Source organism: Chroicocephalus ridibundus, chromosome 6 (assembly GCF_963924245.1).
Source record: "Chroicocephalus ridibundus chromosome 6, bChrRid1.1, whole genome shotgun sequence".
NCBI lineage: Eukaryota > Metazoa > Chordata > Aves > Charadriiformes > Laridae > Chroicocephalus > Chroicocephalus ridibundus.
In genome coordinates this window covers 10003912-10148090 of record NC_086289.1, presented here as the reverse complement: position 1 = coordinate 10148090, position 144179 = coordinate 10003912, and the positions used below count along the sequence as shown (strand labels likewise).

Here is a 144179-nt window from a genome sequence, read left to right as displayed (position 1 = left end):
CCTCTTAGTAGGAGGTGGGCTTTTTTTTTTTTCTAATTTTTTTTCCTTCGTGGCACTCAATGAGAGCAAATTCGGGGGGGATGTGGGAGGGGGAGAGAAAAAAAAAGAAGCAGGAAACATACAATGCTGTATTGAGGCAACACAGGTGGACGGGGAATGTGAACACAAGCTTCTTTCTCGAGGGAAATCAAATCCAAACCTCGGGAAGGCAGCAAAGGGTGCGGCTCGCGAGGCAGCAGGACGGCTCGGTGGCAAAAAATCACGCCGTGAATCAGCTGTCTTCTCATACAGAAACATCCAACCTAGAGCATCTCTCTGAAATAAATACCTTGGCGTTAACACGAAAGGCTCAACTCAGATGGATTTGTTTGAGTTACAAACATTACTATAACCAATTTATTTTTCCGAGGAGTTTTCTATACAATGGGACCAGTTTTTTTCCCAGTAACACAAATCCATCTGAAACCATGCTAATTTTCATGGCCTCGTGGGCAGACTCCACAAAAATCTCTGTTAAAAAAAAAAAACCAAACAGCTTTGGGCCTTGAGAAGGACAAATCTCCCATAAAGAAGAAGGGAAAAAAATTCTTATATGGTACCATATGATCTTAAGGTGATCTTAAAGGTCCCTTCCAACCTCAGTGATTCTATGATTCTATGATTCTACCATTTGTCCCCGTTGGAGGGGTGACTGAATACTGCCAGGAAGGTCCAGGGAGACAAGGGAACATTAGTGCCATCCAACTGATGGAGTCTATCAGTTGCCTAGTAGGATATTATTCTTCTTATTTGGACGATGGCAATGAGCGACTCCCTAAAAGGGTGCAAAGTAGGATCCCATACTGATTTATAACCCATGCATTGGTTCTGTAAGGACCTTGAAGATAGCTGTATCAATGTAGATGCCTGTCATGTTAAGGTGTTCCTCTTCAATTTTACAAGCGTACTTTCCCATTAGTAGGAATTACGGGTCACTGGGAGGATAAGGTCCAGGGCTCTCAGCACAAGGCTTCACCACTTCTTAGAACCCTCATGCCCCAGAGTAGCAGGATCATCAGTGGACAGAAAATTACATATTCTGTATTTGCTGGGAAGAGAGGATGACATTGGGTCCCTGCAAAACCTTCTATGAACACATGGGTGAAGGAGGGTCTAAGGAGGGATTAAGGTGCTTCGATGTAAAAGGACCTTAGAAAAATACCAATAGGCAGGATATTGAACTACCCACCAGAGGTCACTGTGGCTGGCATGCAGTGCAAGGAAACCTGGGATTAATGAATTTACAGCTGAAAGAAACTTCTCATCCCAGAGCAGTCCAAAAGGATTTTTCAAGGGGGAGAGAGAAAAAAACAAAAACAAACTAAAAAAAAAAACAACCACAACAACCAAAAAACCAAAAAAGCAAGATCTGCTTCAAAATCAGGGTTTCATTAATCCTAACGCATTAGCCCCAAGACCTGCCCAAGCACCATCTTCCTAGATAATATCACATCAACAGTCTCAGCTGCCTCCTTTCCCACCTGCATCATCATTTCTGCTCGTTGCATCATGCCTAATAGGAGCAAGTCAGGCGCTAGAATAGTGTCCCTCTGTCTGTCACCCCGCAGCATGGGGAGGCTGTGACAAGAGCGTGGCCTCTCGCTGAGTCTCTAAGATCCTCCCAAAAGAGCAATCCTGTAGCATATGGAAAAACAAAGTTGTCTGCTGCTTTGCCACATCTCCTCTTCTTGGTTCACCCTGATGCATTTATGCTCTGAAGATTTCCACGCCGACACCAAGCTCCAAATAAGCATCACCCACCTCAGCTTGAGCACTGGGTGCCGTAGGGCTACCCCAGGGCCAAGGGGAAACAGCGACTGTGCCTTGATCCCGCAGCCGGAGGCTGAAACTTGGATGCGGTCCCTACGCCGAGTTTCTATGCAGGATTGCCGCTCTGCTGTGAACCTTATGGCTCAATTTTATGGATGAGTTTTCTGCCATTGAAAGTCAGCCAGACAGCGCGGAGAGGCTGTTTGCTCAACCATAGTAGGAGTATCTGAAAACACTGACATCTTGTGACAGTTTGGAGTGAGATGACAACAGAAAAGAGCTGTGGAGAGCCCGCAGGGTGTCCATGCCTCTTTAGGGGCTGGAGATTTTAAAGAGGCTTTTACATATTATTGCCATTTCTCACACGCCTTCTGCACCGCAGCCCATTTGTGGACCCTGCTGCTGCCACTGTGAAGAGGTCCACGTTGTCGTTTACGTGCATTTAAGCCCCGAGTTTCTGCCCACCTTGCCCCCGATCCATACCATTGCTCTTCAAAGGAAGGTATGACAGTCTAAGGCTTGAGATAAGTGTCCGAGCAGAGAAATCCCTCCAGAAAAAGCTTGAGCTCCCGTCTACATGAGGTGTGCATGAATGACAGCAAATCTCAGACAAACAGAGGAAAGGTGAGGGTCAGATTTCTTCAAGGTTCGTGCTCAGCTGTAGTTACATGAATGTTCCTCTTCCGTCCCAGCACAAAGTCAGCCTGGATTACTCACCCCTGTTTGGGTATGAAATGGTTGGCCAGGGGTGCTTGTCAAGCCAAGGTGACAGGGGGATCAGGCAGGCTGAGGGGACCACACACGAGCAGCCCGATTCCCCTGCTGGTGGCTGCCCTCGGTCCCCTGGCACCCACACACACCTCCCTGCGTCAACAGCTGTGCACGCCAGCAAGCTGACAGCCCCCCAGCCCCATCCCAGCCCTTCCAACCTCTCCTGCCCACCACAGCTCCCTCCCCAGCTGGCGATGGCTCCCAGCGGCGCCGGAGCTTTCCAGGCACCCCCTGCACCTGGGCATGGGCACCTCCTGGAGCAGCGCGGATGGCAAACCCCCCGCCCAAAAGCCGCACAGAGCGTGGCAGCAGCCCCAAGCGAATAAAACATCTCTGTGTCGCAGAAAACTGGGTTTAGCCTATTTAACGCTGCCGGCGCAGGAAACATCTTGCTGCTGCTGAAGCGAATATTTACCACCGGCGGTGCGGGAAGAGTGTGTGTTACTGCATCCTCACCCAAATATTCATCGCGGCCACCATCCAAACCATTACAGAAAGGAAAGGGGCTGTTGGGAAGTCCCTGCATCAAAGCCAGGCCACCAGCATCTCCAAGTCTTCATCTTCTGTTCAAGTCTTTGCTCTTTGTTGGCACTTGAGTTTTGAGGGTTTATTTACCCAAAATAGGTGTTTTTAAGCCCCCATGACTGCCGTACAAACCGAGGTGGCCCTTTCTCCCACAGCCAGCTTTTCCTCCCATGGGGGAGAATTTCAGTCTCAACACACCTGGTGACTTACAACCCCAAACGTTTAAATTCCAGAATTGGGGGATTTTGCTTTCAAATTATAAGATGAAAAAGGAAACGGAGGTGTTTATTTACTTAGCTATTTGCTTAGGCCTTGTGAGAACCGAGTATCATGTTTTCAAACTTTACCAGCAACCACCATGAGTGATTATTGTTTTGAAAATAAGTGTCAATATTTTCGTATGGTCACATGATTCCTGGATCTGGCAATTTAAGGAAAATTATCCAAGACTCAAGATAAAGCTGTGAAAGCTGGTATTATTGGGACTCAATTTGAAAGCTGTTTCTTAACTACATAGTAGAAAAGCAATAAAAATAATATGGTTATAAGACATTAATTATTCCCCACTTAGCAGCCATATAAATGTCATTAAAAATAGGAATCTTACCTAATTAGTTCAATTCTCTTCATTTTCAGGAATATGTCATACGGAAATATATCAAATAAATAGATGCTGAAAATTATGCGAAACAACGTAAAAGACTTGCCATGGAAATTTAAAATAAAAAAAAGTTCTTATACTTTGAAAAGAAATAGCTGTATGCTGGTTGAGAAACCAGTCAGCATTTTTGAACTACTTTTATTAAAGAGAAACTAGACTGTTTTCAAATTTCTTCCTTTGAAGGAACCTGAGGTGTTACGAATACTCTGCTAAGCAGAGTCCAGGTAAGGCTGATGAACTGCTTTAACCAGCCTCTGTTTCCAAAATTAAAGTTCTGTGGGCAGAAGAGGTCGTGAGGGTGGCTTGCTTTTTCCTTATTGAAGTCGTGTTTGGGCTTCACAGATTTTAAAGCCAGAAGGGACTATTATGATTCCCTTGCCTGACCTCCTGCATAACACAGACTGCAGAACCTCACCCAATAATTTTCGCATCAAACCCATAACTTCTGTTTGATCTAGAGCATATCTTTTACATCAAGACTGGATATCTTCTTAAAGACTTCAAAAGTGATGGGGAATCTACCAAGTTCCTAGATAAGATAGTTTGAATTTGTCTAACTTCAGCTTTCAATCACTGGATCTCATTATGCCTTTTTCTGCTAGATTAAAGACCCTTCTTCCATCAGAAATCTCTTCCCCATGTAGGTACTTGAAGACCTTGAGAGGGTGATAAGAGAGGACGATATTTCTTGAATGGGTGAAGAGAATGTGTCATCTTAACAAAGATAAAAACTTATCCATGGGTATTCTTTATTTTCCCCCCAGTTTAAAGCTGGTAAAAGGTGAAACCAGTAGACTACTCTGGTGAGTAAAGATTACTCCCGAGAATAAGGGCTACAGCATCAGGCTCCGACTCAGTCATTGTAAGGTGTATGACCGTGGATTTGAGAATGTCTGTTAATTAAATTGCCCTTCATTTTGCCAGGTAGCAACGTTATACGGTAGGATGCACCATCTGCCCACATGATCAGAGATTGTGTTTTTAACAGGCATCTACAGTTTTAATCCACTCAGGAATGATTCATTTCATATTTTTTTATCCCTTGCTTTCTAAACACAAGTATAAGAATAGCTTCACCTCAGGCTACATCTGTTTTAGAAATGTTTACTACAGTCCCAGCAAAACCAGCCCATTTTTTGTGTGAATCTACATGAAGGGCTAATTTTTGCTGTAGGCTAATTGTGAAATTACATAGACATTTCTTTAAAAAAAAACCACAAAACCCAACACAAAAAAAAAAAACATGAAAAAACCCCAAACACCACAACAAAATGCAGCATCTCCATTCCCAAACAACTTATTTCCTGGCCTTCTAAAACAGTCTTACTGTTGAAAAACAGGAGGGGGAAATGAAGCAGAAGAATGAAGTATTTGCATGAAGGTCAGTGTCTCCTGCTTCTCTTCATGGAAGCCCTTTTTCCCCGCCTCTTTGGACTACTGACAAGAAGCCACAGTAATTATTTGGCCATGGAGTTTACAGGAACACTACACTACATTGCGTATTGTTTATCCAAGGTGGATATTGCCATAAAGTGTATTTAGCTGGAAAGCCCCACACCTTTTGTGTGGAGGAACAAAGGAGATTATTAATGATTAGTGGTAAGCCATGTGCTCCTGGGATTCTTCTTATAAACTGTGTCCTGCATCCCTTTTGACAGGACACACTCACTTCCACACACGCTAGCTGACTTGAAATGCCTGGAAACATCCCTTTGTTCAACACTGAAATCATTGACTTTTCTTGATTTGTCCTTCTCATCTTCGGCTGTATGCATTGCTGTCCTTTTTTTTCCTCCTTCTCATTTTTATTTCAAGGCCAGGCTGGAGCAACTTGGTCTAGTGGGAGGTGTCCCTGCCCATGGCAGGGGGGGTTGGAACTAGGTGGTCTTTAATGTCCCTTCCAACCTAAACCATTGTATGATTCAGCTGGAATTGTGTTTGCATTTCGTATTGAGGAGCGCACATGGACTCATCTCTGCCACGCACCTGGAAATCTATATTTGTGCACCTGAACAGGTGGATCCACTGCTGAAGGCGCAGCTGCTCTGGGTCACAGTGGTAGTCACTAATGCCAGACTGCAAAAGCTCTGACCACCCTGCGTGGCTGCCTGGGAAATGCTGCCTGTGATGGTGCAATGCCCTCCCCTTCCCTGGCAGGGCACAAAGGCAGAGAAACTAAGCACCATGGCCCACTGGGTCAGAGCTGCAGGCTCCCAAGCTCATATCTGGTGCCCTTCCACTGCCATATCTTTCCAAAGGGAATGTCAAACTGCTTGTTAGCAATGGCTTTAAGATTAAGGAAATATTGTTGCATGGGTTTTATTTCATTAGATAATTAAAACTTGACAGCCAAAGGTGGTGATGAGCACGAGACAGGGGCTCTGCAGGATCAAATCCTCAAAACAGGCAATGGATAGGACAACAAGAATAAGCCCTGCCCAGAGTAAAGCCTTCCTTACGGTTGAAACAATTTCTTTTTTTAACATCATGTTTCGCTTCTTCTCATTGTGTGCGTATTAGGGATGAGGATGGAAACAGCTAATGGTATTTTTGGCCCAGCTAAGTGATGTTTTGGATAAAGATCAAATTCTGGATATTTCAGCAGAATTGGCTTTATCAACACTGCGAGGTGCTCCAGCCTCTCCTGTGGGTTTAGCCACAGGCTCGTCGGGCAGTGGAGGTCTGGCATTCAGCCAGAGTCATCCAAGGAACTGAAAGGATCTGAAGAAGCTGGGAGGGTTACGTGCATACGAGCAGGTCTGTTTTATTAAAGCAGGCAGGGCATACAGTTTACCTTTTGGAGTCAGCATCTGCCAACACAAACTAAAATTTCCAGTGCTCAGCTGGGAATTAGCCCACGGGACCCAGTTTCAAAAGCACTGCTGGATCAGGAGCCGAACGAGCCCCAGCTCAGCCCTAGGCTGGAAGCATGGGGCAGAAGAAGGGGCTGTTTGCTTCTGCACACACTGCATGACCCTGCCTTCTCCATCCTGGCTGGCCACGTTGTACTGTACTCCCATCACAAGTATGTTTAAACAGCCTTTTAGCCCTATTAAACACTGCTGTCTTTGGTCATACCCAGGCTCTCTTAAGCAAGGAATATTAAACTGACATTGGGTAAATACATTTTTTTAAGCAAAGGCTCTTGCAAAGGCCAGTTATCATCTCAAGGTGTTGCATCACCTGCCTATGGACACTGCAGCCTGTCTCCTCACACACAGATGACAACTGATGTTGCTTAAAGAGATGAAAAAACTATTTGAAAACAAGTTTCTTTGCACCTGGAAGAAAGTGTTTTGTTGAATAGGTTTGTGTAAGTGTGAGTTTTCTTCTTCTCTCTTTTTTCAAAGAAAAGATTTGCCACTCACCCTCCCTCCAAACGACTGAACGCACCTGTGGGGGTGCAGGGTATGTATGCAACGTCTCCGTGCATTGCCTCCACTACCACAATTTCATAACAGGAGGGAAAACCTTGATTTCCATTGGCAAGTAAAACACTCAGTGTAGTTTCCTTCCCTTCGTGCTCCGCAGTTTCCCAGTCCCTATGTTATTAATCTTCACAGACCAAATCAAGAAGTTCTTACATCATATAACACACGCCCAAAATTCAACATGCATTGTGTGCAAATGGTTAGTGCACCCAGATCTTTTATAACAATGAGAGATCACCAGATGTTGCCTCTACTGGATGAAGCTTCAGTAGCTACCAGAAACCTGCATAATGACCTTCCATCATTAGAAATGCTGAACTGGAACCAGACTGAACGGTGGCATTAGGACAGACCAATACACTGCATTAAAGAGCAGCCAGTATTCGCATCATCCTCTAATTCATACTTTTATTCAAACTTACATTTACGGCCATCTCACAAGTTTCCAACTCCTCATCTGGTCTTTTCCATGTTATTTGCTATGTCCTTTCTCCACTGGGGCTGTCCTCCAGTATCATGGAAAGAGCATTCTCCAAGGTGACAGAGCCACACAGACTCTGAGAGTTTGAAAATTAAATGAAAAATCCAATGCACGAGAAAGGGACCTTTTTTCCTCTCCCTCTAGGCTAGTAGAACTTCTGTTTGGCAATGAAATGGACAATTGAAACATTTTAGCCAAAACTCAAAATAATTTGTAAAAAAAAGTGTCATTCGTCTGGGGAACCATATTTAAGGTTTCTAGTATTCAAAAAAAAAATGATATTGCTACACTGTCTTCTGAACTAGGTTATCTAGCAAGGGCCATGTTCTTTATTCAGCCCTTTCTCTTTCTTTAAAAACATGTAGATCTGAAGTGTCAGGAACATAAATATATATATTTTGCTTTACCTTCTGCAGCAGGACTTCTTAGTAGAAAAACACTGTCTTCTTAATCAGAACTTGAAAATGAGAGTAGATAGAAGAGCTGCTTTATGGTTTTTGAAAGCAGATGCAAGATTACTGCACCCAGGCTGCAAGGTGAGCAAAAGCCATGTTAGCTTGGTGGCCCAACAAAGTTACTATCACCACCCCTACACTCAGTTCTCATCTGCTTGCAAATTTCTTGGAGGCATATCTATATGGCAGAGTTAGGACAAGAATGAACGTAGAGAAGATTTTTCCCCAGCAGTATAACATACATGATAAGAAACAAATCAATATGATCAAAGACCACCCTGATGAGCAGAAGGGGAGTCTGTAGCTAGTTCCCCTGGATTGTCTCTTCATGCGCCACTAGCCAGTGGGCTGGCATAGACCCCACCTGAGATGGGTCCCAGCCTCAGACAGGTGCTGCTCATGTAGGATGAGGCACAGCTCTGGAGAAGCCACATAGGAGAGCCTGGCAGGAAGCTGAGCTGCTGCTGGAGAAAGGCTTCAGAGTGCATTGCTTCTGAAGGTAAGGAGGCTTGGGCTCAATGGTTGGGGGTTTAGGATTTTCTAGCGCAGACTTTGCTGAAATCATGTTAGATTAGATCCTGAGCTGGTGGTCTTGGATCCTGAGCTGGTGGTCTTGCCCCTAACTGCGCGAGGAAGAGGAGTTCCCCAGACTAGGTACTGGCATGTGGTCTAACAAACAGCAAGTTTTCTCTTTTTTGTGTTGGCCTTGGTTGTTCTGTTGTTCCTACTATGCAGAAAAGCCTTGCTGGGGCCTTACAGTAGAGTGGCCATGGTGCTCTCTGCCCTGAGCTGGTAGCCTTTCTACAACTGTAGTAGACTATTGCTGCCTACCAAAACCCTAAGAGGTACCAATGCAAGTGTAGAGCCACACGGTCACCTCTGATGCTTTAAGTAATCTGCCTGACAACCCCATTGCTGTTCTCTGGGGCTCTGAACATCCCTCCCTTTGTACAGAGCAGCCCTGTGTTGATGAAAGCAACTGGTCTGCGCGTGTCTGTGCCAACAGAAGTCAACAGGCTGACTGTGTCTGAGTTGAGCGCTGTCTATCCTGCACCCCATTAGCACACTGACGTCCTAGCTCAGCCCCGCATCCTTTCTAGTGGCTGGCTCTTGGCAGGGGTCCCCCTCTGTGGTCCCCATTTCAGCTCAACACAGACCTGCTCCATCACACCCCGATGGGGTTTACAGCTACAGGAATGGGTGGAGAACCAACAATAAGCAATACAGTGGCTTAATTAGTTCCTACTGGCACAGTAGCACCCTGAGCACAGCTAGGAAGGTGGCACCTGGGTGACTGTCACAGCCTCTCTGTTCTCCTAAAAGCCTCCTGTAAAGGGCTGGACTCCTCACCATGTCCCGGTGTCCCCTTTGGAGGCACTCTGCACGGCTGCCAGAAGCCTTCCCAAGCACCCAAAGCTGTTGCCCAGCTTGCTTTACCTGTACGTGAAATGCAATGAGCAGAAGCAGCGACACTCTTCATAGACAAGCTGTGAGATCTCCTTAATGAACATGCATGAAGGACCCAGGGTGGATAAATGCAAAATAACAAATAAATAAAAACCATGCTGTCTCAGAGCGCTGCTAAAGGAAGCTGAGCATGTGACGAAAACAAGTTTTAATAGATCCTGACCAAAGCTCCCTGTGTTGCAGGCCTGTGAGCAAAATCCAGTCTGCCTCATGCCATGTGTGAAGAGGCTTGGAGAGCCAATTAAAACTGTAAGCAAAGTCTTGAAAGTTCAGCTTTTCTTTTTTTTTGTTTTGTTTTTTTTGAGCAAGTTTAGGTAGTTTTGGGGTTTTTTTAGGATGTGCAATCCTAGGCACGTCTGAGTTGTACAGCACCTGTGCTGCACTGTGGTTTGGTGATCTAGTACTGATAGCCTGGGTGGTAACATAAAATATTCACAAAGACAAATGTGAGCTGAAGCCGCTACAGGCTCCCTCTACCAGCTGTGTGGGCAAAAGAAAATAAATAAATTAAACAAAATGCACCCAGCTAAAATAAATGTGGCAAGCGAGCAGAAGTGCCTCTGTCTGAGCCTGTGAGTTAGTCTGTGTGCTTTAAGAGCCCAAATTAGCAGGTTTTTGTGAACAATGTTCTCCTGACAAGTCAGGTGAATTTTATTCCTTGCTTTCAGCTGCTCCAGTGAACTTTATGCAGCTCTCCAGAGACACTCAAGCTCAGAGAGCTCTTTCCAAAAATGTCATCTTTGCTCTCTCTGTTACATCCCTCTCCTTGTCAAGCTTCTGCTGCTCTAGTCCCTGTCTCTTTTAAATGGGCTTTTGCTGTTCGTTTTTGTGCGTTAGTGACTGCACATAGCCAAAAGTTTTTCTTCCAGTCAGCCCCGAAACAGCCATGAAGTTAAACTGCTTCCCTTTGACAAAAGGAGAGGGGCACAGAGATCTAGAAATCTCCTGAAAGGAGAGAGAAAAACAACAGGACGGGGCCTGTGGGAGCCTGGTGCTGTGAGTGTCCATGGGATGAGGTGTCCCTCCAGGTCAGCATCCCCCACGGTGCTTCTGAGGGATGGGGCAGGATTTCCTAGGGGTTGGAAAACAGTGGAAGAACAAGTAGAAGTGAACAGAGGGTGTGGGTTTTCTTTTGGGTTGGTATTTTTTTTGTTGGTTTTGTTCCCATAGACCCCATCACATACAGGATTTGAGGCCCAAAGTAGAGGCTGAAGGAGCAGGGGTCTGTTTGGAGGGCCTGCACTTTCCAGGAGCTGTGGGATGTGTCTCCCTGACCATCGCAGGCAGTTGCTCAGGCTGGTCTCGGCTCTCAACACTCCCACCCCTGCAGGGCAGTTTGTTTCCCACTGGTCTCTCCTGACTTCACCCATGAACCATGGTGTGAATTAATTTCACGGAATTTTTCAGAGTTGGAAGGGACCTCTAGAGATCATCTAGTCCAACTCCCAGGCTAAAGCAGGATTGCCTAGAGCACATCCCTCAGGGCTGCATCCAGGCGGGTCTTGAAAGACTCCAGAGAAGGGGACTCCACAACCTCCCTGGGCAGCCTGTTCCAGTGCTCTGTCACCCTCACTGTAAAGAAGTCTTTTCTCATATTTGATCACTTTTTCTCATATTTAATGCCACATGTGATGCTGGGGACACCTGCTGGCCCAGCCTGTGGGGGCTCAATGGTCCTGCGGTGGCAGGGGGCTGGTGGGCACTCATGACCCAGGGAGGATTTGAATGACTGACCCAGAGGCAAAAGGCTCAGTATACTGTTACTAATCCCCTCATCCAGCCAGATCCCCATTTCTTCCCCCCCCCCCTTTTTTTTTTTCCTTAAGGGACATTTGCTGCACCAGCTGCCAGAATATCTCAATTGCATCATGTCAACAGATCCATCTCAGACTGATATTTTATACTAGGAAAGGCTGGGCTTAACTCTTCCATTAAACAATTAAAGCCATGCGCACCAAACTCAAAACAGGCTCTGTTATAAGAGAACAATAAATATTGATGACTTGAGGCAAGTCTGGCTTTTATGACGTTTGATGACAACTGGTATCACTTACAAAAATTACATCATAAAGAAAAAGCAATGAAATTGCATGTCATCAGACAACATTAAATGTCAGAAGAAATATGTTTATCCTTTGTTTTCAGATCCAAATTCAGTTCTAACATTTAAATGAAATCTGGGGCCGTTCTGATATGTATCAGGCACCATTACAAAAAGTCCTGGGGTATTTTTGTTTGCTAACTTGCTCATTGCCGCGGGTGATGTGTTGTTTACGTTCCCGTTCTTTCAAGCCAATTTGTGCCTAGTAGAGCATCTTCTGAATTGAAACATTCCCTTCCTCTTTACCCCACCCACCTTATTTTTGTCTGTTCTCATCCTCTGGAGGAATCACGAGCTGCCAGCTTGTTGAAAACCTGAGGGTAATCAATGGCAACACTGGGCCTGGGGATGAGATTCACAGAGGTCTGGTATTAGCAATAAACCATGGGTTCATTGAAGATGTTTGGAGATGAGAACACATTGTCTCCTGTTTTTTCCAAAGCTAAATAAAATTAGGACTGTCTGGACCACTCCACCACAGTTCTGTGGTTCAAACAAAACAAACCATCCCTCTGGATGTGAACCTCAAGGTTCTATATATAGCTAAGGATGTTAAAATAAATGCTGTTATTAAGCAATAGTAGTGTTTTCAGCTATTCTGAGCGCCTTAACATCTATTGCTATATACATTTAAAAAAAAAACAAACACACACAGAGAAGCCTTAAAAGACATGTCTTAGTCATGAGGTCTTTTTGCAGGCCAAATTCTAAAAACGCTTCCTTAGCTTAGCACAAAGTGATAGATCGTGAGAGAAATCTGGCCTAGAGTTCATTGCGATATTTGGCAGGTTTCACTTTTGGTAATTGAAACACGTGTAGAAAAGTTAATATTTGCAGAGGAATAGGTGGAAGAAGGTAGAAATGGCACTCAGCGAGCACCTGAGATGGTACAAAGGTAATTTCTCCTTGAAACAGCACCCAACAGCAATCAGCACGTCTTACAGCAACCTACATCTCTATGGCATCTGAAAACGAGCGAGCTGTTTCAGCAGAAGAGCCTCGCTATTGCTTTCGTTGTTACTGATGTCCCCTGATGCCTAATGTAGGAGGGGGAAATAAACCAAACCATGTGCTCAAGTTTTTTGACTCAACTATACTAGATGAACCTGTTCTTGATTCTCCTGTAGCCCATATGCAAAAGATGCAGTTGTCTACTGTGCATCTCCAAGGTAAACTGTACCCTGAACTTCAGTGTCTCCTCGGACATCAGCCAGAACTCTGGATTTAAGTAGCTGGAAGATTGGGTTAACCCCACTCTGTATCTTCATTGTCAGTTAAGCCCGCTGACGATTTCGGTGTTTTTCTGTCAGATGCCTGCTAGAAGGGGTCGGGGAGTTCTTTTTGACTCTGGGGGATCTAAACACCGACAATTAAACTATGCAAACAGTGCATTTCTGGAACAATTTTGCAGTAAAAGTTTCAGTCAAGGTTTTCCTTGTTGAGTTTTTGGCTCATCCCCGATGAGCCAAAAGAGGAGGGGGGGAAAGGAATTTTTTTTTTTTTATTTTTTTCTCCTGAATGGCGTACAGACTGTCAGTTCATGGGAGCTGAATAATCATTGCTGGGTGTTAGGTCTCAGATTTTCTGACTATTTTAAAGCAAGACAGCTGCAGTTGTTTTACACTGAGGAATTTCAAAGAATCATCATATGTTTTTTTTTTTTTCTTGTGGTTGAAATGCTTAAAATATTCCTGTTCCTAAAGTAAGATGAATTTACACACATCTATATGTATATATAAACAAACACACGCTAAGGCTCCAAGTCTGCTGGGGAAAAAAATTGTCGCAGTCGAAGTAGGAATACATCTAAGTTATTCCGGGGGACTATGAAAGCATCAAAAAGTAAATACTACCTATAAAAAAAAAAATAAATAACAAAAATCAGGCATTCATAAGGACTGGAAGATATTCCGTTGGCTTTGCTCATTTGCATGTCAATGCCACAATGCCGTGCCAGCGCAGAGCAGCTTCATAGCAGCGCTGGTGTCTAAGCCCAAGGGAACAATGTAAGGGGTCATATCAGCACATTTGTAGGTTCACTGGTTTCTTTTCAGTGTGCTCTGGAAAACAAAACAAAAGGGGAGAGACAGGAGCTGTATCCTACATGGTGATTTGTCGCTGACCTTTCAGGGCGTCAGCACAAGCACGGCGGCTGGTTGTTCAGCCCCACATGTTTTGCGTTGCACAACGTGGTGGAAGGAGGAACCCTTGAGTTCCACTGTGGGCTCTGCTGTTGTAATAATACACGGCTGTAGCTTCACGGGTAGCACAGTACCTATCTAGGTATGCTTTGGCTACCAGCTTTTCCATGCTTGAACTTAAAGGTCAGGATGTCTTTGGCTGAAATAGGAGCAGTCAGCTTTAATTATCACTCTGTCAACTCCTGTAAAGCCTTTTATCTGAATGTTCCAGGGCATTTTACGGATGTTAAGGGGCAAATTTGTCTCTGTTACATGTACACAGGCTTCCTTCAAGAAAGCTATGTTTGTGGCTCTGATTTGAATCAACTAACGAAGTTTTGTACTATCACATCAGCAGATACTCTTAGGAGGAGCAGCCATCAGCAGCTGTGTGACTTGGAAAGCAAACTATGTGGTTATGTAGGGTGAGAAATAGGAGAGATACTGAGTGTGTGGATAGAAGCAGCAAGCAAGCCTGATGAGAAGCTCCTGCTTCAGTAGTCACCTAGGTGAAGTGCTCTTCTGAAATACTTGTTGCCCCATATTGGTTTTACATAGGGCTCCTATGTCTTCCCTCAGCACTTGCCACTGGCTCACGATCACAGCCCTGATTCTTGTGATTCATGCTCTCAGGTGGGTGGTGTTCCCTGCAGGCTTAAATCTGGACTACCGCCTTCATTAGATAGTTAAGAATTTAGAAGATGTATTTCCAAGGCTCAATTTTCTTTGTGGAGCTAGCTCCAAGCTGTCTCACCATGACTTAAGATGACCGCTTAAGCAAGTCCAGCTGTTGTCACAGGGTAAACGTGAATAACTACTCTGAATTAACCCTCCCACTACAGATACAACTAATTATATTTATTCATTTTTTAAGTGCCTGGGAACTTATGCTAGGACCTCACCGTGCTGTAGTACCAAAGCAACAATAAGAGACTAGTGGAGAAACCCAAAATCTTAAAAACTAAAAATAAATTCAGCAGCTGGGGGATACCGGGAGGAAAAGTAAGAGCTGCCAATATATGCAGCATTTTTTGGCCTGTCACTATGTGCCAATTTTAGCTTGTCAACCACTGCTGGCAGTAGACAGAGAATGTGAGTGATTTTCATTAATTACCATTTGCCTGCCAACGTAGATAACCAGAACTTTCTTCTACCTTACTGATGTGCAGTGTGACTTTTCTTTCTTTTTTTTCTCAGTTACAAAACTTCGAATTATCTTTTTACCCAGGAACTTTCATCAGGCCTTAAGCCTATAGGTTTTTTTTCTGGATTGAAATTGTGTCTCATTGATTTCAGTTCTGTTCTACGCTTGCATGCACCTTCTTGGACATTGAATGCGGATCAGCCTTTGTGTACTTTCAGCTGTTCTTAGATGACGGTAAAACATTCTCTTCTCTGCACTGGATCTTTTCGTTTTGGTTTTTTTTTTTCATTTTTAGCTTCAGAGCCAGGAAGGGAATCCAGAACCCCAAACTTTCCTTCCTTTGCCTTGGCCGTGTGATATGTGTGCAGAAAGCTGTAATGAAAGGGGGCAAAACTACCCAGCTGGAGAAGATGACATTGTGTTATTAATGAGGCACAGTTTGTGGGAGTAATTAAAGCTTTTTAGTAAACCAACTAGAAAGCAGATGTTGCTGTTAGTCTATCCAATATTTGGTAATCATCCTTTCAGATGGTGACCTTTACCTTCCATGCTGTAGCCATCACTGTTTAAAGACGGAAGCAAGGTCTACGAGGAGAGGCAGAATCACTTGGCTTAATATAAGGTAACTCCCTTCCTTACTGCTACTGTCTTGCCTGTGCGCTTACACTAGCAGGACTACAATGATGCTAACCCTTTTTCATTAGCAAGACCTTAACTATTTTGTTCGTGAGCTAGGAGGTGACTTTGAAGCCTACAGGGTTTTTGCTTGGATTTTTCTCCATGATTCAGTGGTTGGTTTCTTTCTTCCTACTAAGAACGTTTATTCATGGTTGAACAAATAATGGATGATCAAGTTTGAGAAAAGTGAGAGCCAATTTAAAACATCGATTCAAGACTGTTGGTGTACTCAGAACATTTTGTTTAATGTTTTTGTTAACCTAAACAATTGTATTCTCAACACCAATGGCAAAAAATGCTTCATCACTTTCTGTGAAGCGAAGTTAATAGTTTTCCTCTCTTTAAAGGATAGCATCTGCTCTGCCCACTACCTTAAGGCTCCTTTCTGAATTAATCCCTGTAGTTCTGTGACTTTGACTCACAAGACTCATTTCACCATCTGTGTTGGCATGGAAGATCAGCCTGTGTTTCACACCTTTTTGCAATCTGTCATTGAAATCAGCAAAGACTTTAGAACGAAACCATGCTTTATCTTAATGGTGGGAAGACAGTGTGTAGAGAAAAGGTTTTTGATGGAAAAACAGTGTTATTGTCTAACATTCTATCAATTACTCTAAACATATCTAGTTTCTTTGTATGTCCCAAAGGGCGTCAGTGGTCTAGTTTGATTCCCTTTCTTCTCTTAATCACCTGGGCATTAGCATTTATGAAAAAAATAAAAAAAGTTAGCCTTGCAGATTGGATGGAGTGGAAAATCGATTTTTAAAAAGTAATAGCTTTGGCATGCTTCTGCCATGCCTCTTCCATATTATTCAGGGCAGTTCTTCAGCAGCTCTAAGCTTTCATTGGGTTTGCCTGCAGCTTTGTCCTTCTAGTCTGTTATTAAATAGAATATGATTCATACAAGAAGCATTTATATCCAAGCCATGACACCATGGAACATGCATGTAAGCTCCTGATGAACGTCCTACCTGACGAGGTGCCCAAATTGACAATTTCATGCCCGTCAAGGTCCAAAAGACTATTCCCATTCTTCACATTAGGCTTCTGTTTCTTAATCAGGGTCTGGGTGTTCCTTCGGTTCATTTTTCTAGGCAGATTGAATCTCTGCTCTTACGCTGTTATTCTACCGGAGTTGTATCTTCGCTAATTCTGCCTTGGACCCTGAAGCCTTTTGGTTTTTCTCACCTTCAGACTGTCCCACAAAGAAAACTAGCCAGGCTTGCTCTTCTGACTCACTGTCAACATATCTGAAAGTCTGTAAAGAACTCTGCTAATTGTGCTTATGTGTTTGCTTCCACATGATTATGTTCAGCTGTTTAGCTGAACTCTAGGAACTGTCAAGCCTCATTAACTAATCATACCTTCAGTGAAAATATTGGGTCTGACAGCTTCATGGACATAAATGCCCTCTAGTGACTGGTGATCACTGTAAGGAGCTGTACTTCGCATAGAGCCTGTGTATTATTTGGTAAACATCTCGTATGTCTGTCGCGAAGTGTTACTTAGCTGGACCTTTATCCACATTTGGTACTGGTCCGTTATCGGAAACTTTAATGAAGTTTGGTTTTTGAGAAAACATTCACTCTTTATTCTTTCCTTTTACTTCCATACTTAGATTAAAGCTACCGTGTGTGAGAAGCCCCTCTGACACTGCTCTGTGTGTTCAGCTTCTCCTTCCCCCTCTTTCCAGATAGCAGGAGCAGATAATAGCTGACGCTTTTCCCTGATAAACCTTGATGCCACGTTTGCTCCCAGTCTGGAGTAGCCCATCTGCAACCAGCGTTACCTGGTCTAATTGTATTTCTCCACAGCTGGAGTAACTTTGCTCTTCCTAACAAGCAGGAGAACGGGGAACAGGAGCATTGGGAATGCTTGGTTGTGTTCCCAGCTCTCGCTGTGAGATCACTTTTACAAGTAGACCTTTTATTTTAAAAAAAAAATAAAAAAATAAAAAAGAAGAATCGGCATCCATAATTCCTGGTTTCTGTTTTTGTTAGCCGTGGTTCAGGGATCTGAGGAGCACTGTCACAGAGGCAGTACAAGATGCCAGCTGCCTTGGGGACCCACTGCCCTTTAGCTGGATAGTGCCAAGCCCCTTCGAGAAGACCCTAGCACCCCTGCTCTTTGACCCCTGGATGGATTGGTCTCTGCTCCCAATCCGTGCTCTCATTACTGGAAGCAAAGCCCACTGAAGTTGCACTTTGCCAGTGCTTTCGATGTAGACCTCCAAGTTGCCATCAGATCAAGAGGTGTCTTTCTGCCACTTGAACGGGAGTCAGAGATCTTGATCCTTGGCAAAAGGCATTAAGGCCACAAGTGGTATGATTTGTTGGAGACTTGAACCAGACATCCTGAACACTGGCAGTGTGGCACTCCTCCTCTTCGCTCGTGATGACCCACGTTGGATCTGCTGTGGTTCCTACAAACCCTCTTCCTTGTTCTGAGGTGGGTCCACCTGACTCCTGGAAGTCCTCCTTCTCCCATCCTTATCTTTGTGTCTGTACAGGCTTTCTGGGGCTGCTGGCCCTTTGTTGCTGGCAGCCCCCGCTGCGGTCCCACGCGCGCAGCCGCTGCTGATTTGCATGCGTGTGCATCGCTGCCAACAAGCTGCCGCTCGGCCGCCTGCGCTGACCCTTCTTGCTTGGGTTTGGGTTTTGTTTCTTTTAACGCTACTAATCCCCAAATCTTATGTAGGACAAATACAGGACAGCTAAAGAATGATCCTTTTTTTTTGGTGAGGAAGCCTTGCGAATGTCTGTAATGGGCATGTGAATGCTATCTGGAGAGGGGAAAAAAGCAGCTGATATCGGCTGTGTCTCATGGTGACTGAAGGTTTCACGTTAATCTGGGCTGACTTGTTTGGGGCTCTTTTACACTAAGGTATTTGCAATATTTGCTGTACAAACATCTTCTGTGTGCTTTTATGCACATGTATGTCTCTTTTCCATGTTGCTCTTTAAAGGATTTCTCATTGCAATTCATGTGCCTGTCGCTTTTGGGTGTCATTGCCTCCTGCCATGCTAATTAAACCAAAAAGAGGGGAGGGGGCAAATAGCCATACAAATAAGAAATACAGGCTTGTCACATTTGACAAAGGCACTGATGTTGAAACGGAGGTTTTCAACACTATGACTGCGTCCTTGTTACACCTAGCTAAGGGAAAATGCAACTAATGTTGTGGTTTTTTTAGTGATTAAGTGGTTAATGATTTAATGAACTAAAAAAAAATCTCATTTGTTGCATCCCTTGGACTCAGAAAAAACCTCAAAGAGCTGATTTTCTGTGTACCTCAGTCCAATATTGCTACCTGCTGGGATATGAACACAATCTCTAAATAAATTGCAAGTGGCCTTGGGCAAATGGAAGAGTTTCGCTTTGATCTTGCTAGAGAGAATGAAGTCAAATGTTCAATCAATCAATCAAATTCATAACTTCTAGCTACAATCGGCCTGACAACAGCCTATTATTTATTTTTAAAATCATATATTTCATTATTGCAAAACACACAGTCTCTCGTGGGGGGAAAAGACTAAATTATTGATAAGCCTTATATGTGACTGAGTTTGTTGTTTTTGACATGCTTGTCACTAACTATTGTCAGGAAGAATTTACTAAGATGTTTAGTCTGAAAAGTTGGCTGGCAATGTGTGTTGTGCCACATTTAAACTGAGTAGAGGAAACTTTAATAGCCTCTTTCTTCTTGAATTCCTAGTTGGTAAAGACAGCTGAAGGCAGACTGGGCTTTCTAGTGTGAAAACAATGCGTTCGAACAAGCGTCCTTTGTTTTAATTGCTGCAAACCAGATGATTCAGGCTCTGAAATTATCCATGAGGTGGGGATATGAAACTTTTAATTGATTTGTGTATTTCTGGAAATAGCAATTCCCAATCTGCAGAATACTTATGTAAACAGAAAAGGGAGAACAATTAACCCCACACCTCAAGAGTCTGTTTTCACTAGTGTTTGTCAAAAGCACGTAAAGATCGGGTAAGAGAAGGGTATACAAGAGAAGTCTGTAGGGAGACTTACTTCTCATAGTCATCCTATTATACAAAAGCATTTATAGAGATGTTATAACAGGTAGGTTTTCCAACCCAGCTGGAGTTTGTGAGGAAGCTGTGCAGACACCTAGATGCAGCTCCCACGTGGCTCAGGGGACCCCATGATTGACCTATCGCCATGTGTCCGGTAATGGATAGAGTTTTTGTAGGAGAGCCATGACCTTTTCACTCCCCTATTGCTATTTATGTGACCCTTATGGGTCTTACATGTCTGTAAATAAAATAGTTACTAGTACTCAAGAGGCCCAGGTCCCTGGCTATGTCTGAGAGCGCTTGCGGCAATACCTGAGCACCACAGGAAAGAAAGAGGTGAAATCCTGGCCCTTTTGAAGTCAATGGATGCTTTTTATAATGGACTTTTTAAGGTCAGGATTTTGTCTGCCTGTGCCTTTAGTCGTTACTGGGCAGAGCAAGGAACCAGGGTGAGTGCTATGACCCCAATCCAGCAAAAAGATCCACCAGCTTGTACCCTTAATGCAACATAAGGAAAAGTAGTAACTGCTGTAGAGGAACTGAGGAATGGTGAATCTAACCATTATTAAAAACATCCACGTATGTATTTTATATATGGACATACATATTCTTGGTGTGCTCCTTGTCTGCATCCAAAACCAAGTCATAAGTAAGGACTTAAGCATTGGAGTGATTAGCATGTGAAGCATTCAGAGCCTTACGAAGATGCTGCATATCTGTCAATTCATAAGAGACACAGCTTCCGCTGTACCCTGTATAAACAGGTAACGAAACTATAGCTGTGAATTTTTTTCAAAACATATATTGTTATCAAATTTTGCCTTGCAGAATTGCCTGAGCAGAGAAAATTTAATTTGTTCCTTCTCATTGATACCACTCTCGAACAGACTGAGAGTGATATATCAGGCAGATAGGTAATACTGCCTTGTTTTTGCTGGAGGGAAAGGCAGGGATGGCTCCTCCAACTCTGCAGCCTGGGTTCAGACCCAGAACCTTTAGGTCTGATGCTCTGTTCTTTGCTGTGGTGTCTTTCCATCAACTTTAGTGGTGCAGGCTGAAATTACCTCTTTGATCTGCAACACAGATCTCAGCCATCCTTTGGATCTGCTGCTTATTCTGCAACCACTCCTCAAGGAAAAGTTTGGTGCATAAAAGTGGTGCAGAATAAGCAGAAAGTGTCCAAATGGCAAGTGAGACCTGTTGTTTTTTGTATAATTCCTGAATTCTTAAGCCATAGACAAGTAAGGGCTAGTTATTTAAATCTATTCCTAGTACTATCTTTTAGCTCTGTAAAATGAAGCCTGTATTTGTAACAAGAATTTTTTTGAGCTAGTCAGGTTTAGAAAAAAACAACCCACAACTTCTGAGGTTAAGGTGGGCTACTGAAATACTTACAGGTACTTCATTTCAAGTGGGACTTCAGGGTTAAATTCTGATCCATAGGTATAATGACAGTAAAAATCTGCAGAAGTATCTAAAACTTTAGCATCTCATACGATCATAGGACTTGATAGAGAATCCTGAAGATCATTTTAATGGGATAGTGATGCTGTTACCAAATCACAATGATTGGAGAAGGACTTGCTTTCCTTCTAAATGCTGGTCTTCTCTCTGGAGTCTAAACAAGACATTTTATTCCAGCTTAGTGCAACACTGATCTAATTTTGTTTTGGTTTTGGCATGTCTTAATTCAAAATAAAATATTTCAGGTCAGAGAAAGAAGAAAAATTAAATGTTGCCATAATCCTCCAAATGTTGTTTTTGTCAGATATTGAAATTAAACATTTTACTACTTCTGACTGCGTTTGTTCCCAAACAATTTTTTTCCATGAGCTTTTTGATTATATTTCAACATCTTATACTGATTTCACAACAGTGGAGTACCCCATGGGTTAGAAGTTCCAAGAGAAGGTGAGGGGAAAAGCTGAGCAAAAGGATTGATTTAACCAAACTTTAGTGATCTGAAAGTTGAGCACCTCACTCAGACCCTCTAGGGTCCCTCTGCAGGCACTGACAAAAAGAAGCGCTTCCAGAAGATGATTTGTCCATGCTGAAGCAGCTGAGCATGGGCTGTCCATGGCAACGGAGATGACTATCTCCATCTTTGTTGATGTAAGGGGAGGCAAGATTACTAGACTAGATTCAAAGGACAAAAAGCAATACCTAAAGGAAGGGAAGTTTTGGACTAGATGGAAGAAAAGCCATTTTCACAGAGAGCATCTCCAAGCACAGGAGAGGTGCTGGGAAATTCCCACCCTTGGAAACTTTCACTGGGCAAGGCCGTGAGCAACCTGACCCATTCAAACTGGCCCTGCTGTGAGGAGGAGGTTGAACTAGAGACTTCCAGAAGTCCTGTCCGACCTAACTTATTCTGTAAGAATTGAGCATGTCCTTGTAGTTCTACTCAGCAGACTTAAGCCTTACGTTTTGTTTCAGCAGCCAGTCTGCATTGCCAAAATGGGATCCTGCCCCTGAGATTGCCCCTTTAATGAGAAGTAAGGGATTTATCTTAGCGTTTAGACCTTCTGTAGGTATAAAACACTCCCTTAAAAAAAAAAAATAAAAAATTATTCTCTGAGCAAGGTAATTTGAAGCATAATTTTATGGCATTAAACTTTAAAACAAACATTCAGGTGACTTTTTTTCTTTTTTTTTTCTTTTTTTTTTTTCTTTTTTGGAGAATATCAGGTAACAGCATTGAAAACTTTTGGTGATTGTTCACTTTGCAAGAAAAAGGGGGAGACAATTCCCCTGGCAGGATGTGCTGCCTGGGAGAAGATGGCTGGATGACTGAAGCAGAAGCAGCCCCCTCTGAGCACACCACCTGGGGTGGCTCCTTGGCTGCTGGAGACATCTCAGTGCCACCACGGGCTGTCGGGCTAATTATGGGTAATTAGCTGCATTTTTGTGTCTGAGTACTACCAGATTGGTAGTCTTGAGGTTCTCTTACCTTGGAAGAGAGCCCTGCGTTTTAAAAACATAAATGGTCGCAATTGTGGACTTCAGGAAAAAGGACTCTCTTAAAAGTAAAATGTGTATTTTTGACAGCTTTAGCTGCTGCAGTTTCACAGTTTGTCAGAAGCAACAGTGGAAAAAGTCTCCCAGCCTTTCCAGGTCCCTCTGTTCAGACCTGTCGGAAATACCACCATAGATGCAACAGGTAGCCATTGCTGCAAGGCTGCGCCAAGAAATCTGGGTGGCTTTTGGGAACTTCCCTTCCTGGTGCTTGATTAGCACCTCTGAGCATGAACTCGTACCGTTTGTCTGGTTTATGTCACATATGATAGTCCTATTTGCACCTAGGCTTGGATCCAGCTTGTGAATGCCTTTTAAGCCTCACACCAATTCACACTTGTTGCAAAGCCTGGAAAATTAAGCCTTTCCTGAGCTTTACTCCTGTGGCATCATTACACTATGTAATTATAGACTGTAATGTTATTTTATTATGAAGGTTTAGCGAGATGAGCAGTTTGGGACACTTAATGCCTAACGTGCAGTTCAACTTGGCTTTGATTTCTGTTGTAAGATTTATTATCACAGGGAATACACGTTCCACTTGACACTGCCGTGTGCCCGTCTAAGCTGAGTACATAGACTTTTTTTTTTAAGGCTAGAAAGATTTATTTGTTCTTTTTAATGTCTGCGACTAAATTTTTTGCATGGAAGGAATGTGTTGCATAAATATACTCTGAACTTTCCAGGTACAAGAGTGGCACAGAATAATTTGCTTTATTTCTGTCTTTCTCAGCCATCTGAGGAATATTTCAAAGGTCCTTCCTGCCCAGGTTTCCATTGGGCTGTAAGTGACTATTGTCTGTTTTCAGAAGTTCACAGGTATATCAAAATGTACGAACGAACATCTCTTTCCTCTTAGCACGCACACAGGCTCAGATCATTGTGGGAGGGCAGTGCCAGTGTTGTGTACTTTGCCAGATGCTTAGCTGCTGTGATAATGAGGGCTATTAAGGAAGCAGGGATATTAGATGCTGCAATCTATGATAGTGGGGGATTGTGCTTGATGACTCAGAAAGGTCTCCTCGGCTGCTGTGTTCCTGTGTTTAAGGGAGGTGGTGTTTGTTACCTGCCAAGCAGCCTCTGATTTACAATCTCAAAGCACCGCGAAGTGTCAACACCAAATTAATTTCTTTGTGTGTCGGTTGTGATCTCAGACGGTCCCTTCTGATACTCAGTGGTTGCGAAAGGGTGGTAAATTCGGCTCTGAGGTTGTTTTGTTTTTTTGGCTCAGGTGAACATCAGAGGAAATCCTTCCCTTTTCACTCAATTGTGCTACAGAGAAGAGCAGGGAAATGGCTCGGTTGTGTAGCTAGAGCCAGTTAGAAGTGCTTTCAAAGGAAAAATGGCACTTGTAAACTGGATTGTCCTGCAATTCCTCTTAACCGGGGATATTTTGCTGTTAACTGTAATCACGTAATCTCTAGCAAGCCACATAGCGTCTGTTTGCCAACTTACCCATTTGGAAATGGACATGCAGTGTGTAATTCTGCTGCCGTGGGTGGATCAACCACGAGAACTCCAGAGCTGATAATTACCAATTGCTTCCATCTGAATTAAGATACCCTCTGCAGCAGTTCATGGCAGGAACCGATGTTGAAAGTTACCTACACGTCCCTGTGCGGAGGAGCGTTAATGCAGCTACATCGCACAGGGCAGGGTCCTGTTGCCATTACGCGTGTCAGAAACTTTCCATGGACTTCAGAAGCCCCAGAGTTTTAGCCATGGCTTTGAGAGCACCTTAGCGAGGTATTGTTTTTGAAGAGCTTCGGTAGCACAGCGTACCTGCTGCCATTGGGTTTTGGGAATGTTATCATTGGACATTTTCCCAATGAACTGATACATGCTGCTGCCTTACCCTGTGTTGGTTTGGGTTTCCTGTTCTAGTCATTTATTACGGCATTTTGTGGAGTTCAAGGACACCTTTTTGCCCAGGCAAATGATTGTGTGTCTTACACGTTTACCCTATTCTGGCACTTCTGAAGGAAGCTGAAGTGCCATCCGACTGTTTGCTTCTGGATTTTGCACATGAGAGGCTTCCCCTCTGTACACTGGCACTTTTTAACATACCAAAAAAGAGCATCTACAGCAAACAGAAGCCATACAAACAACATGATATTGTCTCCAAGTGGAAAATGGGAGCAAAGAAACCAGGCAGCGTAGGATGTGTCAGTTCCTTTTTCTGTCTTTATCTATGTCCTTGCTGTGAAGGCTTTTCTGATCTAATTTCCTCAGGTTCATGGGATGCTGCTCATCTGCATCTTGTGCTTTATCAATGCGTAATAATAGGCAATTATCTGTTTACTAAAAAACATAATTATTGTGCATTTAATGTCCACCCTTATAAAAGCCTGGCCACAATAAACTAGGGAAACAGAGCTTTATCCCTAAAAGAGAAGCTAATTCTTCCTAGGGGTGTAGTTGCAATGGGACTCTGACCAAACAAAGGGGAAAAAAATGGGGCAAGAAGAGAATAATCACTACACAAGGGATGGAAGAAAGGCCCCACACCAGGTTTGGATGGTAGCTGGTCCAGGCTAGCATAAAGCAGCGGGTGCGGTGGGGTCTGTGGGTTCCCAACACAGCTCCAGCCATCCCTGCCCGTGACAGCAGCTCCAGTGTCTACCTGCTCAGAGCATCACCAGATCCAGCACTGACCTTTATTCTGGTTTTTGATGGACACATGAATTCAGGTGTGATATCCCACTCTGGTCCGTGAAGCTCCCCAGGAAACCTGACCCTGCAGTACCATTGACTATGCTGTTGTGTTTCCCACTGGCAAGCAGAAGACCTTGGTTTTTGCTGTGCTGTGGCCTTGGTTGGGTTGGTCCCGCTCCCAGGAAGAGCAGCAACTGGGTACAGCACCGCTCATCGATGTCCATTCTGGCGCTCAGCTTAGTGTCTACCCACCAATTTTTAAATTAATTATATTGGTGGGGGACATGATTTCACAGGGGCAGTGGAAAAGATTTTAACCTCATGCTTGACTTTCCTAGAATGACACTGACAACAGCTGATGGCCAATTTCTGTTGGTCTTGTTGTGTTATTTTAGTCTAACTTCTTAAATCAAAGTGCTTGTGTTGCCATTTTTATCCTCATGGTAGCACAAACTGCATCTCATCTTCTGGAGATAAGACATGGTTATCTATAAATGCATGGGAGAGAGTGGATTATGCAAATATGCTTATTACTCTGTTATGGTGCTGGTAGTGGTTGGTTTATGTGTGTGTTTGTTTTGTTGGTTTTTTTTTTCTTTTTTAATTTGAGCTCATTAACACTTGAGGCAACATGTTTTCTCCCTGCCGTCTCTAGACAAAATCATAGGAATAAAAAAAAAAATTGCCACTTCTATTTTCTGTAGGCTGAGACATAAAAAAAATAAAATAAGAGGCTGCAAATTGTTGACCAAGCCCCCTTAAGTCCCTGCAGCTTCCCCCCCCCCCGCCATATCAGGCCTTGTTTTCTCACTCTTGAGCTGAAAGTGTCAACCAGGAGCAAATGTACAATGTTTTTGTAGTTGTTTCCATAGAAATTAGGCAGTTCTTCTGCTACACCTTAATTGCATATGTTGCAGATCATGTCATAAGTCACTCTGACAAAAAGGCCAGGGAACCTTAATATTTTTGTTTACAGTATGTCAAACAGATGTTTTTTTCAGTGTAGAGATAAGACTACATTAAATATGATTTTATAAATAGAGGCTCTCACAGCTTGGCTCCTCTCGGGACTGCTCTGATTTGCTTGTTGGATGATTGTAATGGGTTTTTAATTACACCTGTGAGCCAAGGTGTATATCAGAACTAAATTACAAAGCACCTTATAGTCGAGATTTTTCCAGTGTACAATGAGCTGAAAAAAGGCTTTTTGTCCAAAAGGACAAAGAAATTATTTTTCACGTTATTAAAATTACAGAAGCTTTCTGGGCAAATACAGTGATAACACAGAAGATTAAGACAGCCAAACTTTTTATTTGTTGGTGTTTTTTTTTCTTTAAATTATTTTTTTATTTATTTTGAAAGGTGCTTAGCAATTTCTTCCAAGCAGGCTTAACTCCTTGTGAGCAGCGGACTTAGCCTCTGGTTTTTTTTTTCATACAAAGCTTACAGCAGATTATTTTGTCTTGATTTTGTTCATAAGATTTTTTTTTTTTCATAAGAATGAAGGCCAATCATGCCATTAAAAAATTTAAAAAAAAAATCAAGCAAAAAACCCACCCAAAACTAAAAATCTTGGTTTTTTTAAAGAATGAGAACAAGTGATTTTCATCATTGAAGGAAAAACATTTAAAATAGTTCAGTCTTTTCTGAGTCATCTGCAACTGTTGTTTAGGTTAAGAGGTACTTCAGGAATTCGATAACTTCAATCATGAAAAAAAAAAACAAACCAGCTATTTTGGTCATAAATGGATGCTCAGTGAAGTAACAGGAGCCCAATAATTCCATATAAACATGACAGGGGTAATATTCAGAACAGACTCACTTAGTACAGGCTCTTAAATATGTTATTTCAAACATAAATGTCAGCCTGGCCAGTGGAAATAGGCCCAGATTCAAAGTTTTATTTTGGTTGTGACTAGATCCAATACCTTCTGAATTTACCTGAAACACGGGGTGAAGTTCTTGAAATCACTAATGTGAATTAGGCTTCCAGCTGCAGAAGGTTATTGAAACGTTTTCGAACGTTTTTATCCATGTTATGGTGCTTTGTTTGCCAAGAGTTATTGGGTATTTCCATCCATCGAAGCACACGATGGTTTGCTGCTGCCTTTGGGAACATCAGAAGACCTGGGAAAGCCAGAAGGGACATGCTTTTCAGGGCTACCATTCGCTCCCAAAGTGCCCAGAAGAAGAGTGATGGCCTTCCTTGAAGACCCAGTAATTTAGGTCTTAACCCAGCAAAAGGCAGGTCTTGGCTGACCTGCAACCTCATTTCAGGCCATGGCAGCTGCTGAATTTCAGAGCTTCATCAGGAGAGACTAAGGAGAGCCCATAAATGTCTCAGGGACATCCAGGTGTGTTTGCAAAAGCTCTGCCTGCACTGAGGGATTTGCTTGTTGGATGATTATAAGGTTCCTGTTGCTTTTTTTTCTCATTTTTAATAAATTTTCCCAGTATCAAAGAGGATCAATGAAGCCATCATTGAACACTTACTTGTTCTCCTTCCAGCAGCGTTTCCAGGTGGCTCAGCATGCAGAGACACTGCTGGTCATGGCAGTGGCACAAGCTGTTGTATCTGGGAGCCCAGCTGCCACCACTCATGTCTTTTGGGCTGGGCTGCAGGTGTGAAAAGTAACAACTAACCTGTCTTGACTCCTGGATTATGGTCAGGAAGAGTCATTTCACTGGGCAAGTGAATATTTTGCTCTGTCTTTCAAAAAAAAAAAAAGTCTTTGACTTACTGGTGGCTTTAGTGAACTGGGTACAATACATAGTTATTTAGGTTTACACTTCTCCAAATGGCACAAGAGCAGGTGTTTCCATAGTTTATCTCTTCAATGCACAAGTCTGTACAAACAAGATGCTTGTCTTGGTAGAGAGTAGAGAGACATATTTTTTTTTGCCAACTTGCTTGTTACCACCTGGGTAATGCTGACCCTGACTGTCTGCCCCTTCAGCAGCTCAGCACTGTCTAGTGCAGAAAACAAGAAATCTCTTTCCCCCACGTGTTTTGGGAAGGGGAGGTGTTGTTTCTCTCTAAAATGTTGTGAAATGAAGAACTCTATAAAGAAAGAAGGGTCGATGTCAAACAAAGGAACGGTCACCTATACATACCACTGTTGGAAAGCCATGCAGCCCAAGGACTTCCCTTTAATCAGAGAGGAAGGAAAAAAAGCGCAAGAAGCATAGCAAATTGCAGTGCTCGTACTGTCTTGATGAGCTTACCCACAGGGCGGCCTTCCCGTTGAGTTTACTGCCCGTGGATGTGGACATGGACAAGTGGGAAGTATCTGCATTCTTGCCTCAGGTATCTTTCAGAGAGTGAACTTGCTGTGTGTATGAAGGCATTACTTTACTTAATGGCCCAGGGGTGAATGGATCACTTGAGACAAGTCCTATTTGAAACAGCCTATAGGCACGTTGTTCACGAACTTTTATTTTTCTCTGAGTGGAATTAGAAGGGAATAGGCTGCATGTTGAAAGGTGGTGATGGAAGAGTAACACAAAAGCAAAGGGTAGAAGGAAAGGCAGGACATAAAAGGATAAGAAGAGGTGAGTAGGTGGGAAGATGGAAGAAATGGAGATGAAAAGAGAAAGATGGATAGTCAGGCAGCTGGCCCTAAGTGGTACTAAGGCTGTGCTTCTGGAAGAGACTTTATTAGCTGGTCTGCACAGAGCAACTAACTGCAGCTACTGGCTTGGACGCTGTTTTCAGATACTGGTTTCACCAACAGGGGTGTTAATGCTGGTTCGATTGAAGCACTTTCCAACTTCATGGAGAAAAATGGTATGTGAACCCACTGGGCCCTGATCTGACAGTGAATGGTGGTGTTGTCCAACGTAGTGGCTCTGGTTCAAGCAAAATTTAGGGGGCTCACTTGTCTAGGGTGTTGTCATGCCATGCTGAAGCTCCTTTTAGTACTGGGTCAGACGCTGCCAAAAAGAGATGCTAACTCTACTTCCAGGGTAGCCTTCTCTCTTGGAAATATCAAAATACTGGCTGAATCCTTTTTGATTTAGATGTGGCCCATTAGATCTGGCATGGCTGCAAATGTCAACCTTGTTGGATTGGGGAGTAATACTTAATTCTCGCTGCGACCATGAACACAGAGTGTAGAAGGCCAGATCTGTAACAGATGTGAATTCTCTATACGTATATCTCTTCTGTTCCATTAAACCAAATAATTCTTTGTCACTTGGTGAGTGCTTACCATTTCTTGCTGGGCGTTGACAGCTGGGACTCTTCCCAAACGTTCTCCCCATTGCTCTGCTGACTTTGGCCAGTGTGGGATGCCTTGGACAGCCCCTCCTAGGCGGACAGAGCAGGACTGGCAGTTTGTGACTTTTATTTTTACAGGGGAAGCATCAGTGTAGTAACTGAATAATTCCCCTGATGTTGCTGACTTGAAATGTACCCAGGTAGCGTGTTTATTACAGTTAGTTTTCTTCCAGAAATCAAATTACCTTTGATCTCCAAACCCTCCATTTATTATCATTCGAGACCAGAAGGGCTGATTCATAAAAATGAAGGTGCAATCATGCTCAAGAAGCTGGCCACGTTCTCTGCTCCTCCTCCCTTTCTGCGGTGTTTGAGCCCCCGTTGCCACACGTTTTAAAGGCCTGCAAAGGAGAAGTGAGTGTGCCTGCAGTAACCAGAGACATACAGCAGGGCTGTGGCAACTGTAGTACGCAGCATTACAACAAGTAGCTCTCCAGTTGCTGTCAACCTTGACGAGTATCCTATTGAAACGCAGATACCTCCTTCTTGCACCCAATGCAGCAAATGGTTCAGCCAGGGTCCGTTCCTCGGGCTCTAATGAGGAAGAGGAGTAAGGATGCGCTTTTGATGATACATAACAATCTCAGGTTGTCTGTGCCTCAGGGGTAGGGCCGCATCGTGCAGGTGCTTCACGTGTTATTCTGTTCTGAAATTTAATATTTGGCATATCCTACCCGCAGCCCAGCCAGGAAGGTGTAGGGTTATTTGAGGCTAGGATTTGCCCCCTTGTTTTTTGACTTTGTGTCAGTAAGTGGGATATGACCTCAGTCTTGACAGAAGATGAAATTTTATAAGCTTTTGCCTACAGGTGGAAGATGTTAATAAGTATTTCTGGCATTCTGATGTCCTTCCACTTAAGCATTATTAATAAAACCTCTCTTCTTCCTTTAATCACAGGAGCTGGACATTTCTGGGCTTTGCCATCATTTGAAAAGAAACAAACATGCAACAAATCGCACTTGACTAATTTTGTTAAATTCTACAGGAAAGCAAATGTGAAGTCAAGTCCCTAGAGGTCGAGTCTTCGGCAAGAAGAATTTATAAGCAGAGTACGTATCTATTTGTTCTCTGATTATTTGCTCCGCTGACAGTAGATGAAGAAAAGACAAGGCAGAAGATTTGTGCTAATTTAGAAAAATGTTTGAAAATGTTGGCCTTGCAAATCCAAATATATTAGCTAAATGTTATTGAATAATAATGAGAACAGGCGTGTACTGACCGAAGGACTTTGGAACTATGCAAAATTAATTTGTATTTATTTAACCCTGCCTTTCAATGGATCTTTGTTCATGTTTCTGCAGCTTGGATTTCCTTGCAAGAGCTGATGTCTTTTTATAGCACTTCTTTATTTTAGTAACCAGCCTAAGTGCTTCGGTTCCCTAACAAAGCTTGAACAAGAAACGAAGTAAATATACAAAGCAAAGGCTTGCTTCTCAGAGGTGCTATTGTTTGTACAATGGTAAAGCGCCGGCATCTCCGCTGAGGCCTGGGCCACCTCTTGCTGGATGTGCAGTAACCCCAAATCTTCCCAGACAAATGGCTGGAAGAAAAGAAGTCTGTTATCTCTGACTTGCAAGCGCTGAGCTGAAGTGGGGAGCAAGCAGGAGACCTGTCCTAGTCTCTAGTAGCAGTGATCTGGGCTTCCCCGGGCCACAACCCCTTTACCCCGAGCACATTTCCCTCCTCTCATTCTATATGAAGCTCTCAACCTGATGCCTTTTTCTTACAAAAAGATAAATGTTTCATCATATTAAAATGAAGAAGGAAGAGAGTCGTAGGGAAGGAGATCTGAGAAGAGCTTATAAGTAAAGGGTAGCTATTGAAAGTGCAAAATCAAGGTCTTGCCCATCTTTGCTACAAAGATGACCTCCTTGTCCAGCCTGTGCCCACGAACACCACACAGGAGATCAACGAGTTGGCTGCACCACCTTCCTCGCTCTTCCAGCACCCTGGGTGCCTTCCTTGTGTTTACACCCCTGTAGAGCTGTGCCCATGAGCGCAGCAGGGGTTGGTCCTGCGTGGTACTGCTCTCTGCCAAAGGACACATGTCTGAACGCTGTGCTCCTGGAAGCTAGTGCGGAACATGGCCAGGTGCTGTTTTACAGGCTGTGTGGCCACAAAGTTTCCTATTGCTCCTTCTGCACCCAGTATACAGGGCAGCAGGGCTAATTTTGTCCATGCACATACCTTGTGGGACAGCTTCAGGAGGCCTCCTAGTCCTTCTCCCACACTGAGGTGGGATCGAGCTTTCCTGGGCCCTTCCTGATGGACCTCCTTCTGAGCTCTTCCCTAATAGTTCCATCCAGGGCATCCTGCAGCTTTCTGCTGCTCCGGGGGGCTGATGGCCCAAACTCAAATTGTCTTTACCTCCCTGGGGTTGTTACTCATCCCTCTTTCATAATAGCCATTCATATATGGAAGATTTTGCCCTCTCTGCCTTTTTCTTTTGTGCTGTACTAAGCAAAAAGTTCTTCTACTTCTGGGCAGGGCTGGCAAGTTCCAGCCCATCTGCACACTGGTGCATCCAGAGCGTCAGTGGGGAGCCTCTAAGCTCAAGTGCTTCCACTAGCCACCTCTCCATTGCTGCAGAGCCGGTGTCCCCTGTGTGTCCTTCCTGTGCCCCCTAAGGAGGTTAGGTGTTTCCTGCCCCCCTCCATTTTGGGAAATGCCACCAAGGACTCTCGGAGATGTCAGCGAAAATGTTTCCCAGGTGCTGTATGGGTGAAAACCAGTGGTTAGGCAGCATTTGTGAAAATGAACAGAGAAGGCAGAATGCCTTGTTCCTTTTCTTTGCGGGCGTGGAAGTGTTAAAGGCTTTTGAGCTTTGCTGAGGAGAAGTTAAATGAAGTCCTGAGCACGTTCATAATGGTTGCACCGTTGCCTGCACGTACTTGGGTTATCTATAGCAACTCAATACTTTGCAGAGGGCTTTGGGAAGTGTGAGAACGAAACAGGCTCTTTTTAATCTCATTTATTTCCTCAGGCCATCTGGATTTAGTAAACACTCAAGACGTCTGACAGGACAAAGTTGAACCTTAGCACTAACAGGTTCATATGTGCATTAAGAGCCAGCACTGCCTGCGCTCCGAGTGCTGGTTCCAGCGTTGGCTCGCTATGAAGCCTTAATAGCTTTTCCGCAGCTTATGCGTCTTAAAGTAGGCCCAGCTATGACTTCTTGCCTCACGGGGTGTTGTGAATGTTTATTACTTATTGCTGAGAGCGGACAGCGTTACTAGAAAAAAAGCTAGTGGTCTTATTCAAGGCTCATTAAAATCTTGCAAATTTGGCCTGTGCAAAGTCATCCTCGGGAATTACCCGTTGAAGTCACTTTACACCTTCTTGTGTAAGAACGGCAGAGCCGAGCCTTTAAAATGCTTTTCAAATGAATCTGCTTTCAACGTGGTCAGGAGAATCTTACAACTGGCTTCAGTGGAAGCACGGGACGTGGTCCAAAGTAAAAGAATCGGCGCTCTGGGAGTTTGAATGAAATCTAGTAACTAATAAATGAAAAGTACTTTTGTTTATCCATGCTGGCAAGCAGCCTGCCTGTAGTGGGAACACCAGTGCCCAAGTACGTTCTTTATCCATTTGGATTTATACGATGCTAAAATGGGAGCCTGGCCAAAGCATGAGGTGCCCCTGCCACAAAAAGCAAGGGCAAAATTGGAGCTTAGCTCTGACAGCCGTTCGTGAAATCCATGCGAAACGCAGCTCCTAACTCCATGAAATCCCTCCCTTCGCAGCGGCGTATAACGATAGCTCTGCGTGTCTTGCCCCTAGTTGTGTCTGTCTAGCACAGCGCAGACGCTGCCGTGATGCTGACCTCCGTGCAACGCTGAGGGTATGGTGGATGTATTTGGATAGAAATTGTACCAAATGTGAGTTAGAGGCCTGGATGTTTTATGCTCTCTTAGGTCTTCAATTCCCTGCCCTGGGAGGACTCTCAGGTGGTTTTTTCAGCTTAGCTTTTTTACTGCCTTGAAGTAGTACCAAGTGACCAAGCCACTGGCACATGCGTGACTCTGTACCTGCCTCTCTACTCACTGGTGTCAGGAAAGGGATGAGTAAACCATAAGTCATGTTTCCGGGGTTTAAAAGGAAAGGGTTTAACCTTGATTTATTTTGATGGAATGGCAGCAGAAGGAAGGTTAAAGTGTTATTCTTCGAGTATTGCCAAGCTATCCGATGCTTATCCTTATATATAGCCCTGCTGTGAGTCTCGTGTTTATAGTACATATCTATGAGAAGGGAGATATTCCTCTTTATTGTTCCTGATCCAGAAAACGAAGGATGCAAATATTCTACTTAGACTTCACAATATACTTTAACATCAGGCAGTAGAGTGAGAAAGAGTTGTTAGATATAATGCCTTTTCCTGAGCTTTACACTCAAGATACTGGGTAAATTGGTAAAATTTGGCCTAATTATTGTATAGATGCAAAGCTGCTGGACTGAATTTTGAGGAATCATTCCACTGAGCCACACCTTAAATATTTGCTTAACTTTAGTACGCGAGCGTCTTTCTTCCTTGTGAAACCCTCCACAGCTCAAACCTGTGTGAGACACTTCATTCAAGTCAGGCGTACAACAATGGATGACACAGCATAACACAATGTGACAATAAGACGACCTCTAGCTATAACTTCACAGAGGGGCTTTTTAAACCACAGACCAAATGCTCCCACCTATCACAAGGCATCATGCTTGGCTGCTTCATGTCTTCCACCGGAGGGGGAGCGTGTGACTTTATCCAAGCTGGTAAATCCGAACCCCCGCTTGATGCCACCTCAGTCTGAGGGTGAGCCATTTGAATTCCACCCGTATGCAAAGTGATTGGGATGGAAGGTGTGGGGGGAAGAGCCTTTTAGCTAGTTAGAGCTTTACACTGTTCTTGGTATGATGCCTCCTGATGGGAAGCAGTCTAATAAAGCTTCCATTTTCAAGTTGAGATAAAAGCATTACCTATCCAATAGATCTGTGTGTAGACACTAATGCCTCTCTGCTTTGTTTTCACATATTATATGTACAACTGGCATTAATTGTTGCATTTTTCTTATGTTTTCCCAGTATGTTTTTAATCTCTGCAGGCTGTATTGATTTTTTTCCTGTGTTGCTTCTGCACTTGCCACCAGGACCTCCTTGTAGATAAGGTGTTTCAATTCAGTGTGTGATATTTCTTGGGAAAACACTCTAAAACCCTTTTTTTTTTTTTAATGTGTTTTTTTTTTTCTTCTCTCCCCCCTTTTGCGCTGTATTAAAAGGAAGATGCTGGAAAAGAATTCAGAGCACAAAGCAGGGACTTGCAATGCCCTTTCTCTTTCAGCAAACTCTTTTATTCTGCTGTGAGGAATGAAACGCTTCTGTTACAGCAAACAGAGACTTGTGTTTTACAGCAAAAGCTGTTTAAAAGGTTATACACAGACTGTACACAGGGTTGAGCCTGGTAGCGAGAGTGTTTCTGTGTTGCTAATATTGAGAAGAAGAGACCACTTATTCTGAAGTCACAGTTGTTACGGAAGGAGCCTTCTTTTTAGTGCTCCTGTCATCTCTTTAATTCAGAGCTGAAGGGATTCTGTCAGGACAATGAAGAGTTAAGGCGAAATGTTGGGCTGCCACAGAATTAGGCTTGGGGGCTAAGAAGAGGGTGTCCTTGGCCATTCCTCTTGCATGATGGATGACGACGGGGAATAACAAAGTTTGACATGGGGTGGGCAAATCCAGTGACTGCAGATAGATAAATCACAGTATTTTCTAGGTTGATAAGGCTTATAATGCATTCCTTTGAAAAAAAAATAAATATTGTAATTCTTCATTATCTCAGCATGTACAAACACCAGACATGGAACAGTCTGAAAATACTGGGGAGGTGGACTCAGGCACCATCTCCAGGCAGGCAGGGCTGCCAGAGGTGACTTGCAGTGTATCGTGATCACCAGTGTTGCGCAGACGTGATTTACCCCCTGGTCGCTCACCGCCCATCATCCCACCATGCCAGGCATCCCACTGGTTCCACCAGGAGGCAGCTTTGCTCCCCAGAGTGCTGCCTACCTGCCGCCAGCCTCCACTTATGCCCTCACCTCCCTAACCATAAACTCAGCTGTTGAAACCTGGTATGAGCACAATTAACGTTGGCGCAGCAGCATCGCACCTTTCAGCGCGTCTAAATTTGTGCCATAAACTCTAGCCACAAACTGACGCTGGCCGTGAAGGTGGGACCAGAAGGGCAGAGTTGTTCCTGTCACCCCATCCTGGCTTTGGTGGGCAGCTCCTGTGGCAGCCCTGCTCCGGGGGAATGGGGGCCGCAGTTGTCCAGTGACAGGTCCTGGGGAATCCAAACTACTGTCAACCCCTCTTTGATTACTCATAAGTGGAGTGCTTTCACCTAGCTTGGGAGGTGGGACCTTTTTCTTCCCTGTGGGCTCCACTGGCCACGCAGTGTTGCTGCTCTCTCTTTTTCTGGTGTGGACCACATGAGCCTGCTGCCTGGAGAGTATCTTGCTGGCTCCTGGATACGGCATAAACACGCTAACCCGTATTTAGCGTTAGCAAACGGTGCTCAGCGCATCCTGCTGGGCACTTCCCACAGCCTGTGTGTGTGATGTGCGAGCTGGCAGCGTCGTCTGCCTCGGCCACGCATCGTTATCTGGGCCCTTCAGATCCACCACTGCTCCTTAGGTACCTTTCTTTGTCACAGCAATGTCCACTTGTGCACCCCCAAAAGTGTCAGGGACCCTCCTGGCTGATGGTGCCAGGCCGATGACGCACACGCAAAACCAGTGCACCCCAGAGATGGTTTTGGCAGACTGCTGGCCGCTAGTTCAGCTCTTGGGAATGGAGAACAGGGAAACACAAGCTCCTCTTGCTACCTGGTGCACTTAGGACTCAAAGCCGTTTCTCTCCTCCGTCCCCCCTTCTTTATGCCCTGTTTTTGTGTGGGTTTGGCTGCGTACAGACCCCCCCCCCCGAGTGGTGGGGGTGGCTGCACTTCATCCCTTGCTCTTCTCAGTACTTGGGTGGTGAGATTGCTGCTCTGGCTCGGATCTCGCAGCAAGCTGGAGCAGAAGAAACTCCCTTTCAAAGCTCAGGGTTCAAAACCAGACCGGTATCTCCTGTAGCACTTCATTGCCTGGGAAGCCTTATCTCAGCTGTGCGCCATGAACCATCAGCCTGGGATGCTCCAGCACCCAGCCTCCCCTGGGCCGGGAGAGGTGAAGGAGATGAGCTTCCCACCCAGCATCAGGACAAGGGAAAGAGCAGCAGCCTGAGCATCTCCCGGCGCGCGCAGTGAAAGAAAATGCCGCGAGTAGGTCAAAGAGTCTAGGCTCCGCTGTCACAGGCTGTACCTCAGGCAAAACACAGCCGAAGGAAAAATCAGAAACCTCCCAACCCAGTTAACTTGGATCCTAAGCAGAGTGAGCAACACTACAGCAGAACTATCCATTTCCATCTGATGTCCCTAAATACAACAGTGATCAATCTGAAAAAGAATTTAATACTAAAAATTCAGCCACCTTAATCAGAAATAAGCCCTGATTCAAGACAGATGTACGAAAAAATGTTTTGAATTTTAGGCCTACGCCCCAGCCCCAGAGAGCTGAACGCTGAATAGTCACCGCTCTGAAATGCATGCTGTCTCTTGGAAAGTTCTGCGAAAGGTGAAATGTGCTGCGGTTTGTTTTGCTTCCAGACTGATCTAACTAACTATTCTAACTTTCAAAGAAACTGTGGAGGAGCCTGACATTTAAAAGAGGGGGGAAAATAGAAGGTGGGGGAGGAAGTCAAATCTTCCCAGAGGATTTGAAAAGGTAATTTCCCTCCCCGCCTCCGCTGAAGGAGAGAGCGTCTGGAGCGCTGCTGGGCCGGCCTTTGCTCCCAGAGGGCAGGGTATCGCTCGGTGGGTTTCCCAGTGGTGCAAGAGAGAAGCGAGTGCAGATGGGTGTGCTGATGTCAGGTTGGCTTCGCTGGGTAGTTCGGTGGGAGGAAACCATGGAGGAGATCGGCTCTACCTGCATGGCGAGGTACCGCAGTTAACGATGAGAAATACTTGAGAAAAAAAGGGTTTTATGGGCCATGGGGGATGTAAAGCTGGAAAATACCGAGTGCGCTACACACTGGTCATCTGCCCAGGAGCCAGACAAATCTCTACGCTCCTTAATCAATGTGACCAGGAATTTAACAGATTAAACTGGGTTGTATTTTCAGCGTTTTGTTCCCCCTCTGCGTTAGGCAGAATTTCCGTGCATGCATACATACATAGATACATACTAGAATCATTTATAATACATACTGCTCTGATATATGCAAGCATTGTCCCTATGCGTTAATATATTTCTTCTACATTTTGAGATACGCTGTGGATGCAAATCATCTGTTTGGAAGCACAAGAAACAATTTTCCACAGCTTACGTTGAAGCCACAAAGAAGTGTCCCTGCTGCGTTTTCACCTTGGTATGAGCTTTCTGAAATATAGCACAAGCCAGGACAAAAACTGTTTTTTCCTTGGAAAACCATCACCAGGCAATACAGATTCTTAGAGAAGGGTTTTTTCCCCTACCGTACTGGCGCACACACACTCATATGAGTGATCTGGACTTAGACATATAAAAACTCCTGAGGTTTAAAGGTTTGACAAATGAATGGCAAAATTCCCTGTAATCCCACCGAGCTGGTGTCCGTGGGTTTTTTGCTCCGGCTTCGCTCCTAGGGCCTCACAGACGGTAACAGAAGCTGCGGGTCCACATGGAGCACCAGGACGATGCTGTTACAATCGGGAAGAATTAAGCTCTCAGAAGTTGAAATAAATGCCTTGTTCAGGCTCAATCTGGTGGATGTTACTTCGGCTCGTGGTAGTTAGATGTGGAAATAGCCTACTAGGTTAAATCCTCTCCCTTGCCAGCGTCGGATGCGGACTGTGGTCCTGAGAAACCTTATTCACACAAATTGTTCTGTCTTACGTGATGCTTCCCACTGAAGGAAAAACAAACTCCAAGGCTATTCCTTCCTCTGAGCTTCCCTCTACATCCTGCCTCTTTTGTTTCTAACAGAGGTTAGGAATGCCGGCTGCTCGGGATCGGGGGCTTCGGCAGTAAGACTGTTACGTTTAAACTGTAAATAGTGCCATAGCGGTGAGAGGAGAGACAATGAAATATATTTCCAGGGGTTTCAGCAAAAAATGGACTACGAAGAGAGTATTAATTGATATAACTATCTGCAGAACTTATTCTTTAACTAAGTTAATATATTGGAATTATTGGACAAATGTGAATCAAAATCTCTTTTCTTCAAGTATTTTTGATTTTATCCTTTTTCTTTCATGAAAAAAAACCCTGTGAATCTCCTGGTTTCTTTTTCCTTGTTTTTTTGGTTTTTTTTTAATAGTAAGATGAGCTAGGAATGCTTAACAAAAATTTTAAAAGAAATTGAATTTACATGAAGTAAAAGAAAATATGGTGCATAAAAAAGACATTAACGGGATTTCTTTTCATTCCTTTTTTGATGAGGTTGTCTCTTAGAAATTTTAAGGATATATTTTATTAAAACTATTTCAGTACTTACATCTTACATATTCCAGTTGCATTTTAAAATATTTTATATTATCTTGGTGGCATATTTTCAGTTCTGAAGAATGATGGTCTTTCAGCGCTGCACTTTTTTAATGTTGGGGTTTCTTACATCTGGTTTATCATTAAAAAAAAATGTGTGAACTGATTTGCACCAAATTCCCTCATAAAGGCAGGAGTTTATAGTAAAAAGGGATTGTGAAAGTGAGGGGGAAGTAGGGAAGAATTAAAAATAATGGCAGAATAATTCTTGTAATCACTCAGGATAGGATAAGCATGAAATGCAGCTATAATATGAATGATAATCTGAAGGGGGAAGTAACAGCTGAAAGACTGAAAGAATTTCAATTAAAATATACTGAGCTTAACTGATTGTGCAGATAAAGCACACCGATACAGCGATGACGGACACTACATAAATGCCAATGCAGATTCCCAGGGCCCAGCAAACAGTTTAATTAAAAATGAATTTCAATACAATTATTGTTTTACCCTGACAAACAACTACAACAGAAAGTCATATTTCACCGTAGGAGCTCCCGACGCATGAAGCATTTCATTGTGGGGTATTCATGAACCCTGGTTTTGTCTCAGACCTTATAATGGACAGTTGAAACACACAGCAATGACTATACCCTTGTATCGGTCCTTTGTTCTGGAATTTTATCTAAAGATATAATTACGGGGAAGGCAGTGGCATCAGGCGGAGACCCCCCTTTGGCGCAGGCGGCTGAGCGCGTTTCAGCGCTTTGGTTATGTTTCAGTGCCCTCTCGTGGCTCGCACGCCGCGGGGACACGGGGGACAGGCAGCCCCACTCAGGGACACTGCCACCCAGGGAAGCCCCCGGGTGGGAAGCCCTCCCACCCCACCTCACCTTCCCGTGCTTTCGGCAGGGCCGGTCATGTCAGCACCCTACGGCAACACCGCCTGGGCATTGCCACCATCCCCATGGGGCCACACAGGCTGGCGGGGGTCAGCCGCCATCCCACACGGGTCCTGGGTTGCAGCCCTGCAGGGGCGAGCCCATCTGACCTGGGAGGAAGCGTGGATCACCATCATGGTCCACAGGGGATGCTTGCTACTGACCCCGTTGGCCCCGTTTCTGGCCCGGGTCTGGTCTGCCCGCGCTCGCGCCTTGCGATGACTCACGCTTTTGTCATGAACCTGGGCATCAAAGGATGCTGCAGCCTGAGCAGCACCCGCCTGCGTGGGGTCTCTGTAACGGTCAGGGGTTACGGACTGTATGATGGCCACTTCAATACGTAGTCATGAATTTCAGGGTTCCCTGGTGATCTATACGTACATGCCGTTTAAAACCTCTTTCCTGTCTGCTTTGTTCTTCTAAAATTTCTTTTTCACCAGCATCTTCCATCTGCCCCTTCCTCTCCTCCCAAAACAAGTAGTGCCTCTCACAAACTGCAGTTCTCGGAGCTCGGCTGGAGGTCGAGGAACGGTTACGGGCAGCTGCCGAGGGAGCATCCCATGCACATCCCTGTCTACAACTTGCTTTCAGAAATTAAGTTTCTTGCTTCCTCCTAGTCCCAAAACCTGCTGCCAGTCACGCTGATTTGTACCAGACCATGTGGTACACGTGCTCTGATACAGAAAAACCCATCTAATTCTAAATCGAAGTCACTTATCTAAGCCTGGTTAGGAGTCAAGCTGTGACCATTACATTCAGATCACTTATGACACAAACTAGATTTAAACACACATCTCAAGAAGCATAAACCTGTGTCTTCTGACTTTACTACGGTTTTAGATGATGGTAAAAGTCAAAACCACCACCATAATTACCCATCTATTTCTCATCGTGTTTTCTGTAGTGCCCATCACCGTAAAACCTAGGATATGATGTTTGAAAGTTAAATAAATGATGTGAAACTTAGATCTTTGTTTCAGCCAGGCATTTTTTACAGCATCAGAACTGAGTGCAAGCTGTAAGTCTTGTCTGTGCACCATGTCTTTTATTGCTTCCTTGCTTGTACAGTGCAGCTTGGGAATTTTAAGACAGAGGAGGGTGTATAAATTGCACGGCTCTGTATTGCAGGTGAAACTGATGCCTGCTGTAACACTGCTGAAGGTAGGAGAGCTGTAAATGAGAAGGACTTTTGCTCCATGTTTAGTATAACCATTTCACCGAGGAGCGTGTTGCCCAGCCCCTGGAGCCTTGTGCTGAGAAAGAGACAGCAGGCGGAGAACGCTTGCTGGTTTTTAGAAAATTTTAATTGAGCAAGAGTCGTCTTTCCTTCCTCTGTTTTTCAGGTCTCTGTGAGTCTGTGTAGACACCACTTTTCATTTTGAGGGATGCAGCAAATCAAAGCCAGACCGGGTCTGGGGAGAGTTCTTCCTCTGTTACTGATATCCTCTAAAGGTGTGGGAATTTCCCAGTAAGATGTTGTTGTATCACTGTTTTTATCTTCTGCTGATACCGAACTGATGTTCCTGGTGTGGGGAGGTTTCTTATAAAGGTGTTCTTGCAAAGAGGAGGGGGAGAGGTACTGGAACTCAACTCTCTATGCCCGTGCTGGTTCTTACTGGTCGGGGATTATGAAGTGTCAGTGGAACTGAGTCAGGGCTGGAGGCATGGCTTGGTGGTACCCTGACAGCAGCAGTGACTTGCAGGTAGCTGCCGCTTCTGCCTACTTTCCCAAGGGGAAAACCCCAGTCCTTATGAGGTGACTGAAGGAGAGGTCCCCAGTCCTGCCCTTGTGACCTGCACACACCTCTCCTCTCATGTGCTGCTCAGTGAGAAGGTTCAGGTGACTCCAAGCAAGCACATCCTAGGCTCACTCTAGTCATTGCCTATAGAAAGGGATGATCTTTCTTTCCTGTCCCTTACATTGGGTTTATCCAGGATCAGTATGGGCCAAGTTTTTGCTCCAAAGGACTCAGCAGAGTTTTCACCTCAGGATGCAAGAACCAAGATTTTGGGTTAAGGTCGTGAGCAAAGCCCTGCCAGCACCTCCACCATGTTCCTCTCTGTCAGAAGCACAAAACTACAAAACTGCAAGACTGGTGTGCTCCTGGAGACAGGCCCTCAGAGGAGTTGCTGGTGAGTTTGGGGGCCACAGCAGAGGTGTAGGCTCTTGTAGGCAAACTTGCAGGTCACGCCACTGAAATGTTGTGTGCCCAGCGGTGGGAAGAGCAGAGGCACTTAGTGGCAGCAGCCCATTCCTACTCCTGTATGTTGAAATGCAGATGCACCATTGCTCTGCCAGTCCCCGAGCAGCTCACTTCGCACAGATCAAGCCAGTGAGAGACATTTTCTTTATTTGCCCAGATTGGAGTGAAGTCTGTTGCCACGACCTTGCTTTTCTGTGACTCCTATTCTAGTGAGCCCTATCTTGTTGCTCACTGACATTTCCTTGAATGCAACTGTTATTTACAGAACGAGAGGTGAATGCTCAGCCGTGGTTTTGGAAGCCAGCGGCAAAGGGCAGGTTAATGGTTACTTGTGTGCTAACACAGACTCTGACCCACGCGGTGCAGCCAGCGTCGCTGTCATCTGCTCACGCAGCGCGGGATGGCACAACACAGAGACTACCTCGAGCAGCGCCGGCTCCTCGCTTTGCCTCATCTCTCATTAGCAGCAGCCTCTACAAGCAAGAGACACTTCTTTCAAAACTTAAAAAGTGAGCGTGAACGCTGTTCAAAAGCCTGCTTGTTAGAAGAGTAGAAACGAGTGGCAGCCTGAGCTGGAGAGATATAGAAGACTTAAAATACATATATATGAATCATATATACCAGCCTATAAGCCAGGGCGTATAGAAACTGACCTTTCTGTTTCATCACCGCAGAGTAAATAAACTGCATAATTTGCTCCATCCCACGAGTACTCGTCCCCTCTCTGCTGCCTGTCCCAATGTCACTTGCTGCAGCTGCGTTTGGCAGCTTTGCTCCCTCCCTCTTCCCTCTCTTCCTTCTCCTTCAGACAGCACAGCGGGACACCCACTCTTCTATCTGTCTTCACTGTTTCTTCACCAAGAATATGGCCCAGTTCATTTGGGTGCAGGGAAGAGTCCTGATCAGTGGGGCAGAGGCAGAAAACAGAGGACTACCTTGTGGGAGGGCATCCCAAACAGTCACAGTATGCCATACTGTCTTAGATACAGAGATTTAGGTGGCTGGATGCTCATCAGAAAAGGGAGAGTTCCTGCTATTGGTGGAGGAAAACAAAGCCGTGTCTGAGTAGAGACATAAATACTTCTCAAAAAATGCATAACAGCGGAGCACTCGGACCTGGGCTAGTACATGCTCAGGTCCTCAGCTTTCAGTTCATATTCAATGCCATCACATTTTCACAGTCTTGTCTGAGGATGTATCTGCTTCAGCTTGAAGAAAGTCCTCAAGAGTAAACACATTTTTACATTTGCTAGCTAAATTGCACAAAAAGTTAATGCCCTCCAAGCTGAAGATCTACATTTATTTTGTCCTTGAGGTAGGCCATCTCCATCAGAAGATGTGTTCTCTTCACTTGTAGAAGTAAACAAATATTCTACATTAAGCTGATGCATAAAATAAGCTAAGAAATCCCCTTCCTGTGAATACAGCAGCCTGCTAAAAGTCTCGGGTAAGTGGTACTAGAAATATATTAGTTCATGGAGGTTGGAAAAGATTTGCTTAATATTTTTAGCCCAGATGACAGTTTTGCTAACCTCCCTCCCTTTTGAACGTCTTTCATGTAAATATTTTTCAGTAGTAAGTAAGTACTGTGAGTAACAGAAACTGTGTGGTAAAGGAGCAGGGAAATTTAAGAGGAACATGTGAGCCTGGCGATGCTGGAACCGAGACCTGCCATAAAATACCAACTCTGCAGCCTGATATCCTTCTGCTCTCTGGAGGGTTTCCACACTGAAAGACTTCAAAGTTCCCCTGTGTACAAATGAATTTGATATCCGCTGAGCTGCACACACATACTTCATCCATAATGACAACACACGGTCCACCTCAATGGATTTAGCCGGGAACCTTGTACCCCTAAACGTGCCTACGAGTGGGTGCACGTGCTGCAGACAAGAACCTCAGCGGTGTCTCTGAGCATCAGCCCCACCGTGCCTGTTGTGGGCGAACTCTGAAGGGCCAAGGGTACCACTCGGGATAGCTGACTTCAATGGAGCACTGAGACCCAGCCATAAAAGAGGAGTATGAGCTCTTTATTTGTTCCTGACTGCTGATTTCAGGTATTCGCTAAGGGATAACCATCCTTCCTCTTCTCACACATCCCAGGAGCTGGCGGGCTGTTATTTTATCAACCTTTTTCTCATTGTTCCAAAAAGATAATTTTTCCTATAAGTTTCCAGATAAAGGTGAAACCGTGACCACTGAGAATTATAGATTATAAAAAGGTCAGTCTTCAAGAACACTCTCACTTGCATGCCCTGAATCCTATGCAAAGTATTTCCTAAGCCTAAAGAGCGGGAAGAATGGTGAAGACTCACTCTAATGGAAATTTTGAGTGCGTGTTAAACCACCAGGTGTTAAGAGAGCTTTAGGTGATGGGACTGGGGAAAAGCATCATTTGTGGGGAAATTATGTCATAACTGGCAAAATCATCCCTGACCCTTCCTTTGCACCGAGGCCCGGCGTTGCAGGAGACCAGCAACTGGAAGGGGCTGTGCCAGGAGGCTGCGGTGCTTCCTCCATGCAAGGTCTCTGAGAACCAGCTAGAGGAGACTCTGGCAGGGCTGGGGCAGGGGACAGATTGACAAAAAATGTGTGAATTTGTGTGATACTTCACTAATTTCTGACGGGCTGGGTTGTTGGATGATTCAGCTGTGAGTAAACCTCTGTCTCATCCCCGCTGTAACTTCAAATTACCTTCACTTCTCCACTCTCCCTTCCTGCGCTGCTCATTTGGATGGAGGTTAGGTGACCCGGCATCCTTTATTCATGAAAGAAGCCCCGTAATATATGTACGTTTGTTCTGCGTTCATGAGGTTAATTTCATTTTGGCAAAAAGTGCGGAGAAGCAGCCCTGAAGACAGAAATCCTCCATAATCCTTTCCAGAAAGAGACGGTATCGCTTGTGCTGCAGATTCTCCGTCCCCTCCTGCCTTGCCTCGAACATCAAGGGGTATTTCAGCTGCTGGTACAGTCCTTGGCCTTACCGAGATCAGTGCACGCTGTCAGCCCAGTGGCAGACTTTACAGCTTCCCTTCCCTCCCCCGAGCTATAAATTTGGTCGGGTGAACCAATTTCTCCCTGGGGAACCACAAAGAACCATCAGTTGGTGGCTCATGTCCTCCCCTCCTCGCTGCCCAGCTGTATCTCATGGGCAGACGACTTGCTGCCTTCAGTACAAAATAAAAAGGTCATTTTGAAATGGGTTAGCTATCCCTTTTATAGTGGGAACTGTCCCCTGTTTAATTGTGAAACTTAACACCATCAGAAAATTCCTGTTTATCCCACTTGAGCTATTATGCAACTGCTCAGAAAGAAACCACATTCGTCACTGGGGAATAATAAGTCTTATTTATGGAGTAGCCCATGCATGAAAACCTCTGGGCAACTAACAAAATACAGTCTGGTTTTTAAAAAAAAAAAAAAAAAAAAGAAGTCTGAAGAAACATCTCCATGTAGTCCAACAAATGCCAAGAGGGGTGAAATAATTTCTTAATGTTTTTAGACCCAACGTGGTCAGCAGTAAATGAGTGTCAAAGGGATTTTTAACAGATATTTTCTGGAGCTGCATTGCTATCCTCCTCCAAACAGCTGGTAGCCGCGCGGGATGATCAGAAAAAGAAGAGAGAATACAGTTGAAGAGGTGACCATGTCTTGACCCTCAGCTCACCAAAGCACTGCTTCCCTCTCTAAGCAGCTTTCATCTAAAACTGCGGAAAAAACCTAATATGGAGATGGCTCTGCTGAACACCAAGTGACACTAATTTTACCCTCAGATGTGGCAAATTAGGAGAAAATGCCTTCTGTTTAGAATATTTCCTGGTGAAGCCTCGAGGTCCCGACCCAAGGGAGGAAATTTTGGTTTGTCCCTCCAACCCATGTGAGCAGGGCAGTGTCCCTGGTCCAGAGGGGATGAAGCCACGAGGGGACCTGAGGGCTGCTGTGCCACCCTTGAAGATCTGCTGGTCCCCTGTGTCAAGGGTGGGTGTCACTGAGCATTAACCACAGACAGCACCAGGGAAAACGTGTGAAGAAGGACTATAATATCCATCCCCTTTTTCCACCTGGCTGGAATATATGTGAAGTCCAGGGAGGAGCCTGGGGACCAGAGCCAGAGGTGGTCTCCATGCCAAGGGGAGAGGAGACCTCTCACCCTTACTTGCTTTTTAAGGAGAATAAGAACAAATTCAGGGTGCTATTGAAAACCAGATGTTAATTTATGCAGGTACAATATATCTCTTAATATCTTCCTTCCAACTACATTTCCTGTATTTTGCAGCTTTTATTTTAATTATTGCATTCCAAATGACTTGCCTTTCAGTCAGCAAGACTGAAAGATCTTGAAAGACCCCAGAAGTAATTTATGAGCAATTATCTGATTTTCATTTTAGCAGTCTGTACTGTTCCGATTTCTGTCACCTTGGAATATTCTTCGCCACAGTCTAGATAATTTAACTAATAGGAGGGACACCCGTTTTAAAAGGGGGCTTTCTAATGACAGGCCCTGCTGAGCCTGCTGACACTGGTGCGGGTAGTTGGAATTATTATGGTGATTCTCAGCATTTTCATTAATCTCTTCTGCATTCTCTGGGGTTTCTGAGCTGAAACTTGCCAGGCAAGGTCTTAGCAAAGTAATAATTTTTCTTCTCTTTCCTTAGGGTCTTTTTTCCTATTGTGAGATTCTATTAAATTAGGTAAAAGTAGTTCACAAAACTACAAATGAAGACGGTGACAACAGGCTTAAGGCATATATAAGGAGTGCAATGAGCGTCTGCTGGAGCAGTGAATCCCCTCTTTCCTATATCCTCCAAAATCAGGGTCCAGCAGGGAAAGACGGGGTAATTTTTGGATGCTGAGCCACTCCTTGCTCAGGATTATGGATTTGCTGAGGATTGCTCTCCTGGCTCAGTGGTGAGGTGATGGCCACCAGCAGGTCACTGCAAAGAGGTCCTATGGCCGTGTCCCCATGTGTGGCCTGTGACATGGTCTGACAGCAACCGTGCTTGCCCCTGGGCTCCACAGAGGCAGAAAAGTGTTGGAGCAGCAGCACGTGGGAAGCGAGGAATTAAATGCATGCAAAGTGCCATGTGAAGGCCCATCAGCTGTGGTTCCCCCACCTGGCAGGACAGAATGCAGAGCACATTTCTTCTCTCTGTGCTTGCCTGGGCACGGCTAAAGTGTTCTCCAACACAGGTTGGATACTGCGGTGTGGGTTTGCACAGCCAGGTGACCACGCATTTCACCCCCCTGCCTCTCCACCAAGTGAAGGAAGTTCTCCAGCTCAACTGCATTTGACCAGCCCTGAGAGCACAAATTATACATGGAAGAGCTGGTGAAACCGAAGGTCTTACATTCCTGAAGTGTAAGGTCTCTGAAAGGTTCCCTCATGGATGCACACTCTTCTTGAGGCAGCAGGACCCAAATATCTTCTGTCACTGTGTCACCAGCTGAGGAGAGGGTGCCCACGGCTCTTGCAAACAGAATTAGCCCCATGAGCAGGGCTCATTTTGCCCCGGCAAAACAAGCATTTCTTCATTCTGGTCACTAACAGAAATCATCTGTTTTCATCCCCCTTGGGTCCAATTTGCCTGTTGAGTCTACCGGCGCTTCAGAAGACAAGAAAGCCCTGCTATTTGCCTGGCCTGCATCGACTGCAGGAGGCCTCATTTTTGTGTGGAGTGTTTGGGTCCTACCACAATCCAAATCACGAATGTCACTTCTGTGTTTATCTTCTCTTCCCTTTGATCTTCCCCACACTCTGATTGCTGATAGATTCAGCTAGCTTAGAAACAAATATTTATTGCAGCTATGCTCTTCCATAAATAGCAATTGTATACTTTTAATCAGAACAACTTTTATTACTTTTTTTTTGAAAAGGGCGTTTCTGGAAGCTAAAGGGAAGGAAGGCAAACCCATTTAGAAAGGCACAGGATATCGGCATGTGCACGTGTCCCAGTCCTCTGCACTACAGTGTGCAGAGCTGAGCACAAAAATGACTGCTGTTCTCGGCAAACATCAGAGTCTTTAGACATTTAAACATTCAGCATGCAGAGGAAGAAAAGGCATGGCAGCTGCCAGTTAGCTGGGAGGTTTTGTTTTATTTCTCTCTCTGTTCCTCTTGAATGCACTTAGAGGGGACGGCTCAGAGGATTCAAACTTCCTTGCTTGCTTGTGGGAAAAAAAAATCCGTCCCTGCTTTGGGAACCCAACTTCTCTACCCAAGCGGGAAGTCACAGATACAGCACATCAGTGGGTAAGAGAAATGCTTGCCTTGCCCCCACCCCGGCACATCAGAAGTGAAACCTAGGTCAAGCCTTTTCATGTGTTGCTCATAGCTTCTTTAAAATAGTGTTTCCACTGATGCACACCAACGTGATGAACATTTTTCATGTATTATTAATGCGTTTCTTTGTACCATGTCCCAAAAAAAAAAAAAAAAGTTTTGATTTATTCCACACCTTAAACCCAATGTGACAAACTAGAGAGATGGCAGCGGGCTGTCTCTTTCTTTCTCCAAGATTTGAAAACTGAACTTAAAAGTCTGGAATTATACTCAGATGCATTCCACTCTTGTAATATTAACATTTTTTTTATTACCTGAACTATTTTCCCTGTCTCCCTTGACTCCCACAGCAGGGACTCTCATATTATTTCCTGCAGTGTTCCACCCCCACTTTCAGAGACCTGGATTTGAGGAGCTGCCCTACCGTTTATCAAAGCTTTTCCCTTGGTCATCAGAGAGAGTCTTGTCTGGTTTGGGCTCTATGAAATTGTCTGCTTCTACTTTTTTCCTTGCTTTTTCTTCCTCTTCTTTGTATCGAGTTATCTGTTCACAGCTGAGTAATCTCAGTAGAACTGCGGGGATGGAGATCTTCTTGCCTCGCGTCAAAGATACAGAACCTTTTTCAGCTGAGCCAGGGATTGGCGATACGGACAGGTATTTACAAGTGCACACACAAAGTAGGTATGAGGTGTCCGCTGTGGCAATTCCTGTGCAATATTGTATTGATCATGTACACCTCTGACCTCTTCTTCTGCCCTCTCACCGTACAGTTCACCTCCACCAAGACTAACTACTTCCAGCCTTCCTTACTACTCAGCGCCTCTCAAGCAGCAACCGTCTTTCTGGGAAAAACAAAAAACAAAACAAATCAAAACAATACCAACCAACAGGAAAAAAAACCAAACCAAAAACCAACAAAAAACCAATCAGAAAACAAAAGTCTCTGTTTCTTTTCTTCAAGTTGTAGAATTTTCTCCTAAACCAGAGCCGTAAAATTTATAATATCCATTCTTAGATGAGCTGACATTTTTAAAGCTCAGTAGATTGTAAAACAGGCTAAATCATCACCATATTTATCCCACAGAGACCTGGGAATCATTTGTTTGAGAAGAGAGAAAAAACCTCGTTTTTAAGATCGAGGTAGGTTGTGAGATAATAGACTTTAAATAGTCAGTGTTGTTGCGCAGAGAAAAATCACAGATCCTTTCCCAGTGAAACCACTGATACCAGATTTGTAGACAGACTCTATCATCAGCAGATATTTTAAGTACACAGTATTAATATAGGTGGTGCAACTGAAGAGTGGCGTGGTATGACCTCTAAGCAAATATTTTTGCTGGACTTGCTTGGGTGTTAAATTCTTTATGTTTTTTCAACTGCCCTGTTCGTGCTTTTTTTCTCACAACGTAAAGCCTCTCTCCTGCCTGTGCTTTACCTCTTAAGCTCTTTAACAACATTTGTCTCTGCAATCCTTTTTTTGGAGTGCAGTGAGTTCACATACATAGAAATCGTTGGTTGTTCCTGATCTCTGTCCATTCGTGTGACGGTCCTTTGAGTAGGAGCCTCTCGGAATAGAAATGAGTCTCCCCTTCCTGAGAGTTTGGAAATCATCTCGCCCAAATCAGCATGTATGATAAAGATGCTGACACCAGTGTTGCGGATGGCTATTATTTATTTATGTTCTCATGACTGGGTAATGGAGTTCTCTCACCTGATATTAATAGAAATATCTTTTTACAGCAACATTATATATATGAGTGCAGATGATGGGGACATTTTAAACTTCACTAACCAGTTCCTTGAGCAGAGATCTAAACCTACTTTCTCTGTATTTGGTTTTCAGTTATTTGGGGGAAAAACTTATTTTTTGTTCCAAACACCATTGGCACATTTTCCTTACAAAAAAATACGAGAGAGAGTCAGAAAGAGAGAGACGATTACTCTTCTGCTGTGTTTCTATGTTGCAGCCCTTTCTGAGTATATGCACTTGCGGGGGGAGATAATCACCTTCCGTGGCTACTCTAGCTGACAACCGTAATCACAAAAACATTGATGTTTGCATGAGATCCCGAGCTATGCGCAGAAAGCAAATTTTGAACGCTAAAGTGAATGTAAGGAAAGAAAATCTCATTCTAAGAGTAACACTCGACAATCTGCTAATCAGGCAGTGAAAAGGCAAGCCGTAAGAGCTCTATCCACCAAACCAAGATTTACCAGCCTGGCTTAATCCACCCTTACTAGAGGGTCGTAGGAGACTGTTTTGCTAATGGTTACAGAACACAAAAGCTGTAAGGTGTTAACACACATCTCGTGAACAGAAAAAAGTGGGCAAATCTATAGAATAAATTATACATAATTTTTCCCCACTTCTTTTGCCTGCCAGCATAACTATGCCCATACTGTGCTGAAAAAAGGGTTTTCACAGATTTGTGATGTTAACTGTTGAATCTATATGTATGAGTTTCCATGATGTTTCTGTAATAATATTATTAACGTCTTTTTTACTTAGTATGAGTCACTAAGGCAATCAATGCATGAAATTCACCCGCCTGTAACAGCAGCTGGTTCATTAGCAGGGACTGCTGTAAAGAGTGTCGTGAACATTAAGGAATATGCATCTTTTTTTAGCAGGCACTCGATATTCTGTGCAAATCCAGCATGGGAAAGGGGAACGGAATGTATAAACTTCTCGTTGGCAGAGAATCCTTCCCAGAACAGCATCATTCAAACTTTTTATACCTTTTGTTTCTAGTCCTGCACCCGAAGGTGCTGGTGAAAAAACACGAATAGCACGAGTCTCAAGGCAGACCCAGAGAGGAGTTGTTGGTCAAACTGGTTGTCCGTTTTGAGTGTTGTCCCCTGAGTGTGGTTCTACCGACAGCTGTGCCCGTATAATATTTTGTCTAGTCCCCATTTTCACAATTAGCTCATGAGAATATCGTGTTGGGCTCTTTCAAAAGCCTCATACCATCTTCAGACATCCCCTGCTCATGTTGAATTCTGGTCTGTATCTCTTCTGCTCTTAGTATTTCTTTTTCTTTCAAGTGAGACCAGGAGAGATGGGGCGTCAGTCCTTGACATGACTGGCAGAACCGGGATCTTGCACCCCTTGGAGAATCCCCAAATTTGGTGACACCCAGATCCTTTGGTGGGGATTTGGTGGCCTCACCATTGATGTGTGGTCAGAAAGGCCAACTTCAGCACTCAAACCAAACCTCGCCACTGTGAGGAACAGCTGCGCACGGATGGCAGGGTGCTGAATACGTCGTTTTGACTGGGACAGAGTGTGAACATATTCAGTTCTTAAACTTTATTTAATCAGATTAGAAGTCTCCTTGCTCAATAGAAGAGCTTGAAGTAGCATGTGGAAGTGACAGCTAGGAAAACGGCCACCTTTAGGATTATTTCCTAATGTCTGTGGCTCTCCATCAGCAGACAGACATGCTGAAACGATGCACATGGTATTTTCAAATTAATATAAAGTGTATAGGAGTGGCCTTTGTAAGTTTGCTGTGTATTCAGGGAAAGCTCAAACTGGGGATTTGACCTGAATTTGGAATTGAGTGGTCCTTTCAGTTAAGTAAAAGCTCATTTTTCATGACAAGAATCCATTTATTAGGTGAACCAAAAACCCCATAAGCAGACAGTTTTAGGATTTCAAAGTGCCTTCATACAGGTTCTAGGAAACAACTTGCAAAACATGCAGGAATTTATACGGAGATGTTTAATAAATCAAAGAGACACTTACAACAATGAACATCACTCAGTTTAGGTGATTAGTTCTTTACAGTCATTAGGATTGGAGACCAGAGTGTGTGGACTAGTCTCTTTTTATAGATGATTGATGGGATGAGAGAGATCAGAAACAATATTGTAGACAACAGATGAACAGAGAATATTAAAAAAGCAATGGGGGGAGGATTGAAGCCCTGCTGAAAGATTAAAGAATAGAAAGAAGTACAAATGAGCAAATCAATTATTGTGTGAAGATTTCTAGGATGTTGTTTAATTCATATTGGCCTGTTCTATATTTAGTTTCCTCACAGTTTCTTTTTTTATTGATGTTTCTTTTAGTTCCCTCTCTGGAATCTGATTCTAAGATGCATCATTGAATGATCCTTTGAGGGAAAATGTTACAAAATGAGACCCAATCTAGCAAACATTTTCTGACATGAGCCGTCTTGCCTTAACTAAGCAAAATTCAATGATGCTCTTTCGGAGTATGATAATCGCTCAAAGCAAAAAGTTTGCAAATGTGGGCCATGGAGTGGGTACATCTGCTTGGTTAGGGAAGAGCAGAAAAGGAAAGGGAAGGGGTAACTCCAAACATGCTTTCTGTGGCCCCAGGAATTTATTTTAGCACTGAGTATATGGGGCGGGTTGCTGAAAGGATGGTCCCAAAGACCTGCAGAGCAAAGGGGGTTTATGTGCAGTGCCTGTCTTGCAGACCCCTTGCTGGACGTGATGCCAGGAGTTGGGCAGCTCTCCCGTGGGAACCCCAGCTTCAGGAGTGGCTTCAGAGGCCAGGGCAGCTGGGTTTTCCAGGTTGTCCAACTGCCTGGAGCCTCCTCTCCCAAAGCATCCTGTGCATGGTGTGAAGGCTCCTTCCCTCATGGGAGACTTTGACTTTTTGGGTCCCACTCAATCAGGTGCACAAGCGAGAGCACTAGGATGGGCAAGGACAATACATGAGAGGTTTTCTCTGGGAGCTGGAGAGCTGAACTGGAGCTGTTGCCTCCTCGAGCCAGCCCAGTGAGAAGGGCAGCTTCGGGGCAATGTGCGTGGAGCAGCAAGAAGAGGAGCCCAGAGGAGAGGGACCGAGGCGCAGGTCCCTGCTGTAGCAGAGCTGTGCGCTGCGTGGTGTGGGCTGGGCACGGAGGGTGTTAGGGGAGAGGAGAAGATGTCCGGGAATGGGTGTCAGGGTGGAGAAACCTTTGTGCTTATGGGAGGCACCATGGGAAAGGGAAAAGAGGAAATAAACGCACATGTTAAAAATGGTGCACTCTAAAGACCACAGACTTTAAAACAACGTAACCGTATTGCTTTGGTGGCTTCAGGAAATCATTACAGAGCCGAGCTCAGGCTGTTCAAGAATCAGTTCCACTTCGGAGCTCGTTTGAATTAAGTTTAACAATACATTATTCAGTTTTGCAATGCCTGGCTTAGGGATGATTATAACGTCACTGTAATTACTTTTAATGTAAACACTGATACATGCTGCCACCCAGACCAGCACCTCAACATTCAAAATTTGCAGTGAAAAGTTAGGTGCCTGTCTAAACATACTGTATGAAAAGTGCTGCTTCCCACAGAAAATGTCAGCTCCTTCCCAGAAAGTTCTTTTTGACAACAGTGAAAAGGATTCACCGAAATCCTTTTTGTGAAGCACTTCGTAGGAGCATGGTGGCTTTTACCTCTTCTCCGCCTTGTGGGAGACTAGGGTGCATCGCAGGAAGATTGCCAACCAGGAGGTCCATCTTACTACTGAGGGTTAGGGGAGAAGATACTTGACTGCTGCTGCTGTGAAACATTGTGATGGTAGGCTCCTACCAAAGTTTCCCAACCTTAAAAATATTCAGTTTTTGTTTTAGGACTCTGAAGCAGGAAAACCACGTTGTCTTTCCAGTGAGCTGATACAGGTGTTGGCTGCTAACGAGGGAAGCCTCCCTGGATGGTGTCTGCATTTCCCTTTAAAAACCCCAGAAGCTGATTTTTCGTGGTGCTGGGTCTGTCCGTTCCCAGTCTGGCCCTTCAGAAGCTGTGCTGGTGGGGTGGGTGCAGAGACTCTGGGAGCATCTTGCTCCCATCGCTTTTGCTGGGTCTGGCTCTGGGTACCCACCATCGGTGTAACTTTAAAGGCTGCAAGATGACTGGGTTGACTGCAATGAGAAGAACAGAAAGTGGAGAGTGGAAAAGGGAACGAAGAGATTTGGGAGCAGCTTCGTCAAAAAAGAGCAGGTTAAAGAGGACCAGAGAGGAGGAGACAAATAGTGCTGAATGCAGTGAACACGGGGCAGGAAAGGTGTTGGGGTTTTCAAAGGAAGGTAAGGGGGAATTCAGTGGGAGCGGGAAACAAAATCCCTTAGGATGTGCTCGCAATTCCAGTGACTAATTTACAATCTATTAGCCCCACAGTTATCGATCTGGAGCTCACATTTAGCATTGCTGCTCGAGCGACAGCTTTCTTATCCCAGGCAGTCTTATAAAAACCATAATCAATTTTACTTGCGGTTGCCACTGCTACATGGAGAAAAGTGCAAACAGTGCTGTGCTGCTTCTGTTATAAGTTTCAGACACTTAAATCAAAAAAATACTTGTTTGGCTTCGACTATGTAAAAAATGAGTTCGAATACTGGATCAGTGTACATAGAAAAATTGCTTTTCAGAAAGAAAATCCAGGGTCAAAGTGGAGATCTGAGGTGATGGATAAAAAGGGGAATTGTAACCTGGGGAAGCTGGGCTTGAAATGAAATCAACGTCTTTTATGCTCAACCAAATTGGCCCTGCTCATCACGCTAGGCCAGCCACATTAAACATGAAGCCAAGATAAACGTGACGTAAGTACTAAAGCTGTTACACATTTCATCGCCTCCACGTATGAGAACCAAGGAGGTAAGGCAGGGGCTACAACCATGTGCTGCTTCAGTTGTGCCTCCTTTCAGCTGGCCGTTCAGGTGGCTGACTCCATCAGTGAGTAGTAATGAACATTAGTAAACAAATGAAAATTGAAAATCTTTCATATATTCTTATTCAGAGTGCTGCACAAGGAAAAATAAACACCTACAGCAAGTAAAGTAGGTGTATAGTTGTTACTCAAGCAAGATTTGTTGGCTCTATCAGAACTGCACAGGAGTACTCACGACACCTGTGCATCGTTGCACCTGAAATTATTTGTCTCTGTTATTTTTAGTCATTTAGACAATTCACTGAATAACATATACGAAATTATTCTGCCAAAGAAGTCCCAGATATTTAGTGTATGCATTACTGTATGACCTCCCGTTGGATTGCCCTCCTGGAAGCAGATGTCCTCACACTGAACAACGTGTGATTTCTGTTTAAAGTAACAGCACTGCGGTGAACAAAGAACACAAAAAATTCATCAAAAACTTAGAGTAATTTTTTTAAAGGCATATTTTGGAGGCACGTTATTTTTAAAATCCAAGTACTTCCTAGGTTGTGCTTGCCTCCAAATTGATGCAAAATAGTGTGGGGGTCAGACTCCTTCTTCTTCTTCAGTTTTTCTTCTTTGTCAGGGAAAAAGTAGTTGCCATAATGTTCGTTATATTCAGCTTGTTTGGGGAGTGTAAAAATACATTTGTAATGAGAGTGGTGTCATCTACACTTCAGTATGAGGGGAAAAAAGACACGGAAGCTGGCTGAAGTGGCACCAAGGTGTGTGACACTTTGGTGTGTGACACCAGGCAGCTTTGCAGCCCTGGGCGCCTGGTGGGACCTTTGCCTTTCTCAGAAAGGAGATGGAGACTCCCTGGAAGTCCATGCACCTCTGTCCAACCCCATTTTTGTCTGTCCTTTCCACGCAGCTCATGAGTCTGTGGGTCAAAGACCGCCTCAAACTGGGCCATCTGATGCAGCCCGCAGCAGGTGGTCTGTGCCACCATATTACAAGGACCACTTTTCAGGAGGGTGGCAGAGGCTCCTACTTTCAGTTGACTTGCCAGCTGCTCTTTGATGTGCTTTGGAGGTTCCTGGCTCTGACCACCTCAGAGTAGGTCCTTGCATCTCTGTGCAAGCTGCTGCCTGGTGCCCTGCTGGGTCCAGCCACCCCTCAGTGCTGCTGCTCCTCAGCCCCGGGGAAGATCACACACACCTCATGGGTGTGATGCTGGGCCCTACTGTCGGGCTCTTTCAGGTCCAGCAGCATCACCTGGGATTGGTGGTTACAGCTTCTCCTTTCCTTCCTATGCCATCAGGTTAAAACCCAAATGCTGCACCTTTCAGAAAACCCACTTTTCCCCCCAAAGCAGCAGGATGGCTTTGTCAGCTCTTGCCAGATCTTCCCAGTCTCTGCTCCTGCCTCTAACTCCCCCACCAGAGGTTACCTTACGGGGGCACGGCTTGTACGTGTTCCCTCGGACTGACGTTCCCTGCTCTCCACTTTGTCTGGAGAAGGGCCAACAGAGCCCATGGAGGAGGCGTTTGGTAACTGGAGCAGAGAGACTACATTAGCTCCACCTTTACAGTGTAAAAATATTTCTGTTTTAGGATGGCTGGACAGAATTTGGCCCTTGGGATTTGTAGCCTAGGCAGGTTAAGTGAGAGCTGTGCACATTAAATGCAGACTTTGAGGTAGGCCATCGCATCTTCCCTAAAATGATGTTACCCTACGGTCAGGTTTTGTTTGTTTTTAATACTCTATAAATTTACTACAGGGGCTTTGATGCATGTTTTTCAGCTTGAAAGCAGAACTGTCTCTCTTCGTCCACCACTTTACAATTTTAATGCTTTTAGCAGGCAGCTCCAAGACACGAAAACGGGCTCAGAGAGCTGCACAGCTAACAAGAATATCCGGAGCTGTTATAGGAAAGATTTAAAAGAACACCCAAGAGGCCAGAAGGGGACAGAAGACCTTTTGGCCAGGGTGTACACCGGTCTCTGACTGGGGACAGGAACAAAGCTCCACCATGGCAGGTTCTTCTTCAAGGGCTCAGTGGTGTTTATGCACCTTCAGAGGAAGAGTCTGGTATCAAATTGATGTCAGAGAGAGGTTTCTGCTCCTGGTGTGTACCGCTAGAGTGGGATTGCCTCTCTCCTGAACTATCTGAGTCTTTTCTTGCACCAGCTTTGAGTTTATATAACGCCTTTGAAGAGTTACTTCTGGGTTACAGCGGCAGGGACGAGGGAAGAGTCCTTTTGCACGTCCAGCAGAACTTTCTGCTGCCTGCACTTATTCTGGTTTTTGTTTGTTTGCTTGTCTTTAAATTTTTACTGTGCTTTTGATCTGAGCCCAAGAATTGAAACCATCACTGGGAATGTGCTGCTAGAGAGAATTATGAAACAAAATGCAACCGCAACACTTTAAATGTTGATTTAAGTGGTGTCTAGACCTCATGCTGGCTTTCTGCACCAAGATGAATTTCGCAAAGAGAACACCCCGCCTCCCCTTCCCAGATTTTATATTAAAAGTCAATTCCCTATACTCTCACTCAACTCCGGTCCTTCTGTATAAAGAGGAATAATAGGGCTTCTGCTTTCTTATTTTTATTTGCCGTATGAAAAAGGCTTGTATTTAATGGAAGTGGGGGGAACACTATAAAGGAAGCACAAACATGTATAGGGCTTTTGAGTTGCTAGGTTAATTAAAGAAAGCCGCAAAATGGTAGCAGTGGAAAAGGCAAAAGTCAAAGCATCGATCTTTGCGTATTCCACGGCATTGCTGTTGGGTCTGAAGAAAGATTTCCTTATGCTCTTGTGGGCACGGTGCTGATGGCTGACGCAGGCAAGTATTTCTAGAATCGCTGGTTTTATTAAAGTTGAATAGTAGATGTTTTCGTTTTTCTTTTACCTTAGGAATTTTCTCTCTTCACTCACAGCTGTGGTGATTTATTTCTTCTGGTGTTGATAACTAGATCTGCAGTTAGTGTATCTGACACTTTAATAGTACGCACACCCAGGTAGATCCAGAACAGAATATTCTTCGCTCACGTTGGAGGATGGAGAAGAGTTATCAGCCAGGAAGGGCTTGAAATGCTTTCCAGGATCAGAATTCAAGGTTGTGCACAGTGGCAGAAAAATGTCCATGGGAAATATTTTTTAAGTGGAAATTCCCATTTTAGGGGGAAACAAAAAGACAAGGTAATGTTTCTGCTGTTTATTTTGGCAACTAAAGCTACTCAAGCATTATGGAGTGCAATACTTGGTAGCAATTCCAAATAAATCATTGAGACTATAATCTTTTAGGTTATTCTTCTCCTTCTTTTATGCTAGACATCACAGCCAAGATGGGGCACATCTTGTGCCTGGAGCAACACATTAATATTGGAAAGAAATACTGAGCCAGAAGAGTTTATTATCTAAACAGGCAACACATAGTGAAAGAAGAGGAGTTACTGCCCACACTCTTCAGGTGGGAACGAAGGCATATTTAGAGTAAATGATTTGTTCAAAGCCAGTATAGGCAGCTACGCAGAAACTCCTCGTTCCACCACTGTTCCGATCCACCACTTAAAACATTTGTTTTCATCTATTTATTCTCAATTTAAAAGGATTTGAATGGTTCTTATCTAATTTTTTTCTTCTTATTTATTGTTTGAAGGCACCTACACTGTCATGGAGAAGTACTTCATGTCTGATGCGCAAGCCATCATCACTAAGATGGGCTTGGAGATGTAAGGAACGGGTCCATTCCCAAAAGAAGAACATCTGCAGCCAAATGCTGCACCACCTTTGAAGCCTTTTGCAATGCACAGCAACATATTTTATGCACTCCCGTGCCCTGAAAGGGTTTGCCATATCCTGATGGACGAGGAAGGCAAGATGGTATTTGTGGGCTCACAACTTTTAAGAATCAAAATGGCTCCAAGGCTTCTTTTCATTTTCTTGAAGCTCCCTACTTACAAGACATTTCCACATATAGAAAGGAGGAAGAAGGAGTTCCACATGTTTAAACTTTAGTCCGTCTTCTAAAATCAACAGAAGTTGCAAGCAGGTTTGCTTTTCCATAGGGTCTGACATGAGGACCACTTTGCCACAGGCAGAGGATCCACAGAACATTCCCACTGGTCAAAACTCTACTGGGAACAAAGGGAGACCAGCAAGCTTGTTGCTTGAGTTTTATTCTGTAGATTTATGTGGCACAAAAAAAATCCGAGTGTTGTGCTAGCTCTCTGCACATGGCAAGATTTCACTCAGCAGCTTGAGAAGGTCAATTAAGTGTTAAATAGCTCCCAGGATAACAGGGTAAGATGACTATGTGCCATGTAACGTTTTTTACATATCATGAGCCGTGCACAAGGGCATATCTAAATAAAATGCATAGGAAATAGCATCACGCAAATATGATCTACATTTTTTCTTGATCAAAGAGTCTGAGGGGAAAAAATAATTAAAAAGTAAAAGCCTTATGCAATGAGATTTAAAAGAAAACTTTGGAGGCTGACAAGACGCATCTGGCACAACTTCAAAGTCCATCAAAGTACATATAATCAATGTTTGTCAATAGCAGTTTTGCATCCTTTAATTTATCTTTCATGGATATAAAGCATGATGTTATTAGGATCCAGTCCATACCTTAATTCTGTTTGAGATTTGATGAATCAGGGCTCTATTAAAATTCAGTGCAAATCAGCTTACTCAAGGACACATTACATAAAGTCGTGCGTTATCTAACTCCTTTTATCTTGCTGTCTTTCTAACTAGTTAAAGAATCTGGAATCTCTTAAATTTGTATGTGTGGCCACCAACATACTAAATCTCAAACACGTTTTGCTTGTAGGCACCTGCTTAAATTATGCACATGTGGCATAATTAACATACCTAAATTCTTTGTGTATTTTTTGATATATAAAATCTCCTTTAGGATGTTCAGGCTCCGGAGTGAGGAATCATCAGAAATAAGGTTCCCGGACACACAAATTGCAGCACTTGTCACAGAGCCTGTTATCAAGTGCTCACATTTTATCTTTTTCACCGGAATCTCAGAGAAATATTTACCAATACGGGAAATGATGAGGCCCTTGCGATTTCACTGGGTTTTTTCATCATATTTCAGCATTTGGACACCCCACGCATCCATTTTATTTCCTGTACACTATTCAGGTCCTCCTGAGCAGACAACCTTATTCTTTTTCCTCCTGGTGTTGCGTAATGTGCTCAGGACTGTTCTATTTAACTGTTTTATAACCATCGAGAAAACATATTGCTAGGGACTTCCTTGGGAATTTGGGCTGTGATGTGAAAACACTGCATTTCCATCACCCTCTTCCTTTTTCCTACTCAGGCTCTAAACTATCTGGGAGAAAGAATATTCACTTGTTTTCGTAATACGTAGCACAAACAAGAGCCGATCAGTAAAAATTTGTCAGCATTTCCGAAATAGAGAGTTGTTTATTCTTGCAAGAATACCGTGATTTCTTCTGTTACAGATGCTCCAGCTTCTGGAGACTGGGGGTTACTCACATTTGTGGACAAGCACTTGCAAAGATGGACCTGGGTGTCCGAAATTTAGAAAATAATGAAAAGCATACTTCCATGTTTATAAAAATCTTCTCCTTTATAGTTATATCTCACAATTTTTTCAGGTGGAAGGAAGAGAAGTAATTCTGATTCTTACTTCTTTTCAATTGACAATAATAGTTGAAAAATCATTCTAATACAAGGAAATTCCTTTGTTTCAGTGTTAATTTATGCTATTCCTATCTTTGATACTTACTGATTTGAAACACTTACCAGCGGTCAATGTAGTGATCATCTGGACAGGACGCACTTGTTTGATCAGGGCAATCTGTTGAACATTAAACAATATTTGAAGCACAGTTAATTATTTGCACTGAGTTAGCTCACCCTCGAATGATTGTGGCTGGTCTGAAAAAAACGTAGGCAAGAAGAAAAAGCTAATTTCAAGAAAAAAAGAGTGTAAGGATGGTTAACAGTGCTTTGACCCTTCAGGCTCTTCCACTGCTCATTCTCCTAGGGAACACACATTTGTGCGTGAGTATGTTTTTATATATTACTTTTCTTGCCACGTGCCAGCTCTGCTCCTTGCTGAGCCCTTCCAGGGCAGCTGGAGCATTTAGCTGAGTGTCAGCATTCCAGGACAGTGAGACACCCAAGCAAATGCTGCATAAGTGGGAAGCCTCATGGTTTTTTGGAGCAGATATCTCCAGTGACAAGTAATAGCACATCTGGGTGGGCTCGGTGTGGCCACCCCGCGCCGAAGGGTGTGCGGTGGGGAGTGCAGTCGTTCCCCCAGCCCTGGGTGCTGAGAGATGCTCCAAACCACTGGGCTGCTCATCTTCATGCTGAAGGGACTAGATACAAAGATTAAACAGCCAGGGATATGCACTGACTCGGTAGTTTTGCACGCTCTTTCGTCAAAGGTAAAACTTGCCCTGGCCATATGTTTTGGCCGGGTGAATTACATTGCCGCTAACAGGAAAGGAAGGTTAACGGCAAAATATTCAACACAGCTAGAGATGGCCACGGCCCTGATCCAACAGAGCTTGATATACTTTCCCAAATCTCAGGGGAGACTTTATCGCTCTCTACAACTACCCGAAAGGAGGTTGTAGTGAGTTACTTGGGTCTCTTCTCCCAAGTAACAAGCGATAGGACAAGACGAAGCAGCCTAAAATTACGCCAGGGGCTGTTTAGATTGGATATTAGGAAAAGTTTCTTCACTGAAAGGGTTATCAAGCATTGGAACAGGCTGCCCAGGGAAGTGGTGGAATCACCATCCCTGGAGGCATTTAAAAGGCAGGTAGACATGGTGCTGAGGGACATGGTTTAATGGTGGACTTGTCAGTGTCAGGTTGATGGTTGGACTCGATGATCTGAAAGGTCCCTTCCAACCTAGACAATTCTATGATTCTATCTCCTGTTTAAAGAAGACTGAGAGAATGATTTTTACACAAAGCAAAGTCAAAAGCCAGTTTTAAAAACATGTCTTAGGTTCCTCCAAGCACTGCAACCAAGTGAATTTTCATATGAAGGAATCTGAGGTTCTTTTAAACTTCAGCTTTCGTAATGACGGTTTCTGTGCGTGCAGGTTTGTAGTGACTGAAATTTCAGATGTTGTCATGTTTAAATTGAGTCCTTTGGGAAAAATATATAGTAAAGGGTTTTAATGGGTTATAGATCTTGTTGAAGAGCTCCATGAATTTACGATCCGTGATTTTCACAACACAATAGGATATTTGTTAATTAGTGTATCTGTCTGCTGACAGCAGTGGATATGGCATACTTGATCCACTGGCACACTTGGCAGCTTACTGGGAGGACCAGTTCTAGGGCAGTCCAATGCCAGTGTTACAGACATTAGAACCCAATCTAACATAAATAAGCCCATAATGAATCAGTTGTGTTAATTCGCACTCAGTGAGGAAGATGTAGGTGCAGCCTTAGACAACACAGAGTCTTGCACAGACTTTTCCTAGCTAGTCCTAAGTGTTAGATTGATTCATTAGCTTTGACAATCCTAATCTGAGTTTGCTCCAAATATTGCTGTGGAAAACATAGTGTATATCTCCCCCCGCCCCTGAAAATTCATTAACATTGCTAAAATGCAACAGCAATTCTGCTGTCACTGAAAAGCAGCACGACAGAATATTCAGCAGGCTAGTTTTTAATAAAACATGTTTTTTCTTCATAATTAATATAACAAGGTTTTCTGGCTTAGTGCTTGGCATGGATCCCAGAAAAAAAAAAAGGGGGGAATGAGTCGTCGTGACGTGACCATTGCATGACAAACATGTTATAAGAGGACATTTTTGCCTTAATGATTTGTTCCAAAGAAAAAGTTACACTGAAACAGTTTGAATGAAAAAAGAACGGACTTTGCACTTCTCTGGAACCGTGGAAAACACTCTTAAATTCCGATTTCCATCCTTTCCCAGAACTACCATCTTCATCATTCTCATTTTTATTCAAATCTGGTTTTAGGAGTTTTTATAAGTAACACTGATTAATAAATGTTATTGGTGAAAGCAGAAGTCAAATGAAGTTTTAGGCAGTAGCTCATATTTTGACTTAGTCAGAAAAGGAAAGCAATCGGACATTCATGGATCTGGTGGGTTTGGAGCAGGATCTTAAGGCAAGAATTTCCATTCTGTTCTTTCACATTACCTGAAAAGAAACTGATTTCACCTTCATGAATCCGAACTATTTCCCTAAAAGGCAGGAAGCTGCATGACAGCTGCAAGCGAGAACAAAATTTGGTCCTTTATTTTAGCATATATGATGCAACTGCACCAAAGATTGTCTTCAGAGATGGCAGGTCTTCTCAGGTTGGGTTTGTTGTTTTCGTTTTTTCTAATTACAGTACATCCTTGCTAACACACACATCAGCATGTGTGAACCAGAACTTTTAGAGAAATCAATATGCTTCTGCTCAGCAAGATCCTTAGTAGAAGTGTGCCTGCCATAAGGTGCTGCATTGTTAAGTATTCCTTACTTTGCCAAAAAGAAATCTGAGGGGCTCTGCTGCAGCAGGTTGTATTGACATGGGGACACAGCCATTCAGCTGCCTGTCCTCCCTGAGCTGTTCTCGTATTGGAGCAACTTCCTCTGAAATACACGTAGATCGAAATGGTGTGCTTAAACATCGTGCTGAGTTGGGCTAGAAAATTCTGCAACAAGGTGAGACCAGTTCAGGTCCCACAACACTCCAGTGATGGAGCTGCTCATACACCAGGTTGCAGCTCCCATTTAACAACGCTCTAAAGTGTTTCAGCATATGTCCACAAAAAAAAAAAAAAAAATAAAGAAGGGGATTTTTCAATCAACAGGTGTTCAGGTTAGGCTTTTTTTTGTTGCATTATTGTTCCTTCCAAACTCAGCACCCCTGGCAGCAGAGAGGAAGAAATGCAGGAGTCAGAGCAGCAGAGGTGGCTCTTCACTAAATATTTTGGAACTTCAAAAAAGTGATGCGCTTAGTTGTGATGGAAAGTGTTTTGAAGTCACTAGCCATGCCCAGTCCAATAACTAAGTGCACTTAGTAGTGGAAAGGGAAGGATTTAATGGGATAAAGTATCCCATTAAGATCAAACAATGGCACAGAAAACTTATCCTTGGTGCCTCTCTCCTAGCTGGCCCGCAGCAGATACGAAGCTGTTACCAGCAGTACAGGTCTTTCCTTGCCTCAGGTGCTTGGAGACCAACGTTTTAGGGTGTCCCGAAGTCAACTCTGTCTGACATCTTTTTCTACCCACCAACAGATCTATTCCTGTAGAAAACTCCCATGTCTGCTGCCCTCACCCACTGTCTGGTGCGGCACCTCTCACGCGAGGGCTTTATGCTCCGCTGCGTCGCGCACCGATGGCTGCAAAGAGCCCTGAATCCTGTCAAGCCCGTCTCAATTTGCGGCCCATCAGGTGTGATGCCCTTCTGCGGCGCTCGCCTAAATTTGCCTGCTGCAGCAGGAAAGCGGCAAAGCCCTGGGAGCGCCCCCAGCTAATTGTGCACCGCGCCGGCGGAGAGGGAAGCGTTCCTGGCTGGCCCCCCAAGGCAATCAGCTTATGCCCTGAAGCGTGCAGGTTGATATCCCGTGTAACTAAAGGGACTTAATGACTTTGCATAAGCTCTAAGTCTAGCAGTATAACCTGCATTCCCAGCACCGGCTGCAAAAGCGTTTGATAGCCCAGCGCACTCGCGTTGCTGCGACAAGGCTGGCTCCTGCTGCCCCCATGAAACAGAATTTGTATCTTCTCCTGGCTGTGGCAGCCAAGGCTGACCCCGTTTTCCACCTGGGAGCACAAGCGCACCTCATCCACACCTCATCCTTTAAAAACAGCCAGCTGCTACCAGGCCATCTCTCACGGTGCAAAGATTAATCTGGAAACTTTGATCCCTCGGAAAACAGGAGCGGGTAACTCCTGTGCAGAGAACCGAGCTGGTTTCAGCAGCGCCTCCGAGGGCTCTTGCTTTTATCCTGGATCCCTGTGGTTTCTGTATCAGGTGCAGCCATGGGAAAGGTTCACAACTAAATAATCAGCAAAATAAAGACTTTAAATGTAAACTTCTCTGGGTACCCTGGGACCAGTCAATAAGGGACATGTCATTTACTCTGAGGCACACGTTGCGGTTCAGTCTGGAGGCAGGAGATGCCTTGCTAGCAGAGAGCTGAAGAACTCAGAGGTTTTGGTGGAATCTTTTCAGAGAATGGTTTCCCAGGCTAAAAATACAACATGTGTTGCATGTGTGCTCCAGATGATAATGTGCCCTGCTTTCATTATACTGCAACCATGGCCTTGGCTGAGAAATACAATGTCATTGCTGGAAAAGCCACTTTCCCTTGAAGTTCAAAGACTGTCACTACCCAAGATGGTTGCAGGCAAAAATCTGGCCGATTGTAAGAGCATCAGAACTGTCGATTCCCTCCTCCTTTGGCGAGAAGCCCAGACAAAGGTTCCCACTGAGAGCTGTCAGCAGGATCAAGGGGTTCACTACGAAAAGGCAGTAGTTGTGTCTGCCCTCGTGGCTCCTTCATGCCTTATGTCAGCCGTGGATGGAAGTTGATCAAATATCCATCCTCCTTCTCCAGTTCATCCCCATCCCACCTCCTTCTCGGCTGCGAAGCTGTGACTGCACAGAAGAACAAACGAAAGGGGCAATATTTGTTTTGCTGCTGTAGAGGCCGCTTCACGGCAAGTTGCAGGATAATTTGCACAACTTAGTGCAATTAAGTGAATAGGCCAGTTCCTACCAACGCAGTTTAATGCGTGAACTGCTGTAGTGCTTTGTTGCCAGGTGTGTGTACGTGCAGTTGGTAGTTTCCATCCCTCTGCTCATCTGTCAGGCCAGCTTGAGTAGCTACACTGTTTTCTCTGGAAATACTTCTGTTTTGCACACAGGTAAATTCACAGCCTAACCCTGGGTTGTCACCTTTGTGCTGCCTGTTTCTCCACCTGCTTTTGTGTTTTAATTATTCATTTTGATTGTAATAAAGGCTAGCAAATGTACCCAAGACACAACCAACAGTTCAGCTGCAGAATGCCTTTGGCAGCTGTAAATAATTTCCCTTGAATTTGGGGTCAAATCTTCCTGGCTTTATTCAGAAGGAATCGCCAGAGAGTAACTGGACATTTTTGTCTGTGAAAGAGACATGGGATTCTGTCCTGAGACCAAGAAAGCTCGCGGTTCTGGCATTACTGTTTGAAATCCATTACATTTCATTAGTCTCTCTTTCTTGAGGAGTTGAAATGGAAAAAATTGAGAGTATCATCTATCTGCAGCGTTTAACCTTGGTACAAAGCCTAATTAGCAAAGTTTTGATGGTTCTTTGGAGAAACGAAGCTTTAGTGAAGTGCTTAATCATTACAATGATGACGACAACAAAGGTCAGGTGAAATTAGGATATTTTGAATTTCAGCCGTGCTTCCACCATTCTTTCGAGGAGCCCTATGAATGCAATCTGCTCCACACTCAGCAATGCACCGGTACCCCTATCAAATGTCTCTCCCAGATATTTTTTTTTTTTTGCAGTGGTTCTTTTTTATGAGCCTAAAGTAATAAAATGCAAAATTGCTCTCTGCAAATTCTTCCATCTTCATCCCCCGTCTCTGCGGACCTGCTACGAACAGGATCCAGCGATTTTATCCCCTCTAGAGAGAGCACACAAAGTATCGGTGTCGAGCTGCAGCAAGGAGACTGTTTGGTGAAACCAGCCCCACAGCCTAATTTCTCCTCTCCCCCCCATCCTCCTCCTTTTGTTTGAATCCTGCTCCTGGCTGGGCTCAGGATTGCACCTCGTCGGAAGGACAAGATCCTCCTCTGCTGGCCATGAGCAATACGGCACGGCAGGCAGGAGGCCCTGCCTTCGCTGCCCCTGCCTGCATCCCCTGCCTGCACCCCCTCCTGCAGCCCCCCCCACTTCCAGCCCCCTCCTGGACCCCCCACCCTGTGGCCCCCCCACCTCTGCATCCCACATCCGCCATCCCACGTCCCCCATCCCACCTCCCGCAGCCCCTCAAGGCAGGGAAGAAAGGGTGAGATCCTACATCCCTCATCCCTCCATCCCACCTCCCGCAGCCCCTCAAGGCAGGGAAGAAAGGGTGAGATCCTACATCCCTCATCCCTCCATCCCACCTGTCGCAGCCCCTCAAGGCAGGGAAGAAAAGGTGGGCTCCCACATCCCCCATCCTACCTCCCGCAAGCCCTCATGGCATGGAGGAAAAGACAAGCTCAAGCCAGCAGAAGGGGCTTGGAGGTGGGACACCACCATGGAAAGCTTCATGCAGGGAGCCAAAACACTGAAATCTGTCCCTGTGCTGGCTAGCAGGAGTGAAAATGCTTCAAGACCTGTGTGGTCTTGTGGATGGTCCAGTGGACATCAGAATGGAGGAGAAAAGCCTCCGTGCCGAGAGGTCAGGTCTGCCTCGGGTTTTGTCCCCTGTGTCTCTGCTGCTGCAGCTTGCGACAGGCACATGAGGGGGAAAAGCCCCGGGACAAAACAGGACACTGGAGCCTTACGATGAAGATGACTGGGTTTAACTCTTGGACTCTGTGCTGGGTGCTCCAGGAGATTTTGTTTCCAGTAACTTTTGTCCCCTGGCAGTGGGTAGAGGCTTTCGTCCAAAAGTGGGAATCAAAATTTGGGACTCGGCCACCCTGGAGGACAAGCCACTGCCTGCTCTGAAGGATGTTACTGGAAACCTGTGCATTTTCTAGGGCACCAGTTTATGGCGAGAGGGAGTTTAGGGTATCTGCCCTTTTGCAGTCAGCTCTGCCCGTGGAGCAGTGCTTGGGCAGCAGGGGTAGGTGGGTAACCAGGAAGAGAAAGCAGTGTAGCAAAGCGCTAAGTCTCTCATCTTTCTTCTTTTCTTGGCGTGTGAGCCATCCCCTTGGGCGTTGTGAGACTATCGTCTCTGCTCTACAGCCAGGGGAAACTGAGGCACAGAAAAGCGGGATGCCATCACGTCCTGCACCTCGCTCAGCCTGGGCTGGAACCCTCTGGCATTCCCCTGTGGTGCCAAGGGCTGTCCCGAGTGCAGGGAAGGTTTAGCAACCTCGCTGAAGTCAAACCCTTCTGCCCCAAAACCCTTTCCAGCCCCCTCAGGCAAAACAGCGCAACGGGGCATGGCGGAGAGCCGGGGAGGGAGCTGAAATATTTCCTGCTTCATCCTACTACCGTGCTTTGTTGCCTCCATTCCTCCAAAAGAAAGGAGCACACTTGCAGGGTTTGTTTTGGTCTGTGTTTCTGGGTGAATGCTACCACTAATTGTAAGCGGAGCAATTAGACCTTTTCCTTCTGCAGTCTCCTTTGGGGTCTGGCAAAGGACCTGACGGGCCCCGTACCCGCGCTCAGGAAGCATGTACACCCAGGGCAGAGCTTTTACAGCCTTCTCATTTACCCTCAGCGCTGCTCTCATTCAGGGGGGGCAATCGCGCGAGCCTGCGTGTGTGTGTCCTTCCAGCTGCAAAGGATTTAGTCGCGCGCGCGTGCGTGTGTGTGTGTGTGTGTGTGTGTGGCCCACTTCAGTGCACCTGGAAAGGGGCTCCGCTGAGCGGAGCGGGGGACATCGCTCTCATTAAAGGCGGTGGGAAGGGGAGCGCTGGAGCCTCTGTTCTCCCCGGCTCAAACGCAAGAGGGACGCAAATGTGCCTGCAGCAGAAACTCGTTTATACATTCCAGATAATATTCGCAAACGTGAATTCCGAGCTTTTTTTGTCCTGTTTCTTATTCATTGCTTCGGATTCATTCGTTCTTAGTCACAACCAGCGTTAGCTGAGAATCTCTTCCTTCTATATACCGTTTCCATATATATTGCACAACTGAACAGGGTGTATATTTACAGTTAATTGTGTCTGTAGCAATGCAGAGGTGCACATAAGCGTGTGGGAGTGTGTGTGTGTGTATATACTGTCTTGATTAGGAGTGTTAAATTGTTTGGAAATACGTTTTCTTCTGACAAATCGTGTGAGGGATGAAGAATAGCAGCTCTAAATCTCCTTCTTTACACCCGCTGTTAGCACACGTATTCTCCTCCCAGGCAGGTAATCCTGGGATTTAGAGCAAGGGGGAAAGCGAGCTGAGACCTTCTTCAGGCGGGGGATGCATCCCGGTGTGGAGTCGGTGCGTCTCCGTTCAGGCCAGCCTCGCTCACGCTCCTCAAAGGCTGAGAGCTGTTTTCCTTCTTCTGTTCCCTTTTGTTGCTTGCCCTTGATCGTGAGCCAAACAGGAAAGGCTGGAGCCCCGCGTCAGAGGTCGAACACATGGCATTTCCTCACGGGAAGAGCCAGAAATGTTCTCCTCCATCCAAAGGTTGTTGACAGCCTTCCAGCTCGGAGGTCCAGATCCCACCTGCTGCACCAGGAGCAGGTTCCCAGGCCTTGTCGCGCTGCGCGACCTCCACTCTGCCCAACCGGAGCACGTCCAGCCACCGGCTTTGGCAGCTGGCTGGAGCGTGGCCTCTGCCCACATCTCACAGAAGTTAGACAAATAGTCAGTCCGTGGCCGCTTAATAAGCAAAGAGGCAATTTAACTCGTTCAGGACAGGTTTTTCCCAAAGCACACCAGGCCCGCAGCTTGGGCTGGATGCTCGGAAAAGCCAGAGCTTCCACACGGGTTGTTGGGAGCGGTGGACATTTTAAGACTTTTTTTTACTCTTTTGAAAGAGCTCTTAAAACCCATCCCAGGTAGCCCCAAAGTGGGTAGAGAGCTTATCTGGATGTTCAGCTCTGGGGGCAAACAGAAACTTTGTGCCGTAAACCGGCTTTTGTTTTCCCAGAAACTGACCCTCTGCCCTTTTTTTATCTCATGCAGGCTTCCCATTTCTTCTTCCTGGCTGACCTGCTGAATGGTAAGTGGTTTCGATTTCTTCATTTTAACTTCTGCATACAAAACTGAGAGGCTGGCGACCTGGTCCATCAAAACCTTTCACTAGTGCCCAGCGCTGAATTTTACTAACTTCATGTGTGGCTTTGCTGAGCTTAGAATAAGGCTTGTGATTAAGTAGAAAGTCTGTTTGTCTTTGGACGAGTCATATGGTTTTAAACTAGAGCAGGGTAGGTTTAGATGAGAGTTTAGGAAGTTCTTTACAATGAGGATGGTGAGGCACTGGAACAGGTTGCCCAGAGAGGTGGTGGAGACCCTATCCCTGCAGACATTCAAGAGCAGGCTTGATGAGGCTCTGAGTAACCTGATCTAGTTGAAGATGTCCCTGCTCACTGCAGGGGGGTTGGACTAGATGGCCTTTAAAGGCCCCTTCCAACCCAACATATTCTATGATTCTATGATATGGTGAGCCCTTTCAGACCTCCACGTGTGCTCTGTCGGTGCACGAGGCAATGCTGCATCGAGTCCCAGCCAGGAGCGTGTCTGGCAGGCTGGAGCCCAAACCAGAGGCAGACCAGCAGCACCAGTTTGCAGTCCATCATGGGGTGCTCCTAGACCCCATCTGCAACTCACAGCTCTGCTCCAAGCCAGGACTTTTTGGCCGCTCTGTGGCTTCATGTGCTCAGCACAGCTTTGGGGACCCATGGGTGACACAGTGGGTCGCAGGCTGGAGGAGAAGTCATGGTGCTGGGCTGCAAACCTCACGGATAAGCAAAGAGTCTATCTGTGCACGCAAATTGGAGGTCAAATAAATGAAGGGTAACATTGCCTTGCAGCATACAACTAACTGTGGAATTTATTTCCACAAGGTTTTCTCCTACGTGCAAGGAAGTTCAAAAAGTGTTTACAAGCTCACGCAAGTAAAAATCGTTGAAAATTAGGTAGCGCTAAGATGTTGATAAGAGAAAATCTGTGATGAATGTTGTGTAAGGATCTGTAGATAGTCTGTGAGGATTTTTACATCCTTTTGCAGCCTATTTAGTCCACGCAGAGGATTATGGTTTTATTGCTAAGTTTAGTATTTTTGCAGGTTAAGACCTGGTCCTCGTTTTCTTGATTTCAGTGGCTCTTAGATCTGAGTTTATAATTTATAGCTAATAGAGTATTAAATTAAATTTACTCCTTTTCCTGCAAAAAAAAAGATTGTGGTTTTTACTATGCAGTCACTATTTAGCCACAGTCCCGTTCATTCCAGTGGTGGTTTGGCTTCTAGGTCAAACCTGCGAGTCCAGCAGCCTGGTAGCTTGTGCAGCCCTGCTTCTCTCCCCAGATCGATGCTGCTCTTCTAACGCGATGTGTGTGGAAAACAAATTTCCAAATCATTCGTGCACCTGCGCTCGGCATTTAGCTTCTGCAAGTACTTGACCACAGAGCCCTGCCCCGGCTGCGGGCTCTACGCCCCAGCCTCGTGCAAACCGCCTGGTTTGCTTTGCAGTGGTGGAGCTTTCACAGTTTCTTAATTCATTCCCCCTCCCTTCGCTTTATGGTCCTTACCTCTGTCCCTCCGCTGTCCCTGCTCTCTCCTGCTCCCCATCCTCCTGCGAGCCCCCCCTCCTTCAGCGCCCGTCCCTCTAAGGAAAAGGCACCGCAAAACTTCTTTTAAGCAAGAGCCACAAAGCTATTTGAAAGGCTTGCCGCCCTCACTCTTCTTTTGCAATTTCTTCCTGAAGCCGCAGATACTCCCAGCCACGGCCCGGGTGGAAAGGAGGAAATACTGTGAGGTCTCGTCTCCGCAGAATTTAATGGGGGACAACTCGTTATTTAAAATACAGTCAGGATTTCAGCCTCATAAAAAAATCCACGGCATTATCCTCAGAGCGGGAGACAAAAAGTATTTAGAAAGGTGGCAGGAAAACTCATCCTGCTTAAATCAGGCCAGATTTCAGTCCATCCCCAGAGGTTCAGAGAGCTTGAATAAACGCTGGGTACTTTCTGGCGCTCTTGATGTGTGTTGGCAATAGACTTTAACTTTGTACATCACTCATCTTGACAACTGCAGTCCAACAAAGTTACCTCGCAATTCAGGGCACTCGATGGCATCCTAATGCATCACTTTCCCACTCGGAACATTAGTCATGACTTGATCCAGCGAAGGTTTTGAAAACAGTGTGACTGCCGGTGTTGGGATATCTGTTCTCTCCGTAACAGAGAGCCCGTGTAAGCTAATGAACAAGGGGATATTGATCAGAAATCCATCGCTTGATTGACAGCTCTTGGCAATGTGAAAAACTGCAGATGAAAGCTTGAGCAGTTTAAAAGATCACCCAGACCTCAAAGCTGATTTGAAGCTTTAAAAGTCAATCTCTGCCTATCAATTATGGGGGGATTTTTTTGTACTACACAGAGGAAAGTTATTCTTTGAAAATTTGCATGCAGGATGTCTAATTTAATTTCATGTAATAGTCACATTTCAGTGACAAATGTCAGATCACTGCTTTTTTTAAGCATGTTAAGGTTTTCCAGCACTTACAAAGAATGAACACTCTGATTTAGTAATACGTTTAAATCAACCGGTGTATCAGACTTTGTGCGTTAATTATGTGCTCAGATAAAAAAAAGTGTTGTTTTTGCTTTACTAAACCTATGGCTCGTCATGAATAATTAAAAAAATGGAATGGGAGCACTTCTTAAACAAGAGATGTGGAAGCCAAATAGTTATTTAGTGTCGAAGCCATGATAAATAAGGAGACATCTTTTAGTTGGATGTCACGTACCCAAGTCAGGGTTCTCTGCTCTTTGTTTTTCACTGCTTCGTGCAGCTGGGGAGGACACGGAGTAGCTGGGAGATGGGAAGCATCACTCGCGTGACCTGTAGAAGCACTTTCTCTTCCATGGCTTCATAAAGAGAGATATTGGTGGAGAAAGGAGGGACACTGGTGATTTCTCAGGTCGGCCGCACTCTCACATCAGCTTGGCTGGTGTCCTGGCCAGGCAGCTCAGCTCCCTGGCCCACACGGAGGGCCAAGGTACCCAAAAGGGTTTGCTGATGTTTTCTGAGCCCTTTCCACACGTGCCCTTAGCTCCACGGCTTGGCCATAAAGTTTCACTTAATGGTAATTGCCATCCCACGAGGGGGTTGCTTGGTGCCGCCCACTCATCCTCAGCCCTGGCCACCTGAAAGTGGCCTCCTTGAGGGGTGCTGGGTGCCAGCCTGGCCTCAGGTGTGCATTAGCCTGTCCCAAAACTGCCCGGGGGTCATCTGCCCCCTCAGGACAAACAGAGGTTTGTGGTCCTCCACCTCGCAGAGCTGTCAGAAGCAGACATCCTGCAAAACATGAATTGCATCCTGGTCAGCTTGGGTTTTACCGCAGAGATACACCTAAAATAGTCCATAACGGGTCAACAAGTAATTTCAGAAGTGTTGTTAATAAATCCATTGCTAAGAAGTGATGCCAATGTAACAAAATGAAGTGCAAGTATTGTCATTTCTTAACACCATACTTACTTACACTGAGCAGTTGGTTTAAAAATCATGGTAGATGCTTCTACAATGGCTTAGCTGTTTGTGCTCATTCAGAGCACTTCTTTTTCCTCTGTCGACTCAAGAGAGTCCCCACTGGCCTCAGTAAAGCATGCTGGGCGTGTTTGCAGCCTGCTTTTGGCAGCCGTAACTCCCCTGTTCATCCTTCCCAACTTTTAACAGGTATACCTTTCCTATACAAAGGGCTACCCCATCCCTCAGAATGCTTCCTTAAAGCATCTGCGGAATAAAAGCCAACATTCCCCACTAAGATTTTGAAAATAAACAGGGGAAACAATATCAGACTCCTTCAGACAATTCCCTCAAACTCAAGTCCGTTTGCAAAATCCCCTCTCCGACAAAGCGAGCTTGCAGGCTGCATTTCAGGCAAAACCCTCTTTTTGTTTTCCTTTCTTAACTACATCACATTAAATTTAATTTTGTTCGCTGTAGACAATGTCCTTATCTTCCAGCGAGATCCTTCTGTTCCTCAGCAAGGCACACACTTCTGCAACACTTGCACACTGTCGAGACTCAGCTCCTGTGGAAATAATGAGCTGAGGAAAAGGAGTCTTGACTTGACATAGCAATAAATGAGGTGAAACTTTCCTCTTTTTTTTTTTTTTTTTTTTGGTGAGAAACGAGAGTTGGCATGTAGGAAAAAAAAAAAGAAAAGACTGTTCTATTTTAATATGAAATATAAAACACCCATTGTACAAAAGTGGAATTTCTTTTTTTTTTTTTTTTCCAGAAGCAAAGAAAGAATAAAGATAAAGGCTGCAAGCGAATGAATGAGGAGAGAAAACTAAGATAATGCAGTCGATAATCAGTTCAAGGCAGAGCATTATCCATGGGGCCATCGGTCCGGCCCTAGGGGAGAGCTTTTTAAAATGTCTCTGTACGTAGCTTAGCTTTGCTCATTACCATAGCTTGTCTTTGAAACACCAGCGTGGCTTCCACCGGCAGCAGCCGTACCTGTGCGAGGAGCTGCCAGCCCACTTTAATCAACCGGACCCCCCAAAACGTGGGCTGGCAAAGCTGCGGGCCCCGCGGGCGCCGGGCTGCGGGGAGGACGTTGGGTCTGCTGGGAGGCTGCAGGCCGGGCTGCGGCCAGGATGGGCTCTTCAGCACGTGTCCGCTGCCCCGGGCCCTCCGTCCTCCACAGGGCTTTTGTGGACAGGGAGCCACGTCGGTCTGCAGGTGCCTTGGGCCCTCGCTCCCCACCGATTTCCCTCCAAGTGGGTTTCTGCGTCCCCGCACGCAGCAGGCACCCGCCTGCCAGTGAAGGTCGTGCCTCGCGCTGCAGCAGGGGTGATGCTGCTGGGGATCAAAGCAGCTGGACAAAGAAAACCTCTTCTTCTTGCAGGGATCCAAATCTCCTTTTCTCACTGTGCCGGCAACAGCCATCAGCATCCCCGCTGGCTGTGGCACCGCGCAGGGGGCTCACGCCCATGCCTGCAGAGCCCCCAGCCGTGTCCCCTCTGGGGTGTCCCGGTTGCCACTGCAGGAGCTGGCTGAGCCCTGCAGGAGGGGGACAAGGCGGACGTGGGGCCAGCGGTGCTCAGGGGTGGCCGTGCCGGGCACTGGGTGAGCTCTGCCCACGCCAAGGAAGAGCTGACCGGTACCTTTGATCCTCAATATGGTGTGAGCTCTGGACCCACTGACGTCCCACACGAGCTCAAGGAGAAAAGGATTGTCCATCCCAGGGAATAACTTCTTTCATACGAGGTGGTGGAAGCCCCATCCCTGGAAGTTTTCAAGGCCAGGCTGGACGGGGCTCTGAGCAACCTGATCTAATGGGAGATGTCCCTGCCCATGGAAAGGGGTTGGAACTAGATGATCTTTAAGGTCCCTTCCAACCCAAACCATTCTATGATTCTATGATACCTTCTCCCCTTCTAGCACTTTTAATTCCTCTGTTCTTCCACCTTCTTCTCACCCCTCCCTGCAGACGAGGCTGACAACTACGAGTACTATGATGAGTACACGCAACCGGAGCAGGACCCCATCCTCCAGCAGCCCTCAGAGGACCCTGACTGGTTTGAGGCATTTTTTGGCTACAGCGATACCGGAAAAGGTACCTCGGAGGGGTGGGCAGGGAGGCGAGGAAGGGGTAAAATCCCAACCCTGCGCTTGCAGCCTCGGCTGCCAGCCTGCTCTCGAAATGCCTGCATCAAAGGGACAAGTTAGGAGGATTGTTTGCAGTGTTCTCCTTTGTATTTCTCTTGTAAGGAGCCTGTGTTTTATCTCTGGGTTTCACAGGATGGATTCTGATCATGCAGAACATTTCTGATTGCTACTACAAAAAAGCACAGGCTTATTTGTCTATAGACACTGTAAGATGTAATTGCTGTTTTCATGGGATATATGTTCTGTATTTATGCTGGGAACCAAATGTAGAGCAGGTTTCCTTTTTTTTTTCTTTTTTTTTCTCAGTTGCAGAGTTGTTTTTTTTCATTTCTTTTCTTTTTCTGTTTTGCCAAACTTCTGGAGAGCAGGAAAGGATCCTTGAGATTGCTCAGGGAACACAAAAGGAGAGACAGGGAAGTTGCCTGTAACATCCCCCGGGGTTATCCCCTGGTACAAAGAAAGCAGAGCTGGGATGTGGCGGCCCCCAACGCCAACCAATTGCTCCTGGCAGCCTGGAGTGGAGGGGGGAGGTTGAGCGTGGTGTGGGGAGCAGCACCCAAGTGACTCCCCGCGGCTGCCGGCTCCCTTGCAGCAATAGCCACCCCGGGGTATTATACAGTATAATGGTGGTGGGTGGCTTTTCCAGGGGAGATTTAGTGCCACGTTGCAACCAGGGCAATGCCAAACCCAGATCCCTCCACGCTAAATGCATGGAGGCAGATGCCCAGGGCCAGCTCTGGCTCTTAAGGCTGCTTCTGCCGCTGCCATAGAGGCAAACCTGGCCCGGAGCAAAGGAAGGGACCTGCCCCATTACAGCTCCATCGTGGACACGGCGAAGGGAGCTGAGGCGCTCCAGACCCAAAGCCGTGAGCTGTTGCAGCTCGCACTAGGCTCTGCAGCAATTCTGTGGCTGCTGAGCTGATGTGTAAACGCGGTACCTGTTACACGGGCTGCTGCGGTCAGGCAGGCAGCCTCCCGCAGTCAGAAAACGCAAGGAGAAAAAGCAGGTGATGGAGGTGGAGAAGCTGAAAGTAAAACTGAAAGATGTCCGTCCTTACCCCAGCAGACCCCTGCTCGTCCAACCCCTGCAAGAACGACGGTAGGTGTGAAAACAGAGGAAGCAGCTTCAGCTGTCTCTGCCCTGAGCCATACGCTGGGACTACGTGCGAGAAAGGTAATGGCTCTGCCGCTAACTTATACTCCCTATTTTGGCAACTGATGTTACTGTTACAGCTCGGCCAGTGGCAGCAAACACAGGGATTTATAAACCCACTGTTGGCTGGGGTGAGGGTTTTGACAGCCCACCGCAGTCACGTTCACAGGTCTCAACTTAGCTCTCGCCCAGACCAAAGTCCCTCTGAAGTGGCATCCAGTAAAACAGACTTCAGGTGTGCAGAAAGTGCTCCCCCGTCCCCTGCCAGGTGAGCGGGGGTGAGCTGCTCGTTGGTCCGGCAGATTTTTTGCCACAGCCACTGTGAACAAGAAGGGAACTCCCACATCCACACCAGCCAGGTGAAAGCCTCCTCAGGGCGTTGGGAGAAAGCACTTCTCCCCACGACCCCTGCGAGGGCACGGCTCTCCTGCGCACACCGACACTGATGAAGCACCTCGTGCCTCTGTTTTCCACAGTGAAGGACGTGTGTCTGGAGAAGAGGTGCCGCAGGGGAGAATGCCTGATTACGTTAACCCCACCTTATTTCCAGTGCGTCTGCGATCACCCCTACAAACCACCTGACTGCCAACGAGGTGAGCGCGGCCCCATCAGAAAAGGCTCCCGCTTAGCGGGGCGCTGGGCGAACTGTGGTGGGAACGGCAGGGCGAGGTCACCTCACCGCAGATGGCCAGCACTGGGAGACCACACGCAGCCCACCGCAGAGGGTGGTCCTGCCCTGGTCATCCAGCCCGAGTCTTCTATGGCTCCCACCTGTGGGGCTGGTCAGTGATGAGCCATGCTTGATTTACAGGGTGGTGGTTCACTCACTGGTGACACCCCCGGTGTTTTTCAAGAGTTCATAAGGACTTGAAGCCAACAAGCTAAGTGGGAGCTCTCATCACTTTCCATCGGGCATGCGAGTGGCTGTGTAGCGTTCAGCAGAGCGACAAGGCTCTTCTGTGTTTTCCACCTTGACAGCATCTTCACCGTGCAGACCAAACCCGTGCAAAAATGGAGGTATCTGCATACGGCACAGAATCAGATCAAAATTCACCTGCAAGTGCCCTGAAGCTTTCAGAGGGAGATTCTGTGAGATCGGTATGTCACAGCTCCAGGGGAGAGGGTAGGGGTGAAGCCTCCAGACAGCCAAGGGCTGCCCTCGCCCTGCAGTCAGACTGATTGATGCCGTCATCACACCAAGTACCTGACTGCGCCCAGGGCACCGACCTCCTCGGGGAGAGTGTCGGAGGAAGAGGCTGACTTCTGCAGCCACCACCAGCAAAAGCAGTTCCCATACTGATGTTTTCTGAATGTGCTTCAACAAGGCCCCACTGGTACATAATGAGGAAGCACAGGTTTCCCATAGGAGAAGGAATGTCAGGCTTTCCTTAAACACCCAAAAGCTGATGTAGTGAAGATTCATGTCCAGCTGCCTGTGACTTCCCAGGCTTGGGGGACAGCCACTTGACACATGGATGGATGGCCAAGGGCATGGGATCACCCCAGGCTGCATGGAGAGCCTTCTGCCTCTGCCGCACCACCGTGGGCACCACTCCCCACGCAGGTTTCCAAGGAGAACAGTTTCTTTCTTGTTTAAAAGTTGATTGTGCTTCGAACTCCATGTACCACTACGTGCTCCACATTTCAGTTGACTTTTCTTCCATTTCACTTACAGGTTAGGTTCACAACCCCACAACCTTCCTTTTGGCACACCCCTTGCCTGAGCATGATAGCGGCTCTGTGCCCACTTCTGTCTAATCCTGCCAATACCATTTGGCCTTGCCCAGGCCACTGATAGGAGAGGTTCTGCTTTAGCATTAAGACACCTCTTGGCTACTAGGTCCTTACCATGAGAAGAGGTTTCAGTATTTGAAGTCAATCAAGCTTTAAACTGGACAGATGTTGGGACATGACCCTTATTTCTGGCCTATGTTGGATAAGGGATACTTATTATATGTATTGACCCAGTATATTATTATATATAATATTATATGACCCAGTAGGTCCTTCTGATCCTCCATAAAATGAATGTAGGGCAAGGAAGGGAAGGAAAAGGAACCACTTTGGGCAAGAAACAACACAAAAGTCATTTTCATATCAGCATTGTCTTCCTACAGAACCGGATGATTGTTATGAAGAGGACTCCTCTACGTACAGAGGAAGAGTGAACCAAGCAGCGAATGGCAAGACCTGCCTGCACTGGAATTCCCATGTTCTCTTGAACCACCCGATTAATGCCTTTATGGAGGACGCTGACTCTTATGGCATTGGTGAACATAACTTCTGCAGGTAATATTTTGAAGAAGCAAATGTATAGGTCTGATCTCACATCTTTCTAGACACTGCCTGTCTAAAAAATACCAGGATGCTCAAGGTACGTTCGCTAAGTCATTGTACTGCTGTGAGGCTCCCAGAAGCAGCCCTCCTTTCCCTGAATCAGTTCCTCATTTTTCTTAGGGTTAAGATAGGTACGGGGATAGTAAAATGGCAGAAGCCCCACTCCCTTCTCTCATCCATCTTCTTTGGCAAATCTTATGAAAGAGTATCTTTGGAAGTTTGGCTCTCATGTGGCAGCATGAGGCTGCTCCCCTAAGCATCCTGGAGATTTCCCCATTCGTGTGGGCTGATGCTCTCAACTTTTCCCTTCAGGAATCCCGATGAGGATGAAAAACCCTGGTGCTACATCAGAAAAAATCACAAAGTGGAATGGGACTTCTGTGACGTTTCACCCTGCTCAAGAACAGGTAAAGAATTAGAAGTGAGCTGTTTGGCAGCGTGTGGGGGGCCCAGAGCAGCAGGTGACCCCCGTTACTTAACTCCTGCTGTCTGCTATTATCTCGGCGTTATACATCTGCTGTCTCTTCCGACGCAGCTGAAGAGAGCCCATGGCCAACAGACAGCCCAACAGACTCACCTGGATCAAATGAAATGTTCAAAATATGCGGACAACCAGAAATTCAAAGAACGCTCTCGAGGATCTATGGTGGAGCCAAGACTACAGCTGGCAAACATCCCTGGATGGCATCTCTGCAGATAAAGACTTCAAAGAGGAGCAGACATTTCTGTGGTGGAGTGCTAATTAAAGCATGCTGGGTTCTTACTGCTGCGCACTGCATTGAGTAGGTGCATGCTCTATGCCTAGGGTAGATAAACCAGGATATAAAAATCAGGATGGCTATTAAAGATAGTTTGGAATCCCAATTATTTGCCATCCAAATGATTGCTGGGAATCGAATTGAAAGGAAAACATATATGTGAAAAATTGAGCACATACATGAAAATATACATATACTTAAAATTGGTTCTTGCTGGAATAACAAATTAAACTTGCCCCCCACGCCCCTAAAATGAGCTAAAATAGTTGTTTGAGAGGAAAAGAGGAGGAATGTAACAAAGTTTTGCAATGTATGAAAGAAGGACTCCATGAAAACTTCTGGGGACCATAAGCAACATCACAATTATGATCTCCAGCATCACAATTATGATCTCCAGAACAGCCAGAATATGCTTTTCACTTTCAATTGTTTATGAGCCTGCTAGCTCAGAATATGACATTTCCTTCATTGAGCAGGTTGGAAACCACTATCCTTGGAAATTAATAAGTTACACAACAGAGATCATTCCAGCACAGATGATTTTGAGCAGACCCAGAGAATGGCAAGCAATGGTACTGCCATGGCTCCGGGACTCATCAGCACAGCCACAGAAACAGACTGTGTGCACACTGCTACTCTGCCCCAAAATGCAAAGAAAAGAGTATTTGTGCAGCTTTATATCGTTTTATTTCATGACTGCAACAAGTTAAGAGCACATGGATTGTCCAACACCACCGCTTCCCTGACTAAGCCTTCCTATAATGATCTTAGGGAATCTTCTGGCCATACTCCACAAGAGGAAGCAATATCTTGAGTTCTAGATACTAAAGATGCAGATTTTCACCACCACTAGTAGACAATGTCTGTATGTAATTTACTTTATTTTTCTTTTTTTCGGCAGACAACCAGCAGAAGATCTCCAAGTAGCCCTTGGAAAGCAGGACCTCAAGAAGAGAGAGCACCAAGAGCAAATATTTGATGTGGAGAAGATCATTGTGCATCACAAATACAGACAGAAGGACGGTGTCCCACACAACGACATCGGTAAATCCCTTTTGTTGAATATTCATGTGGCTCACCTCCAACCCCAGTTGTTTGAAGCGCCTCTCTCCAACGAAAATCAATGTAAAATTCCCATGGAGAATATATCCTGGAAATAATTAGGCCAAATTGTGGTTTAGAGACATTTGAATCTTTGGGATGTGAATTGTAATGAGTAGGCAGAAGTCCCTGGCTGGGGCAGGTGGAGGGGGGCAAAAAATAGGGACCGGTCCAGCACGTAGTTCAAATAGCATGTCAGGGATATGCAGCTTTGCAGAGGGGGTCACCGAGTGGTGATGGTGGTTAGGGATTAAAATCAGCTACAAATCCTTTCTGTTGTTGTTTATCTTCCCTCCAGCACTACTTAAACTGAAGCCGGTTGACGGTCAGTGTGCAGTGGAAACGAAGTATGTGAAAACAGCGTGTCTGCCCGATTTCGTCTTTCCCACTGGGACTGACTGCTTCATTTCGGGATGGGGCGCGACAGAGACAGGTATTTATGGGCTAGCTGGATTTTGCTAGGTACTTCTGCGGCAAGGTGGGCTTGTATGCCCAAATGTAGACCTAGGCACTTAGTGAAACCAAGACATGGAATTCAAAGCTAAGGACGGCTAAACCGGGCTATGGAAATTACTCATTAGCAGAAATCTCCAACCGCTAGACCAACCAAACCTTTCAGAGTTCTGAAAAAGGCCACGACACATTTTTTTTTGCTTGCCATCTGACATACCATGTCATGGTTTCATCTGAAGCCAGAAACAGAAGCAAGACGGTATCAAGAGAGAGGCTATTGTATAGTTTGTGTGTTTCAAGACAGGACCAAGAAAGATGGGAACTTTCACATGGTTTTCCAGCCCATTGGGTCAGATAAAGCTTTTCAGAAGCAGCATCTGGATCTTCAGACGCGCTGAAAAATAAAAAAAAAAAATCCAAAGCTTTTCAAGTTCAACCAGCTCTATCCAAAACCTTTCTTGCCCGCGGTAAATCCTAAGGGGAGAAATTACTATGCTTAAAAAAAGATAATGGCAATTTTCTGAAAAATGCATTGTCTCATGTTCTGATTGATGTGTTGCTGTAAAGCAGCAGAAGGAAAATGTGTCACGGAGGCTGCAGTAGGTGTCCTAGTGCTTTGTGACTGATACAGCCTGATACGATACGTAGGACCAAATTCTCCCTTCTGATGTAACTCTCATTGAAGTCCACAAGAGACAAGCGTGTTCATTTGATCAGAATGCACCAACAGAATTTAATGGACATTTTTTAAAAGTTCCAAATAAAAAGTCTCTCTTAAAAAGGGTACGGGGAAATTTTTTTTTTTTCCCCCAACAAAGAATATCAAGTACCCTGTACGTGTTCAAACTAGATGGCTCCTCCTTTGAGCAGAGCTATTATTAGCATTTCAGGAAGTCACTGCAGAAATGGAATATTTCCTGAAACTCAAGCAGAACCAAACTTATAAACCACCTTTAATTATCTACAGATGTAATGCTTTGAAATTCTGGCTTTTGCCTTTAGATGTCAAGTTATGTCTTTAGATTCACTATAATTAATCATTGCCCTTAAATATTGTATGATTTTCAGTTTTCATCTGTTTCATTAGCCTGCGTGTTAAAACATCTAATGGCACCAGCCTGAGAAGTGCTGAGCAGCTCGAAGTCCCGTTGGGACCCGTGGGAGCTGCAGACAACCAGCACCTTTGAAAAGCAGGATTACCCGGGTAGAGCTGATCGGAACCAAACTCTTGACTTTGTTTTTGTTCAGGCAACAACTCAGGTGTCCTGAGCGAAGCTTCCACGCTCCAACTCTAACCCTTGTCATTTCCGACAGACACTTCTTTTCTTCCCAGGCTAGCCCATGCATCCCCCCGCTCTTCCCCCTTCCCATCCAAATGGCAAGCGAGCTCCTATTTTGAACAAAGACAACCTGTAACAGGATTGGGAGGAAGGTGACTCCATTTTTTTGGTGCACATCCCGTAGATGAGCTCTCCCGTCAGCTGTTAGATGCCAATGTCAAGCTGATTTCGCAAACGAAATGCAACGCACCCAGAGCATATGATCACGTACTGGATGAAAGCATGTTTTGTGCAGGAAATCTTCGGAGACCTGGAGCTGATTCTTGTCAGGTCTGTTGCTTTTTCTGTATTTGAACACTAATTTTTTGTGTAATAGTCAGGCTGAGCAGAGTAATAGCTTTGGCAGGGTGCAGGGTGCTGCACGTGCATCTGTTTCTCCCACCAGTGTGTTTCAACAGCCATCGTCTTTCTTCAGTACAGTTTGAGACGTAGATCCCTAGGGCTGTTGTCGTCACTGTCAGCCATGGGCAGATCTATGGAAGCTACAGACTAGCCTGGGAAGTTTAGTTTCTGAGGCAGTTTGTCGTCACAACCTGAAAACTTGCCTTTTTTCTCTCGGTTTTATTATGGCCTCTGCCATGAGCACCAATTCTAATCTGATTTTCACTATCAGAGTTAAGATTTGCAAGGAAAGTCAGGATTGATGGTTCTTTTCCTTACAGCGAGGGCAAACGTGAAGCAAGTTCATATTTAGACCATTGTAAGACAGGGAAGAGTTTGAACAATTATTCCTGAGGTGCTAACTACTACTGCAAGCGTACTTCACAATAGAAATCACCAATAAAACAAAAAACAAGACCAACCAGCTCAGAACAAAGTTATTTCGAGGGGTGTGGGAGAGATCAAGTGTTTTCATTTATGCCAAGAATCACATCTTTATCTTTCTGAGCTCAGGCTACAAATGCCTGGTACTTTCATGCCTGGGAAATTTCATGTGACTTTGTCAGATATACGTCACAGACTTGAACAAACAAAAACTTACACCCAAAAAGTTTGGTAGCATTTGACCTGGTTCCTGAACTGTAAGCCTACTCAGGAACTGAGCAGCATCTGATGGTACATCCAATAGGAAAAAAACATCATTACAGCTTCAAAGTCTTATGATGGGAGGGGAGCATTCCTGTCTCTGTTTATCAGGGAGCGTAGTGATAGGATGAGGGTTTAAGCCTTTCAGTTTAACATTTTTAAACTGAAAAGGGGTAGATTTACATTGGATATTAGGAAGAAATTCTTTACTGTGAGGGTGGTGAGACACTGGAACAGGTTGCCCAGAGAAGCTGTGGCTGCCCCATCCCTGGAGGTGTTCAAGACCAGGCTGGACGGGGCTTTGAGCAGCCTGGTCTGGTGGGAGGTGTCCCTGCCCAGGGCAAGGGGGTGGAACTAGGTGATCTTTAAGGTCCCTTCCAACCCAAACCATTCTATGGTTCTATGATTTTGGTTAACATTTTTCTTCGTGTTTTGAACATGAGTGATTTTTCTCATCAGGGAGACTCCGGAGGCCCACTAACTTGTGTAGAAAATGGCTCCTACTATGTATACGGCCTTGTGAGCTGGGGTGAGGAGTGTGGGTTAAAAAACAAGCCAGGAGTTTACACCCAAGTGACAACATTTCTCAACTGGATTAAATCCAAAATTCGATCTGAGTCAAGGTCACTTCATTAGGAGACGGCTTTGGAATGACAAATGGTAAGCTTGAGATATTCACTTTTTTTTTTTTTACATACTTTTATTTTTCAGCAAAAAACATTACTGATATTTTCTCATGGCCTACATGGTGCATCCTTCATCACCACCTTGAAAATAGCCTTAGAGCATTTGCTAGAATGTCAGTGACAGTTTTCCTGTTGGGGGCTTTGAAAAAGCCCATATTTTATAGGCAAAACAGGTCAGAAAGTAAAGCAACTCCAGTTCTTCCCCCAATCAATCAGAGCTGCAGTTGCCAATGGTTCCAGTTTTGCTTTTCAAGCCTCGAACAATCTGGAGGCTCAGCTGCTGCCACCCTTTCCCTCTTCCCCTCATGCCCCTGGCTAAGGTGTGTTTTTTCTGCACTCAAAGCTATTGGTGTGTGCTCCTAAAGCCAGTGCCGTTTTTCACATACATAAAAATCATCATGTGCGCACGTTTGTAAGACTGAAGCCATTGGAATTATCTGAGGAGCGAAGATCAGGCAGGAGAATTCTTTTTAAAAGCACTTCTGTGGGGCAAATAACCACAAATTCCACCAGTGATGCATGCCGGACTGAAAAAGCCCCCCAAAAATTCACTATTAGAATTATCCACTTTATTCCTGATTAGAAAATAATTACTTATTATGCTCCAGATCTACAATGGTATATAAGGCCTTAACTTCAATTCATACCAGTGAGACGTAGTGGGTATTAAATACCATTAAAAAATGTGTCTAAAGCTATTGGATAATTCTTGGGTTTTCACAAGCTTTGCAAATTGTATATTTTCTTGTCCAATGATTCTGCAACCCTCTACAGAAATTTGAAAAACAGGGGACTGGTATTAAATCAGGATATAAAGAACAGACGTGTTTGCGAAGAGTCAATTCATTAAAATAGTAATGTCCCTTTCGTCTGAACTCCAGGGTTTACAACCTTCTCTAAGCACCTACCTAATCTATCAATAGCTACCCCTAATGCCAAAATTTATAATAAACTAATTCTGACTTTTTGCTTTGGAAGATTTGAAAAAGACTGAAGAACTAATTGTGATCTGAATACCTGCTGTTAATCAAGAACAAATTCCCTGATGTCCACTAAGAGGCGTGCCCTTGGTCAGTCAATGATAACTTTGCTTCCACTGGCCTTTGTCTTGTTCATCCATTAGGCCACCTGAATCACGCTTTTGTGTTCTCTTAGGTCAATGGCGCCAATAATCCAGGAACATAAAAATCTATAAAGATTACAAGTATGGAATAAGATTCATTTGATTTATTCATTACAAATTACTTAAACTCTACCAATCAGGTTCATTCATCTGTAGTACAAAGCTGAGCCTGCCAGTCACCTAACTACTAATTTCATTTACAGCTTTAAATAAATATCAGATTCTGTAATACATACAGTGATAAAATATCCACACAAAAATAGAAAGATGTTATAAATTGCAATGTTTATGTTGCTTTTTAAAACAAAAAGTTCTTAGATGCCATCTATTGTTCTTCCCAGAAAACTGGAAAAGCTACAGGATTTGCAGGACAATATGAAAATCTATTTGTGTTGTGTCATGTTTCTGTTCACTTCTGATACAGCTGCATTTTCCTTCTCTTGACTTGCAGAATTTCTGAAGCATCAGGGTTGACTGTGACCTGCTGAGATCCTTCCGTCTCCAATTGGTCCTGTTAAATCAAACCCAACTAAATTGTGAGGAGAGCCAGTGGACAGGAGAAGGTTTCAACAATTCTTCTATAAACATATTTGTATATTAAAAATTACCTTCCCTGGCAAACAAAAGAGCAAAATCTGAATCACTGCTCTGCACTGAACAAATATCTACAATGGAAAAGTGCAAAAACCAGAGCCATCCATCTAAATTAGATACTACACATACGGAATGTGTCAACTCCTAATTTCTAATTTGAGCCCTAAATAAAGAGCAAAACAGCAAACACCTGAGTTCCAGGTGGATTGCACACCTGTAGATTTCCCTGGGACCATCAGATCATTATCATATGTAGGACTTAAGAAGATATTGCCTGCAGTCCCCACTGCCTGCATTCCTCAACCACAGTTATAATTTATTTCCTGAGTAACTTTTCAGATGGAATGTAAATCATCGATATGTTCTGTTTTTCTTGGGCTGGCTTATTGTTTGACTTGTTGCCAAAGTTAAAACTTAAATGAAACAAGTATTTAAAGTGCAGAACCTCTCTTTTATTGTAACTTAATGCTTCCTAACTGTAGGGTCTACAAAGTCCCTGTCTGGATTTTTGCTCTCTTGTGCTGGGACACTGCAGACTGGGAGTCATCCCCATGGAGGCTGGGAGAAGGAAAACTTGGTAGATCCCAAGCTTGTAATTTCTTGCATCTTGGGCCGGACAGAGATGGAGGAGGCTGAAGCATTCCCCCTTTGGAAAAAGCCTCCCACAGTATTGGGGAGCCTCCCACGGCACACATTATGCTGTTAAGGGTCTACACTGAGCCGGTCAATACAGTTGCCAGCAGAGATTACACAGCAACACAGATGTCTCTTGCTGAAATTAGGAAAAGAGAAGGGGACTTGTACAAGGAGTCCCTTCCACATCTATTTCTGCTTTCCACGGAGGTACCAGGACACTTGGAGATCTGACAACACCCACAAGTTAAGGGAAACACATCCCATAGTATAAGTGAATTCTGTCCCATGGCACTTCCTAGTCCCTACAGGAATTTCTCAGCCATGAAGTACTGGATTCTCATGAGAGGTTCCTTCAAATTAAGATGTACACAAAGCCACAAAGCATAACGAGGGAAGTATATATTTTCTGTTCAAATAATGGGGAGAACCATAGGCTCCAGGGAGCATTCAAAAGTGTTAAACAGGTGTGCCTGTCTCCCTTCTAGAGAGCAGAGCTGTTGGGACTTGTGAGAACAGTTTACTTACAACTCCAGGTCCATACTGAGCAGAAGCGCCCTGCAATCCCATTTCCCGTATGTACGCCAACTCAGCAGCTCTTCTTGCCATCTCGACTTTGTGAGAACCTGGGGGAGTCCAGCCGATGCCTCTGAGCCAGTTCAAGTCAGACTTGTATTTTACCTGAGAGAATGAAACATACACCAGTCGGTATTATTCTGTTTGGCTCTAATCAAACCACATGCCCATGGTATTCAGGAGAGAGCATATAAAGAGCAACAGAGTCCACGATAAACAAACTATTCATTTTCAGCAAACAGGCTGTAGTTCTTTCAAGAATGTGATTTTGTTGATAGGTAAGATCTGCGAAGCACACTGCCACAGACAGCTGGACATTGACACAGACACACTGGAAGGACAGTATCGCTCAGCTATACGTACATCACTCTGCAGCTTGTAGGCCTGCTTTGCATGCTTCACGTTTAGCTGCTCAGGATCACAAGTGTATTGGTGCAAAGGCTGCCTGTAGTTAACATTGCTTGCAAGCTGCTGGCTTCTCTTAGCATGGAGGAATCCTGGCTGGTTGAGGTGACTCTGGAACTGTGCCATGTTTTGGGCATATCCACTCCTGTACTGGTTGTCACTCTGGAGTTTGCCCACTCTGAGGACATGCCTGATTTTGGGATCATCGTTTGCACTGAGGAATCCAATCTGCTGGCCTCTGTCTCTCAGGAAAGCTTCTCTGTATTTGTACTGCGGGAAGTGCAGAGGAAAATCTCATTTTCACATTCAGATTACCTCCAAATTCTGTTATGAAATAACTTACCCTCCCCTAGCTATCAATAATGCTTCCTGTAGTGCACAAAGACCAAGGGTTTGTTTGATACCAAACTACATCTCCTAATCTAACAAGACACTTTAGAAGAATGTCCTTTGTGCTAATTTTTAAAGGAGCAGAAACATTTAGGGAGCCCCAAATACTCATCTCTCAAAAGCAATCAGAGTCCTCTTATTGCTGCACTCTTGGGCACACCCAATACACAGCTCAAGCAATGAAGCTCCTCCATCTTCAGCCTTCTTGCCAGCTATGGTCCTCTGTGTTCAAAGGTGACCCACTTTATTCTAGACTATGCTTTAACTATTCATAGCCTAATACCTATTTTATTAAACTACATCATAATATGCTTCCTTCTCAAGGATAACTCTTTGAAGTGAAACAGAGCAGCCTGGTATTGGACATTAATCTTTGCACTTAACTGGCATTTGGTTTCACTGGGTCACCAATTTTCCAAACCAGAACAAGGTTCACTTACTTCAGAATTCACCCGTTTTTACAGGGTGGGGGTGACATGGGAAGAGGGTTGGGAAGTTTTTGAAACAGAACAATTCTTACATCACTAGCAATCTCTCTTGAAGCCTTTGCTGTCTGGAATGGGATGGCGTCAATCCTAAAATCATAGCCAGATGCCCTTGTCTGTTCCCAAGATGTTTTATAAAATTTCTGTGTTGAAAAGAAAAGAACAAAACAGTCATTTTCCCCTGCAGTTTCTTAAACGCAGTCCCATAACTGCAATAATAAATGTTTTATCCTACTGGGTTTATTTGTATCAAGAGTCATCAGTACCATCTCCAAGGTTTTGATCCAGTTCTACAGCACTTCAACTTCTTTTCTGTTCACCATAATGATAAAATGCCTCATCTGAACAGTGCCACCAGGGTTTCCTTTTGTACTTGAATGTGGTTGGTTTTGATGTGATTTAATTTCTATTAGAAACTGTGATGCATCAGTCACATCAATATTGCATTGATATTGCCCTTATTCTCTCTTTTGATGCATCCACTTGCAGTGTCTTGGGTTTCGTGGCATCATAATTTCAATACCAGTTATTTCAAGCTTTTCAAATGATCCCTGTCTCTATCCCCAGCCACATGTGGCTTCATTAACTCATATGGAATAACAGACAGTTCTAACATATTTAATGTGACTTTGAGGATGTGAAATACATTTACATCCTGAAGAGAAATTGCTCTAGATTTGGTTCTTCTCCCATTAGTAGCTTTCTTAAAATAGCTTCCAGTCTGCAGGTCCTGCTACGCAGCCGTGGTATTTTAGCTGACACTTTTGGCTGTCCCTTTCTGATTTTTTGTAAGACTTTGATTCACCCTTTCTAGGGTTTGTGACCATATGAAAATGAGCACAAAATCCACTTCACAATTCGAAAGATAATCTTCTGTTTCACTAGTGAATTTAGTGCTAGGTGGTGCTAAATTTGAAGGTAAATGGAGATACCAGAAATCCTGCAAGACAGCCTGGGTAGAAGCAAAGCATTACTGTATGCCCTGCTAACAGGTCTAGGTCTGATCTTTCATTTGTGTGAAATCACCCTTCTGCCTTTTTACCTTTTTCCTCTATCACTTCAAAGAATATAAATCCTATTTTTTTCTTTCACCTACACAGTACGTATCACCAAACAAGGAACTCAAAGCTTCTTATAAACTAAGGTCACTCTGACCCTGCAGTTAAGGACAAGAGCTATTTAATCAGGGAACAGTAGACTAGGAATAGACTGAGTGCCTCTGTCTGGGATAATGTGGAAACAAAATGCCTTTGAACCAATTCCACTCACTGGTTCAGCTGCATCCAGGTTGATGACAACTGTGCCCAAAGGATCAGTTCAAGACAATGTTGCAGTTTCATGAAGATAGATTATACAGTGAAGGAAAGAGGATCCTCCCTCCTCCCCTACACAAAAGTAGATTTAAATTTCTAACTAACCATACCTGAACTGAAGGACTGAAATCCTTAATAATAGCTGCCTGCCCTAGAAAGCAGAACCAATTCTCAAAAGAAAAATCAGCAATTTTTTCCTGATCCTCCAGCCCAAACCTAGCCACATGTTGGCTTGTCCACAGCCTTTGGCTTTTTCAGTTTTGGTCAGGCTCAGAGAACCTGGCTTCTACATACACATGAAAGTTTTTGACTCCCAAGCCAGTTTGTTTTCCTTTATGACAGCTACCAAGTCAACTCTCCAAAGTGAAAGGCTTACTTACATCACTGATGTGAAGTGCATTCTGGCGGGCTCGGATAAAATCTGGATGATCAGGAGGCAGGGTGTACCTGTGCCTGGCTTCAGGGTCTCCAGCCTTGTACAGTCTCTGTGGAGTCAAAAGTCATTGAATGCAACTGATACTGGAAGCAATGTCAAGATCAAGTCTTCTATGCATCACAGTACAACAAAAGTGAAGGTCACTTATAGTAAAATGAAACCTACGTCACTGCACTGGAGGTAGCTGGTTTTAGCATGAATCAGATCTGGAGAGTCAACCACGGCAGTGAACTTCAAACTTTCGGGCTTCTGACGGTACTTTATCTGAGGGGGGGAGGAGGCAACAAAAACGAACAAAGGAAAAAAAACACAGGATGTTTCTGTTAATGATATATCACGCTTCCAAGTGTGCGATAAGGAGAGAAAAACATAAAAGCCACCTTCCTAAAGCCACAGTATTAAAAATATACCGTTCTGCTTTAGTCTCAGTTGTTCTTTCAGCTAGGGAATAGGGATGCTGCTGTATCATTCTGTGGTGCCCAGGCACCAAAGTTCTTTTTTTGTGTGTGTGCAAGAAGGACTTCCCACTGAAAATTCACATGCAAAAAGCTTTCGAACACTACACTTTTGACAACTCATAATTTTGCTCCATTAATGCATGATACTGAGCAGGCAAATGCCCCTTCAGTGTGGTTGTCAATGCTGTATCCTTCTCTATCACTTCCATAACCGCCTGCTTAGAATTTCATAATGGAGTTTACTGCATTTATTTATTGCTACATGTTTTGTTTATACTCTTGTGTTTCATTCGGAATGGAAAATATTCAGCAGGTGTCACACAGTGGACTTGCATCTCCCGTACTGCTTCCTGGTAACTTACACCTTGTATAAACAGGCTCCCACATCAAAAGGAAATGATAAGCTACATTCGTAAGTGTCATGTAACGAGGAGCCTTGATGGTAAACAATTCCTACAGACGTGCTATCCCATGAAAGATTTATCAGTTACCTCGCTGATGAGCTCTCCAGCCTTCTTTACACTTTCTATCTGCGGAGATCTCAGAGCCATCCAACCAACTCCTTTCATGAAGTTCAGGTCTGATTTATAGCGATGCTGTTAAAAATGAAAATCGTTAGCTATCAGTTTTGTATCCACAGCTATTAAGGTTTTTTAAAAAGACTCCCTGATTCGTATTAACATTTTGAGGCTTTTCATTTGCCATGCACATATCACGTCGTAAAGCCAAACTGTTTGCATTTGTTCATTCCACTAGGAATTAAATAATGTATCATATGCAAGTTACAAGAGAAGGCCCCACGAGTGAATTAGTATGACTCAAAGCAGTAAGTAATAACCTGTTTGTACTGGGCGTAAAAGAACCCCTTTTGAAATAATTTTCTGAGGTGAGTTCAAGTCAGGAATACTAATTATTTTATCTGGTGCATGCTTCCTCATTAACCCCATTTCTAGGAGGACCCATTACTCTTTCTTTACTCACATTAAAGGCTTGCTCTACCTCCTAATCCAGTAAAGAAAACAAGGCAGACCCAATAAAAAGTAAAAGCCAGCAAAGTTCCCCCAATCCCAACAGTTCTGACTTCTTCAGAGGGACAGTGGCTCACTGTGTGACTTTAATCCAATTATCCTTTTTTCAGAGTTTTTCTTTTTCTCCTATAAGCAAAAGGGCATAACAGCCAGCTAGCTCAAGCATGCTGTTTATTACTCTTACTAGATAGTGAGAGTATCGGACAAAACAACCTTCATCATTTTTCTGCATTCCAAACCTGCTGTGTCTAAAGGCAAAGGGCCAAGTGCTGAGGTTCTCACTCATCTCCTATCTTGTCCCTTTGCAGGCAAGCTCTGAAGCACGTGCTGTTAGGGTCCAAGGACTAAGTGTCTGGAAATGCCACTTTCCTATCATGCGAGCCACCATCACACATCAGTAAATAGTAAAAAATCCTGCTTGCCTGGATCTAACCACCTGTATGCCATCTGTTGTTAGCCATTACAGAAGAAGGCAGGAATGGGAGTTGGAAGGGCAAAATACTGCTATACTATCCCAAGAATATCCAAAAAAAGTTCTGGCAATGAAGAGTACAGTTGGGATAGCAGATAGCAAGTACACTGAGTAAGAAAGGACACAAGCTCTCCGGTGCTCTGATTGCCACTCTGACTTTCATAGCTGTTAAGATCTGCTCACCAAATCTGACTAAACCCAACAAGTATCCCCATCACTTTGTCTCACAATAAAATTCAGCTCTCTAAAGACCTCTAAAGAGTTAGCATAACTTTCTGAATGAAGTTTTTCACTTCCTTGATGAATCATTCCATTTCTTTTTTTACAGAACAAAAAACACCGGAACTGAGGTTCCTGCTACAGAGCAGCTAATGACGCTGGACCCTAAATTGTCAAAATACACCTACCTGCATCCATGCAGCTTTATACATGCGCTCAATATCTACATGTGTTTGAAAGCACATACAGACAATGGCTTGTCCCTGAACAAAGGTACATGCTAAGGCAGAGTGAGCATGGATGTGGTTCATGCTGAGATTCCATCATTTCTGTCATCAAAGTTTGTCTGAACTTACATTTGCGTAAGCAATTTTTGTGAACACATCTGGGGAACTGGTTATTTGATATGATCATTTCTGTTGGCAAAACGACCTTCTAACATATCCCAAATCAATCGCTGAGCATTTAACCTTCTGCTCAAAGCATTCTGCATGAAGAGCAGTGGCTCTCAAACCACTGACTAGCTGTGATCCAAAGAGCTGAAAGATGATTGCGTGTATCCCTCAGCTCTCGAAGAAGTAACATGGACCACAGTGATTTTCCATCAGGTTCCTAACATGGGAACCTCTAATTGACATATATTCCATATGTCAGGAGCAATCTGGTATTTTGCTGCTACACATACATTAAGTTTACAAATGGTCTTTCCAAAAACACTGCACAGTGTCAACATACAATTTGTATCAGTCACTCAAAGCTTTGTTATTGCTAAATTCAATTTGCCATTAACAGCAGGAAAGTCTTTACCTCGCTCTGTAGCATGTGGGCTTTTTTGGCCCACTTCATCTTCATGTCTTCCGGAAGTGCTGTAAATTCATGGACTCTCTTTCTGTAATCCTGATCACTCGCTAAGGCCTGGGCTTTTCTGGCATGGACAAGATTCACCATGTCCATGGGCAGATGGTACTGAGACCACACTTCTTGGGTTCCCTTCTTATATTCCTGTTCACTCTGTAATTTGGCAGCGTGCAAGCAATGCAGCAACCTGGTGTCATCCAGAACACTTCTGGCACCAATGTGTTTTCCTCTCTCCATCACAAAGTTGTGTTTATATTTGTACTAAGAATAAGAAAGGGTAAAAGTGAAAAAGTGCCAAACTTAGACTGTCTGCTCTAGCTAACTAACTTACAATAAGTCACCAAAACATCTATGCTGTCTGTAAAAACAGCCAAGGTATGCAGCACTAGAAAGTAATTGTTTGAATCTCTCACTGCTCTCAAATTTTAATGCCACAGTAGCTGCAGCATTAAAGTTAAGTGTATCTCAATACGTTCTCTGAATATGCCCAAAGCACTGATCATGTTTAACCTCAGACCATGTTATTTATTATCTCTCACAGAATTTTATTCCCATCACTAGGAATGAGAGCGTAAGAGAAACAAACAAAGACAGAAGAAAAAAAAAATATCTATACGAAAGAGAAACATCATGCACTCTGTAGCCTTCAGATTTGCAAATGGCACCCAGCTATTTTAAAGAGTAAATTCAGTTTTCTTGGATCAATAACTATGTTGAGAAGCCTAAGATGGTGGTCTGAGCACGAGAATAAGCACCAGCAACCCCTCGTTCTCATCTTAGCTGGGACTACGACTCTCCCTATGATCTTGCATTTATCCCCTCTGTGAAATAGTGATGATGATGATAATGATTATTTATACAGCATCAACAGGGTGCTTGGAACTTTAAAGGGAAGGCCTGGGCCCTGAAGAGTTCATAATGTAGTTGAAATGGGATAATAACACTTATCTGCCACACAAGAGAGTTGTGGGGATTAAATTACAGTAGCTAATGTTTATAAAGTGCTTCCAAGATGAAGGGCCAAATTCAGATCTGTTGTAAGTGGATGTAATTCTATTATGGACTTCTACCCTTTAGAGCAGATCTGAAGCTGTAACCAAAAGCACTCTGCAAAATACGGTTAAGTATACATTATAAATTACAGCTAGAAGTAGTTGCTTCATAAAATAAATACACATGAAATATATTCATATTTTATCACAGTAGAGATAAAATATGCAACTAAATACTACACAAAATGAAGTCTTTTTTTACTAAATTTAGCTTAATTGTCAGGTTTTCCTTGAATTTATTAAATTTCTTGTGAGAAGGGGATGAATTTAGGCTTTTCTGAGAAATGGTTACCACCACGTCTGAGCGTTTTGCAAACAACATGAGTAAGATTTGTATCCTCTATTTCAGAAATTAAGGGGACACACATTTACAGGAGCATCCACTGCTTTTCACTTTCTAACCAGACAGGCAGCTCCTGATTTTCAGAGATTCAAAGGATGCTCAGCTTCTTCTGACTTCATCTCAATTCAGGAGCACTAACCACTTCCAAAAGTCAGCTCAAAGCAGGATAGACGGAATTAGTGGGCACTCTATATGAGGAGCTGAAAGCCTGGAAAGAGGCAGAATCCCCCTGATTTGTCTGTCTGCAAATACTTTAATTCACTAGCTATTTCCCACTGGAAGATGTTTAACCGAGCTTGGTTCACGATTAGCAGCGATTCTTCCTCTTCTTTCTTTTTTTAAATTCCCACAAAGAATCTCATTCATAAGTAATATATTCTGTCTCACACTTGTCTCACATGGTTATGGAGTTGCTTTAATTCAGTAAAATCTGCTTTAGACATTGTTTTACATGAAGTTAACAGAAATTAGGCAAGAAGGAAGGTTGAATCATTCAACTCACATCACTGGCAATTTCTCTGGAGGCCCTGGCAGTCTGGAACGGGAGCGCTTCCGTTGTCAGCTTGTAGCCTTGAGCACGTAGATTATGCCAAGATTCCCTGTATTTTGCCTAAAGTAGGAAAGGCACGTGTAGATTGCTGTTTCACTTTTAAATGCACAAAGGAACAAACAAAGGAACCCTCTTTCATTTGTTATTCTGCATTACAGTCTTGTTCTTCATAATCAAAGGATCTTTTTTTAAATTATCTGTGGGAAATCCTACTAACTCAGACAAAACCTGTCTCGTTCTTTATGTAGATTTAATTTACTCACAACCGTATATATGCTAATGGAGATAAATATCAGTACAATCAAATCAGGGAAAGCATAAATAGAATAGATCTAACAAGTACTCTACTTATCCATCTTCCTTGCCACTGCACAATTCATCCTCCATCCCAAATATGTGTAAGAAATACGGAGTAAATTCTTACATCACTGAGGTTGGCTGCATTTATTCTTGCCCGGGTAAACTCGGGCAGATCCAGTGTTGGTGTATAGTGATGCTGACTGTCCTCTCCCGCTGCTTTATACAGGCGCTAGGAAGGAGGTCAAAAAAAGACAATTGCAATTAATTTTCTCTATTGTTTCAATAATATAACAGCAGTTCTTCAGTTATTTATAACAACTATAGTCAGCCAGCACAAAAACCAGCTAAGAATATACCATTGCAATTGCATGTGGCTTTTTTCTGGGCATAAAAAACTCGTACATTAATTTTTATACATATATCATGATGCCAACCCACTACATTCTTAGCCTTGCATTGATATGTTCCCAGCAGGCCAAAAGTGGACCTAAGAACCTTAAGGGCAACACAAACGTGTGTTACAAAAACGGCCAGGCATTTCTGGTAGACTGGTCATATTTTCTAGCTTGGATTTTTCCTCATATTATTACAGATGATTTTGATAATTCGCCTGGGTTTTGTCAATGGGTTTTGTCTTGTTTTTCAAAAATTAGAAAAATGATTCTTGTTGTAGGAACCCTCTAAAGTGGACAGTACTATGCAAATGAGCTGCCTCAAGAACACGCTGCAGACCTGATCTTTCGAGGCTCTGTTTCATGTAAAAAAACACTGATAATGGGACTCTATCTTATGAGCATTATTCAAGTTTTTTAAAAGAAATTGAATTGAAAATGGTAGTAAATGTTTGGAAATAATAAAATGTGATCTATACTGTAAAAAAAGCAGAAATCAGTGATGCTTCCTTTCTTTTTGATGCATTTTGCTTTCAGAACCGGGTTGTCTCTTTCCCACTCCTCCATCCCTATCTCACTGCATTTTAAAAGCATATTTTCTGATTCACGTTAGGAGAGCCTACCTCATTAGCAATCATATTGCTGAATTTTGCATGAAGGAGGCCAGGAGAGTCTGTCACCGAGGTGTACTTGAAGGAATGTGGCTGCTGACGATATTTACTCTGAGTTCACACACAAAGAAAAATGAACAGAATAACTAAATTTTCTTGTCAGATAAGGGACTTTTTCCAATACCAGTGGTCTAGTATCGCTTCCTGCGCTTAAAACTCTACTTTGCGAAGGGTATGTGTCCATTAACCATTAGACTAATTTACCTTTTGCTACTCTGAATTTGACGCATTCAAGTCTCATAGGGGAAATGAAAATTAAATAAGGAATAAGGTGTGAAAAAATGCCGAATACAGTAACAAGGTTATTTCACCCCTTCGTGTCATTAACTCTGGCCAGTGGAATTACAGCAGAGGTAATCCAATCCAGAGAGGACGTGCTGCACAAGCTTGATGAACTTTTCTGTGGGAAAAATTAGGTTCCACCTGGCCTGTGGTCCTATGCCAGAACTGTGAACAAAAGAACTGCAAGATCACTGCAAGCAGGGATCCAGTCACCGGAACACCACCAGGAAGAGCACTCTTCTTTTTCTTAATTTCACATCTATGTAAACATGGGCAATAGATCCAAGATTTGAAACTAGCAGAGACTGTAAGAGACCGCAAGAGAGGAAATAAAAATCCTGTTGGAGAGGGGGAAAACCAACAGCACAAGAAGGCAGCAAGGAAAAAACAGACTGTAAAGCAGGAGCAGAGCTGAGGACAATGTAACGTATTGGACACTCTGCTGGTCAGTCTAATTTTGGAGAAACAGTACAAGGTACTTATTAGACATAGGCACAGCCTTATTTTTACTTGAAAAAGCCCATTTGAAATCTAAAATAAGTAACATAAAAAACAACCCCCTGGGTCTGAAATGCAGGAGAAAAGATTTGCGAAAACAGTTAGCAAAGTCTGAAAAACCTTGAACTCCATCAGATTCACCCATCTGCAGCTAGGACACGAATGGAATGATCAAATGCAAGGGGAGGGAGCCTAGCATTATCCAGTGAGTCACTTTGCCAGCCCAGTTTAATAGAAAGACATCTGGCAAACTCTTGTTTGTAGTGGAGAAATCAAACCCCTCTTTTGTTACCTCGCTGATGAGTTCAGAAGCTTTCTTCTTTCCTTCAATCTCTAGGGCCCCTGGAGTAATACATCCAACTCCTCGCATAAAGTTCATGTCAGACCGGTATAAATTCTAAGGAAAACCAAGCAGAAGTAATTACAAGTTTGCATTTGAGATGCCCTATATTTATTCACCCCAAAATACACAACAACGGTATTCAAATAAATCCATTAAAATTAGTACCTACCACAGAGAGTTCATATACGTTACCCTATGTTCTTGTGTTTATGTATGTGTCCGTGTACACACAGCCCTGACAGATCTACAGTACGGATGCGAGATTCCCAAAGTCTCATGAACACCAAATGATACTTGGGCTCCTAACTTTTCTTTGTAACCTTGAAAAAACTTTTCCTAGACACATGAATTTCATTCATATATAATATGTAAATCACAGCTATGTATTATTTATTTATAAATATATGTAAAATAAGACCAGTTTAGAAAACTGTATGAAAATATATTTAAATAAAAGCTGTTAACTTTTTAGTAAGCAGAATTACAGACAAAATACCCTTGCTTTTAAACAGTTCTGAATGGTCAAAATGTAAGTAGGGAGCACTAAGGAAAAATAGCACTGAGGCACTGTACAGATTTTGTTTAAATATTTTCTAGACCACCAAACTCGTCAGTGACTCACTGTAAATATTACTTTTTTCAAAAGTTAGCAATAGGTTACCGGTAGATACATTCAGACAGATATTATTTCATTTGATGATGAGAATAGTGAGGAGGCGGAGAATCATCTTATTTTCTGCTTCAAAAGAACTATAAATACCAAACAACTAGTAAAGAACAGATACGCCTACTCAATGGATATGTGGAAACTGCTACTGCTTACAGAGGGAAGGACTAGTGTTAGTTAATGAGGCATTTTGGTTCAGCCAACTACTTATAATGGAAATGGACTATGCCTTCATGTTATTCAGCCACCTAGGAGAACAGAAACAGCTCCTCTTCTATTCATGTCTGTCCAGTGCTAATCTCTAGTCTCAAAGGCATCATGGTGTTGTGTACAGGCCATATCCTTTGTGAGTCAGAAGGTAAGAGAGGACAACGCTAGAGTCTGGTCCTCACCCCTTGCCAGCTATTAGCACCAGCTGGTAAGAGAGTTGAATTCTGCACTGAGACATGTTGCTGGCAACCAGCATTTCACTCCCAATTCAGAAGAGCGGCTTGGATGGAAACCTGCCTCAGAATTTCTGATTACATGTGTTTTCACCCGAGTTAGGGCAGCACAACTGGCGCGCAATGTTTACACTTGTTTGAACACAGTCTGCTATTTTTAAGACTGTTGGCTGAAAGGGTTAAACTGATATACAGTAGCATTTTGGGTCCAGACTTGTTTTTAAGATACAGCCCCTTCTGAGGTCTTCAGAAGCTACAGACACAGCCTACACTTGAGTTTGTCAGGCATTATCCAGTTAATTTTACTCAAGATTACGCAGAGAACTAAACTCATCCTTCTTAGAATTTCAGCGGTTATGTCTTGGGCCAGAGTTTGTAAGTGTCCTACAAATCAGTTTTTAACAATAAGCACCTTTCTGGCGGAAGTACACATGAATTTCACCCAGATGCAAACCAACGCAAATACCAGTTGGTAAACAGTTTGCATGGTTAGGAAGATCTTAAAAAGAGTATTGCACCAACAGTGCAAACATCCTCACTTGCAGACACTTCTCTGCCCGGTCATCAAAGACTACTATACTTTATCTCTTGGTATAGCGTGATCACACACATTGTAGAAATGCCCAGTAAGATAAATGTATCATTTCTGAATGTAATCAAGAGGGAACAGTTATCGTTTATCCCTCAGCTGCTGCTCAAATACGTACTGTCAGCTGTCATGATTTGGAACAGAACTATCTTGCATCAGGATCAACGGGGAAATATCCCTGGGATGTTTTGCAATTACCTCACTCTGTAGTTTGTATGCATTCTTGGCACACCGCAATCTCACATCATCAGTCAAAGAAGTGTACTGGTGTAGCAGCTGCCTGTATTCTTGTTCACTGACCAAAGACTGGGCTTTCCTGGCATGTACCAAGTTGATCATATCCAGTGGCAGGTGGAAGTGAGTCTTTGTATCCTCAAAACCTTGCTTATATTTCACCTATCAAATTAAAAACAGATCACATAGATATCACAACATGGTAATTAGAATTCAGGTTTTGATCAGAAGAGATATTCTCTGTATTTCTTCCATTTTCCAGCATAAATTATTCTTTTTAAAAGTAAGTTTCCTAACTAGTTTAACTATACTGTGAATGATCAATACTTATAATTAGAGTATGTGGCAGTCTATTCTTCATCAAAACAGTAGCCATCTACATTATACTCAACTAGGCTGAGATATTATTTAATTTTTTTTTATTAAAACTGGATACATTGAATCCGTAAACCTACCAAACTGATAAATGAATTCTTAATTCACTGCATTTCTAGCAAGCACAACAAAAAGGTGAAGCTACTGCCTGAGGATAAAATGCAAACAGCCATATTTACATTAGAATTCGTACAAATGCTCACTCAAAATATTTGCTGGTCTTTATTGATTTGGCCAGTTTCATTTCACAGTTTTAAATGTTATTTTTAGTGCTGGGGTTTTTTCACTTCTTGTCTCTGTCCAGGAAAAAAAAGTCATAGAAATCTTCAAAGAACTTTTTTACTTTTTTTTACATGACTTTTCCCTATCAGATTATGCAAATTTGAGATGTTCAGGCTGTTCATCCAGATAATGAACATCCAGAGGTATTGATGATCATCAAACTGACTTAGACTAACCTGACAGATGGATGAATTCTTCAGACACTTATTGTTACCTGTATCAGTCTAAGCATACCATCACACAAGAAAGAATCCCAGTACCAGCCCAGCACTCACTGAAATCCATGAACTCTCCCATCTATATCCACAGTCAGGCTCGTTATGGACAGTTTTGGTAAGAAAATAAATAGTTCTTAGATTATTTATGCGCTTAAAGTCAGCCAAGTATTTCACTGCTTTCTGGCTCAAGCCACAGTGTTCAATATGCACTGAACAGTTACAAATATATAGACAACGAACAGATGATGTAATTCTTAGCATATCCCAAGACCAAGTGGGAACCATTCCCCAAGCAAAAAAGTCCAACTTGAAATTCCATAAACTCATTCATGCTTTAGTCATTCAGGAAAACAGCAAATTGAAAATTATCTCTGAATAACTTTGTATCTCTACCAACTTTAATTTAATTCTGTACAAAGACCAAAGTCATGGCAGTCGGGTGAAGTCTCTGGTGACTGGGAAAAGGGAAATATTGCACCCATTTTAAAAAAGGGTGGAAAGGAGGACCCTGGGAACTACCGACCTGTCAGCCAATCTGTGCCTGGGAAGATCATGGAATAGATCCTCCTAGAAGCTATGCTAAGGCACATGGAAGACAGAGAAGTGATTAGAGACAGCCAGCATGGTGTCACCAAGGACAAGTCCTGCCTGACCTACTTATTGGCCTTCTATGATGGAGTGACTCCATCAGCGGACAAGGGGAGAGCTATGGATGTCATCTATCTGGAATTCTGCAAGGCCTTTGACACGGTCCCCCACAACATCCTTCTCTCTAAATTGGAGAGATATGGATTTGATGGGTAGACCGTTCAGTGGATGAGGAATTGGTTGAATGTTTGCATCCAGAGGGTAGTGGTCAACTGCTCAATGTCCAGATGGAGATCGGTGACAAGTGGTGTCCCTCAGGGGTCCATATTGGCACTAGTACTGTTCAATAATCTTCATCATTGACATAGACAGTGGGATCAAGGGCACCCTCAGCAAGTTTGAGGATGACACTAAGATGAGTAGTGCAGTTGACACGCCTGAGGGACATGATGCCATCCAGAGCAACCTAGACAAGCTTGAGAAGTGGGTCTGCGTGAATCTCATGAGGTTCAACTAGACCAACAGCAAGGTCCTGCACCTCGGTTGGGGCAACCCCCAGTATCAATACAGGCTGGAGGATGAAGGGATTGAGAGTAGCCCTGCCAAGAAGGACTTGTGGGTACTGGTAGATGAAAAGCTGGACATAAGCCAACAATGTGCACTCACAGCCCAGAAGGCCAACTGTACCCTGAGCTGCATCAAAAGAAGTGTGGCCAGCAGGTTGAGGGAGGTAATTCTGCCTCTCTTCTCCACCCTGGTGAGACCCCACCTGGAGTACTGCTTCAATTCTGGAGCCCCTGCTACTACGTCTCTGGACGTGCTGGAACGTGTCCAGAGACGGGCCAAAAGGATGATCAGAGGGCTGGAGCACCTCTCCTATCAGGACAGGCTGAGAGAGCTGGGGATGCTCAGCCTGGAGAAGGCTCGAGGGAGACCTTATTGCGGCCTTTCAGTACTTAAAGGGGGCTTATAAGAAAGATGGGGATAAACTTTTTAGCAGGGTCTGTTGCAATAAGACAAGGGGTAATGGCTTTAAACTAAAGGAGGGTGGATTTCACTAGACATAAGGAAGAAATTTTTTACAATGAGGGTGGTGAGGCACTGGCCCAGGTTGCCCAGAGAAGTTGTGGATGCCCCATCCCTGTAAACACTCCAGGTCAGGTTGGACAGGGCTCTGAGCAACCTGGTCTAGTTGAAGATGTCCCTGCTCATGGCAGGGGGTTGGACTAGATGACCTTTAAAGGTCCCTTCCAACCCAAACTGTTCTATATCTGATTCTTTCTTATACTTACACCACTCTGCAGCGATGCTGCATGGACTGAATGAGCAATGTGCATATCACCATCCAGGCCACGTGAGCCAACCATCTGTCCTTTCATTTTCTGAAATGCCTCCTTATACTTGTGCTATAAAGGAAATAAGAATAGAAATGTGAATAAGAGTGAAGAGAAATAAGTATTAGTCAGATTGTTAAAACCTGAATAAAAGGGTTTTCATATTACAGAAAGAGAGCTATGGACAATAAATTCTGTCTATACTCAATACGATAATAAATCTGAATAAAACTTTAGTGAATGCTAGGAAGACCTCACTTGTTCAAACCTTTAATATTTTGTCCTACTTAGAGAAAAACAAAAAAAATACACCAATGAACACTTACAAATAGCTTGGGCTAGTTACCTGCTATTACACAGGTGGTAGAAGAGAAGAACCTGGTGCAGGTGCTCAGAATCAACCTCTGAGGAGCCTCTTTCACAAAGTCAGAAAGACTGGTCTCCTATGCTTGAAATTAATCTGTGTATCTCTAAAACCTTTAAAGGACACCCAAGACAAACCCCGAATGGTAGAACTTCCTGAATGAGCTCTCTCTTCCAAAGCTTGCCTAGTTAACAGTGCCTGACAGCTCCTGAACAACCCCTGTGATTGTCCAGTCGCTACAGCAGATAAGTTGGTCAACTTTGCTAATGAATGTTTGCTTTCTCAAACCTTCCTTTGCTTAGTTAGCAATAACATGTCATTGTGGCTGCAATTCCAAAAGCACAACTAACTAGACCGAGGCCAGATGTCTCCCAGATGTAGAGTTGGCTGGACATACTGTTTCCATCAAGAGTCATTCAGCAGAGCAGAAACAGTCTGGAGTGACTGAAATATCCTACTGGACAATATCAGCAGTAAGTTCACATACATCACTTATGATTTCACCCGAAGCCTTTGCTGCCTGGAAGGGAATGGCATCTAGTTTCAGTTGATAGCCACCATCTTTCATCTTTCCCCAGGACTCCTTATAGCGAATCTAGGAAATATGGAACAGGATTAAAGCAGAGTCGCTGTTCAGAGGGTTGACACTGCAGCATTATTGCTATCCAAGCAATGTTACCACATTAGTTTCATTCCATTCTAATGCAGAGGGCTAACATAAATGAAGATATCAACACAACAGGAATAATCACATAACAAATGTCCATTATATAAATGTATTTGTTTGTTCATTCTTAATCTTTCTAATGTAGGAGAAGTTTGATAAGAAGCTGGATTTCTCATATTACTGCAGAAACATTTAGACCATAGAATGATCGTATACTGGGAAAGAAAAGATATTTAATATGATTTCCTGTGTAGGACAAATAGCAAAATACTACCAACTTTTTCACTTTCCTTTAAAATATTAAAGGTCAGATTTATACCTCACTGATATTCATAGCATTTAACTTGGCCTGAAGGATTTCAGGAAGATCTGTCGTTGGTGTATACTGATGCTTTACACTCTCTCCATGCTCCTTGTACAGCCTCTGAAATAGAAATGAATTTCAGTAGCAAGTACTCACTACACATTCAATCACTAGTTCAGACAAAACCATTAACAAATAGGTTTATGGAAAGCAAAGTCTATAGAAAAGTGACAGCAGCATTAATAAATACAGGCAATTGTATCAGTCAAAAAGTACTAAAAAAATTGTGAGTCTGATACACCTATCAGCTAGAGTATGCTACAGAGGAACTTGAAGTTTGGAGTACCTAAAACAACGTATATGAAAACTCAGATATTTGAATATTAATTTGATAAGACTTCTAACACGTGTGAATAGGGAGAGGGAGAATAAATAACATTTATTAAGGATGTGCAGCCATGAGTGGCCCACCAACATTTTGAAATTCCACAGAAATATGGGGAGTTGAAGTTCCCCAAACACATCTCTCCAAAGTTGTTCATTTTTAGCAGATAAATATGATGGTAATTATCTGGGCAATTACTCCAAATTTATTTCCAGAGCTAGTTGCAAGGAGGTGCTCAATAGTCAATGGCAAGAGACTAAAAAAAACTCAGAAGGTGACTGATCCCATCATAAAATAGGTATCTACGTGGGCTACTTATATCAGTCCTTGGAGGAAGAGTATAGGGTTGGCCCAGGACTAGTAAACTTTCAGATATCTGCAGACAGGTAAGAGGAGTTCTGTGCAGTTAACTGGAACTTCCCCTACAATGGAGATGCAGAATTCACCTCTTTAACATTATTTTTCTTTCCTAGCTTAGTTTCTTGTATTGACACCATAATTTTCAGATGAGTACAGATAGCCACCATTTTTTTGGCCTTAGATGTGATGTATGTCTGTACCACCTGACTTGCCTTTCCCAGGTTGCATTTCTGCATGAGGGTCTGAGACCCTCTAGATTAGAATGAACCTCTCCATTTCACCCTGCTGCCACTCTCTTTAGCAAGTAAGCCCACTTGTATTTAAGGTCCATAAGAGGAAAATTAATGACAACTCTATGTGCGAAGAAGTAGAGCAGCAGAGAGTTTTTGACTGCAGCTCAGTGAAAGAAAATGACTTATATTTATCCTGCCTGAGATGTAAGCCTTTTGGATCTTATTAATTAAACCAAAGGCATAGACACTATAAGTATTACAATAGCATGTGTTTTACACAAAGTCTTTCATCTTCTTCTTCACTTTAAAAATATCTATTTTCACAATAAAACATCCTCTCATGTTTGAAACTTGTCTTTTTTGAGTGACTTTTGCTTATTATTCTCTTCTGTATTATCCCAGTTAAGTCTACAATATTTTTAAATCGCTCTTCTATTAAAAATAAACACGTTTAAACACCAAACAGCCTCAATTCTTCCCTTTAAGGTTTCCCCTCCTGGATTTCTCTCTCAGCAGGATGACAGTTTGAAATAATTTATTTTTTTCTTCCTTGTCATGCTGCCTTACGTTTTGTTTCCAAAGAATGTGAAGGAACTTAAATTTGAAAGATCTGTTTGAAAAGGGGAAAGAACCCCAAATATGTTCTTTCAACGCATCTCAAAAGGCCAAAAGTCTCTAAAGGTCAAAGGTCAGTCTTACTCCTAAATTTTACTTCTGAAAAAAAATTGGACAGAAAGGCCTTTTTACATGAAACTCCCATTCACTTCAGTGGGATCTCTGTGACTTCCCATTCCAGTTAGAAACATGCTCTTTGCGAGATGTATCACACCAGAACACAGAAGTTTCATGGTTCCCAAGGATAATCTCAGAGAGAGAGAGAAAGCCAGTGCTTCAATCAGGTCGTTCAAAGAGGATACCACTCTTATAATCATAATGTATATACATTATAACTTACATCCACAGCCTGGTTATAACTAATTCTAGCCTGGATCATCTCAGGAGTGTCTTTAATACTGGTAAACTTCAAAGCATATGGATGCTGACGGTACTTCTTCTGTTGAGCAGAAAAAGATCAAAGCTGTGAATTTTGTGCTGCTCTTTCATGCTATTTGAAAGAGAAAAATCATAGGTTGCTGGAGATTAGAGTGAATTTGTGAACATAATTATTATTCCTCTTTCCTCATCTTTATGTCCTAGGTACTTTCAGATTAATATTTGTTTCAATTTAACAATAACCTTTTGCCGATTAATATTGAAGTATTTCTCCCTAAATATAAGGACAACATTTCAAAAATCAAATTCTGCCTACCTAAATACTCCAGGACTCAGGACTTGAAAATCTTTTTCAGATTACTTCAAATACAGTATGACTGATTATATTTTTTATTTATAGTTTCTTTAAGCAAGAAATTATATACAATTGTAATGTGTTAATAATGGAAACCACTAAACTTATTGTTTCAGGATTTAGGGTTCCTCCTAACACCTATAGCAAATCTGTGCAGCTATTAACACTGTGTCTAATTGTTATGGTATATCTTCTAGGTAATGATATTTATTCTGCTTGCTTGAAAGGACCCATAGTGGCTTCTGAGAGATCTTACACATAAATAATTGAGATGAAGGCTGTTTGATGGCAAAAATGACACCTTTTCCATATGGCCAGGTCACTAAAAGCTTCCCTTCCTGCACAAGTTGTCCCGTATCGACCAATACACTTATATCTTCTCCAGTTAGTGAATACTAAGTTTTCCCAATGCCTGTGATGAACTCCCAGGTCAATAAGCATGTTCATGGCTCTTCTGGAAATTGTTTATATCTCAGTGTTCAAATCTAAGGGCATTTCATGCTCCTTTAAATTGAGCTGTGATCCACGGAAGTTTATTTGAGGGGACATCTAGATTCTTTGGGGACTCAAAACTCCTATGTAAAAAACATTAACTCCTAAGGTATTACAGGCTTATGAACAACGCTTGGGTTTCAGAAAGAAATCCCTTAAGAATGGGCAATCTTACTGAGTTTAACGGGGGACAAAAGTGGTTTGCACTTTGTCCTGATCAGCTATCAAGACAAATAAGAGTTGACCAGAACATCTCTACATAAAATTCCTGGAAATTATATTCTGGCAATTGCTTTTTAGCAGTATTACAAGGGATAATCACTGTGTGTATGTAAGAACGGAGAAGGCTTATAGCCACCTAAAATTATTTATTACTCACAAAAAGTTTGAGACGAACAACCTGGCAAGTCAAATTCCTACTCAGCATTTTTCACTACTATAACATCAAAATGGTATACCTATACAGATTCACAGTTACTATTCCAGCAACCAGTGCTGTATTGGTTTTTATGAAGCTACCTTGCTTTACACTAGCTGAGGATCCAGGTTACTGTGTCTAAAAAAATCATGCTTCTTCATTGTAGATGATCGCCTGGGAAAAAAATAGTGTTAGCAACCAGGCCCATGTGAAAGGATGACCATACTTTTCTAGAGACACCACACCAGTGGTTATGCTGTTATTCTCATTGAGTGAATGGACAGATGATTCCAGTATCACCAGCGGTTATCTAAAAAACCACAGTATTCAGTCTCCTGCTGCAGCAGATTTGGCCAGTAGGACTCCCTCTAAAATAACAGAAACAGAATCCTATGAACCTTTTAACCACTTCCACCAGAATCTCCTTTGAAGGCTTCATGGGACTGGCACAAAGGATTCTAGAGTTCACCTTTTTCTGTAAGTGATATTGATTATAGGGAGAAATAAGGGTGAAAACTACTTGGGCTGATAGATGGCTACAGACAGAGATACCTATATGAATTTCAATAGCTAACGTGAATATATATGAAAAAGGAGCAAGGAGGAATGTGTATCTGTTACAAAAGAAGGTTCTGGGTCCAATAACTGCATCTTTTCATCATCTCTCCTGTTTTGCTTCATTAAAAAGGTAGGCTAGTAGGTAGCAATTGAGCACTGTTTGATTGCCATTATTATTCATAATATCATTTGTCACCTACTTTGTTTTTGCAAAGGCTATATGGACTCCTACTGGTGTGTGTTTGGTATCTGGTTTCCCTCTAATTACCAGTCCTATCCCTGGTTTTGAGGGCTTTCATGTGGTATGCCTTTTTCTTTCCCCTTTGAGTGGAAATTATTTTAATTTTATACAGACATTTTGCACGCATTATGCAGCAAATTCTGTTACATGCTGTCATGAAATCTCACCTCACTAATGAGTTCTCCTGCCTTCTTAGCCTGCTCCACATTTAATGACCCAGTGGCTATCCATCCAGCTCCTTTCATCCAGTTCAAATCTGCTCTGTATCGGTTCTGACAAAGAAAAAAAAAGTCCTATTGTTGGTGTTCATACACTTAAAATGCCATTAAAGGATTCAGACATCTCAGGAACAACAACCAAGTCAAATTAGTGCCTGCTTTTGTTTTATTCACTATTGCACAGTTGCAAGGAAAGCAAAAAAAAATATAGAATGACATAGAGGTATCAGGACTCACTAGCACTTGTGCAATAAGCTTTGCAAGGTAATTTTTAGAAGTGGTCTACACCTTACTGTCATTTGCAGTTTTTACTCTAACGTGGCAAAACTTCAGTTTTATCATACATAGTGCTCTGTTTAAATGATCATTAATGACTTGCAATGATAAGAAAACGATACTTAGTGTTTCCCAGTCCTTTTGTTATACTGGAAGGAAAGCATGTTGGTTTGGTTTTTCCATGTGTCTTTAAGGAGGAAGAGTACAGGATTACTTCTCACTTTCCCCACAACATCTCTCCTACCAAGTTTACTAAATTCTGAAAGCTTATACGAGCACTACAGACAGGTTTCTCAAAGATGACAGAAGGGTTTCAGCACCTATACCTCAACAAGACCTGTACACATATCTAAGTCTCCTTGAAAAGTTCTGACTTAAAACCTCAGAATGGAAAGTCTGACTTACAGTAACCATTTACTGTATCGGACAGTTCATCTGATGGTTACAGCTGAGCATGTGGTCTCCATATGGAATTTTATCACCATAAATTGTTTAACCTCCTTGCACATTAGGTAAAAAAATAATTGTATATCATATATGAATTCTAGTGTTTTATTAACATTTGAAGTAGGCTTTGAAGAAGCCATGCTTATAAACAGGATTATAACTCCCCTCAAAAACACTACACACCTTTACTCTCTTGAGTAAATAAGTGGTCAATATTTACTGCTTTAATATTAGCTGTTCAATAGTTGAAAAATTAGGTGTATAAATATGTCATGCCATTAAAAACATAAACATCTGAAGAAACTCAGCCCTAAGTGTCTGAAGGGGTTGAACGAAAGGGTGTTGAAATACATTAAGCTCTGGACTTACATCACTTTGCAGTCCGTAGGCCCACTTGGCCCATGCCACTTTCATGTCAGTAGGCAGGGCTGTGTAGTGATGGAGAGCTGTCTTGTATCCTCTGTCTGTGGCCAAATTCTGAGCCTTTTTGGCATGGACAAGGTTAACCATATCCATGGAGACCTGAAACTGATTCTTTGTGTCCTCAAATGCCTTCTTGTACTCCAGATCGCTCTGCAACTTTGACATTTGAAGCGAATGAGCCATCTGCGAATCTTCCTCCACAGCTTTTACTCCAATTAGCTTACCCTTCGTCTTCTCATAACCTTCCTTATATTTAATCTGTGAAGAAAAATATAGACTATAAGTAAATGATCTAAGCTGCCAAACTGACAGCTCTGCTAGTAGTGAAGAAATGGTCTATCAGTGTTGTGACATGCTTGGTCCTTGATACAAACAAGTAAAAAGTCCATTTGCGAAAGAGAACTGGAATACCTTAGAAATTAGCAAGTGTTTATAAAGAATAAACCCTTTCTCAGTAATAATATGTTCACAAAAAGCTGTAAGAAATGTTTTCAGTTCTTTCTAGGAAAAACAACATTCTTTAAGCACTTAAGTCAGAAGGTTCTGTCAGGAATTTTCTGGCCAGGCATAGATGTATTAAATTACGATGTTTCACAGGAGATTTCCACTTCATTGTGAGTTCTAAAATTCACCCTCAGGTCAAAATGAGAATAGGAAAACACAGTCAGCATGTGGGGGAAAACTCTGAATTGCTGAGAGGAAACCTTCTGACCAATTATGGAATGCCAACCACCAGACAACTCCTTCATTTCTCCTTAGCTTGAATCGAGTGAGGGTGGCTCAGGGCACTGAGACATATGTGACACATCCCCAACGCTCTGGTAGCAATCTGGAATGTCAGCTCTTCTAAGAATAAAGAAGGCTGATGGAGTCCATACTCACATCACTTGCCAGATCCCTCTTTGCCTTAGCTGTCAAGAATGACAAAGCATCCAGACGAAGCACAAATCCTTTTTCCTTCAGTTTCTCCCAGCTACTCTTGTAGAGTTTCTAAAGAGATGACAATAACACAGTTTCTATTACTATCAATATATTCTATTTGTTTTATAGTCACAGTGAAAGCTTGTAACATCAGACCAGCGCACGCTCCATGCCCAGCAACCATATGTCTAAGGATCAGATCCTGGTGTCTTCACTTACATACTGTAACTGTGGATACTGTAGATACTGTAACCCCATTATCTCACTGGTTCCAGTGAAACTGTCAACATGCCACTCATCTGGAAGCATGTGGAAAACACACAGCTTCAAACTCTAAAAGTGACAAGTCTTCAGAACAGCAGATGTGACTAGTATTTAATTAAGAGCAAGTAATTAAATTCAGATATAAATTTTTTACATCTAAAACATTTGGACCTTCTCAGAGAAGGAACGTAACTTTTACCTACAGAATAAACATTTCAACGGCAGCTGTAACTATTCAGGGGAGTGAGGGAATGCAAACCTCTGCCTCACACAGTACCTCACTGATATTGGCAGCATTTGCTTTGGCCAGTATGAAGACAGGATCGTCTTTGCTGATCGTGTACTGATGAAGATACTGCTCTTTTCCTGACCTGTAGGCAACCTGTCCACAAAAAGCAAAGCATGTTTAACAAGCAGTCGTCTGTGTTTAGTGTTGGAGGAATACTGATTAAAACACCACAAATATTCAAGGATTTCTTAGGGTTAATTTATTTGGTGAGTTAGCCTTCAGCATCACGACTTTTTTCAACAAATCTGAATTTACAAGCTGACCCACCCGCTAGTAGTTTGGGCCGCCAAACTACTCATGGTATCTTGTTCACTGCCTCCAAGAGGTAACAGTTCTGTATACCATTTATCACTTTAGGGTGCCAAGAGTCTAACAGCAAACGTGTTTATAAAATTCAGAAATTTCTCACAGAGTCTGAATGCTAAGTGTCCCCCCTTCACCTTCAAGACCACTAGTTTATGGTTTTACTTAGGTACACAGCACCTACTATAGGATATTCCCATTGGGGTTTGATTTTTGTTGTTGTTGTTCTAGTTCAGAGAATTCAATGAGAGAATTCATCAAATAAACAAATAAAACCCCTCAGAAATAAATCTCAAGAAATTTCATATATTGAAAGATTTCATGACTAGGTTCTCTTCCACCACCACCTCAATGCACATATCTCAGGAATCACCACATTATGAGTAAGCTACTTGCACAGAAAAAATTCAATCAAAGACTCACGTCACTTTGCAGTTCCTGGCTCTTCTTGGCATGCTTGATCTGAGAACTGTCAGCCACACTGGTGAACTTCAGAGCATCAGCCTTCTGTCTGTATTTTTTCTACATCAAATTAAAGCAGGTTACACAAAAGATTCTACAATATTTACCTTGCCCAAAAAATGTAGTGCTTTGAAAAAGTACATGACTAATAGAGCCCAAAGTACCTTGTAAATTCCCCAGACAGTTTTAGCACAGGTACCAACAAAATAAGCTTCCAAATACTACCCAGTGCTCGTATTTTCTGCTGGGAGGACCCCAGTGGCAAGGCGGGTAGTGCAACAGTATGCCAAATGCATCGTTGCTGACACTGCAAGCATGAATACTCTTTGGTGCCAGATGTACTAGCTACACATCTTACAAGATCTAGGTTGCACACCAACCAGTGAGTGTCCTTCACAAGCTGGGTATAACTTAAGTCAAGAGCTCATGAGCTACACAGTCAATATCACTATCTCATTTTCTCACGTGAAACTTCTCAAGCACTTACACATGTTTTTCAAATCACTGAACATATGTTACTGAGATAATTTTAAATTATTAAGCTATTTCTCAATTATCAATTAAATTACAGCAGGCAATTTCAGTGTCCTGAAAGTAACTTAAACTCAAAACCTTCACCGTCATCTCCCAGTTCTTTTCAAAGCAGAGCTCAGCATAGACACTGCAGTCAAGCCTTCCTGGGAGCAACAGCTATGAGAGTCCTCCACAAGGCTCAAGTCTTGGATGTAGGAAAAAACATTGTGCTCCATTCATCCTCTGCTACAGTACTACTATAAAATCTATTTGAACTGACAAATCTGCATAGAGTCTAACATTTCTAGTTTGGAAACTCAGACTGCCCTTACTTTTATTCCATCTTACTTTTTGTTTTACATCCAACACACACCGAAGTGAACAGAAAACTTTCGTTGACTTCCTCAGGCTTTGGATCAGGCCTGTTTTGAATTAATGTCTCTGCCTGAGCCTTTTGCATCACTTATTTAAAAGCAAGTTAAGCAACTCTTTCTATCTTTGAGACAGTACAAGGAAATGCAGCACCCTATTTCAAGACCACAGTATGATAGGGGAGACCAAGCAAACACTTCTTGTATACTTTAGTCAAATTCTTATTCTAATAGTTCAACCATGAAGCAGGGCATTCCACCTAGCAAGGGTGTAAATGCATTTTTTCATTATCTAGCATTTCAGGGGAGAAATCCTTCTGTTTGAACTGATGGGTGAACAGATCAGTTTACACTGCCTCTGCTAGGGAAACACAAAATAGAAGTTAAACAAGCATGCAGCACTTCAAAGAGGTGCTCATCGCTTTATTTTAGGAACCTGGAAGGGAGGGAGGCAGATTAGAAACAGCATGTTTTGTCACATTGCATGGAACACAATGTAGTGACATTCTGCAAAGAAATGACAAAATGCCAGGATCTGTATGGCAATAGAGATCTCTAAAATAATATCCACCAGTCGCCAGTTTAAGTGACTGTCAGACATCTCTCGGCCTCACACAGCACTGCAATGAAGAGGCAGATCATTATGGATTAAATATTTGTGGAAGTGATTATTACTACAGCATACCACAGCAGCAGATGTCAGTCTATCTCTAGCAAGACACTGGATCTGAGAGTAGCTGCTCTTCTTTTGTTTCTAAGATGTATTTTCTCCCCTTGCAGGAGCAGTGAGAGGATGTCAGAGACCCAAAGTATCAGAGAGTGTGATCTCCAGTAACTAGCTGGCTTCTGTTCCTTCCTCCAGCACTAAGTGGGATTTTATCCTTCATGTCAAAACTTCCCCTAATTTATTCTTCTCTCTGCCCTCTAGTTTTCCTAGCACTAGTGAGACAACCCAACCATAGCTAAGCAGCTAAGGAAGTGTACTTCCATAAGGTTAATGGCAGTGTGAAGCCATGAATTAATCAAGGGAAAGCAATGAAAACCAGCACAAGTTGAAGTTGCCAGTAAAGTCACAGCCCTTATTTGCTGAAGACCAAAGAAATTTCCAAACATGGCTAACAAATACCTAATTTTTCAGCACTGTTCCTTAAAACTCTATGCGCTTCATGTAGCATGTATCCTAGGAATTTGATTCCTTTCAATGGTATTCTGCAAAATGGGCAGGTGAGTGAAAAGAGATGGCTGCACAATTATAGGGACTTTGCTCCACAAACTTGACAGAAATCAATAATCATATAATGGGAACACGTACTCTTAACCTCTAACCCAGGATTTTCTGTATTTGGAATTCCTTACCTATTCCACATAATGTAGTGGAGTAAGCGTGCATAAGCCTTTGAATAAAAACAGGTAGAAGCCTGAGCACTTTGCTTACCTCACTGACCAAATCTCCTGCCTTTTTGGCTTGTTGTATATTAAGACTTCCTTCTGTGATACATCCAGCTCCTTTCATCCATGTCAGATCTGCCCTGTATCGAAGCTGTAGAGCAAAATGACATTTATTGGCATGTGGAACAGAGGCACGATGTTTGCATGTGAACATGTGCACACCTTCCAGTTTCAAAGACATTTCAAAAACATTTTAAAAAGTCTTAGTGCAAATCAAACAGCGTCCATATAAAATGAGAAATAATGTAAAACTCAAGAAGTCTATAAACACTGATACTACTTGTAACAGTTAAGCTGAGTATATATTATCTTACATCACTCTGAAGACCATAGGCCTTCTTTGCCCATTTGGTCTTCATATCTTCTGGAACCACCGTGTATTCATGGAGTCTCTTTCTATAATCTAGGTCACTAGCAAGCGCCTGGGCCTTCTTAGCATGTCTCAGGTTTACCATATCCATAGGCAGATGGAAATGGGTCTTACTCTCCTCAAAACCCTTTTTATACGCGATCTAGAAATAGAAGGAATGAAAATAAGTTGTCTGTATCAGTGTATTGTAAAGCCAAAACTATCTTCAATCTCCACTCTTGTTTGGGTCCTTATGCAGATTAGGCAAAAACCACATGTAGAAATTAGTTCCTATGAGGGATGAACAAAATAGATGGAAGGATGAGTTTTGCAGCCTCTAGAGACTCTTCTCTATTACAGTACATCTTACTTTTGACATACTTTTATCTGCTTGAAAGTTTTATGAAGAAGTGTTTATATTGGGGTTCTAATAGGATGTTATTTTCCTGCCCCAAAATAAGGACCGTCAACACAAAATTCTGTATGAGAACAAAAATACTGTGCAATCACTGCAGATTAACCAATTTTTGTTAAATGCTTCCAAGAATTTCTTCAAGTGAAAGCAGTAACAGTGGTAGATCACATATTGTTGCTGAAAGATTAATAATTATGAAAAACACCTTTTGAGTAAAAGAAAGAAATAATTTACCTCACTACTCATCTTGGCTACCTGCAGAGAGTGCAAAAGTCTTGAATCTTTGGTTCCAATTGCTTTTCCTTTTGTTTTTTCATATTCTTCTTTATATTTAATCTGTGAAAAAAAAATAGTTTAAGTCAAAGAACATTTCCAGTTACCCACGAGATAAGCAATATGTTTTTCACCAGCAATTTGGATGGTCAAAATTTACAAGGTCTTAGTCTGATTCTCACTTTCTCACTTCAGATTTCCCAGATTTTGTCAGAAATTTCCAAAGGTATACCAGGTTGACTTCATTTATGTTGTCTTTAACCTCATTCTTTAAGGCTTGTTTCTCTGAGGGGATATGCTTATAAACTTAAAGTGTTCTGATTAGCTAAATTATCTTGCTCTTAAAGCCAAAGATAAGAAATCCATCATGTAAAATCCAAGCAAGGAATTCAAGATTTCGTTTTTTTAATGAGGTGGGATTTCGGAATCACCTTCATGGCTGAACAGTTTCCAGCTGCTGGAAAAGTTTCCTTCCTGCCTCTCCACAGGTTAAGAATCATGAGATAATTCGTTTAAAAAGAGTTCATTTGAAATTTTTTTTCTACACATGTGTTTATGTTAAAGAAGCAGACTAAAGAAATATGCATTCTACTTGCAGTGGATGATAACAGCCTTTTTGAGGCTATAAACAATTCAAACCACTGAATTTTACTATGGGAGGATTGAGCCATTGATATTTTGCAAATTTTGCTTCCTTCTGTACACTTGTATTTAAAAAAAAATAATTTTCAGAGAGTAAAAATTCATAGCAGAGTCTGAGAAAGTTTCCAATTGCTCATCAGCCATTGAGAAAGATGAACAGCCAAACGCAGGACTTAAAAATCCAGATGAAGTGAGCTAAACTTTATTTCCCTGTGCTACAGCAACTTATATAAAGAATAATTCCTAGGTAATTAAATACAACATACATCACTGGCAAGATCCCTTGAAGCTTTGGCAGCAAGTAAAGGCAGAGAATCAAGTTTCATTTCAAAGCCCCGGCCCTTACTCTTCTCCCAGCCTTCTTTGTACTTAATCTGAGAAAGAAAAGACAGCAACATGTCACTAACACATAAACACACAAGATCTTCAAATGAACACAAAAATAACTAAGAGCAAAACAGAAGTATACATATGCTCAGTCCCCAAACTGGAACCTTTTTAAGTCACGGTTCATTATCGTTTTGAGCTAATTGAGTCAAGAATTTTATTCTTGGCGTTTACAGGCACTTTAAATCCCCGAACATGCACCAATAGCTTTCAATTTTAAACAGGCGTGGGGGAGGGAAGGTTTTTCAGAAGTAACTGTGGTTATGTCTGCATACGCAAATACTGTAGATCAATAGGAGCTGATCTATAGGGCGGAACAGCTGGTGCTCAGAATCAGACATCACACTACTCGTTTCAGGATTTTTCTTCCTCCCCCTGTCAAACTACAGCTAGTCAGGTCCCATGCACTGAATGCCTATTTGTAGCTGCAGTTCTTTATGTGAGCTGCTGGAGAGCATCTTTCAGTTTGGTTTCTTTCAAAAGGAATCCAGCTCATGTGCTCTCAGACCACCCCATAATGTGAAGCAAAGCTCAGTGAAGCAACCCTTATGATCAGGAGATTTGCTTCAAAAGCACACTCATGAGCCACACGATATGACAAATGCAGATGAAATGCATGAGAATCATAAGCTTAACTTCTGAAAGTTAATGGAAGTTAAAGTACTAGTTGTTTAAGCTCTTTTTTAAGGTTCCACTTGAAATTCTGTTAGAGCAGGATCAAGTATGCCTTCATGCATACTATGCATGCACCTAATGAAGTACCCAGGAAGCCACGATTTCTGTATTTGGCTTTTCGTGTGGTTATATTTTACCAGTATCTAACAATGAGTATGCAGCCCTACACATTATAGCCACAAAGAGTATTGCTTCACAATACTCCACCAAAGTAATTCAAATGAAACTTAGAGGAAGAACACAGGTATGAATATGCCAGGAAAAACTTGCAGTAATGCCAACTCAAAACACTGAAAATTTATGAAGCTCGCTTAAAAATAACAGTCACACCAGTAGTAAGTCTGAAGGTTTTTTCTGGGTTTGCATTTATTTGTCCTGTTGGGCTTTTTTCCTCCAAAACTATCTACAAGAATGGAAGCTTGAAAAGTACTTTAAAAAATTAAATAAAAATTAAACTTTTCCTGCAAATGCTTGATTTTCACACCCAGATGTCTACGTAAATCACTACCTATTGTCGTGAATTATGAACGGCAACAACAGTGGGCTTGATCCAAGCTCACTGAAGTCACTGTGTTTCTTTCCATTGACTTCAGTGGGACATGAGTTATTAGAACTGTGCAAATGTTGGTTCTTCATACAACTACCACCTCAGAAGCAGTTAATTTTGTGAAGCGAACACTGATTTACTAAACAAATTCAAATCATCTGAAAAGGTCTTAAAAGAAAAGTCTAGCAGTTTCACCATACTTGAGATTGTATCCCTACCTATTCTGTTTACCATACCTTGTTCTGTAAAGACCGATAATAAATGCCAAATGATTTCAGAAGTGGTGTCGGCATCTTTACATTAATTTCTGTCTATTAATATGAATACCAATATTTCCACATCACTTGGCTTACCTCACTGTATAACTCAGCATTGGCTTTTGCCTTGACTAACTGAGGTACGTCCTGCGGTAGAGTGTAATTTGTTTTTGTCTTCTCATACTGGGCTCGGTAGTTCGACTGCCATATATTGAAAAAGTCAACAAGAAACCCAGTTATTTTATATCATTAAAAATATGACCGTTACACAGATTGACCGCTGTTGAATTTCAGGCTATTAGTGCCATATGTTACAGATACACTCACAGGTATGGCTGACATAAATACGAGGGCAATAAGGCAATTATGACTTTTACCTAGGTGCTAGGAAGTAGAATAATTATTCTGTAATAGAACAGTTACTGACTGTCTAAAAGTAGAAAATACCTGATTAACAAAACATGCATTAATAAATACACAGAAGACAAATCCCTAAAAAAGCACACTAATACAACTCTTCACAATGAGGAAAATGTTAAATCTACTGGTATGCTTTTCACATTTTTGGAAGTGATTTCATTCAATTTGTATTCTTGTTTTGGTTGTAAATCTGGTGATGAACGATCAACAATAAAAACAGTGAAGTGCTACAAATGCTATGAAATAAAATTATCTCATAATTCTAATAAACAATGATGGCTGATGACAAAACTTACATCACTGAGCTGCTGCGCATTTATTTTGGCTTGAGCAATTTGCGGAGTGCTGGCAACAGAGCTGTACTTCACCTTGTCTATGCTTTGCCTGTAGTTTACCTAATTTAAAATAAAATTAAAAAAAAAGATTTAATAAAGGAAGAAATATTCAGACTGGAAAATGAGAGACTGAGTAGACAAAGTTTTGTTAGCTAATGCACTGGATAAATCATTACTTAAACCATAATAAATAGAGGTGAGGAAAAACGTCAGGGTCTCTTGGATGAGATCTGAGTTAATGCTCTGAAAATTTCCTAGTCTGAGGTCACAGTTTTTATTCCACTTTGAAAATTAACTTCACTTATAACTCCGTCCCCTCAAAACCATAAATTCTTAAAAAGTTGCAATTTCAGCTTGTCCCCAAAGCATTCCTGCAAAACTGATATCCTTAACCATCACTCAGAATATTTTTATCTTTATCAGACTGTCTCTATAAAGGAACACTGTAACTGTCCAGTAAGAGGTCTGCCCATTGCAATGCTCTGCAGACCAAAGGAACTCTCTTACACTTTGGTTTTACTGAGTTTTAGTGTAATAATTAAATTAATCACAGAATTTCCCCATGTGGTAAGAGTTTTGTGTGGGTGATGAGAGAAGAAAAATATATATTTATAGTAAAAAAAAGTCATTTTAAGATCAGCCATTGAAAGTATTGGAGCCCACTAAATTCCTAACACATTATCACAGTAGCAGGAATAATAAGCTATAAAATAAATATATTAAACCCCAAAATCATGCAAGATGAAAAAATCATGGAGAAGCTTTCTGTCAAACCTGCTGCTGACAAAGGACTCAGTGCTACACTGCAGGACGCAACTATTATTCTCTATAGGCCTTAATTAGTACTAACTGCAGTTAATCACCACTTTGCAAATATTGCACAGTTTAAAACTAGTTTCTTAAGAATACTTTTTTTTTTCCCCAGTAAAGTGGAATATATTTCTAGAGACTTTGAGTTACTGAAATCATTTTAATGTGGACCTTCTTACCTCAGGTATCCTCATATAAACTTTGTTCTTTCTGCCACAATGAGAAAAACTGGGAAAAAAGGCTTGAATTCTCTCACAAGTCCAAAACGATCAAGATATTTAAAACAGTTTATTTACTTCTTTACAGAGAGAATTTTACTTCCACAGAAAGGGATCATTTCTTTTTAACTGAAACTCGGTATTTATTGCTACTTGTGATTACTTAGCATGTGAGAGAGTTGTATTCTTAGAGAGTTGATGTTGGTTATCAGTGAGCAGACGAACCCTGGGACTGATTCAAAACTACTGGATGATGATCGTGACTAGTGCAACCGAGTCTCTGTGGCCAATTGATTTACATGCTCCAAAACCAGATGCTGACTATGAATTATGGAGCCACAGGTAGTGCTGAAATGTTTGGGTAGAACTAATTTGTACATTTTGGACACGAATTTATGCTTACTTCAAACTCTTTAAGGATACAACGGTCTCACACAGTAAGCAATCAAACAGTGAACTACATTTTTAAGCTTTTTCAAAGACAAAGCTGAAATTACTGCTCAAGAGGCAATAGTGCACCTTAAAGTATATCAAGTACTTTTTCAAAAACATCAGGTTTCTTAATTCTACCTCTTCATGCTACCATCTTTTTCTTGGAAGAGGTACTTAGGACCAGATAAATTTCATATAATGTTAATGGCCTCTCTTATACACATCTTAGGTAGTCAGAAATGCTCTGCAGAGGCGCTGCTCTCTTCCTGTTGATTTTATAAATAATGCCTGGTGACTGTGCTCCTAACTAAAGCACAGGTTAAGTTCCCAATGGTACATGAGACCAATCAAGCCTCTAACGCTTGTGAAAGGTGAAAGCACGGTATCCTCTACAGTCTGGTGTCCTTCATTTAACTGCAGAGCACATATAACCACAGCAGTACCCAAATTTCTTCACGTTGTTCCATCAGTAGCCCAACCCCAAGCACAGGGGGCACCTCTTGCACAGACCACAGGCATAAGGAAGGTTATGTGGCCAATTAGTTCCCCTTCAAAGGTGAACATCTATTTTCAGGGAATTCCCAAAGGATGACAAGCCTGTTTAAGTCTCCCTGTCCTTTCAGTGCTTGATGCTGCTGTTGAAGCTGCCCAGGATGGTGAGATGTTTTGCAGCACAGACTAGGGATGGGGCAGAACTCACTCATTCCACATCACTGTACAATCTGTGCTGAACTGAACCCCTTGACAGGAGGTGGCAGCACTTTCTATTCCTCTGAGCTGTCCTGACTCCCTGCACTTTTTTGCTTTAACTTTGTTATCACTAGCTGTTTTCTCCCATGATTAAATCATCATTTGACACAAGTAATCTACCACAATCTCTCCTACAGAGAGATGATGAGCCATGCAAGTCATAGAAAAAAAAAACCATAAAATTATTTACATCTTTCAAAGGGACCAACTTCCTTGTTGTCTGATATGAAGGAGTGAGAGTAGCTGGGTAATTGTAGTCAACACCGTCATGTTTGTAGTCAGATTTATAGGCTATCTGAAACACAGGGAGAACAAAAAAAAAAATTTCTTTTTTTTTTTAAGCTGTCATTTGTTTGAATAATTATCAGTCAAGAGGAAAGGAGAAACAATAATATTAATATTAAATGCAGGAAACAAAGTAAGTTCAATGTCATGAGTGACAAAGAAAATGAAATTATTTGCATAGTTTAGCCACTAATTGATTCTTTTTCAGCTCCTCAATTAATCCAATGCCAACAGTGGGAGCATTAACTTAACTTCCACCTATGACACATCTCTTTTATCTTTCTGCTTAGTTCTCAAGCTTCTTACAGATTTGTAAATAATGTACTTGAAGGAATGGTATGTAACAAAATAGCTTCTTGACTAACCCAGTAAATTAAATTGGAATCTAGAAATCTTCATTAAAGACTGTTTTTTCAGCAAAGGTCTGACCCTGGGGGTGGTGGCAAGCAACCTTCAGCATCCTACTGATCTCAAAGAAAACTGAAGGAGCTCAGTATGTTGCCAGATCACTGAATTTGCTTATTTTAACTTCTTCCACACAGTGAGCTATAAATCAGTACAAAAGGGTTCCCAGAATTTCCCCTCTTCTCAACATATTTATCCTTCAGATCTCCAGTACAATATGATCTAAAGTTTTCTATCAACTTAATTCTGGAAAAACTTACAAACAAGAACGCACAACCATACAAGTGTGATTAAAAATGACTTACATCGCTTGCCAGGCTGCCAACTTTCATGGCATGTAGCATTCGCTTGTCCATGCCAATACCTACATAATGACCTTTCATCTGGTTCTGGTAGGTTTCTTTGTATTTAAGCTGTATAAAAAAAAAACAAAAATACTCAGAGAAAATATATTTAGTTTTTCTGTGGATTTCCATAGGTTATAGCAGTGAGACAAATTATTACAACTGTGGTCTACTAGTGTTTCCCCACTACAGAAACTCATGAGTCCACAAAAATCTTGGTGCTTAAAAAAAATAAAAACTAAAACCCTCTGCAATTTTCCCATTTTAAAAGATGTCATTTACATGTTCTTCATATCACCTGGATGCCACATACAGGAGATACCTCCACATTCTATTGCTGCATATTATTTCATCAGAAATAACTACTAGAAAGAAGTTGCAGGGAAGCATTATTTGTACATTAACAAATGAACACATAATCATCTACCAAAACTGGACTGTTTTGGTGAGGCTTTCACCAAGCCCAGAGTAGGGAATTTGACAAGAAGATAAATTAACCATTCTATCATCTCATCTGTGTGGCAAAAGATTTACTCCTCCTGGATTTCAGAGAACGATAGCAAGCAGTATAAAGCAAAATTATACTTCAGTATCATGAGATACAAGCAATATAATTATTAATATTGATTACGTTCACACAGTAAACATGTTCCTCTAACATTAACCCAGGTAAAGTATCTTCTGCCTATTTTTCCAGTCAGGAAATGGATATACACAATGAGATAAATAACAATTATCATAGGTAACAGTAACAGCTGACAGCTACTTGTCCATATTAGCAGTCCATCATAAGTGACCTCTCCTTCATACATCATAATAGTTCTTTTCATAATCCTATACAAAATGAGCCCCAGCTATCCATCAGGACAGATGAGGGCAGGTGCTGTACAGACATGAGTTAAAATCAGTTATAATCAAATTCCCAGCACATGCTTATCTGAAAAACACACACAGATGACTTGCAATTCTGGCAGCTACCAGGTTAAGCAACCCACAAACAACGTACTGAAAACTTACATCACTGGTGAATTTTGAGATCTTGCTCACATTCTTGAATTGCGGAGTATCACAGTAGTTCATGCTATAGCCTCTGTTGTTTCCAAGATCCTTCTTGTACTCCACCTTTGTGATAAAAATGCACAAGTGAAAAATATGGTAAAACCTTAACCTTCTCTGCCAAGTTCTCCCACACACTTTTTATTAGCCAGACCCACTGTTCAGAGAGTTTGATACATGGTTTTCATCAGATGGCATATGATGAAAATTAATATGAAGATGATTTTCATGTACTCAGTTCTCATTTTTTAGGCAAAAGAAACGCAATCAATTTCATCCATACAGACCTGAGCAAAATGCATGAGACAGTGCCATGGGGGAAATTATTAACAAAAACAAGGATCTACGAAGGCATTTTAAGGTGAGCGTGAAGCAAATGAAAGCAGAAAAAGCAACGGGTGTTTTTCAGCAGGAATGACTGAACAGGGGGAAGTTTACCAGTAGAATTCTTCAGAGTAAGTTTAAATACAGAATTGGCTTAATATTTCCATTAAGTACTTTTGTTCTGAAGTAGGAATGTTGGGGCTGATATTTAAAGGGGTAATAGAAATGGGACTAAATTCAGCAATGTAGGGGTTAATATATGTGGGGAGTAGTCATCAGAATTTCAGCTATAAGAGCTCATCACCTGGAAAAGCTAAGAAAGAGAAAACTGTCCGTATGTAGGCTGACCACAATAAGATGCTGAGATGCCAAAGTAATGCAGCCATGAAAAAGGTGAATGCAGTCCAAGCCAGAAGCAAGAGGAGACCTTTGAGCAGGCACGGGGAAGTGTGCGTGCTATGTACCAGGTTCCAGCAAGACCTCATCAAGAACTTATGTACTCTTACACTTATTCCTGTTTAAGGAACATGCACTCGGCCTGTAACAGCTGCAGTGAAAGACTGTGAGAGATGAGAGGAATTTGGCTTGCTTAGTCTAGGTAAACAAAGGCAGAGAAAATGATAGCCATTTGTAAACATCTCAGAAACGTAATCGTGCAGGGAGAAGAACTTTTTAAACTTAAGGGCAATGTTGGCACAAAACACAATAGTAATAAAGTGGACAGGAATACATGTAGGGTAGAAATTAGAAGAGGAGGATTAAGATACTGTGCTGAAACAGCGGGAGCCAGGAATCACTCGCCCAGGAGGCCCCTTCCAGTCCAACTTCCAGGGGTTTTTCATTATTGAAGGTTTTATACTTTGACATCTCAAGAGTATAAGTTTTTAAACTGCCATGGGGAAGCTCTAGAAACTCACATTTATTAATAGCTTTATAGCTGATGTGACACTATAAATAAATTAATAATTCAGAATCTACTGAGAATTCCCTAGCAATCTTCCCTTGCCAAGCAGAAGAAGAATGCATTATCAGTAACTCACAGTCTTTCACGTGATGGAAGAAAACAGAAACCTGCATTAACAGAACGGTACTAATTTTGGCTCTGTTGGTGTTATATTTTAATTATCAGTAGAACCTTCTTTGAAACACTCTAATGTACACAACCAAGTCATCCTAAAGCATTTATGATTATAACTTCACAGCACATCAACAGCACAATTCAGGGTCATTTTTTTAAATTTCTATTCTTCATGTGGCCAGAAGTAGAATTCCTCTACTAGGGTTAATTTCCCATACTTTCGTGCAGATCACTGGAAGTGCCAGACGACAGCACCTGAAGATCTGCTCTTGCACCTTTCTCTCCAGTTACTGTGCTACACACAGATCATTTTTGTTACATAGGGGGCAATAAGAACACCAGCTTTTTATATCTGTAGTCCTTACCCATCAGACAAACGTTTGTATGAGCTGCTCTCAAACTTGTTCACAGATTGATTCAACCCCTTACCTCACTGACAAGCTTGTTAACGCTTTGTGCTTGTTTAAGGACTAAGTTGTCTTCAGCTGTTAGGGAGTGAAAGTGAGCTGCACCTTTCATCTTGGAAAGATCTTTCTTGTATTTTATCTGAAAAGAAGTAGGAAAAATTATAAAATAGATGTCTACATTTTCACCATTGCTATTTAGACTGGCTTCATGAGTAGGGTTAGGGTTTTTCCTATTCTTGTTTGATAAGCAAATAAAACTTGCTAAATTGAAACACTGCAAGTTGTTACTTCCTGAAAAAAAACACATCTAAAATCACAGCCCTAACAATCCCTGCCAAGCCACTTCACTAGACAGCATTTTTTTTTAAATTCATTTTTTACATAGATTGAACAGCACTGGTTGTTGATTGTAGCCTGAATAGATAACTAGCAGATTCTTGGCTAGTGACTGGTTGGAACTTGTGTGCTCTTCTATTATTGAAGTAAATTCTCAGCACTTTAATTTTAGACTTCCAGTCAGAGAATTAAAGATAGTCAACAAGTGCTCTGCGAACTTTTCCTTTTGTAGAAACCAGCTTTTTGAGAAAGCTATATCTTTTTGCATTTATAATGTTTTAAGGCAATTCTATTTCTCTACCAAATTAATATTGAAATAAGGGATCTGTTAATTTAATTTAAACATCTTTTTTGTGTTTGAAACATGTGTTTAAAACATTGACTTAAATTGAGCTACGATGGGTGAAGAGACATAATACCTATATTGGCCTTTTGCCAAACTTTGTCCAGAAAAAAATTCCATTGGGAATATATTTCAATATTTGTTGCATACAAGGAGATACTTATATTCTTCATTTCCTGTTACTGCTTTAAAAAATCAGATTCGTAATCTAAAAAGAAACAAATTATTTGAAGTGTGCAAGAAGTGAAAAGTGGTTTTTACTTTATTTTCCAAGTCTGCACACAGTTTCTCAGGCCTTAAAGATATGAAGCAGCTTGATATATAATCATAGAATGGTTAGAGTTGGAAGGGACCTTGAAGATCATAAGTGCCCTAGTGTCTTAAGGTTACTGCCACGAAACAGCACTTTTCCTTGCTCCAGGTATTACAAATTAATAAAGAAACTGCTGACCTTCAGCATTTTGAAAACCTATGAAACTGCCATGTTTATTTGGAAAGGTTAAATATTTCATGTTTAAGTAGGGGATCACTGAGTTTGTCATCAAAATAAGGACTGACCACAGAAGATTTCAAGTTTTTGTATTCTCTCAGTCACAAGCTCAAGCTACAGAATATGACTGATCCATTCACTCTAGTTTACTGCTAGTGTCTAGTCCAGGCTGGTACAAGCTGAAAGACTCAACCATCCGTTAGCTCCTCAGGAAACAGACTGAGCCCATCAGCTCACACGGCCCCATGGGGGACAGGTGTCCACACTACAAAGGTTGTCACTCACAGGAACCCGTCATAGCAGCCACAGGGTAGTGACCTACAGACTGACCCATTTTTTGTCACTACTAGAAACAGTCTCCTCAAACAGGACTCAGGCTCTTTAATCAATGGGCCGCATACAAGAATCACACATCACCACTTCTTTTGCCAATTCTTTACCTTACCACCCAAAACTTAAAAACCCCAGCCTAGAAACAAGCTCAGGCTTGTGAAGTGACAGTGTTGTACACTATGGAATCTTTTCCTCCATATCACTTGCTTTGCGCTAGAGGCATGATACATCAAAATATCAAAACCAGTTCAGCTCATTCATCCTCCATTTATTCACTACTGGGAATACCACAGTGGTCCACAGGATGATTAAGGCAGTTGAAGGTTTCATTAATAATACAGGTGCAGATTTGCCAGGAGGGTTAACCTAACAGTAGGGATCCCCATTAGTTGCTACATCCATCTCCTCCCTCATGCAAGTTGGAGCTGTGTCCCCTTCTATTAATGGATATTATTAATCCCCTGAGCCATCCAGTTCCCAGCAATGCAGTGAAATGTCATTGTTGTTTACTTCTCGAGTGTAATTTTAGCATTCTCCTCCCAGGCACTGCTCTGACAAACTGCTGTTTTTAATTGTTTATGAATTGTATTGATTCAGGTTTCATACTTACATCACTTGCCAATTCATTTGCTTTCTTGGCATTTTGATAAGCTGGAGTGATCATAGCAGGAAAGCTTCCTTTCCCTCTGCGTTCTTCATACTCATCCATATAATCCTGAAGAAAATTCAGAGTGTTTACTCATCATAAATGAGCAGGTGGGGCTTTCGGTGATTTCACAAAGCCCCATAGTCCTTGTTAGTAGGAAAGTTCATTACTTCACTTTATTCCTTTTTTATGAAAAAGAAAATAAAATGACCAACTCTAAGAATAAAACCACCCATTAAATTTATTGTGCCTGTAAAATTACTTTTGTTGCATTGCAAGAGAAATTTAGGTAGCAACTAGCCGTGGTCAAGATAGCATCCAAGTATACAATGATATACATCCTTCTAACCTCACTTCAGCTCTTACAGATATGATATCTGCTAGTCCCTCTATGTGTCAATATATGTTTCCCTGGATAGCTATAAAAGAATCTAATGGTTTGGGCAGCCAGGAGATTTGCTTAAACTTTCCAAGTTTAGTGTACGGTTGACCTTCCTTTGTAATGTGACAGAAGTCTCTTGATCTTTCCATGGCCATTTCTCACATCATAACTGACCAAAAATAATATTTCTCTAGTGTAGTGATATATTTTGAAGAGGGATTCATAAATATCTAGATATTTCTGCCTCATGAAAGTGGTAAACCCCTTAGGGAACAAAATCACAAAACGCCATTTGCTTGATTTAAAAAAAACCAATTGTTGCAGGATTAATACTGTTAAGTCTATCTATAAATAAGTTTACATGTAAATGTTTGACAATTTGAAAAGCCTTTTGATAATTTAATAACAAAACACTGGACTACGTCAAAGTTTTCTATGGCAAGATCTGGGGCGAACAGGGTAAGTACACAAACAAGTAAGATACAGCGTAATGTGTCTTCTCTGTAATATTTTGTAAATCCTTTGTAGTAAAGAGCCAATTTAAGCGAAAAAAGAATGTGTAGCATGTCAAGAATGTCATGGAGAGCACAGATAGAAAGGACAATAAATATTTGGGGTATCTCTTGTGACTTCTCAATGCAAAACAATCCATTGCATGTCATTTTGTGCACCATCAATGTCACATGATAAGATAGGTCATATCATAAATTTGTGAACCATATAATGTAATTATAGTTATATCATCTAAATTATTCTATAAACAGGCGCAGAAAACGAAAAAATATCCTTGACTAATCAGCTGAGTTATTTTTTTAAAATGCCATTGGTGAGTTTGTCTTCTTCAGACTAACTTGCCATTTTCTTTTTCTTACAGTATTTTCAAATTTTCTTACAGTATTTTCAAAGTTCTGGAAAATAAATTTTAGCCACTTCTAAGTTTTTTTTTTTTAAATATGAACAAAACAGGTGTTCAGCACACAGGAATTTTACAGTAAGATTCCTTAAATTGTCTCATGTTATATATAGATCTGTATGATGTACCCTCAAGATCTCAACAGTTATAAAACTAATCCCTTTACCCATGTTAAGTCACTCATGCTTCACTCAGAGAGATCCACTAATTTCAGTGCCTCTATCTTATTTGAATAAAAATATCGGAATACAATCTATGAAGATTAAAACTCAAATTAAATTTGAAGTCTGTGACTGAAGTTTCAAAGATACTTTCAAAGAAAAAAACCTTAAATTAATTCTAAAGATAGCAGTAATTGAAATGCTTGAATGCAGTGCTTGAAATGAAATGCTTGAAAACGCAATTAGTGCTTTTTCAAATTCATTTTATTTGTTTATTCTTACTAAAACTTGCAGTAGCTCAAAAGACAGAAACTAATTGAAGGCTTCAATGCTACATATTCTAAACTCATATTATTCAAGGATGGTTTGCTTTTCACATATTAGAAGATGTAGGTTTGGACAGAAGAAGTGAAGAAACATAAAACTCCCAAGTGTCTTAGGACAATACATTCCCTGTTCCTTCATTTCTCCAAAATATATGGATCTCATGAGGAGCTAGGATGAAAAACCAAAGACTAACCATACAGATTTTTTTATACAAAAACACTATTCAATTCCTTTCAAATTCCCTTTAGCTGTATTCAGTTCTATTTAACTGTACTATTTCCCTAACTTAACTGGAATAGAACTTTGGATGCATTTTGGGAGACCATAAAAAAAAATTGCATTCCCTTAAAAATGAAATAAAAGCAAAATTAATGACACAGACCGAAACAGAACTAAAGCCTACTTGGTTCCACGAATGCAGAACTACAACATGTCTAGCCTACAATACCACTTTTGCGGAAAAGCTGAAATCTAAGAGATTGTGTATGATCTTCAGTGCCATTTGCACGTATTTAGAGATGCAAAGCTTCTAAGATTTCTAAAAATACTGGCAGGGAAAAGACGCTTAACTACCTATTAACTTTCTACCATTTCACAGCCCTTTTACTTTTTCACCTAACTGAATTTATATTTTATTTCTCATGGAATGGGAAAGTTTTCACAAGTAAACTCATTTCAGTCTGACACATAACACCACCACAATAGACATGTATAGTCCATACATGCACACAGATAAAATTTGCCAGGGTAAGGCTTACCTTTTGGAATGATCCTACCATAAGGATCAAGCAGTGACAATGCATGAACCTTATAGTCTCATCTTGTAAGTGCCAATACAGAACGCATTACACATTCAGGGCATGGTGCTGTTGCACACCATCTTTTCCTTTGAAACCTTGCTTTCTTATACAGGAAAGCAAAGTGAAAATAGGTTCCACTGCAGTTTCTAAAGTCTTGACCAATCAGCCATATTAATAATCAACATCAGCATGGCTATCTCTCGGATGTTGCATACCTGGCCACATTGATCTACATTTTCTCTTGCAAAAGTAACATCTGTTCCAGCTGTATGGCTTGCTTTTCCCTTGATCTCTTTTTCATATCTTTGATGATACTTTACCTAACAGGAAAAAAAGAAAAGGAGAAGAATCATCTGGATGAGTTTAGTCTGGTACACAGATGCTGCATAATAAATAACAATCAACGACACGTACATGTTGACAATAAAAGATTCTCAAAATTCCCATTGCCACCAATATATAGAAGTCAAATATGCCACTTGGAGATATAAAAACAAAAAGAGTGTTGTACTTTTTAGGAATGCACTAGGAACATGGGACTCGCCATTTCAACCCAGACCCAGTTTGTCTGGGTTGTCTGTTCCCTGCTTGTCAGTGGCTAATCCCTCATGCTCCAGCAGGTTAAAAAAATAGAACTGATTGTAATGTAAATTCAGGGTTACCACAGCGCACTTTTTTTTACCACAGGGTCATCTGAACACCATTAATAAATGGGCTTGTTTCTGAAAGATGCTGATCTCCTCAATGATCAAGGGAATTTTAGGCAATCAACCTTTAAGTTTAGACAAAGATTTGCACTACCTTTGCTAAGTCAAAATAGCACCTATAACCTGATGCTGCCCTTTAATCACCATGTGTGGTTGCTGACATAAATGAAGGGTTTTCCACAGATCAAAGGCAAACAAAAACATTCAAATGTTTTACAGTCAGTTGCTTCTGCCTTCAAAATTACAGATCTCTTCTTATTTTCCTCAGTGACTCTTAATAACGTTTTAAATTCACTTCCATTGAGTTAGCACAATATGTTATCTTCTCCAACAAAAAGAGCTTTCCTTTCAGTCTCCAGTGACAAAACACAATTAACTGTACATTTTGAAGCAATACCGATATCCTTTTACAATGCATTTTAAACAACAGAGGGGTGTTGTGGTTTTGCTATGTTTGGAGAGAGAAAGCAAACCAATAAAGATCAGTACACCAAGGAGTTAAAAAATGCCACAACAGTAAGGAGAGGAAAATGAATGGAATAGAAAGCTGTATTTATGAATCTATACCTATGTCAAACGTATGCACGTATTTATATCTGTGTGTATATACTTTATATATACAATTGCTATTCAAGAAGCTAATTTCTTGCATAAATAAAAGCCTTATCCTGCAACAGCACAAAAGAAGGAATAGGAGAATGAACTGCAGGGACCCACTTGGAGCATGGGAAGTCACGGCAAAGCAGAGCTCTGCAAACACAGTCCTCCCCTGATACAAAGTCACCCAGAAATATTGTGTAAATTAGAGTTGCACTTCTGCCCATCTAACTCATATTGGGTTGGGCAGAATGAAATCAAAGACCTCCAGCTGACTCCTTATTGTCTTTCTTCTCGGTTGTATGCAACAGGAGGCTGGGTAAAGGGGACACTTTTGCCCACAAAAATCCACAGTGTTGATTCACAAATAAAATGTCTTATTTTCTCCTTGTGCATAAACCTCAACTTTGGCCCTGCAAAGGACAATCACTTGAAAATCTGTTTATGAAGTCTACTGCTAGCATAACTCCACAGTGCTCATGGAATTTCTGCCAGTAAACATTTTAATCCAAAATTTGTGGAGGAATTTACTCTTTTCTTCCCAAAAACAGACTTTGCTTTGGACACTTACATCACTGGCTAATTCATTCGCTCTCTTGGCTATTTGATAAGCTGGAGTGATCATAGCTGGAAAGCTGCCTTTCCCTTTCCGTTCTTCAAAGTCTTCTGTGTATTTCAACTGTAAAAGTCCAAGACAGTTCAGGATTAATCAGATTAAATGTATCTTGATTGCACACATGATCGATTCTTAAATTTGCAAAGTCAGGTGTTTGATGACTGTCATCTGCCAAATGGAAGATGAACTATGAAGTCTGAATCTTTACAACATAGTCTTTAACTACATCGCTTACCTTCTGTAGGACCTCTGTGCCTCGTTCAGGGTATAGGATGGATCACAGTTTTTTAAAGAAAATAATAAAGCTGTCTGCAAGAATTTGTATTAGTGTCAGGCAGCTTCTTTACTTTGCATGGCACCCAGTTGCTGGGTATAGAACAGACTAGTTCTCTGCCTTCAGTTCTGACAGCCAGCTAGTCCCTAAAATAGCCTACAACTGAATATTGTCTTTATAACTGGAAGTATTAAATACTTGATGGTAAAATGAGTCTGCCTTTAAAATATTAATTTTTTACTTTTCTTTGTGTTCATATTTCTAAGTGATGTAAGAGTCACTTGCAGAGTCAAAAACAGGTCAACTTATTTTGTTTCACTTACGTCACTTGAAAGCTGTGCTCCAGCCTTTGCGTGAAGTATATCTGGAGTGTCTACAACGGAGGTGAACTTCGAAACTCTCTCTTCATGTCCCCGCTTATATTCTACCTGAGGGAGAAAACGTATAAAATAAATATTATGAGCAATGAGCAGCTAATATGCATTTTCTTTCAGAAGGCTTCAAGAGAAAATGAGCAACAGCAGTCATGACACTCCCCACCGTACGGTCAAGCTATTAGTATATTTAAGGCCCAATTTCCTTAAAGTGAATGCCAGAAGCAGACAGAAAGGGACCCAAATAATCAAATTTCCAAATTATACTAGATTTATGTGAGCCATACATTTGATTAAAATAGTCATTAACGGCCCAAAACACTAAGATCATACTGCAATGACAATGCAGACAGTGTATGCAGAAAACAATGCAATACTTTGAAATAATTTCTACAGGATTTTATCTTTTTCAGTTGAATTGTTATTTTTATAAATAAGCAATTTTCTGTGCATATATTTAAAGTAGCTTGTATATTAATTAAATTCAATATTACAGTATTTTTATTTAATATTATGGTATTTAACTTCAAATAATAAGGAAAGCAAAAAACATCGGATGTAAATAAATAGATTAATAAAGGCATAAAGTGAAAATAAAGGTAATGAAGTAAATAAAAATTTCAGGGTGATTCACAATCTCTTTCAGCTTGTGCTACATTACAGAAAAAGTTGTGACATCTTTCAGGAAATATCTATATTGCCATTTATCCTATATTATTGTCTTCCCAGGCCAAGTAGTTTGTTAACCCTGTTTCCTGCATCATGTTAAAGTTTGCTCACTTCGTAGAATTAACAGTACAACAAATATCCAGCATAGAACATATTGTCTGAAGTGAATGGCCTAAACACAGGATTCTCCAAATTCAGAAGTCTAACATACAATTAAAAAAACTGTGACTTACGTTACTGCTTAGTTGGGTGGCTCTCTTAGCAACCTGATAACCTGGAGTGATCATAGCAGGAAAGCTGCCTTTGCCTCTCCGTGGCTCATATTCTTCTGTATATTGAAACTAGAAAATTAACATTTTTTGTTTTATTGTTGCAGAAGAACCCACTGTAGTTTAATGTGATTCCTCTTTTAATGTCTGCTTCCTAAAAGTATGTATTACTTTATTTAAAAGTATACAAATTAAAGAACATATACCTTATAAGTTTCTTAGGTAGAAATATTTCCCACATAGAACAGAAAACATTCCCCATTCATATCAATTATCCATTGTTAATTGGCTATGTTGACTGGCTCACTAACCCATTGTATGGGCATAGACAATTAGTCATTATTCAGAAGTGATTTTCATTAGCCATGGAAATACAGTCAATGAAAGGTCTAATCTGTGGAAAATAAGACAGTTTTTCCATCATGACTTCTGCTTGACTGAGGGAAACACCACTGCCTGCTATGTCAGGATATAATCAAGGTCACTCCAGATATCATTGGTCAGTCAGTTCTTCTCAATTACATAAATATATAAATGTGTGATTTCTAGGATGAGCAATAACGTTGTTATGTGACTTTAATCACTTACATGGTTAAATACTGTTATTGACAGAAGTAAACATGTCTGTCTCTCTCCTTTGGCAACATCACACCAAAGGTTGGCTTTGATGCAGTGGTAAGTCTTCAGAATATGATAGACCATGACAATAAAGCTATTCCAAACATGAGCCCACTTACATCACTCAGAGTCTTCTGTGCCTGTGTTATCCTGACCATCTCGGGATCTGGGATGGTTCCCGAGTACCATGATTTTCCCTCCTCATAGGCAGCATAGTAAGCATTCTACAAAACAAAAATTAAATAAATACCAATCTTCACCAGTGTTTTAATACACAAACAGCTGATATGACAGAAAAAAGGAAACACACACAATGCTGTGGAAGTGAAATTTACTCTCTGCAGACATACAACACAAGGCCTACACTCCACATATGTTCAGAATTCCAGGGCAGAGCTTGTATAACAAGAACTGACATGAAGATGTCAGGATCTAGGATGCTAAAGTAAGACTCAAATCATTCCCCCTAGGAATCAGACCACTTGTTGTGAAGCTTCAGTGTCAGTAGACACGTTGAGTATGGCTGTATGTGTAGCAGTCCGAACAGCTAACTGTATAGATACACTCTTCCTTCCTCATCTTCTGATTCTTGCACTCTAAGCTATAAATAAGTTATGCTGCCTTGAAAAGTTCAGCCAAATGAGAAGCAATGGCTTTTTCAGCATTGAAATGCTGTGAGTAAAACCCTAACAATCAGGACTGCCAAGGCCTGTCTTCTGCAGGCTAGTGGCTTGGAGACTTGAGGGATATTTCTTACCTGGGTGGCCAGTTGTTGGGCTTTATAGGCAGCTTCAATTTCTCTGGACCTTACATCCCATTGAAACACTGATTTGAATTGTTCACCCTCTTCTCGATATTTTATCTAAAAAAAAAAAAATTGACTTGGTATTAGTAATTTGTTAGTGCAGAGTAACACACCCCCATCTTAGGGGAAGAACAAGAAGGGAGACAAACAAGGTGAACACAGTCTCTTAGTCCACAGTGATACAGAGTCTGCATGAACTGCAGCAACAGGAGGAGATGAATGCAAGACAAAACGACAAAAACAGTGCAATTCCCACCATAACAAATCCACTTCAGTGCCTGCTAGTTTTGGATGCACTTTAAACCAGCCTAAAGGAAGGCTACTTCCAAAAACACCTCCACCCCTACTAAGCGACCCTTCTTCTTGTCTATCACACACTGACACCATCAGACAGGCAGCCATGGGGCAAATTAGATCAGGGAATTAGTATGTAGCCTTTGCTATGTTAGCTTTCAGCTATGTTAGTTCCTTCATCTGCCTCACCGCAAAAATCATCAATAGCAAGACAAGAGCATCAATGTGAGTGCACAGAACTAATTCTCTGGGCAGCAGCACCAACACGAGTCAGTTTAAGATGATTTACTCTAGTCCTAGTGTTTACCTGTGTCTCTCTGTTAGATCTGCAATTACTGCAGACCAGCCTAGTTTTGTGTGCCAACTAATAATTTCACCCTGAAGACATATCTATATATGATATGAATGCAGAAAGCAAGGAATTGTGACAAGCACACCCAATCCACCAAATCTCCACAGCCCGTAAGAAAATACGAACCACCTTCTGAGAGCTTGCAAAACTCTCCATCTTTTCCTCCTTCTTCCTCTTTAGACCAACGCCACTTACATCCTGCTTATGTACAAAGAGGCAACATAGCCTGTAGCTCTACACAATGCAAAGGCTACATAAGTACTTCCTTCATGCCACCCATTCTTAGCAAAGGAGTTTTCATGGAAGAGAAGTTTGCATTTAGCCCTAAGGTCAAAACTCTAATTCACACCTGGCTTCTACCTAAGATTTCTGTTATTATTGGAGCTGCACATCTGTAAAGGAGCAGCATATTAGACCCAGAATGAGGAATGAAGTTCTGAAAGAATAATTCAGTCTTTAGATAATACTTTTGGGGGAAATAATCTATGAGGATTGAAATCCCTGAGAAATTTTAGGCAGAACATATCATTGAAGCATTAGATGAAAGAACTATTACCTGGTGAGCAATATTCCACTCTCCTATTTCCCTGCACAGTGTCCACAAAGTATCATGACTGTGTAAATGTAAATTACCAGGGTATTTAGTCCTGGGTCATCATTTTCCTACTGTTACTTTTATCATGACAGCATACAGAAATCCAACTGAAATCACTGGTCTGTTATACAAGTCACTCTACAGATGCAAAAAATAACACTCCCTGTCCTGAAGAGTGCAAAATCTAAACTGATCAGACAGAAAAATCACTGAGCATGTGTATCATTATTCCAATTTTACAAATTAAGTACAGAGGTACAGAGAGGTGAATGATTTGTCTGCTCACATAGAAAATCTGTAGATGGAGTGAGCTGAATTTTTTATCTCTGCATTCGAGTCGGTGTCTCAATATAAGACTTCTGTGAGAACATCATGTTAGGATTGAAGAAACATGCTACATTTTCTGCATAAGAAATAATCTTACCTAAAAACACCCAACAAACTACAGTAGCAATTGAAACCTTTTTCCAAGTTAGCATTATTTTATACATTTACCAACGAAAAAGTTTTCCTGCACTCAAAATTTCTACAGAAGTACTCCCTTTAAGTAAGTACTGCAGAATCAGCTTCTTTACTACCCTTAGCAATTTTCTGTCTGGAGCAGAACCTCATTATGTGATTGAAAAGCACAGAAGGTGCTTTAGGTGTAAAAAACAAGGGAAAGTGATCTTTGAGCTATAATTTGTCTGGCGTGTATATTCACATGCACTGGAAGTATCAGAGTCTCATATCACTCCCTAAAACCAGAAATAGAACCTGCAGTAATCCCAAACTCATTCCTGAATAGATCTGTCACACACAGTTTAAAGTAAGTGTGATACTCACTACGGAAATAGTTACTGCCTATGATGTTGCAAAAACTGCTGCATAAGAATACTGTACAAGAATGATAAAAGATACAGCGTTTGATAAAGACTATTAACATATATCAACTTTGTACAGCTAATACAGAACATCGGAATGAATTTAATACACTATAATCTCAGAAACACAACTTCCTTCTTTAATTTTAATGATGGCTAATCACATTGAAACACATTGGTTTACTTAGCCATGCAATGAATAGCACCGTTTTGGAGAATCAAAAGACACGACATTCAAGAAAACAGTATTACACGTGGAAGTGAGATAGCTATCAATTATTGGCTGTTTCTGTGTTTCTCGTTTCATGAAATTCTTAGAAATGCAAGTTTGAAACAAATGTATCTGGAGGAAAACGATGCAAGGCAGAAAAGAATGGCATTTGAAAAGAAAGAAGACTTTGAGCACCCCTAGAGGTTCGCCGGGGCACAGCAGCCTTTTCCAGGCTAGATGCAGTGAAAAGGGCATGGAACACGGAAAGCAATTCCATCCTTAACGCTTCAGCAAAACATTTTCAGCAAAACCATACAAAGTTCCCTGGACTTCGTGTTTTCTCACAAAAAGGAAATAGCATCTCAGGTTAGTCAGAATTACTTGACAAAGTATTTATAAGAACTTTTGCCTGCATCCTACTGAGATAGAATTTAATTTTTGTTTTGTGCCCTTTAGTATCAGTTTCAGAAGAGATCATAAAGCAAGCAGGTCATTCTTGTTTCAAATGGCTGTGTAAGCCCCCATGATTCTGTTACTAAGTTTACATAGCTCTGGGCAGTTTGTGTGAGCAATGTTTCCATGTAGATTATCAGATATGGCAGGGGAGAAACTGCTATCCATTTTTGTTCCTGAAAGCTGAAGCAAATTCAGATTTAAGCTTTCCTTCTTATGAGTGAATGCATTTTAAAAATTATGATTCAAACCCAGGCTGATTTCTGACTGCTCTAAAAGAACACAGGAGGGTAAGTAAAGAATACATATCTTCTTTATGTAAAGAAACGTTTCTAGAACAAAGACACAAATATGATATCAAAATGTAAACCAAAGCTAAACACATTTGGCCCTCAAGCTTCTTACCTCACTTACCACTTCCGACAATTTTTTTGCATTTATATTTACTGGTGTCTCAAATACGCTTGTGAACGCATTGTTTTTTGGGTTATGCCTAAAAAAGGGAAGTGTAAAAGGATATTAGGAATGTATCAGACAGCCCTCCAGAAAGGTTCTCTTTGAGCACGCAAAAACACAATACCAGCCTCCACCCCTCTATACATAACTTTTCCCCCACACAGATCTCAGATTACATTCAAGTTATTATTGTATGGAGTAGGTGCCTAGAGCAAAATTAATTTTAATGATCGTCATATCAATGCTGTGTTTCTAATAACAAAAGAGAATAATAGAATAAAAAGCAACTGTCATCTCTCCTTTTTCTGCTGACAAATTTGACAGGAATTGATCATTATAAAATAAAAACTTCCTAGAACAAACTAACTCCAAAATATGCATTTTATACATTTTCCTGATGATTAGCTCAACCTTGTTAACCCTTCACCACAGATTTGGAAAGCGCTGAATTTTATGGTTGGGTTTATTTTCTTCCCACAATACTGAAATGGAACTTAATTTTACATCTCTTAACACACTGGACAAATAAGGAAGCTCTATATACAGTAACAAGAGTTTCCCATCATTTGTGATTCACATAAATCCAAAGATATGCACGAAGGCACTAACAATACATAATTTCACATCACACATGGGACCAGGCTGAGTCCAAATGCTCATCTTCTATTACATTAAAATGACTTGGCATTTTAAGCCTTTGCTTTGAAAAAAGAGAAAAGGAAACAGACTTACGCTTGACAGTAAGGCTTTTTCTCATGGCTAACAAAGTTGTTTACTGTTAACATCATCTTGCATACTTCGCAGTGAAAACAGGCTTTATGCCATGTCTGGAAATACCACAAAACAGAAACCAAACAGACATGATTTGTATTTCCTTATTATTCTGTTGAGTTTTAAATCACAGTATTGATCCTTAACATTCATTTCATGAATTTGAAGAACTCTTTCCCAAATATATGCCTATTATTAAGTCATTTCAGTTCTGAACCCAGTTATAAGTAAAGAATTTTTGGAACCGAGAGATTTGCACTGTGTTAAAAGTGTCAGTCTATACATTTATTATAGTCCAAAATAATAAAGAAAGAGAACTGACCTGATCTATACAGTTAATCTTCTCAGCAGGGTAAACCCCATAGCCACATCTAGCACACGGCTGCACATTCATCTTGAAATCCAGAGAGTGAAAAATATATAGGTTTATACAAAAGGTTCAAAGAGTATGAAAGTGACTTTTTGGCCTGTGCAAAGCACACTCTAGACACTCCAGTCAAGGCCTTTTGCTGTGGTCAATGGCTCCCATTAAAGCTCTGAATTGAAGTCTGTTGCTCCGTTTGCTGACCTTCTGTTTCAAAGTCAGCTGCAGGCTGGCTTTTAAAGCTGCCAGTTAGTAAGAGCGGTTATTTTGGCAACTGTGTCAGTGCGTAAGGGAGGGTAGCAATATCTTTCTCTAAATAGAAGAATGAACTCACAGAAACGAATCATGTCCATGTGAATGTTAGAGTCTGATCATTTAGTATTTCAGTTTTGCTGTGAAGCCAGTTGTCATAAGCCCAAGATGAAAAGTATATACAGCAATTTATCATAATCTCTCCTCACCCTGATACACAGCAAGTGACCTCATGGAGGACTACTCTGTGTTTGGGAATAGCCTCATATTAGAAGGAGGTACCACCAGAGACGCAGGCCAGAGATGGGTTTGGATCTTCCTGGCCTTTTGTTGGATCTAGAAGAGGTACACCGTCATTGTCCCAGCCAAGTTATTTTTTTTCCCTCGGTCCCAGATCAGTTTCACATTGTATATTACGGGCAGCAGAGCAGAGTACACTCATTTCTCATGTCTTTCCGTTTCATCAACCTACCACTCCATTTCCAGGTATAGGAGGACGCACAGTGAAGCGGGCAGAGCCTCTTATCTCAAAGAGTTCCAAACATGATGGGTACAAACCCAAACATCTGTCTCCTACAGGAAAAACTTCAGAAAGAAACCATTTACTTTTGAATAGAATGAACAAAGCAGCTATTTAACAGTGTTCACAAAGAGTAGACTGGCATAGATCAGAATATAAAATTTCCTTAGTCAAATAATGATAAGGAATTATTATTATGCTTGATATCAGGATTCAAGCAAGTTACTAGGGTTGTGAAGTCTGCTCTGAACAAAAGAAGTTATTAAATTCTATCAGCTACAAATGGTCAGGATTTGAGACTTAGATCTCACCTAATCATAATACTTCCAGCTGCAGGGCTCCATAACCCTGGGACACAGCTAAGAGTTATCTCAATCCAAGTAAAAGTCTACTCAGTCGTCCATGCATCTGCACCACTTCCCGTGCCTGCAGCAGTTCTAGGATATTGCTAAGCACTTTCCTTTTCCATAAATTACAAATAATTCAATCAAAATCATTTCTGTCTAAACCTTCTGGGTATGCTTAGAGAGCCTCCTATTCATCTCTCCATGGAGATACGCAGTTCTGCTTAACTTATTATTACTTCTTTTACTGAATGCTGACAATGTACTGGCACAATGTACTGTCAGCAACTGGTGTGCTGAAAATAGAGTCTCTAATCTGAAGAGCAATGGGTATGGCACAAAGTCCTGAAAACACTTGAGGCCTTTCAAAGTAAGTAACTAATATCAGTGTATAAACAGATGTATTTTCATTTTTTAGAAGAAAATGTTCACAGAACATAATTTCTTGTATTAAAACAACTACTGCGTTACCTCATGCTATTCCTTTTGGGATCAGGAGCGATTTTATGTTGACTAAATTACATCACAAAAATATTTACTCTGCTTACACCTGTGAACCAAAATAATTTGGAAGTCTTCCAGTTCCCTTCTCACACAGCTTCTCATCTTGTCCCAAATTGCCATTCTGTTTATGCAAGTGACCTATATTAGGGTCACGGTGGCCAGACTGTCCCCTCCTTTTTTAGCACTGGGCACACTACCAGCTGCTGCTTCTTTGTGTTCATCCACTCCAAGAGTCACCATATTGTATATTTTCTAGATAGTCCTAGTCATCTTCCTTCTATACTGAATCCGTGCTAGACCCCTTGCCTCATACTTTGGCAAGCAAAAAGATGCATGACCTGTTCCTGTCTCAGCACGGACAATACATTGCTTGACACTCTCCTAAAATGAATTCCGAGAGATGCTGAAAGCAGGACTTCCCTGAACCACACAAAAACATAAAGACTTGGCAACTACAGGATAAATCATTCATCATTCATCCAGGAGCCACCTGAACACCGATGATAGGGACAGGACTCCCAGCCTGGAGCATCACTGTACACAGCCCATATGCACTGCACACCCAGAGAGTATAGCAGAGGTCCCTGCGAAGAAAGAGACCATGTGTTCCTTCCAAGAGGCCTGTCAGACAGCTAGAAGCCCTTTATTTCACAGATAAAAGTCACTTCAAGTTCTACAAGGCCTGTTTGTTTCTTTTCACAGCTACATATATTACCGGCTTGGCTGGAAGTCAGCAAACACATTATCCAAGTTCTCCTGCTTCTCCCACATTAACAGCATGTTCAAGAAAAGAAGTCACAATGCCCTACGCAGCTACTATCTTTCCCAGACGCCTACTTCCCTCACATCCATCGTGCACCAGTTCTGCTGGAGTCTACTGAAGACTTCCCCATTTCCAAGCCCCTCAAAACTGTCCTGTTGCATGGTCTGTTCTTCACCACCCTGGATTAAAACTGAGTTGCTAACAGAAAAGAGATTTTATTGAAAAACAAGCATTGTATGGTCTCATTACAAAGTACGCACTGCATTTTGATCTTGTAAGGAATTAAATCACGAAACCCGCACAAGTTTGTTATCTTGACAAATCTTAGCAAGACATTTTCTCTTCAGTTAAAAGCTCATTGTGGCTTTTTTCCTCCTTTAGTAAGGCCCCATAAAGGCTTTTTGATATCAATGAAAATCTTAAAAGGCTTTACTTAACAGTAGAACCTTAATCAATGTGGTTTAAAAGTACTGCAGTTACTTGTAAAGTACAAGGAGACAGCACCTTGAAAGTGCAAATTAGTAGGAAGAAACATTGTTACCTCTCCAACCTCCTTAAATTCATTGAATTAACCACATAGAAAACTTGAAGCACGTCTGCATCCTGAATCTGAATCTAAAAGGCACGCATTAGTTACACAAAGTAACCTCTTAACGGACATTCAAGTCAGATCCACCTTCTCTGTCACTCCCGAATCGTGACTGTGTCCTTCCAGCCACAAGAATAGCGGGAAGCCAGACACCACAAATTATGGCAACTCTATCTTCCCTCTGTTTGCCAAAAAAAGGTGCTGTTTCAGTACACAACCTGGGGGTGCTATCCGCTGTTAAAAGCTGCCTTTAAAAGTTCAAACTAGATTGGCCTCATCATAACCTTCTCTGAACCAGGTGGTTAATTAGCTACCTGGGCTCAGGGCCTTTTGTCTCAACTAGCTTCTCCATGCTAACCAAATTTAGCATCCTAGTAAATTCAGCTTGCAAAAATATCGAAAAAAAGCTGGAAAAGATTTATCAACAACAGGATCTCCCAAGCCTTGAAGAAAAACCTCTAAGGGACTGCCTTCCAAACTTGTACAGTAGCTTCTTTTATTTTTGCTGTTTTGGAAACCAACAAACAACACTACGTTTCAGGAGTAAAAGGATTTGTGCTCACACTTTCCCTTTGTTGCTAGTGCCGGGAAAACTTGAGCATGTAGGGATTTTGTAAACGCTTCTAATACAGCAAGAGAAAGCAAGAGAGGGAATAGAAAGAAATGGAAAAAAGAACCAACAGGCCAAGAGGGCATTACTGTTAAAGAGCAGAGAAAGAACTGGTGAGGACGTGCTACAGTTTAAGCTGAAACCTTGACGAAATGTGTGCAAAGCATGCACAGCACAGCCCATGTGTGCACAATGAGAACTCCACTGTCCAAATGTTCCCATTTATCATGTATTATAACCTAAAAATGACCCAAGTTTAACACTCGTAAAACATGGCATGTGCAACAGATCATCCCTGCCTGATTACAGAGAAGTCCCACCCAAACACAGACACCAAGCTGACTGAGACACATTATTCTACTGAATTTCATAAAGTTGTGGTGTGCTAAATCATATCGCACAGCCCCCATATTCCCCGCAGCATATCAAAACCACCCATCAAAAATACATACATTTTTACAAAATATATAAAATTCTAACAACTGACATTTAGGAGGGAACACCTTACGAGTCCCTCAATTCTCTATCCTGAAAGTATCCCCACACCTGCATCCCAGGTCTCAGCAAAGCCCCATGCTTGTTTTCACAGATGTTGTGCAGAACACAGCACACAGTTGTTATTCCAGACAGGTACTATTTAGTTGCCTCAAGCCTTCTAGTTTGTACCTGCCATCTACCTTTCAATTTCCCAAAGGCACACTCCATTGTCATCCTGCAGCTGCTTACTTGGTAGTTAAACACTTATTTTCTACAATGCAAATATCCAGTCAAAGGCTTCATTGTTAATGTTTTTAGGGAGTAGAGTGAGTCTCCCGAGATAAGAAAAGGAATGCTGATGCTATAGGTATCACACTGCTGGCTCTTCCCCCTGCCCAGTAATGCATACGGCCAGCTGTGCCATATTATACATGAGAAATTTCTTCCTTCCTGACCCTTCCCCAGGTAGCAATCACTCCATGCCCTGAAGCAAGGTACTTCCTTCTACTTCTACTATCTTTTTAATTTCTCCCTTACTCATTACTGAAAACAAGCAAGATTTTCTGAAAAATCTAGCACCTTATACAGCATTAAAAACGGTTAATCCAACATGTAGTTAAGAAAGGTATTGCAGTGCACTGAGGAATCAACCTTTCTCTTTGTGAATGCCAGCAATCGACATGAAAAGAAAATAGAGGTCTCATCAACAGTTTGAGTCAGAAATTCCCCATACACAAATCTATTAGTAACCTCTTGAAAACTGGCAAGCATTATCACATACAATACCACTTTTTCAACAGCAATGCAATGACTTTTAGAAAAAAGCCATTTCTAGGTCTGCTAATCCAGCTGTGGCGACCAGATGGCAATGGATAAACTTTTTCATCAAGATACAGAAAGTCACAGATGGCAAACAGCTTCTGGATTTCCTAGGTAACCCCCATACACATCATCAGGAAAGCACATTTAGATGTCCTGAAGTTCAGGTGCCACTGCCACTCACTGCTGGTGACAGCACAGTCTCCCTCATCTCCTCTCCATGCATTTACTTGAGGACCTATACATTTCCAGTATCTCTCTTGTCCATAACGGTCCATTATGGATTTGGAAGTGGTGCTGGCTTCTTGAAAAGAGGCAGCTAACAGATGGCGTGAGAGGAACCATGGGATTCTGCTAGTTTGATTTTCAGGAGAAAACTTTGGCCACGTATCCAACCAGGAGCTACAGGCATAATCCCAGGAAGCAGAGACCAGCCCCCTTGGCAGCACGCAGACACACGGCAAGGGCCACCGCACTGTTCAGAGGCTCCTCCATCACACCAAAGCAGTGACCTGTCGGGAAGCAAAAGGCTGTTTTGTTACCATGCCTGTGTTTTGTGCCAATTATGAGGCAGCTGCACTGGAAAAATGTCGCTTTGATGTAAATCTCTTCAGGTAGTGAATGTTAAACACCATGCACTGCTGGGCAGGTGTGTGATTTTGCAGGATTGGAGCCCGCATCCGGGAGTAATTAGCAAGACTGTGCCAATCATCAGTCCATGTACCGGACTGCTGGGCCTGATGCAGCGGCTGCACAGTAGGACATCGTAATTAGCAGAGATGCAACACACTGAATAATTGGAAAG

General features: G+C 42.4%; 2 protein-coding genes across 4 annotated transcripts; one reads left to right on the top strand and one right to left on the bottom strand.

Moving 5' to 3' along the window:
- Positions 1 to 61168: 61168 nt before the first annotated feature.
- Positions 61169 to 87481, top strand: HABP2 (hyaluronan binding protein 2). 2 transcript variants are annotated; one of them, XM_063338309.1, is made up of 14 exons: positions 61169 to 61325; positions 70096 to 70132; positions 75579 to 75704; positions 76824 to 76931; positions 77387 to 77503; positions 77889 to 78008; positions 79028 to 79199; positions 79560 to 79654; positions 79783 to 80029; positions 80907 to 81049; positions 81405 to 81539; positions 83024 to 83169; positions 84385 to 84585; positions 86186 to 87481. In XM_063338309.1, exons 1-13 carry the CDS (start codon positions 61257 to 61259, stop codon positions 84559 to 84561), a joined length of 1692 nt encoding a protein of 563 aa, XP_063194379.1. In that variant the 5' UTR covers positions 61169 to 61256; the 3' UTR covers positions 84562 to 84585; positions 86186 to 87481. The 2 variants fall into 2 exon arrangements, with proteins under 2 accessions (XP_063194379.1, XP_063194378.1); XM_063338308.1 differs by having other exon boundaries at positions 76821 to 76931.
- Positions 85817 to 138720, bottom strand: NRAP (nebulin related anchoring protein). Of its 2 annotated transcripts, XM_063338305.1 has the most exons (42): positions 138455 to 138720; positions 138094 to 138188; positions 137311 to 137398; positions 134090 to 134194; positions 133452 to 133556; positions 132679 to 132786; positions 131726 to 131830; positions 131084 to 131191; positions 129424 to 129528; positions 126590 to 126694; positions 124500 to 124616; positions 122630 to 122734; positions 121574 to 121681; positions 120769 to 120873; positions 118330 to 118428; positions 117710 to 117814; positions 116014 to 116121; positions 115067 to 115168; positions 114383 to 114580; positions 114055 to 114159; positions 111697 to 111795; positions 110959 to 111063; positions 110379 to 110486; positions 109443 to 109754; positions 108300 to 108404; positions 106031 to 106129; positions 104113 to 104217; positions 103614 to 103721; positions 102721 to 102834; positions 99930 to 100127; positions 97982 to 98086; positions 96862 to 96960; positions 95971 to 96075; positions 95499 to 95606; positions 93551 to 93862; positions 91516 to 91620; positions 90732 to 90830; positions 90511 to 90615; positions 88853 to 88960; positions 87901 to 88212; positions 87490 to 87642; positions 85817 to 86245 (listed from the first exon to the last, which is right to left on the bottom strand). In XM_063338305.1, exons 1-42 carry the CDS (start codon positions 138524 to 138526, stop codon positions 86144 to 86146), a joined length of 5214 nt encoding a protein of 1737 aa, XP_063194375.1. In that variant the 5' UTR covers positions 138527 to 138720; the 3' UTR covers positions 85817 to 86143. The 2 variants fall into 2 exon arrangements, with proteins under 2 accessions (XP_063194375.1, XP_063194376.1); XM_063338306.1 differs by lacking the exon at positions 117710 to 117814.
- Positions 138721 to 144179: the final 5459 nt, after the last annotated feature.

Excerpts from the sequence above, each read along its gene's own strand:
- NRAP (XM_063338305.1), bottom strand. The coding sequence starts at position 138,526 with ATGAATGTGCAGCCGTGTGCTAGATGTGGCTATGGGGTTTACCCTGCT. Across the intron at positions 111,064-111,696 it reads GCCAGGAACTGCAAAGTGAC|GTTGCCTACAGGTCAGGAAA; the intron begins GTGAGTCTTTGA and ends TTTTGTGGACAG. Across the intron at positions 91,621-93,550 it reads CCCACATGCTACAGAGCGAG|CATCGCTATAAATCAGACCT; the intron begins GTAAAGACTTTC and ends CATTTTTAACAG.
- HABP2 (XM_063338308.1), top strand. The coding sequence starts at position 61,257 with ATGGTTAACAGTGCTTTGACCCTTCAGGCTCTTCCACTGCTCATTCTC. Across the intron at positions 70,133-75,578 it reads CCTGGCTGACCTGCTGAATG|ACGAGGCTGACAACTACGAG; the intron begins GTAAGTGGTTTC and ends CCCTCCCTGCAG. Across the intron at positions 81,540-83,023 it reads ATGGGGCGCGACAGAGACAG|ATGAGCTCTCCCGTCAGCTG; the intron begins GTATTTATGGGC and ends CACATCCCGTAG.